This window comes from Mytilus galloprovincialis, chromosome 5 (assembly GCF_965363235.1).
Source record: "Mytilus galloprovincialis chromosome 5, xbMytGall1.hap1.1, whole genome shotgun sequence".
Classification (NCBI taxonomy): Eukaryota; Metazoa; Mollusca; class Bivalvia; order Mytilida; family Mytilidae; genus Mytilus; species Mytilus galloprovincialis.
In genome coordinates, this window is record NC_134842.1 from 4,705,935 (window position 1) to 4,830,167 (window position 124,233).

Consider the following 124,233-nt stretch of genomic DNA (forward strand, 5'->3'; position numbering starts at 1 on the left):
GAGACATGTTTTAATATTTCTACACATGAAAGATTCTGCTCAAAGCAAACGCGTTATTTTGAGCGCACAGATTTGTCTTTTCAAGTACAGACAATGTATTGTAGGAAGTCCGAAGACATTTGTTCCTAAAAAAAAAATAACAGCTTCAAACCATCTCTATCAATTCATCCAAGATTTAAAGGAGATCTACAAGGAGGTTTAGGAAGGTGTGACGATATCAATTTTCTTGTCTGCAAATTAAGATGCTGGGGAAACATCCTACGAGACATACACACTATCTTGAATTTGCTCAATTCCATGGTTGTCAACACATAGCTTTACATAGATTAGTTAGCGTGGCACTTTTCATGAGAAAGCGCAAAATCCATTGGCATTCAATGTTAAACAAGGTGTTTTGATCCAAACTCATGGTACAATTGTAAAGCCAATCCTAAATGAAAAGGAGTAAAAGTAAATTTGGCCAAATAAACGATTGACACACCAATTGCCAATCATTTTCGCAATTTCTCTGGTACCATTTCTTGCATTATCATCGAGTAGCCATCCTATAAATTACAAGAAATACGAAGACATTGACTGAATTGAAGAAGGAAGAGTTTCGATGTCTTTTCTAAGTATACTTGCAGCGGAATGAAATGTCTGTACGTTATTTGTGTTTAATACACTTAACATTGAGATTTTGAGGTCAGTTTTCAATTGACTAGCAGTTGATATGGCATCTCAAATAGTTATTTTGCTACTAAATATTATGTAAGATTTGCCTTGAACTTGTTGAAGTTGTTTGACAACTGAGTTTTTATAGAAATCAATTAGTTTAGACTGTATTTTACAAGTAGCATATTTCAAATAAGAATCAGTAGGAGGAAAATATCTATTTTTATCGAGTAACGGTGTCATGAGGTATGTTTTTTTCCACCATTGAATCGTTGGCGATTACAAAAATAAAATTAGTAAAAGCAGTATCTGTAAAGTCTACAAACTACGTTAGTTTCAAATTCTTTATTAATATGCTTCATCGTTGCAGATAAACTCATAATACATATAGTAAAAAGCTACAAATAGAAAAAATGAAAATCATAAACTCAAATGCCGTAATTTAATAAAAAATTACAAGAAAATAAACAATTGTCAAAATGACACTCATTGACCTCCATACATTTATTTTTTTTAAGTATAAACATTCCTTTGAATAATTATAAGTTCAAAACATAAACAAACACGAACTATATAGCGAAATTAACGTAAAACAACTTTGGCATTAATTGCATTCCATAAAGTGAAAAATTATAAAAATAGAAATACAGGTGAAAAGATGGAACTAACGGCGTTCCATAGATTTTTTACCCGATAGCAACTCTGTACTACTAAAAGTTAATTAGCTTTAATTTAATAAGAAAAATACAATTATAAGAATAATATTTTATCTTTAACGCTAAAATAATTATTTATTCTAAGATAAACGGTGTACATAGTGCAAAACATACAAAATACTGATGTAAACAAACATGACCTGTGTGTACGTTAATCGGCAGTTCAAACAAAGAAAACGTAGATAATTAATTGCTTAAACTTATTTAAAATATGAAATATTTACTTAAAGTTATAAAATAAAATAATATAAAAGTTAACTCACACTGTAGTTTACCAAAGATTGCACGAAAATCGAAAATATCGAAAGCGAAACTTTCTTTACAATGCCATGTGGGAAACTCATTAAAACTGATAAGAAATAACACGTGTTTAACACAGTAAAAGCACGTGCAAAAAAAGCGGGAATTTTGAATTATCAAAAATAAGTATATTAATAAGACTTTCTGGTAACATGACACTCCCCGTCTGATATAACAATATCACCCTAGGTTCTAAACAAAAATACTCAAGACTTCAAGTATGAGCTAACTAACCTCGTATAAAAAATCTCAAAAAGAAAATTTACTAAACTACTTTAATCTAAGGCACATTTTTGTAACTACTATCTAAAATGTTCAAATGATAAAGTCAATGTACATATCAACAGTTCAAATATTGTTCAATATGATCACTCAGACAATAGTTTTACAATCTCTGTTATCGGACGGACATAAATAACTGGTTTTCCTTGTTTAATAACTCTCACTTCTATTTTCCTTACAAAATTGTCATTTTCGCTGTCGAATGTTCTTAATATTGTTCCAATTGGCCATTCGGACCTAACCATGTCTTTTTCTAGCATAAGAATAATGTCGCCCTGTCTCAAATTTGTCACTTCCTTTTTTCACTTTTTTTTCTTTTGTAATGTTTGCAGATATTCCCTACTCCAACGTTTCCAAAATATCTCAGCTAATGTCTGAACATATTTCCATTGTGATTGGTACATACATGTAGTTGATGTAATATTTTCAAAGCTATCTTCCTGATCAGATGTTTTCTGAGTTAGTAATAGAGAAGGTGTCAGAATTGTAGGATTTTCAGAATCAGTGGAGACTGGTACAATCGGTCGGGCGTTCATAATGGCTGTTACCTCTGCCATAAATGTTGTTAAAACTTCGTGAGTCAAATTCTTGTATCTCAAGTCAATAAGCATGTTATTTATAATTTTACGAGCTATTCCAATCATTCGCTCCCATGAGCCACCCATGTGAGAAGAGTGAGGTGTATTAAATTTCCATATTGTTCTATTCTTGTTGAGAAGTGTTTTTACTTCGTCATCTTCAACGTTTAAAGCATCGATTTGCAGGGCGTCGGTACATCCAACGAAGTTCGAACCTCTGTCAGAACGGAATTCTTGCACTTTGCCTGTGCATAGAATCGGCGTAGAGCGTTGATGAAAGTAGAAGAACGCATTTCTTCTATTTCCTCTATGTGGACTGCTCTAGATGTTAAGCATGTAAATAAGACTACCCATCTCTTAGAATTTGCGGCGCCTCCTCTAGTGCGTCTGGTTACTATTGTCCATGGTCCAAATACATCTACACCAACAAAACTGAACGGTGCGCATGGCGACAATCTTACGTCTGGTAAATCGGCCATTTTCTGTTCACTCAACGAACCTCGAAGTCGTCGACATTTTACGCATTTAAAAATTATAGATGAGACCAGTCGTTTGCAGCCTGTAATCCACCACCCAGCAGATCGAATAGTACCTTCAGTAAGATGTCTCCCTTGGTGTTGTACATCGTTATGGTAGTGGCGGACAAGCAAAGTAGCAATATGATGTTTTCCAGAAATAAGGATCGGTGTTTTTTCTTTTGATGTAATTTTTGCATTTCGAAGTCTTCCCCCTACTCTCAAAATTCCATTTTCGTCCAAGACGGGACTCAAAGATAATAAGGAACTGTTGTTAGGCAGAGGCCTTTTATTCCTGAGACACTCGATTTCCCTTCCAAAGTCCTCCTTTTGAACTTCTTTGATGATAAAAATTTCAGCTTTTCGATGAGCTTCAAGCTCGTTTGACTCCAAATTGTCCTTTAATTTGTTGTGTGAGTAACTACTAGCAAGTCGCTGTAAGCGTGAAGTGGTACGAACTAATTTCCACCAATTGGAGAATCGGTTGAATCTTTGTGACCCAAGGGTGTCACATTTTAAGACAGATTTGATTACTTGTATTTCTGTTTTCACTTCTTTGTCAGTGTTAGGATTTATGAGAGGTAACGAAGTAGCTATACTTTGACTAAGCGTGTCAGATTCCTGTAAAAATGCGGGTCCTGTAAGCCAAGAACTAGTGTGTAGCTGATCCGCAAATATAAGTCTTGTTCATATATCGGCCGGATTAAGATCAGTATTTACATACGTCCATTGTTCCGGTTTTGAAGCTTTCCTAATTTTACCAACTCGGTTTGCAACATATAGACTTGAAAACGTCTAACTTGGTTGTTAATGTAACCTAACACTACTTTACTATCTGTATAGTACTTTATCTCAGCCGAGTTCATATCTAGATGTTCATAGATTATTTCTCCTATTTCAACATCCATAACTGCGGCACATAGTTCTAATCGTGGTATTGTATGGCCATGTTTGGGTGCCAATTTGCATTTTCCAAATACGAATCCGGTGTTGATAGAAAACTCTGCGTCAGATGTTCTCAAAAAAGCTACACTTGCTATTGCCTGTTCCGAGGCGTCCGAGAAAATATGTAACTATTTGTCCAAGCTTGAACAGAATGACGATTCTACAAATGTTCTTCGTATTGAAAATTGTTCTATTGGCATTAAAGAGTCTCTCCATTCGATCCATTTTTGCTGAATATCATTAGATAGTGGTAAGTTCCAGTCAGTTGTTTCGGCAATGATGTCTCTCATAAGAATTCTACCTTGTAGAATGACAGGGGAGATAAACCCTAATGGGTCGAACAAGCTATTTATTGATGATAACACACCTCTACGTGTTATAGGTTTTTCTTCATTTGATAACTTGTAAGTAAACGAGTCCTGTTGCAAGTCCCAACTCATTCCAAGACTGTGCTGAATAGGTAGCTCATCTTCGTGTAGATCTGAGGTTTTGAGCTCTTTAGCCAACTCATCTGGAATGAAAGCGTTCATTACTTTTTCACTGTTCGATGCAATTTTATGAAGTTTCAATTTTCCGTTTTCACGTAGAGATTGTTGAGTGCTCTTAAGGACACTGACAGCTTCTTCCTCATTCGTGAAATTAGCGAGTCCGTCATCCACATAATAGTTCCTAATTACGTATTCTTTGACATCGCTCTCTGTTGGTTCTTTTTCAACACACTTCCGTAGACCGTATGTGGCAATTGCTGGAGACGGTGTGTTTCCAAAGACGTGAACACACATTCTGTATTCGATAAGTTGCTCTCCAGGAATGTTGTTCTTGTACCAAAAGAATCGTAAATAGTTACGGTGTGAACTGTTTACCTTGAAACAGTAAAACATTTGCTCTATGTCAGCGATAAAAGCGATTCGTTCTTTTCTGAATCCAAGCAATACTCCAACCAAACTATTTGTAAAAACCGGTCCTGAGAGTAGAACATTATTTAACGATATGCCATCCTGTTTAGCCGAATAATCGAAAACAACTCTTATCTTATCTTTTTTTCTTATGGTGGTACACTCCAAATAAAGGCAGATACCAACATTTCTCGTTTTGTTCTAAAGTTGGAGCTTCTTCGGCATGACCATTACGAAACATGTTGCCCATGAATTCTGTGAAATGCTGACGCTTGCTCGTACTTGTACTTTTCTGAAGGGATTGATCGAACATTCTAGCCCTTCTTAATGCTTGAGATCTGTTGTAAGGTAATCGAGGTCTATTCTTCCGGAACGGTAGAGGAGCACTCCAATTGCCTGTTTCACTTTTGACAAATTCTTTTTCCAGGATGTCTATGAATACATGGTCTTCTTTGGACATGCCAATCTTATTATCATCCTTTGTCCTGTGGAAAATCTTATCTTCCATGGTATCTTGGTGATTGCGTGTGTTGACAGTTTCTTTAATGTAAAAGACGTTTTTACATACTTCAAAGGATGTCGGCCTCCCATTGTTTAAAATGTTTGTTTTACACACGTTTACTTTCGAATTATGTTTGTGCGTTTGGCCTAAGCATACTTCACCGATAATGACCCATCCCAAACTAAGTCGTTGTGCAAATGGCGTGTTTTGAGCTCCTGTTTTTGCTCATAGACGTGGTGTGCATTGGTCAAGTCTCTGCCGATCAATAAGAGAATATGTGCCTCAGGATCTATAGTCGGTAATGTAATACGCTTCAAGTGTTCGTAATATTTTGTGATTTCTGGCACTGGAATTTCTTCTCTTGTTTCTGGAATGTCGTTGCATTCAATTACAGTAGGTAAATCCATTCTTACTCGCCCATCTAAAGGTTCTACTACTAACCCGCAAGCAAGACGGCCTTGTTTCTGGACATTTCCTTTACAAGACGATAAAGTGTAAGGTTGAACAGATGAGTCTATATTCAGTGCATCGAATAGCTCTGTTCGGCCTAGCGTACGATTACTTTGATCGTTCATCAAAGCATTAAGATTTATGTATTTCTCAGGTTTGTCTTTCTTGTAAACTTTGACAAGTACCACCTTAGAACAGGATTTTCCAGAAAATCCTTCTCCGCAAATTGCCGTACACTTCGTTTCTACTGTTTGAGTCAATGGTCCTCCCCGCCATGAGAGAACACGGGTTCTATTTCTCTTGTAATTTTATCATGTCTATCGATATGCATAGCCGTAGAATGACGGTTACTTCTGCAATCTTTGAATGTGACGGACTCCTTGCAGTCTCGAGAGATGTGCGTTGCTGACTCGCAACATTTATAACAGATGTTATTTTCACGGAGAATTTTCTTTCGGTCATTCATACTTTTTTGTCTGAATCCTCTACAGTTGTTCAAAGAGTGTTTTGAAAGGTGAATATGACATTCTGTAAGCTTATCAGTCGGACCAGTAGTTTTAAACTGTTTTTCTTGTGATACATCTGTCTTTCTAGCTGTGACTTTGTTGTTTTATCTATTGTTGTTAGGATTCGATTTTGTTTTTGTGTCTTCTTTAAATGCAAATCCTGGGTCATTGAATTGTTTGCACATTTCTCTGATGAAACTGACGAAAAACGGAAACGGCGGATACCGTACGTTATTGTTTTGGTGGACGTTTCGTCCCCGAGGGTATCACCAGCCCAGTAGTCAGCACTTCGGTGTTGACATGAATATCACTTATATGGTCATTTTTTATAAATTTTCTGTTTACAAAACTTAAAATTTTTCGAAAAACTAAGGATTTTCTTACCCCAGGAGTAGATTACCTTAGCCGTATTTGGCACAACTTTTTGGAATTTTGGGTCCTCAATGCTCTTCAACTTTGAATTTGTTTGGCTTTTTAACTATTTTGATCTGAGCGTCACTGATGAGTCTTATGTAGACGAAACGCGCGTCTGGCGTTTAAAATTATAATCCTGGTACTTTTGATAACTATTTGCTTATATCGCATGGCTCTATCGATCCATTTGTTCTGAATCCCATACGGTAATTTAGTTATCACGGTGTTAACGCCTAGCGGAGTATCAAAGTAAGACAATAACTGTGCGTATCTTTCGTCCTCTTTCAGGGATTCAATTTCTATTAAAATTTCGCTAAGTTCATATAATTTCTTGTGATCTTTGTTGGTAATTATTGGAAATTTGTTCAATTTTGATTTTACATTCGTTTCAACCATTTCTGGTCCGCCATACCTCTCTTCAAGTCTTTCCCATACTCGCTTCAGACATTTTACTGTGTATTTTGCATTGACTATCCTCAGGATTTCTGCATGTTTTGATGATTCTGGCCCAAGCCATTTCATCAATAAATCAAGTTCTTCACGAGCGTTGACGCTTAGTTCTTGAGTTATATAGGGAAACGAAGCTTTCAAACGGGATAAGACTCTGTTTGGTCGTTAAATTTCATAAAACGAGACATCAACAAATCCTTCTTTAATAAGAACTTTGAGAGTTCGTTTGCCGCGGAAACGTTGTTTATTTCATAATTTGTTTGTCTAATATCTTCGGATTTTGGTTCAAACGGTGTGGCGTGAACGTTAAGCTCTTGAGGTTGCATCTGTTGAGGGTTGGTATATTCTGATTTCATTAATTCTCGTTGTTCCTGTAGATACCTTTCGATGTGTTGACGAGGATCAACAACTGACTCCATGGATCTTCCACTAGAACGTGATCCATCCATCTCAATCTCTTCACGGACGGCATTAAATTCAGCCTCAGCAATTGCAACTTCTTTTTCTGATTTTAAAATAATCATTTTTAACTTTGCTTCGACTTTTTTCTTTAATAGTTCTGCTTTTGTTTTAAGTTCTTCATCTTCAAGCTCAAATTGTAATCTTTCAATTTCTGCCTTTGTACTAACAAAGCGTAGATTTGTCTTAGCGGCATTCATTTTCGCTCTTTGTTTAATTAGCATTGAAATTGCGGAGGAGGATCTAGAGGATTTAGATTTTCTACCAGTCGCGACAGATTTGACGGATTGTGACTGATTCAATTTGATGTCGATCTCATTTAACATGGTTTTAGCTTTTGACATGATACTTTTGTAGATTAATTATTTTGTTGCCTCTTCCCGTGCGCTCTTTTCAGTTCTGTATCTGTTCAGAAAGCCGATGAATTTTTCTGAAATGTGTTGATATTTTGACAGTTCCGTTCTAATTCTGTCTGGCAATAGTTTAACATCGGATATTTCTAGTTCTCCTGAGTAGTAACTTTTGTTTAAGATATCTAGGTTTTTCCTATAGTGGATTAGCTCCGCAGTGTATTTTCCAACGTCCACCAGATGTTAACTTTCTCACCCGTTTTGACCTTACGTCTTCTGGTGATTGTGTTTTAACTGAATCATCAATAATGAATAGTAGGTTGCCTTGACCGTCAGCGTTTATTACATTTTCTCCAGTTTCCATAAAAGATTTGCCTTGAACCTTTTCCATTTTACGTATTACTGTTTCTGTGCTCATCCTGTGGTAAAGGATGCAGTCTTTTTACTGTAAAGTCTTCAAACTACGTTAGTTTCAAATTCTTTATTAATATGCTTCATCGTTGCAGATAAACTCATAATACATATAGTAAAAAGCTACAAATAGAAAAAATGAAAATCATAAACTCAAATGCCGTAATTTAATAAAAAATTACAAGAAAATAAACAATTGTCAAAATGACACTCATTGACCTCCATACATTTATTTTTTTTTAAGTATAAAAATTCGTTTGAATAATTATAAGTTCAAAACATAAACAAACATGAACTATATAGCGAAATTAACGAAAAACAACTTTGGCATTAATTGCATTCCATAAAGTGAAAAATTATAAAAATAGAAATACAGATGGAAAGATGGCACTTACGGCGTTCCATAGATTTTTTTACCCGATAGCAACTCTGTACTACTAAAAGTTAATTAGCTTTAATTTGATTAAAAAAATACATTTAAAAGAATAATATTTTATCTTTAACGCTAAAATAATTATTTATTCTAAAATAAACGGTGTACATAGTGCAAAACATACAAAATACTGATGTAAACAAACATGACCTGTGTGTACGTTAATCGACAGTTCAAACAAAGAAAACGTAGATAATTAATTGCTTAAACTTATTTAAAATATGAAATATTTACTTAAAGTTATAAAATAAAATAATATAAAAATTAACTCACACTGTAGTTTACCAAAGATTGCACGAAAATCGAAAATATCGAAAGCGAAACACAATCTTTCTTCACAATGCGATGTGGGAAACTCAATAAAACTGATAAGAAATAACACGTGTTTTACACAGTAAAAGCACGTGCAAAAATGCGGGAATTTTGAATTATCAAAAATAAGTATATTAATAAGACTTTCTGGTAACATGACAGTATCGTAATTTGAGATTTCTGCTTCCACGGGTTTGGAGTTGTTGTTTTTTTTGTTTTTAGCAAATATTTTGTAATGCAACCAGAATGACGGAGTGAAGTTTAAAAGATGGACGATAAACTATTTCAACTTTAACTATATATGCCACGGATAAAACTTCTTAATACGCTCATCTGATTCAAACTTGCGTAATTTTTTATCTTTCTTAAATGTTTTGTTGCAATAAAATATGCAAGCGCTCCAGTTGAACGACTGCATTCTATAGAACGCGTACAAACACCTGAAACTGAGGGACAACAGTCCGATAATTGTATGTCGTGATTAAATATCAGATGAGAAGATTCCTCGCACTAAAAGGGGGAACAATTATGTTTACTTGTGTAACTTTTGTAGCATGATAAACAGCCTGCACGGAGTTCTTCAAATTTACAGCTATCGGCGCATGAAAAACCTTGATCACCTCCTCCAATCTTTTATTCAATGCTGATACAAAAGTCGACTTCCCTATATTGGTAAAATGACTCAAAATTTTAGTCGAGTTTTTTTTTTTTAATAATAAGCCCTGCATAAAATTTAACGACGTTTGTCTTTCCTTTAGATTCAAAGGAGCAAGTTTCAACGGACTTGATATGTCACGGAATATTTACTGAAAATATCAGTTAATTGTTTTGATTTTTACAAGAAGACTTTTCTAAAATAGTATACTTGATGTATTATAACAAAAAAATAGAATATGAACATATACAAACAAAATGTGTGCCATATATAAGTGCACTTCAATTGAAATATATTTGTATATAATAGCGAAAAAGGTAGTAATTTCATATATCAAATTATTGACTAATACACAAAATGTGACGGAAGGCAGATTTAATTAAGTTCCGTGTTGAAATTGAAATTTTTTACTCCATTATTTTCCATTGATTTCTTACGTTTGTTATCATATTTAGGTTCAAAAATTTTTATCAGTTATTAGTTTAATGAAATACTATATTCTTAAAATATTATGGGATAATTGTTGTTACTACTATATATAAAGAAGAAACTAAAGTTTGTATCTGAATTTGCAATTAAAATTACCTAAATTTTAAACAGTCCAAACTTAGCAAAATTTATAGATTAGAAGTAAAAAAAAATATTGAATAGAATATTTTGACATATGAAAATAGCTTCAGAAAAAAACTATTTCAATTAAATGTTAGCAAACATACACAATTTTTCATTTTGAAAAAGGGGGGTTGAAACTCTTCAATATACTACTAGTCATTAAAACGACTTTTTAGAAAAATTTGTGACCATACGAAATTCTGACGACAGAGCAAAAAATAAAGAAGACTTATTTGCCTTTGAGTTAAGACAATTTTTAGCCGTGTGTTATTTGGGGAGATTAAACTCGCGATCTAGACGACTTTGTACACCTCTGTCACCCCACTAACAATGGAAACGTAAACATACGAAAATGGAAATACCGAAAGTAACTCGCATGAGAAGCACTATTATGGGTTTTTTTTGCACGAGACGCTCTTGTGTACCATTACACATATGTAAAAGCTATCATATTAATGCTAAGTTTATTATAAAGTTTAATTAATATTGACCCAAATGGTGTCAGCAGTATCCGTATGGCATGGCTCTTTTAGTAGCTATTTCTCTTACCCTGTAAGATAGAAAATCAGCAATTTTTTTATCCATAAATCAAATTTATAATTTTATCTATATAGGATTAACCTATTTATTGAGCATAATTAAGGAAAGGGGATTTAGTCCGGCGGCTACAAGCATATTTCAGACGAATTGTGCACATCCTGTTACAAGCATAAAATTTGGCATAGACCTTCCTCAACAATTACTCTTTTATTTCAGATAGGGAGGCATTTGAAAAAAATGTCTCACTTCCGGTAAAATCCAAAATGGCGGACGTCATACTTAAATCAGCCCAATATCGAAGGCTAGCGTGTAAAAATGTGTTATTATCATGCTACTATCATAATATTTGGTACAGACCTTTGTTTTTTACTACTTTTGGATAAATTAAATAGATTAGATGTCTTCAGAAACCCCACTTTCGGTTAAAATCCAATATGGCTGACATTGTACTTAACTAAGCTTATTTATTTAGGGAGGGTAACTGAAATGTGTTTTAACGTATTGCTACTATCATTACATTGTGTATGAACCTTTCTTTGGTGTTTCTGATGGATACAATGCATAAGACATATGTCTTAAAAAACCTTTCTTCCGGGTATATCCAAAATGGCGGACAGAGAAATATCAATTTTTTATTCAAATTTTAATTTTTTTCAATATGTAAAGAAAGATTTTATTTTGTGCTGGTCATTAACCTTTTGGCTTAAAGTTATCCTCAAAACCACTTATTCTAGCATGTTGTAAATATTTAGATATAAAGTTGACACTTCCGGTTAAAAATATGACGTAAATTTCAAAGATGAGTCCTCAATCTATTTCTTCGATTTAGAGTTTTGGATAGATTGATTAAAACAAAATAAAATCACTATAGTACTAAAAATAATTTAAAATTATTACTATTTGGCCAAGAATACATGTTTATTCACAGTAACCATGACATGCACACATCGCAGTGCACGGGATACCCGATTTTCCACATTAAAAATGACCGCGGAATCCTTTCTTACATCCACAATGTATAAGCTTTTGACAAAATGATGAGGCCTCAAAAAGAGTTTTTCAAAAGTTATCCTCTTTGTCCCCGCCTGGAGTGGGTAGCATAAGAGCCAATCCCAAGCTCGTCTCCCTAAACACCTGCCTAAGTATATTGCATTATTTACATGCTGGAAAAGACTAGACCAAGTTGAGGGAATAGCCTCGAAAAGCCGTTCCTGTTGCGCAAATAGTTATTTTCTTGCTTCGTTAACCATGTTATACCCATCTGCTAAGTTTGTGCGATCTTACAGTAAAACCCCGGTGATTTAGTCTGATTAATCATCATTCTTTTTGTTAAAGTCACATCTTCAAATGCAATCAATGTCTCCCACATAGTCTTTTCCCCCCTTTCAAGCAAAGAGAGAACCATATCACAACAGGTAAAGACATGGATAACAATAAGTGTTTCAGATCACCCAGATCACTCATTGTCTAGTGCATTTGAAAGGCCATTGATAGATATTAATCCAAAGTCTTTTGCCCTCCCAAACACAACGTCTACCCCTATGTCACGGAATAGCGAAACAGTATTGACAACATCATCATTAACGACTGTTCGAATCATGACTCGTTTAAGTGCGTGTTTCACTGCATCAGACACATGCACCATGATTTTAGTACGTGGTGGATAAGATAGAATATCCTGACCATTTGTTGCTATAACTACCATACGCATCCAAGACTTCATCCACTCGTATTTCAGTTTCAAGGTATTTTATTTAGGTAAGGACATAATACCCAATCAGCATACTCAGTAGGCCACAATTCACAATCGGAGAGCTGATTTCCACCATTTACAAAGACTGTGGTAATGTTTCTCACATCTTAATAAATTCTGCAAAAACACATATTTTCTTGCCTTGTTAACCTAATCTGTTTCTTTTTTTTTTTATCTTCCAACAAAACCACGTATCGTTTTCAATGACATTAAACATCAAATCCATATGGTGATGTTGGCTGGTCAATCATCATTCTAAATGCTATAGTCACATCTTCAAACTCCATTAATGTCACCAACGCAGTTCCTTTTCCAGCGAACGTGTTATCTTTTAATGCCTAGTGCATTTGAAAGGTCATTGATTGATATATATCTTATACTTTTCCCCTTCTAAATGCAAACCAAAGTTTGTCTGCCCTATGTCACGGAATAGCGAAACAGCAATGACATCAGTATCGACTGTTTGAGTCATTACTCAGTTAAGTCTATGTTTCACTGCATCAGGCACATCTATCTTGATTCTAGTGTCAGTCTCTTCGTGTAAACATGGTGCTAAACTTGAAACATCATCAAGTGGTGGATAACACTAAACATCCTGAGCATTTGTTGCTTCAACTACCTTGTACTCAAAATTGTATTGAGCAAGCTCCTGTGAATGAAAACTTAAAAGTTCTTTCTTACTGTCGTCATCTCTCAGAAAACTTTCCCATCTTTGAGGATGTTTTTAATCCTGGGTTCGTCTGTGTATTCCCTTTCCCCTAAATGTTGCCCTTGCTTCTTTTAGCAGCTTTAAAACTACCAGTATTTCGCTATTCCGTAACAAAGGGGCAGACGAACTATTGATTGTATTTGGGGAGGCAAAAATCTTTGGATTAATATCTATCAATGGCCTTTCAAATGCACTAGGCAATGAGTGATCACACACTTTTATTTCTGACCAATACCTTATGAAAGGTTGTGATACTGTTCTCTCTTTGCTTGAAAAGGAAAAAAAAGACTGCGTGGGAGACATTAATGGTATTTGAAGATGTGACTTTAACATAAAGAATGATGATTGATCAGCCTAAATCACCGGGGTTGTACTGTACAAACTTATCAGATCTAACATGATTAACGAACCAAGAAAGTCAATTTTTGCACAAAAGGGAAATCTCATTTTAAGTCAATCTTTTCCCACGACTTGTTCTAGTCTTTTCAAGCATGTAAAACGTGTAATATACTAATGCAGGTGTTTAGTGAGACGAGCTTTGGGTTGACTTTTATGCTACCTAGTCTTGTCACTAATGGATTGCGAAGGCACAAAGAGGGTCCCTTTAAAAAAAAACTCTTTTTGAGACCTCATCATTTTTTCAGAAGCTTGTACATTGTGGATGTAAGAAAGGATGCCGCGGTTATTTTTAATGTGTAAAATCGGGTCTCCCGTGCACTGCCTTGTGTGCATGTGGTGTTGATTGTGATTAAGCATGTATTCTTGGCCAAATAGAAGTAGTTTTAAATATTTTTAGTACTATAGTGATTTTATTTTGTTTAAATCAATCTATCCAAAACTCTACATCGAAGAAATAGATTGAGGACTCATCTTTAAAATTTACGTCATATTTTTACCGGAAGTGTCAACTTTATATCTTAGCATTTACAACATGCTAGAATAAGTGGTTTTGGGGATAACTTAAAGCCAAAAGTTTAATGACCAGCACAAAATAAAATCATTTTCTTTACATTTTGAAGAAAGTTGAAAATTTGAATAAAAAATTGATATTTCTCTGTCCGCCATTTTGGATACTTCCGGAAGTAAGGGTTTTTAAGACATATGTCTTATACATTGTCTTCATCAGAAGCACCAAAGAAAGGTTCATACACAATGTAATTATAGTAGCAATACGTTAAAACACATTTCAATTACCCTCCCTAAAAAATAAGCTTATTTAAGTACAATGTCCGCCATATTGGATTTTAACCGGAAGTGGGGTTTCTGAAGACATCTAATCTATTTAATTTATCCAAAAGTAGTAAAACACAAAGGTCTGTACCAAATATTATGATAGTAGCATATGATAATAGGACATTTTTACACGCTAGCCTTCGATATTGGGCTGATTTAAGTATAACGTCCGCCATTTTGGATTTTACCGGAAGTGAGACATTTTTTTCAAATGCCTCCCTATCTGAAATAAAAGAGTAATAGTTGAGGAAGGTCTATGCCAAATTTCATGCTTGTAACAGGATGTGCACAATTTTTTACAAAGCCGCCGGACTAATTGGAGTTACAAAATGAGAAAGATATTGGTTATCATCTGTAAAATGGTTATTTCATAACGATCAATTAACTCGTGATGGCGTCCGTAAAAGTTACGAAGGGATGATTTCAATTTCACCATTGTAACTTTTGATTTAATAGCTTTCGTGTGAGCAGAAACCCTATATCAAGTAAAACATGATAGGAAATACAAGCCTGGGAATATCGTATCAATTAGGAGGTATATACTCTGTATGCAGGCGCTGATGGAATGCTGCTACATAGAAATGGAAAGTTCACAATTCGGAAGCTAATATCATCTCTTTTGTCGTAATTTTTTTTTTATTTCAACCGACCCTCATTGTCAATTTATAGATGTAAGTCAGAATTAACTGTACCATTTGTATCCTTCATCTCTAGTTTGCTGGGATAGATTCGTTCAACCTTGTCACGAAATTTTGAATAATTTACAAAATACGTCACATATATTTGTCGTTCAATGTACATACAAACAATTTTAAAATTTCACATAGGCAATGTTAGAATATAGGGTTAAGAATTCAAATGTATGTAAGTATAAATTTCAGAAATAGACCGAGATTTAAAATAGTCAAAAAGTAGTATAGTTTTTATAAGAATCCACAAATAGTTAATTCCACTACGCGATTGAATGATTCGTATAAAACTTTCTGACGACAGACACGTGAATCAATGAATGTGTTTGTAGATAGATGTTTTTGTGTTCTGTCAAATTGTTTCTTTTTAAAATTGTTACACGGCGATGACTGCTGTACTCATATTTTGACTATTCTATTTATTGTGTCTGTTTTGTTAACGCATCGTTGTAAAGAAAATATAACAGAATTTGATGAGACTGTTATCAAAGTGAGAGGGTTAGCGGTATTAAACCAGGTTTAATCCACCATTTTCTACATTTGAAAATGCCTGTACAAAGTCAGGAATATGACAGTTCTTGTCCATTCGTTTTTGATGTGTTTTGTTATTTGATTTTGCCATGTGATTATGGACTTTCCAAAATGATTTTCCTCTGAGTTCAGTATTTTTTGTGATTTTACTTTATAGTGAGAGAACATCATCTATATGACTGAAAGTAAAGTAAAGGATATTGCTAACTTCTTATCTTTCATCCTAAAAAGTTCATGTAAGAAGTCAGCCTGATAAAAGTAAAGAAACAAATCGGCAAGAAGAGAAGCACTGTTGGTTCTCATTTGAATTCTGACAGTCTGTTGAAAAAACACGTTCTTCCAACGTAACAAATATGTTGTCAACCAAGAAATCAAGCATCTTAATAATGTCAGTTTCAGAGAATTTTTTGTTCCAATCAGATTGATTCTTTACAAAGTAGTATTTGTCCCTCCCTAACACAAATGACTCTTATATTGGATGTACTCTAAAAGATCTTTGGCTGTTTTTTTGTATCAGCATCTGATTCACGCCACCTCTAGAATAGACAGTTTCACAATAACTTTGAAGCCCTGGCTGCCGTTTCATAAAACGATCGTTAGCGTACGTTTGAACGTTAACCAAACGTAACGCTAATATTCCGTTTCATAAAACAATCGTACTTTGCGATGGTCGTACATTGCGTGTGAATCGTGAACGCTATTTACGTGTGGTTAAACCTGTCGCAATGAGATCGTTAAATAAAAGATGGCCGTCGTCTTGCATATTTTGGGGTACAACCGACGCCGAATTTTTAGACGACAAAGGGTTTTCAGGGAAGGATTGGAATCAGTGTCAACTTAAATAACACATGCATCATATCTCGCTACCGTCTTGGTAGACAGAGCATATTTAAATTTGCAGATACGCTTTTACCACGCCTTGAAACGACGACTTTGGTAAATGTCTCCAACTTTGAACTCCTTTCACACTGACTTTCGAGTAAAATTAAAGATAATTTGCGTGCTATGTACTTACAATTCTAATTATAACAAGTTATTTCAACAGAACAATCAGAAATATCTGGACCAAACCATTTGTTTGTGATATCTATATATATAGACAATAAATTTTATACCAATGTTTACTGTTGACGCTACTAAAAGGTGTCTTCTGTCACGTCCGCGTTTTTAGCAGGGAGTGCTTGTTTGTCCAATTATAATAACTCCGGATGAAATATTATATTTTTCTTTTTTTGATTTCGAGGACATTTGAAACTATCAAAATCTATCAGTAGCTGTTTACTAAAAAAAAAGTAGCACTCTTTCATGAAGATATGGGAAGGGTATATTTATATAAAAAAACACTTTGTTAGATATTTTGATACTGTGCGGGATTCAACATTGGATACCAATTTTCATGCCTTTCGTACAGGCGAACCAATATTTTAAGTCAACAAATTATTTTTTTTCTATAGGCTTTGTATGCAAAAATTGTCAAAACTACGAAATCAATAGATAAAAAATATACATAAAATTGGAACTTGCAATTGAACATTCAACTTTCGGATATGCAACAGCACAGAACTGTCCTAAATCCCATTAAAATTGTTTCAATAGTGATATATAATAGAAAATAGCTTTTGCACATGTTATTATTACTATGAAAATGGTATGATTCGATAGCCGAAAAGGGAACAATTACCGGAAATAAACTAAATACTGGTGCCATAATTAAAAGAAAGCCATTTAGTTTAAACATATCTTTTCTGCAAAAGTAGCAAAACGGATATAGATATGAACAAAGATTTTTTTTTATAAAGACGGTAACTGAATAGGAATACATGTTATACAAAAATCGAAACCTTTTCTCTCGCGATGTTATGTTACTGACTAAAAAAATAATCCGTTTATCAGTAAACTACAGAATTAAAAAAAAATATTAGATGCAAAATATATATATTTTCAAACATTTGAGTCAGACAATTTAAAAAGACATTAAAAAACTTCAGCAAATTTAAACTTTAACCCTAGACTTATCTAAAAAAAAGTCTTTTTAAAAGTAAAAAACGGAAAATGAAAAAAAATATTTTCAAACATTCACTTTGGATACTTTCTTTTGGTCATAAACAACCTTCTGTCCAATTTCATGAAATTATATGAAGGACTGACAAAGTTACTGATCAAGTCTCAAACAAACTTTCACAAAAGAATGTACCTAAATGTTGATCCCGACGCCGACGCCGTACTTTATTATCGGTACGTCCCGCTTTGTTAATAAATTTCACAGGCTCGACAAAAAGGGTGGAAATACAATGTTCATGTAAAATGATAAAACTGATCTGGATTGGAATGAGAGAATTTGAGAATTCATCTTTTTTTTTAAATTGAATGTTTTGAATCTTTGAGTAATTCTGACATAAGATTGTAGAGACTCAAAAATGTATAGTATACATATTTACAAGAGAGTTGTCTCATTGGCACTTATACCACATCTTCGTATATCTATTTTCCTGAAATGTAACTGGTCACCCTCAACAGCCAAGTAAAGCTCAAATGATTCACGCTATTATTCCGACAGATATATTTTATATGATAAAACCATGAATGATAGTTGATTAATATAGGATAAGACCATTGATAGTTGATTATTATATGATAAAACCATTAATGATAGTTGATTATTATATGAGAAAACCATTGATAGTTGATTATTATATGATAAAACCATTAATGATAGTTGATTATTAAATGAGAAAACCATTGATAGTTGATTATTATATGATTAAACCATTAATGATTGTTGATTATTAAATGATAAAACCATTGATAGTTGATTATTATATGATTGAACCATTGATAGTTGATTATTAAATGAGAAAACCATTAATAGTTGATTATTATATGATAAAACCATTAATGATAGTTGATTATTAAATGAGAAAACCATTGATAGTTGATTATTATATGATACAATCATTGATAGTTGATTATTATATGATAAAATCATTGATAGTTGATTATTATATGATAAAAGCATTGATAGTTGATTATTATATGATTAAACCATTGATAGTTGATGATTATATGATAAAACCATTGATAGTTGATTATTATATGATAAAAGCATTGATAGTTGATTATTATATGATAAAACCATTGATAGTTGATTATTATATGATAAAATCATTGATAGTTGATTATTATATGATAAAAGCATTGATAGTTGATTATTATATGATTAAACCATTGATAGTTGATTATTAAATGATAAAAGCATTGATAGTTGATTATTGTATGATAAAACCATTAATATAAAATTGAGAAAGGAAATGGTGAATATGTCAAAGCGACAACCACCCGACCATAGAGCAAACAACAGCCGAAGGCAACCAATGGGTCTTCAATGTAGCGAGAATTCCCGCACCCGTAGGTGTCCTTCAGCTGGCCCCTAAAATATGCATAATAGTACAGTGATAATGGACGTCATACTAAACTCCGAATTATACACAAGAAACTAAAATTTAAAATCATACAAGACTAACAAAGGCCAGAGGCTCCTGACTTGGGACAGGCGCAAAATTGCGGCGGGGTTAAACATGTTTATGAGATCTCAACCCTCCCCCTATACCTCTAGCCAATGTAGAAAAGTAAAACAATAACAATACGCACATTAAAATTCAGTTCAAGAGAAGTCCGAGTCTGATGTCAAAAGATGTAACAAAAGAAAATAAATAAAATGACAATAATACATAAATAACAACAGACTACTAGCAGTTAACTGACATGCCAGCTCCAGACCTCAATTAAACTGATTGAAAGATTATGTCTTCATCATATGAATATCAGGTACAATCCCTCCCGTTAGGGGTTTAGTATCATACTATCATAAAATAGATGAGAAGAACATAACCCGTGTCATGCCAACAACTGTTTTTTTTAGAAATAAATGTGTTTAGTTCCGATGCAAAGACCCTATCAGTGAATCAATGTTAAAGCCAAAATATGCAATCTTTAATGACCTGACAACAGTATCGTAACTATATCCCCTTTTAATAAGTCTATTTAAAGGTTTTGTTAGTTTCTGAGGAGAATACTGACATTTTTGTGCTTTATAAAGAATATTTCCATAAAATTTTGGATGTGAAATACCTGAACGTATAAGATGTCTGCATGTTGAGTTATATTTACGAATTATTTCCTTATACCGGTGATAAAATTTAGTAAATGTTTTGACCAGTTTGTGATATCGAAAACCCTGGTGTAATAATTTTTCAGTAATACATAAATTTCTCTCGCTAAAATCTAATACATTGTTACATACACGAGCGAATCGTACAAGTTGAGATATATAAACACCATAAGATGGTGACAAGGGAACGTCACCATCTAAAAATGGATAATTAACAATAGGAAATGAAAAATCATCTCTTTTATCATAAATTTTTGTATTAAGCTTCCCGTTTATGATATAGATATCAAGATCGAGGAAAGGGCAGTGGTCATTGTTATCATTAGCTTTATTTAAAGTAAGTTCTACAGGATAAATTTCTTTAGTATACATACTGAAGTCGTCATTATTTAGAGCCAATATATCATCCAAATATCTAAAAGTATTGTTAAATTTTTGTATCAAATGTTGTTTTGATGGGTCTTTGCTAATTTTAGTCATAAATTGTAACTCATAACAATACAAAAACAGGTCCGCAATAAGTGGTGCACAGTTAGTCCCCATTGGAATTCCAATAACTTGACGATATACGGAATCTCCAAAGCGAACAAAAATGTTATCAAGTAAAAATTCAAGTGCATAAATAGTATCAAAGCATGTCCAATTGACATAGTTCTTTTGTTTATTGCTACTAAAAAATGATCTAAAAGAGTTTGAACATATGTACTCGCATTCCGACTTTTTAAATGCCCAGTTAATTAGGGATGGGAATTTTTTCTTAATAAGAATATGAGGCAAAGTGGTATATAGGGTAGAAAAATCAAAACTTTGAACAGATTCAAAATCACCAATATATGCATGCAATTTATCAAGTACTTCCAACGAGTTTTTGACACTCCAAAAGTAATTAATTCCACTATTTTCAAAGGCCTTATTTGAACAATTTATTATCAGGTTTTTTATTGTACCAAGTGTACTAGTAAGTAAAACAGACAATTTAGTAGTTGAACAATGGCTGGAAGATGAAATAAATCTATATTTGTAAGGTTTTTTGTGCAGCTTCGGAAGCCAGTACATAGTTGGGACTTTCATTGTGTTTGGTTCTGCTTGTAAAGAAGTAGCTAAAAGTTTATGTTAGTTGATTATTATATGATAAAAGCATTGATAGTCGATGATTATATGATAAAACCATTGATAGTTGATTATTATATGATAAAAGCATTGATAGTTGATTATTATATGATAAAAGCATTGATAGTTGATTATTGTATGATAAAACCATTAATAGTTGATTATTATATGATAAAAGCATTGATAGTCGATGATTATATGATAAAACCATTGATAGTTGATTATTATATGATAAAAGCATTGATAGTCGATTATTATATGATAAAACCGTTGATAGTTGATTATTATATGATAAAAGCATTGATAGTTGATTATTGTATGATAAAACCATTAATAGTTGATTATTATATGATAAAAGCATTGATAGTCGATGATTATATGATAAAACCATTGATAGTTGATTATTATATGATAAAAGCATTGATAGTCGATTATTATATGATAAAAGCATTGATAGTTGATTATTATATGATTTAACCATTGATAGTTGATTATTATATGATTTAACCATTGATAGTCGATTATTATATGATTAAACCATTGATAGTTGATTATTATATGATTAAACCATTGACAGTTGATAATGATATGATAAAACCATTGATAGTTGATTATTGTATGATAAAACCATTGATAGTTGATTATTATATGATTAAACCATTGATAGTCGATTATTATATGATAAAAGCATTGATAGTTGATTATTATATGATTTAACCATTGATAGTTGATTATTATATGATAAAAGCATTGATAGTCGATTATTATATGATAAAACCATTGATAGTCGATTATTATATGATAAAAGCATTGATAGTTGATTATTATATAATAAAACCATTGACAGTTGATTATTATATGATTAAACCATTGATAGCTGATTATTATATGATAAAACCATTGATAGTCGATTATTATATGATCAAACCATTGATAGTTGATTATTATATGATAAAACCATTTACAGTTGATACTTATATGATAAAATCATTGATAGTTGATTATTATATGATTAAACCATTGATAGTCGATTATTATATGATAAAACCATTGATAGCTGATTATTATATGATAAAACCATTGATAGTCGATTATTATATGATAAAACCATTGATAGTTGATTTTATATGATAAAACCATTTACAGTTGATACTTATATGATAAAATCATTGATAGTCGATTATTATATGATAAAAGCATTGATAGTTGATTATTATATGATAAAAGCATTGATAGTTGATTATTATATGATTAAACCATTGATAGTTGATTATTATATGATTAAACCATTGATAGTTGATTATTATATGATTAAACCATTGACAGTTGATAATGATATGATAAAACCATTGATAGTTGATTATTATATGATAAAAGCATTGATAGTTGATTATTATATGATAAAAGCATTAAAAGTCGATTATTATATGATAAAACCATTGATAGTTGATTATTATCTGATTAAACCATTGATAGTTGATTATTATATGATAAAACCGTTGATAGTTGATTATTATATGATAAAAGCATTGATAGTTGATTATTGTATGATAAAACCATTAATAGTTGATTATTATATGATAAAAGCATTGATAGTCGATGATTATATGATAAAATTATTGATAGTTGATTATTATATGATAAAAGCATTGATAGTCGATTATTATATGATAAAAGCATTGATAGTTGATTATTATATGATTTAACCATTGATAGTTGATTATTATATGATTTAACCATTGATAGTCGATTATTATATGATTAAACCATTGATAGTTGATTATTATATGATTAAACCATTGACAGTTGATAATGATATGATAAAACCATTGATAGTTGATTATTGTATGATAAAACCATTGATAGTTGATAATTATATGATTAAACCATTGATAGTCGATTATTATATGATAAAAGCATTGATAGTTGATTATTATATGATTTAACCATTGATAGTTGATTATTATATGATAAAAGCATTGATAGTCGATTATTATATGATAAAACCATTGATAGTCGATTATTATATGATAAAAGCATTGATAGTTGATTATTATATGATTAAACCATTGACAGTTGATTATTATATGATTAAACCATTGAAAGCTGATTATTATATGATAAAACCATTGATAGTCGATTATTATATGATAAAACCATTGATAGTTGATTATTATATGATAAAACCATTTACAGTTGATACTTATATGATAAAATCATTGATAGTTGATTATTATATGATTAAACCATTGATAGTTGATTATTATATGATAAAAGCATTGACAGTTGGTTGTTATATGATAAAAGCATTGATAGTTGATTATTATATGATAAAAACATTGATAGTTGATTATTATATGATAAAAGCATTGATAGTCGATTATTATATGATAAAACCATTGATAGTTGATTATTATATGATAAAAGCATTGATAGTTGATTATTATATGATAAAAGCATTGATAGTTGATTATTATATGATTTAACCATTGATAGTTGATTATTATATGATAAAAGCATTGATAGTCGATTATTATATGATAAAACCATTGATAGTTGATTATTATATGATAAAAGCATTGATAGTTGATTATTATATGATTAAACCATTGATAGTTGATTATTATATGATTAAACCATTGATAGTTGATTATTGTATAAGAAAACCATTTACAGTTGATACTTATATGAAAAAACCATTGATAGTTGATTATTATATGATTAAACCATTGACAGTTGATAATGATATGATAAAACCATTGATAGTTGATTATTGTATGATAAAACCATTGATAGTTGATAATTATATGATTAAACCATTGATAGTCGATTATTATATGATAAAAGCATTGATAGTTGATTATTATATGATTTAACCATTGATAGTTGATTATTATATGATAAAAGCATTGATAGTCGATTATTATATGATACAACCATTGATAGTCGATTATTATATGATAAAAGCATTGATAGTTGATTATTATATGATTAAACCATTGACAGTTGATTATTATATGATTAAACCATTGAAAGCTGATTATTATATGATAAAACCATTGATAGTCGATTATTATATGATAAAACCATTGATAGTTGATTATTATATGATAAAACCATTTACAGTTGATACTTATATGATAAAATCATTGATAGTTGATTATTATATGATTAAACCATTGATAGTTGATTATTATATGATAAAAGCATTGACAGTTGGTTGTTATATGATAAAAGCATTGATAGTTGATTATTATATGATAAAAACATTGATAGTTGATTATTATATGATAAAAGCATTGATAGTCGATTACTATATGATAAAACCATTGATAGTTGATTATTATATGATAAAAGCATTGATAGTTGATTATTATATGATAAAAGCATTGATAGTTGATTATTATATGATTTAACCATTGATAGTTGATTATTATATGATAAAAGCATTGATAGTCGATTATTATATGATAAAACCATTGATAGTTGATTATTATATGATAAAAGCATTGATAGTTGATTATTATATGATTAAACCATTGATAGTTGATTATTATATGATTAAACCATTGATAGTTGATTATTGTATAAGAAAACCATTTACAGTTGATACTTATATGAAAAAACCATTGATAGTTGATTATTATATGATTTAACCATTGATAGTTGATTATTATATGATAAAAGCATTCATAGTCGATTATTATATGATAAAAACATTGATAGTTGATTATTATCTGATAAAAGCATTGATAGTCGATTATTATATGATAAAAGCATTGATAGTCGATTATTATATGATAAAAGCATTGATAGTTGATTATTATATGATTGAACCATTGATAGTTGATTATTGTATGATAAAAGCATTGATAGTCGATTATTATATGATAAAAGCATTAATAGTTGATTATTATATGATAAAACCATTGATAGTTGATTATTATATGATAAAAGCATTGATAGTTGATTATTATATGATAAAACCATTAATAGTTGATTATTATATGATAAAAGCATTGATAGTTGATTATTGTATAAGAAAACCATTTACAGTTGATACTTGTATGAAAAAACCATTGATAGTTGATTATTATATGATTTAACCATTGATAGTTGATTATTAAATGATAAAAGCATTGATAGTCGATGATTATATGAAAAAATCATTGATAGTTGATTATTATATGAAAAAACCATTGATAAGTGATTATTATATGGTAAAACCATTGATAGTTGATTATTATATGATAAAACCATTGATAGTCGATTATTATATGATAAAAGCATTGATAGTTGATTATTATATGATTTAACCATTGATAGTTGATTATTGTATAAGAAAACCATTTACAGTTGATACTTGTATGAAAAAACCATTGATAGTTGATTATTATATGATTTAACCATTGATAGTTGATTATTATATGATTAAACCATTGACAGTTGATAATTATATGATAAAACCATTGATAGTTGATTATTATATGATTTAACCATTGATAGTCGATTATTATATGATAAAACCATTGATAGTTGATTATTGTATGATAAAAACATTGATAGTTGATTATTGTATGATAAAACCATTGATAGTTGATTATTATATGATAAAACCATTGATAGTTGATTATTATATGATAAAACAATTGATAGTTGATTATTGTATGATAAAACCATTGATAGTTGATTATTATATGATAAAAGCATTGATAGTCGATTATTATATGATAAAAGCATTGATAGTTGATTATTATATGATAAAAGCATTGATAGTTGATTATTATATGATAAAAGCATTGATAGTTGATTATTATATGATTAAACCATTGACAGTTGATAATTATATGATAAAACCATTGATAGTTGATTATTATATGATTTAACCATTGATAGTCGATTATTATATGATAAAACCATTGATAGTTGATTATTGTATGATTAAACCATTGATAGCTGATTATTATATGATAAAAGCATTGACAGTCGATTATTATATGATAAAACCATTGATAGTTGATTATTATATGATAAAAGCATTGATAGTTGATTATTATATGATTAAACCATTGATAGTTGATTATTATATGATTAAACCATTGATAGTTGATTATTATATGATAAAAGCATTGACAGTTGGTTGTTATATGATAAAAGCATTGATAGTTGATTATTATATGATAAAAACATTGATAGTTGATTATTATATGATAAAAGCATTGATAGTTGATTATTATATGATAAAAGCATTGATAGTTGATTATTATATGATTAAACCATTGACAGTTGATAATTATATGATAAAACCATTGATAGTTGATTATTATATGATTTAACCATTGATAGTCGATTATTATATGATAAAACCATTGATAGTTGATTATTGTATGATTAAACCATTGATAGCTGATTATTATATGATAAAAGCATTGACAGTCGATTATTATATGATAAAACCATTGATAGTTGATTATTATATGATAAAAGCATTGATAGTTGATTATTATATGATTAAACCATTGATAGTTGATTATTATATGATTAAACCATTGATAGTTGATTATTATATGATAAAAGCATTGACAGTTGGTTGTTATATGATAAAAGCATTGACAGTTGATTATTATATGATAAAAGCATTGATAGTTGATTATTATATGATTAAACCATTGATAGTTGATTATTATATGATTAAACCATTGATAGTTGATTATTATATGATAAAAACATTGATAGTTGATTATTATATGATAAAAGCATTGATAGTTGATTATTATATGATAAAAGCATTGATAGTTGATTATTATATGATAAAACCATTGACAGTTGATTATTATATGATAAAAGCATTGATAGTTGATTATTATATGATTAAACCATTGATAGTTGATTATTATATGATTAAACCATTGATAGTTGATTATTATATGATTAAACCATTGATAGTTGATTATTGTATGATAAAACCATTGATAGTCGATTATTATATGATAAAAGCATTGATAGTTGATTATTATATGATTAAACCATTGACAGTTGATTATTATATGATTAAACCATTGATAGTTGATTATTGTATGATAAAACCATTGATAGTCGATTATTATATGATAAAAGCATTGATAGTCGATTATTATATGATAAAACCATTGATAGTTGATTATTATATGATAAAAGCATTGATAGTTGATTATTATATGATTAAACCATTGATAGTTGATTATTATATGATTAAACCATTGATAGTTGATTATTGTATAAGAAAACCATTTACAGTTGATACTTATATGAAAAAACCATTGATAGTTGATTATTATATGATTTAACCATTGATAGTTGATTATTATATGATAAAAGCATTCATAGTCGATTATTATATGATAAAAACATTGATAGTTGATTATTATATGATAAAAGCATTGATAGTCGATTATTATATGATAAAAGCATTGATAGTTGATTATTATATGATAAAATCATTGATAGTTGATTATTATATGATAAAAGCATTGATAGTCGATTATTATATGATAAAAGCATTGATAGTTGATTATTATATGATTTAACCATTGATAGTTGATTATTGTATAAGAAAACCATTTACAGTTGATACTTGTATGAAAAAACCATTGATAGTTGATTATTATATGATTTAACCATTGATAGTTGATTATTATATGATAAAAGCATTGATAGTTGATGATTATATGATAAAATCATTGATAGTTGATTATTATATGATAAAAGCATTGATAGTTGATTATTATATGATAAAATAATTGATAGTTGATTATTATATGATAAAAGCATTGATAGTCGATTATTATATGATAAAAGCATTGATAGTTGATTATTATATGATAAAAGCATTGACAGTCGATTATTATATGATAAAACCATTGATAGTTGATTATTATATGATAAAAGCATTGATAGTTGATTATTATATGATTAAACCATTGATAGTTGATTATTATATGATTAAACCATTGATAGTTGATTATTATATGATAAAAGCATTGACAGTTGGTTGTTATATGATAAAAGCATTGATAGTTGATTATTATATGATAAAAACATTGATAGTTGATTATTATATGATAAAAGCATTGATAGTCGATTATTATATGATAAAACCATTGATATATGATTATTATATGATAAAAGCATTGATAGTTGATTATTATATGATTAAACCATTGATAGTTGATTATTATATGATTAAACCATTGATAGTTGATTATTGTATAAGAAAACCATTTACAGTTGATACTTATATGAAAAAACCATTGATAGTTGATTATTATATGATTTAACCATTGATAGTTGATTATTATATGATAAAAGCATTCATAGTCGATTATTATATGATAAAAACATTGATAGTTGATTATTATATGATAAAAGCATTGATAGTCGATTATTATATGATAAAAGCATTGATAGTCGATTATTATATGATAAAAGCATTGATAGTTGATTATTATATGATTGAACCATTGATAGTTGATTATTGTATGATAAAAGCATTGATAGTCGATTATTATATGATAAAAGCATTAATAGTTGATTATTATATGATAAAACCATTGATAGTTGATTATTATATGATAAAAGCATTGATAGTCGATTATTATATGATTAAACCGTTGATAGTTGATTATTATATGATAAAATCATTAATAGTTGATTATTATATGATTGAACCATTGATAGTTGATTATTATATGATTGAACCATTGATAGTTGATTATTGAATGATTAAACCATTGATAGTTGATTACTATATGATTAAACCATTGATAGTTGATTATTATATGATTAAACCATTGATAGTTGATTATTGTATAAGAAAACCATTTACAGTTGATACTTATATGAAAAAACCATTGATAGTTGATTATTATATGATTTAACTATTGATAGTTGATTATTATATGATAAAAGCATTGATAGTCGATTATTATATGATAAAAACATTGATAGTTGTTTATTATATGATAAAAGCATTGATAGTCGATTATTATATGATAAAAGCATTGATAGTCGATTATTATATGATAAAAGCATTGATAGTTGATTATTATATGATTGAACCATTGATAGTTGATTATTGTATGATAAAAGCATTGATAGTCGATTATTATATGATAAAAGCATTAATAGTTGATTATTATATGATAAAACCATTGATAGTTGATTATTATATGATAAAAGCATTGATAGTCGATTATTATATGATTAAACCGTTGATAGTTGATTATTATATGATAAAATCATTAATAGTTGATTATTATATGATAAAATCATTGATAGTTGATTATTATATGATTGAACCATTGATAGTTGATTATTGAATGATTAAACCATTGATAGTTTATTATTATATGATTAAACCATTGATAGTTCATTATTGTATGATAAAATCATTGATAGTTCATTATTGTATGATAAAATCATTGATAGTTGATTATTATATGATAAAACCATTGATAGTTGATTATTATATGATAAAAGCATTGATAGTCGATTATTATATGATAAAAGCATTGATAGTTGATTATTATATGATTTAACCATTGATAGTTGATTATTGTATAAGAAAACCATTTACAGTTGATACTTGTATGAAAAAACCATTGATAGTTGATTATTATATGATTTAACCATTGATAGTTGATTATTATATGATAAAAGCATTGATAGTCGATTATTATATGATAAAAACATTGATAGTTGATTATTATATGATAAAAACATTGATAGTTGATTATTATATGATAAAAGCATTGATAGTTGATTATTATATGATAAAACCATTGATAGTTGATTATTATATGATAAAAGCATTGATAGTTGATTATTATATGATTAAACCATTGATTAGTTGATTATTATATGATTAAACCATTGATAGTTGATTATTATATGATTAAACCATTGATAGTTGATTATTATATGATAAAAGCATTGACAGTTGGTTGTTATATGATAAAAGCATTGATAGTTGATTATTATATGATAAAAACATTGATAGTTGATTATTATATGATAAAAGCATTGATAGTCGATTATTATATGATAAAACCATTGATAGTTGATTATTATATGATAAAAGCATTGATAGTTGATTATTATATGATTAAACCATTGATAGTTGATTATTATATGATTAAACCATTGATAGTTGATTATTGTATAAGAAAACCATTTACAGTTGATACTTATATGAAAAAACCATTGATAGTTGATTATTATATGATTTAACCATTGATAGTTGATTATTATATGATAAAAGCATTCATAGTCGATTATTATATGATAAAAACATTGATAGTTGATTATTATATGATAAAAGCATTGATAGTCGATTATTATATGATAAAAGCATTGATAGTCGATTATTATATGATAAAAGCATTGATAGTTGATTATTATATGATTGAACCATTGATAGTTGATTATTGTATGATAAAAGCATTGATAGTCGATTATTATATGATAAAAGCATTAATAGTTGATTATTATATGATAAAACCATTGATAGTTGATTATTATATGATAAAAGCATTGATAGTCGATTATTATATGATTAAACCGTTGATAGTTGATTATTATATGATAAAATCATTAATAGTTGATTATTATATGATAAAATCATTGATAGTTGATTATTATATGATTGAACCATTGATAGTTGATTATTGAATGATTAAACCATTGATAGTTGATTATTATATGATTAAACCATTGATAGTTGATTATTATATGATTAAACCATTGATAGTTGATTATTGTATAAGAAAACCATTTACAGTTGATACTTATATGAAAAAACCATTGATAGTTGATTATTATATGATTTAACTATTGATAGTTGATTATTATATGATAAAAGCATTGATAGTCGATTATTATATGATAAAAACATTGATAATTGATTATTATATGATAAAAGCATTGATAGTCGATTATTATATGATAAAAGCATTGATAGTCGATTATTATATGATAAAAGCATTGATAGTTGATTATTATATGATTGAACCATTGATAGTTGATTATTATATGATAAAAGCATTGATAGTTGATTATTATATGATTAAACCATTGATAGTTGATTATTATATGATTAAACCATTGATAGTTGATTATTGTATAAGAAAACCATTTACAGTTGATACTTATATGAAAAAACCATTGATAGTTGATTATTATATGATTTAACCATTGATAGTTGATTATTATATGATAAAAGCATTCATAGTCGATTATTATATGATAAAAACATTGATAGTTGATTATTATATGATAAAAGCATTGATAGTCGATTATTATATGATAAAACCATTGATAGTTGATTATTATATGATAAAACCATTGATAATGATTATTATATGATTAAACCATTGATAGTGGATTATTATATGATAAAAGCATTGATAGTTGATGATTATATGATAAAATCATTGATAGTTGATTATTATATGATTAAACCATTGATAGTTGATTATTATATGATTAAACCATTGATAGTTGATTATTATATGATTTAACCATTGATAGTTGATTATTATATGATTTAACCATTGATAGTTGATTATTATATGATAAAAGCATTGATAGTTGATTATTATATGATAAAACAATTGATAGTTGATTATTATATGATTAAAGCATTGATAGTCGATTATTATATGATAAAAGCATTGATAGTTGATTATTATATGATAAAAGCATTGATAGTTGATTATTATATGATTAAACCATTGACAGTTGATAATTATATGATAAAACCATTGATAGTTGATTATTATATGATTTAACCATTGATAGTCGATTATTATATGATAAAACCATTGATAGTTGATTATTGTATGATTAAACCATTGATAGCTGATTATTATATGATAAAAGCATTGACAGTCGATTATTATATGATAAAACCATTGATAGTTGATTATTATATGATAAAAGTATTGATAGTTGATTATTATATGATTAAACCATTGATAGTTGATTATTATATGATTAAACCATTGATAGTTGATTATTATATGATAAAAGCATTGACAGTTGGTTGTTATATGATAAAAGCATTGATAGTTGATTATTATATGATAAAAACATTGATAGTTGATTATTATATGATAAAAGCATTGATAGTTGATTATTATATGATTAAACCATTGATAGTTGATTATTATATGATAAAAGCATTGACAGTTGGTTGTTATATGATAAAAGCATTGATAGTTGATTATTATATGATAAAAACATTGATAGTTGATTATTATATGATAAAAGCATTGATAGTTGATTATTATATGATAAAAACATTGATAGTTGATTGTTATATGATAAAAGCATTGATAGTTGATTATTATATGATAAAACCATTGATAGTTGATTATTATATGATAAAAGCATTGATAGTTGATTATTATATGATTAAACCATTGATAGTTGATTATTATATGATTAAACCATTGATAGTTGATTATTGTATAAGAAAACCATTTACAGTTGATACTTATATGAAAAAACCATTGATAGTTGATTATTATATGATTTAACCATTGATAGTTGATTATTATATGATAAAAGCATTCATAGTCGATTATTATATGATAAAAACATTGATAGTTGATTATTATATGATAAAAGCATTGATAGTCGATTATTATATGATAAAAGCATTGATAGTCGATTATTATATGATAAAAGCATGGATAGTTGATTATTATATGATTGAACCATTGATAGTTGATTATTGTACGATAAAAGCATTGATAGTCGATTATTATATGATAAAAGCATTAATAGTTGATTATTATATGATAAAACCATTGATAGTTGATTATTATATGATAAAAGCATTGATAGTCGATTATTATATGATTAAACCGTTGATAGTTGATTATTATATGATAAAATCATTAATACTTGATTATTATATGATAAAATCATTGATAGTTGATTATTATATGATTGAACCATTGATAGTTGATTATTGAATGATTAAACCATTGATAGTTGATTATTATATGATAAAAGCATTGATAGTTGATTATTATATGATTTAACCATTGATAGTTGATTATTATATGATAAAAGCATTGATAGTCGATTATTATATGATAAAAACATTAATAGTTGATTATTATATGATAAAAGCATTGATAGTCGATTATTATATGATTAAACCATTGATAGTTGATTATTATATGATTAAACCATTGATAGTTGATTATTATATGATAAAAGCATTGATAGTTGATTATTATATGATTAAACCATTGATAGTTGATTATTATATGATAAAAGCATTGATAGTCGATTATTATATGATAAAAGCATTGCTAGTTGATTATTATATGATTAAACCATTGATAGTTGATTATTGTATAAGAAAACCATTTACAGTTGATACTTATATGAAAAAAAACATTGACAGTTGATTATTGAATGATTAAACCATTGATAGTCGATTATTAAATGATAAAAGCATTAATAGTCGATTATTGTATGATAAAAACATTGATAGTTGATTATTATATGATAAAAGCATTGATAGTCGATTATTATATGATAAAAACATTGACAGTTGATTTTTGAATGATTAAACCATTGATAGTTGATTATTATATGATAAAATCATTAATAGTTGATTATTATATGATAAAATCATTGATAGTTGATTATTATATGATTCAACCATTGATAGTTGATTATTGAATGATTAAACCATTGATAGTTGATTATTATATGATTGAACCATTGATAGTTGATTATTGAATGATTAAACCATTGATAGTTGATTATTATATGATAAAACCATTGATAGTTGATTATTGTATAAGAAAACCATTTACAGTTGATACTTATATGAAAAAAAACATTGACAGTTGATTATTGAATGATTAAACCATTGATAGTTGATTATTGTATGATAAAACCATTGATAATGATTATTATATGATTAAACCATTGATAGTTGATTATTATATGATAAAATCATTGATAGTCGATTATTATATGATAAAACCATTGATTGTCGATTATTATATGATAAAACCATTGATAGTTGATTATTATATGATTAAACCATTGATAGTTGATTATTGTATAAGAAAACCATTTACAGTTGATACTTATATGAAAAAACCATTGATAGTTGATTATTATATGATTTAACCATTGATAGTTGATTATTATATGATAAAAGCATTGATAGTCGATTATTATATGATAAAAACATTAATAGTTGATTATTATATGATAAAAGCATTGATAGTCGATTATTATATGATTAAACCATTGATAGTTGATTATTATATGATTAAACCATTGATAGTTGATTATTATATGATAAAAGCATTGATAGTTGATTATTATATGATTAAACCATTGATAGTTGATTATTATATGATAAAAGCATTGATAGTCGATTATTATATGATAAAAGCATTGCTAGTTGATTATTATATGATTAAACCATTGATAGTTGATTATTGTATAAGAAAACCATTTACAGTTGATACTTATATGAAAAAAAACATTGACAGTTGATTATTGAATGATTAAACCATTGATAGTCGATTATTATATGATAAAAGCATTGATATTTGATTATTGTATGATTAAACCATTGATAGTTGATTATTATATGATAAAATCATTAATAGTTGATTATTATATGATAAAATCATTGATAGTTGATTATTATATGATTCAACCATTGATAGTTGATTATTGAATGATTAAACCATTGATAGTTGATTATTATATGATTGAACCATTGATAGTTGATTATTGAATGATTAAACCATTGATAGTTGATTATTATATGATAAAACCATTGATAGTTGATTATTGTATAAGAAAACCATTTACAGTTGATACTTATATGAAAAAAAACATTGACAGTTGATTATTGAATGATTAAACCATTGATAGTTGATTATTATATGATAAAAGCATTGATAGTTGATTATTATATGATTTAACCATTGATAGTCGATTATTATATGATAAAATCATTGATAGTTGATTATTATATGATTAAACCATTGATAGTTGATTATTGAATGATTTCATTGATAGTTAATTATTATATGATAAAATCATTAATAGTTGATTATTATATGATAAAATCATTGATAGTTGATTATTATATGATTGAACCATTGATAGTTGATTATTATATGATTAAACCATTGATATTTGATTATTGAATGATTAAACCATTGATAGTTGTTTATTATATGATAAAATCATTGATAGTTCATTATTATATGATAAAATCATTGACAGTTGATTATTATATGATTGAACCATTGATAGTTGATTATTATATGATTAAACCATTGACAGTTGATTATTGAATGATTAAACCATTGATAGTTGATTATTGAATGATTAAACCATTGATAGTTGTTTATTATATGATGAAATCATTGATAGTTCATTATTATATGATAAAATCATTGATAGTTGATTATTATATGATTGAACCATTGATAGTTGATTATTATATGATTAAACCATTGACAATTGATTATTGAATGATAAAATCATTGATAGTTGATTATTATATGATTGAACCATTGATAGTTGATTATTATATGATAAAACCATTGATAGTTGATTACTATATGATAAAACAATTGATAGTCGATTATTATATGATAAAACCATTGATAGTTGATGATTATATGATAAAACCATTGATAGTCGATTATTATATGATTAAACCATTGATAGTTGATTATTATATGATAAAACCATTGATAGTTGATTATTATATGATGAAATCATTGATAGTTGATGATTATATGATAAAACCATTGATAGTTGATTATTATATGATAAAAGCATTAATAGTTGATGATTATATGATAAAACCATTGATAGTTGATTATTATATGATAAAAGCATTGATAGTCGATTATTATATGATTAAACCATTGACAGTTGATTATTATATGATTAAACCATTGATAGTTGATTATTGTATGATAAAACCATTGATAGTCGATTATTATATGATAAAAGCATTGATAGTTGATTATTATATAATAAAAGCATTGATAGTTGATTATTATATGATTAAACCATTGATAGTTGATTATTATATGATTAAACCATTGATAGTTGATTATTATATGATAAAAGCATTGATAGTCGATTATTATATGATAAAAGCATTAATAGTTCATTATTATATGATAAAATCATTGATAGTTGATTATTATATGATTAAACCATTGATAGTTGATTATTGTATAATAAAACCATTTACAGTTGATAATTATATGAAAAAAAACATTGACAGTTGATTATTGAATGATTAAACCATTGATAGTTGATTATTATATGATAAAAGCATTGATAGTCGATTATTATATGATAAAAGCATTGATAGTTGATTATTATATGATTAAACCATTGATAGTTGATTATTGTATGATAAAAACATTGATAGTTGACTATTAAAGGATATAAGCTGCCATTTGATAGTTGAGTATTGTATGATAAAAACATTGATAGTTGACTATTAAAGGATATAAGCTGCCATTTGATAGTTGAGTATTGTATGATAAAAACATTGATAGTTGACTATTAAAGGATATAAGCTGCCATTTGATAGTTGATAATTTTATAATTTAAACTGATTTTTATTTAAATTAAAATTATCTGTTTTAATATATTTTAGAAGATACAAAAGCCCTCATAGAAGCAGATGTAAGGGAGGATACATTTGTTTATACTAAGGCAGTGAAAGATGCCTTATCAATGCTAAAAGAGAATGGAGTATTGGTAATAACAGGACATGCAGGCACTGGAAAAAGTCGGATTGGTCGCCATATCTTACACATGATTTGTACTGATGATACATCTTATAAATATATAAAGCTAAATACCCTTGAAGAATGGGAAGATATGAGCAATAGAGACGAAAATGTTGCTGTGTTAATTGACGACATTTTCGGTGAAACAAACTGTATTTATTACAGAAAAAACGCAATACCAATTCTAGACAAAGTTCATTCCTATGTATGTAAAGGTAACATTAAAGTCATAATAACAATCAGAGATACAGTCAAACGTCAATGTCAAGAAGTTTTTGACAGTCATAGATTATTTCAATTTGACTTTATTGATCTTAGTTCAGACAAGTATGTACTAAGCCAGGAGGAGAAACTTACTATTCTCACAAAGTACATGCAAATAGCTCGCCAATCAGACCTTACTGACAATAAAGAGTTTTTGGATTCTAAGGATGTTACAATTTTAGATACGATAGAAGTTTGGAAAATAATACAAGAGAACCCCGTCAAAGGGTTTCCTCTTGTGGTGTATCAGTTTGTCCATAATGACAAATATTTTAAGCTTGGATGCAAATTTTTTGACAGTCCAACCAAAGCCATGTTAGAAGAAATGAATGAAATAAGAAGTAAAGGTAAGGAACATATGAATTTTATGATACAGTATGCAGTTATGGTCTACACAGCAATAAATGAAAACTATATTGATCCTGATGATGAAAAAAGTGTTACAGAGGTCATAAAGATTATTGAGGCAATCTATGGAAAGGCAATAGAACCGAGAGAATGCGACTTATCAGACGCAGTTAAGTATCTTAGAGGAAGTTATCTAATAAATGTTCCAAACCAATGTTCTTACAAATTTCACCATCCAACACTTCAGGAGACTGTCATCTTGTCGTTTGCTAAGATTAAAGAACAAAACATAGACAAGATAATACATTTGATAAGCTGGTCATTTTTCCTGAAGATGGTTAAACCAAAATTATATCACGAAAAAGAGGGAGAGGTAGTATTAAAAATTCCAACTAACAGTTACAAACGTTTGGCGTATAGATTGGTGGATACCTACAGGGCTAGTTCTAAGAGAAATAGACTATCATTTTCTAATATGAGTGACACTGAAATGTTCCAACAAGATTATTGTTGCCTGCTACATTGGTTATTGGAAGCTTTAGAAAATGAAGATAAAAAAGATGACAAAGATACATATGCTGATAATATGATTCAATCTGGTGAAACAGATTGGTTCTATAAGATTCAGAGTAATTGTGTACCAATTAGACACAAAGCATTTTTCCTTGCTAACTTACTTAATATACTATCAGAATCGGAGAGGCAGTTTGATATATATCACTTTGTATTGGGAAAATTTAACGAGACTTTCAAAACCAGTAACGACTATATGACCATTGGTTACATGGAAGCTGCATTGATCAAATCGTTTTATAAGATCTGTTCCACTAAAGGTATAAGATGTGTTAAAGCCACATTGGACGTAATAGAAGAACACAACATACCTGTTTTACTTGATCAAAGTATCAATATAACCCAAGCAGAGATGCTACTTCTAAGGGATGTAGATCGTAAACCAGCATGTGCTTTTCTTGAATTATCCATATGGAAAGCATATAAAGAATTTAACATTCCTGTGTTGGAGTTCCTACTTTCAAAATACATTGAAAGTCCTTTTGATTTCAATCTATTTATGAAGAAGTTTTATAGGGAGGAATGGATGTTTATGCCATTCTATTCCACAACAAAGTTCGATTGGCATATATCTGAAAAGTCATTTAAATGGATGATAGAAAGATGTCCAGGCCAGAAATTTATTGATACTGATTATTTAATTATACAAAATGCGTGCCGATATCAGATGTTTTATATGGTGGAATATCTTGCACCGAGTTATAAAACTCTTGACGTTTATTCCTGTTTGAAAGCATTTGTAGATGGGTGTAAGTTGAGCTATCCAAATTGTAATTGTCCATGTAAGCAAGAAATATTCAATTTTCTTCTAAATAAAATTGATATATCTTCACAAGAATCTATTCCTTTTCTTAGGTCAGTCATACAGGAACATTATGTTCCTGATTATTTATGTGATGTTTTTCTTCTAGTCTGCTTAAATAATGCAGATATATTAACCTTGGCTTGCAATAACGGACATTTCTATCTTGTAAATCTTATAATTGAAAGCAGCCACATTGAACATTTAGACATTCAGTCAGCCCTAATGGCAGCATGTAAGAAACCTGGGAGAAACATAGATTACCTTGAGAAAGAAGATTTTGATATTGGACAGTTAAAAATCGTAAAATACATTGTTGACAAAAATAGATTAGAACAGTTCGATTTAAAAGCGGCATGTCGACAGGCATGTTCTTCCGGAAGTATCAAAATTATAGAATGGCTTGTTCAGAACATTGATACAACTAGACTGGACGTGTATTGCATTATAAAGTCAGCCTTGGTTTTTAAAAGATTAGATATTTTAGAATATATAATTAGGAATGATGAAAACTGTTTAAAAAGAGGGGAAGTTTTAAATTCTATTTTTGAACACTATACTGCTGAATGTTCAACTGCAATATTGGAATTAGTTAGCTCTATCTGGTGTAGTACAATGAATAAGGAAGTTTTACACATGAATGAAATAGTTAATACAGCATATGATAAAAAATGCTTCGAGTTATTGATGTGGATTCATGATAACTGTCATCCACATGTATCTATTGATTCAAAGAAAGTATTAATGTTAGCGTGTGAAGATAACAGGATTGATGTAGCTAAGTGGGTACTTCAGACTTTTGAACAAACATCATTGAAAATTGATAGAGGTGAACTTTTCATGATAGCATGTACAAAATGTGATTTTCGAACTGATATTATACAGGAACATTGGATAGATATGATAAATTGGATTCTTGCTAGTTTTGAAATAAAAGGTTTGAACATAATATCAGGTGTGTTAAAATTAATACGTACATGTGTTGATATAAACATTGACATATCTTATTTAGTTGTTTCTATACTCAAAAAATACTTGACTTACTTAAACACAAAAGATGTCGAAGAAATGATAGACATAATTCTTGAAAAGAGATGTTATGTGCTGATGAATTGGTTCCTTGAAAATAAAGGCTATTCATATGATTTACAGACAATTCTAAACAAAACATGTCAGGATGCAGAGATTGATACATTAACGGTGCTAAGTAAATATTTCGATGCTTTGGACATGAACCAAGCAATGACCAATGCATGCATTCCAGCGGCTTATAGATATAATCCTGCCACATATGATGATACAGATTATAACGATGATCGAAGAGTTGCTTGTTTGAATATGTTATTAAAAAAAATTGATACAATTAAACAAAACTCCATTGCTATACAAATTGTCAGTAAAATTTGTGAGATGATAATAGTCAGTCACAATGTTATGACATGGATTCTTCTTAATCTTCCTCTCGATCAAATTCTAATGAATAAAGTTTTAATCGCTTGTTGTCAACAAGGTAAAATCCATCATGTGAAGTATATAGTTCATGCAGAACCTTATGAAAAGCTTGGCATAAAAGAAGCATTTGTTGAGGCATGTCGGGCAGCTCCAGTTTTTGTATGTAATCATTATAATTCAGGTGCCTTTGTAGAGAATTACGTTAAAATGAAATATAATGAACCAAACTATCAAATGATTGTAGATTATTTGTTCCAAATGACAAATGATAAAGATTCGTATTTATCCTTAGTTGTGAATGAATTATTAGAAAAGGAAAATTTTGAACTTATACTGTACTTTCTAGAAAAAGGATACTGTAGGGACATTAACATGACGAATCTATTTAAAGATGCATGTTTGTATGGATATGTTAGACTAGTGCAGTGGATTTTAGAAAATGTTGAACATAAAGAACTGGATATCAAATCTGCATTTCATAAGGCTTGTGTTGGTTATAATATTTATGTTGAAAGAAAACTGAATCATGTCAAGTGTTTAGGTTTGATGTGGCACTACATACACGATAGAAACATGTTTGAAATAGATACTGTATTAAATAAAATGGCAGCGCTGCAAACAGAAACGTCTGTTTCAGGTCATGAAAACGTTTCATATTTATGTTCAGATGATGGCCTGACAACCTGGTTACTTACCATTAAGAAAATGAAACAGAAACTATGTCGATCAGACAAAGCAATACTACAAAGTGACGAAATTGGAAATCAGTAAAGTCAACAAGTTAATGATTGGCAATTGAGTTTAGAAAACTTGCGGGACACTAATGACTTCAATTGGATACGTAATAAACATTGTATTGTATATTTCACGTTTAATCTTATATTCGTAATAATCCTTGCACTGTATTAATTATATTTAAACTTTGATCAGTAACAACCATTGTATAGTTAATAGCATCCATTCTCAATTTTATTAATAGCATGTTCAAAACTTGGTCTAGTTATAACCCTTGTATTGTAATAGCATGTTCAAATTTGGATTAGAAATAATCAAGATTTTGTGAAAAGCATGGTTAAACTTGGTCTTGTAATAATTATTGTATTGTACAAAGCATGTTCAAACGTGGATCAGCAATAATCATTATTTTGTGAATAGCATGTTCAAACTTAGATCAGAAATAACCATTGTGTCGTAAATAGCATGTTCAAATTCGGATCATAAATAACCATTGTGTTGTAAACATCACGTTCAAATTTGGATCATAAAGAACCATTGACTTGTAAATAGCATGTTCAAATTTGGATTAGATATAACCATAGTATTGTAAAGAGCGTGTTCAAATGTGGCTAGAAATAAACATTGTATTGTAAAGAGCATGTTGAAACTTAGATCAGAAATAACCATTGTATCATAAATATCATGTTCAAATTAGGATCAGAAATAACCATAGTGCTATAAATATCAAGTTCAAGTTTGGATCAGAAATAACCATTGTATTGATAATATTATATTTAAATTTGGATCTGCAATAACCATTGTATTGTAAATAGCATGTTCAAAGTTGGATCAGTTATAATTAGTGTATTGTAAATATGATTTTCAGACTAAGATCAGAAATGATCATTGTTTTGTAAAAAGCATGTTGAAAATTGGATAAAAAAACTATTTTCCAGTGTATTATTGAGTTTATGTGTTCTTTTGTTAATTGTCAACTGACGTTTTATAATAAATAAACATTATAAAATATGTATGGAAAACGTCAATCAGACAGTAAACAAAACAACAAAAATAGGCAAAAAAGTTCAACATGCAATCGTCCACATACGTCCAATACAATATGTCAAGCTTCAAAATCATTATGGGCCTGTTCCAGACCATATGAGTATTTGGACCATACGCGTATGTTCATGGCCATATAGGTATATACTCATATGGTCCGACCATACGCGTATGGTCGGGGTAATTAACACTCTGTTTCAAGCTACTTTGAATGCTTCTAAACTTTTCATATGGTATGACCGTTCCTTAAAAATACGCTATCATATAGGTTATTTTATTATCATATCATAATAAAGAGATTAACTGAATAAAAATAAGAAGTTTCACATAGTTAGTTTTACTACTTAGTTAAAACTATAATAAAACATTCTAAACTGATGTGCATTACCGATTTCTTATTAAGAGTGAATAGCAATATGTCGACTCGAAAAGATAACTTCCAAAAATTGCTCAATAAACTGTTACACAAGAAGTCTAGTCATATCACGATATTTGAAATCTAGAGCTTCATTAACACCGTAGAGACATCGGAATAACCCAAAACTTCGGCATCACTGCATGCAGCTGCAAAGAAGGCTATCTTTTCACATGCAAACAAAACGTGTAACTGATAAGGATCATGCACAGCCATGATGTTCATTTTCGAAAAAAGTTATGTTACCGCGCGTGTCACGGGAAGTAAATGTCACAATGAGCCTACATGCAAGACTGTAATAGGCGATGAAAATTAACTTTAGCATCAATATTTAATTTTAACGTAGCCTTTGAATTAAGACATTGTCATGTTACCATCATTGATTTTTTAGATAAAGTTTATTGTATTATTGAAACGGTGTAATGCATATTTGAAAAAAATACCTATATGGTCAAAATACTTATATGATCCGGGCCGTTAATAACCATACGAGTATATACTCATATGGTCTGACCATACGCGTATATTTCAAATACTCATATGGTCCGGAACAGGCCTATAAAGTGTTTGTTTCTATTGAGAAATTGTTTTATCTATCATATGTCTGATGTTTTATCATATGGAAAAAAGTAAGCTGGACATCTCATCGTGTTAAATCTTGGATCTGTAAAACCATTTTATCATAGTGTAAATTTTTATTTTTAAACTCGGACTAGTTTACAATCACTTGGATAATAGGAATTCATTACAATGTATATTATAAATACCATGTTAAAACTTGGATTCTTATATGACGTCCTTAAAACGCTTTGTAAACAATTGCGTGTTCTGATTAGCACAAAATATGTTTGACACATGCGCAAAAACTTACTATTTTTGTCGAGCCTGCAACTTTTGTTGCTGAAAGCCCGACATAGGGATAGTGATCCGGCGGCAGCGGCGGCGGCGTTAGCTAACTACTTTAAAGCTTTATATTTTAGAAGGTAGAAGACCCGGATGCTTCATACTTTGTATATAGAGGCCTTATGTTACGAAGTTTCCGTCCGTCACATGTCCAATGTCCTTGACCTCATTTTCATGGTTCAGTGATTGATTGAAAAAAAAGTTAAGATTTTTTGTAATGTTAAATTATATCTTATTATAAGTAATTGGATAACTATATTTGGTATGTGCGTACCTTGCAAGGTCCTCATGCCCGTCAGACAGTTTTCACTTGACCTCGACCTCATTTCATGGATCAGTGAACAAGGTTAAGTTTTGGTGGTCAAGTCCATATCTGAGATACTATAAGCAGTTGGTCAAGTATATTCGGTGTATTGAAGGCCTGTAAGGTGTACATGTCCAACTGGCATGTGTCATCTGACCTTGACCTCATTTTCATGGTTCAGTGGTTATAGTTATATTTGTGTGTTTTGGTCTGTTTTTCTCTTACTTTATGCAATAGGTCTGCTATAATTGTTGTATGGAATGATTAGAAGGTCAGCATGTTTAGCGGGCAGATGTCATCTGACCTTGACCTCATTTTCATGGTTCAGTGGTCAAAGTAAAGCTTTTCAGATTTGGTGTTTTTCTCTTATACTATATGCCATAAATCAACTATATTTGGTGTATGGACATATTTAATGATCTATATGTCAGTAGCGCAGGTTTTATTTGACCATTACCTTGACCTCATTTTCAAAGTTCATTGCTCAGTGTTGACTCTTTGTGTTTTGGTTTGTTTTTCTTAAACTATAAGCAATAGGTCAACTGTATTTGTTGTATGGAAGAATTGTTAGCTGTTCATGTCTGCCTGCCATGGTCCATCTGACCTTGACCTCATTTTCATGCTTCATTGGTATATGTTTAGTTATCTTGGTTCATGTTAAGTTTATGTGACAGTTTTAATAAAGTTTTATATTTAGGACTATCAACATAATATCAATGATTAATAAAGAAGGCGAGACATTTCAGTGTGTTGATCTTGTTTAAAATTCACGTTATTTTCAATATTTTCTAATAAAGTATAATACTAATGGTCAAATAATACTTCAACTGCTTACATGTACATAGAATTGTATTATAAATTGTTATCAAAACTTCAAATACTAAGCCTGTAATTAGTTTCAAAAACTTTTTGAATATGAAAATTTCATGTACATAATTTACGGGGAGGAAGCGGGAATAGCTAAACATTCCTACTGTATTTTCGTACGTTTCGTTCAAATTTCAAAATGCAAAGCCTATTACACTGCAATTTTCGCAATACAAAATAAATATCTGAATGTACAGTTATGCTTATATTGTAAATATTGGATTAGTTATAAACAATAATCTTTTTTTATAATTTTTCAAACTTGTATAATTGCATGTTGTAATAATTACAGCATTGAAAAAACGACGTAGTAGAATATTGGATCAGCTAAAATTAGCTATAGTATTGTGGACATTATTTAACATTATTTTCATACTTGTATAAGTAATATCTATTGTATTATGAATATCATTTTAAAAAATGAATCAGTAAAACTCAACCTTTTGTTCAAACAATCATGGTACTGAGTTTGTTTTTATCTAATTATTGAATAATGTATTTAATTTGTGGGCTATGTGTCAATTGGAAAGTGATCCAACCATGTTTATCTTAAAAAAGTTTATTTTCTGTAATTAATATACATGTTTGATAATAAACTCATCATAGATACCAGGACTAAATTTAGTATATACGCCAGACGTGCGTTTCGTTTGCAAAAGACTCATCAGTGACGCTCGAATCCAAAAAAGTTTAAAATGCCAAATAAGGTCCGAAGTTGAAGAGCATTGAGAACCAAAAAATTTTTTTTTTTGCCAAATACAGCTAAGGTAATCTATGCCTGAGGTAGAAAAGCCTTTCTATTTAAAAATAATCTAAAATTGCAATATCTATCATTTCTATCAAATGGAAAATCTTCTTTTACAGAAAAATTCAAAATATGTAGTACATGGCTATTGAAAAATATAATCCATATTATCCATATTAAGGGTGCTGGCTGGTATAAATCTTTTTTTTTTAAATATAGGATTTCGCTATTTTTTTCTATAAATAAACTTTATCCTATTCTAAATGGAAAAAAGGAAATAAAGAATATAGGGTCATTGTTCATTTAAGCTAACAATCTGACTTCAAAAGAAGCATGATTTTGTGTTAAGGTATTTTTCTGAACTCACTTTTTTTGTTTGATTATAGGTTTATGCTGAATTGAAACATATATTTAGACTTTAAAAAAAAATCTTGCATCTTTAGGGGATATCAATCCTAGAAAGTGGAAGGATATCATGTTTACTGGAAGTGGTGCGACCTAGTAAAAATAGCAAACGGAAAGTAGAAAAAAAATGTTTTGACTTCAGTATTGCGGAACTTTTTATTCTTTGTGGCATGACCCACTTTTTTTCTCTCGATTAAATCACATTAGTACATACATGATATACACATGATTTATTTTCAAAGATCAGCTGTTTTGCATGTAAGACTATGGAGCAGTCAATTACAAAACTGCAACCTTACCAATAACACTCGATTATGAAAGTCCTAGGATAAAATTCCCAGTAGCTTTCTCCATTATTAAAATGGATCAAAGGACAGAGACTTAGAGAACTAGAAAAAACATAGTCTTCTTTTAATAACCACTGAAATAATGTTGATGGTCCCAACTGAGAGCTTTACAACAACTGATCACAACTATCACATAAACTTAACAGGATCCCAGAAAATGAGGTCAAGGTCAGATACACCAAACAAGAAATACATGTACATATGTATTTCCATACACCAAATATAGATGACCTAATGCATATAGTATTAGAAAAAAGACTAAAACTCAAATACATAACATTGACCACTGAATCATGAAATTTAGGTCAAGATCAAATGACATATAAAATTGAGAATGGAAATGGGGAATGTGTCAAAGAGACAACAACCCGACCAAATAAAAAACAACAGCAGAAGGTCACCAACAGGTCTTCAATGTAGCGAGAAATTCCCGCACCCGGAGGCGTCCTTCAGCTGGCCCCCTAAACAAATATATACTAGTCCAGTGATAATGAACGCCATACTAATTTCCAAATTGTACACAAGAAACTAAAATTAAAATAATACATGACTAACAAAGGCCAGAGGCTCCTGACTTAGGACAGGTGCAAAAATGCGGCGGGGTTTAACATTTTTGTGAGATCTCAACCCTCCCCCTATACCTCTAACCAATGTAGAAAAGTAAACGCATAACAATACGCACATTAAAATTCAGTTCAAGAGAAGTCCGAGTCTGATGTCAGAAGATGTAACCAAAGAAAATAAACAAATAGACAATAATACATAAATAACAACAGACTACTAGCAGTTAGCTGACATGCCAGCTCCAGACTTCAATTAAACTGACTAAAAGATTATGAGTTCATCATATGAACATCAGGCACAATCCTTCCCGCTAGGGGTTTAGTATCAAACCATCATAACATATATGAGAAGAACATAACCCGTGGCATGCCAACAACTGTTTTTAGAATAAATGTGTTTAGTTCCGATGCAAAGACCTTATCAGTGACCCAATATTAACGCCAAAATATGCACTCTTTAATGACTTGACAACAGTATCGTAATGATATCCCTTCTTAATATGCTAGTTTTGCATGTATACCGTACAATCATTCTTTAAACCTAATTTAGTAGACCTATCGCATGTGGTATAGGAAAACATACCAAAACACAAAACGTAACTTTAACCACTGAACCATGAAAAAGGGTCAAGGTCAAATGACACTGCCAGTTGAACATGTACACATTACAGTCCTTCCATACACCAAATATACTAGACCTATTGCTTATAGTATCTGAGATAGTTACTTGAACACTAAATCTTAACCTTGTTCAATGATCTATGAAATAAGGTCGAGGTCAAGTGAACAATTTCTGATGGGCATGAGAACCTTGCAAGGTACGCGCATCCCAAATATAGTTATCCTTTTACTCATAATAAGAGAGAAATTAACATCACAAAAAAATCTGAACTTTTTATTCAAGTAGTCACTGAACCATGAAAATGAGGTCTATGACATAGGACGTGAGACAGACGGAAATTCGTAACATAATGCATCTATATACAAAGTATGAAGCATCCGGGTTTTTCACTTTCTAAAATATAAAGCGTTTAAGAAGTTAGTTAACGCCGCTGCCCCTAGATCACTCACTATCCCTATATCGAGCTTTCTGCGACAAAAGTTGTAGGCTCGACAAAAATGAAAGACAAGAATACAAAACTGAATTGAAGCACAACCAGACAATGACAGGACGTATAAGTACCGAGCCACATCAAAATTGGAGTAAAAAATATCGAACTACGAGGATAATTCTTAACTGAAATTGGCAAAATCAAAAGCTGAAACACATCAAACATATGGATAACAACTATCATAATCCTCACTTGGTACGGTCTATTTCCTTATGGATACTATAAAAAATAGACTAAACAGTAACAAAAATATTTACAAAAAAGAATATCATTACACGTTATTATAATTACAAACAATGTCAGTACCTAAAATATATACCTCAAGGAGGACCATCGTGAATTATTTGTGAAGTTGATATGGACCTTTTTAATGTACAGTTGAGCATGGAACTTGTCATTTAAGTGCAATAAGTAATGCTGTCATGTTACATACAACATTTAATCCCAAAATTATACTTAGCAGGTCTGAATGTATTTTTTTCTTTAACAATTATAACCGTGCAATATGATCAATTAGTCGCAATGTATGGTTTTATAACATCGTTAGATATAAAAAGAAAAAACAAAGAACATATGGTATGTTTGCAAATGAGGCAAGTCCTATTAAAGACCAAATCACATATGTGTAGAACCATAGGTTACCGTTTGTCCTTCAACAATGAGCAATACAATACCGTTAAGTCAACAATAACAAGCACTAAATGACAAATGTAAAATCAATTTTAAAAAGAAGATTAAATAACCTCTTGATTTATGAGAAAAAAAATAGTGAACGAAAAAAATGTGATATACAGCTATAAACAACTAGCAATTGATTACATGCTCTTGACTTGAGAACGACTCATACAGAACGTGGCTGGATTAAACATGTTTCACTATAACCGTACGTAGTACGATCAGAAGGTCCACTGTCTGTTCTGCAACAAACCCTTACACCATGCAGAATATACTCCGAGGAAAATACAAAAATGCACGTTCGTTATCAAATGGCAGAATAAAACGCTGAAACACATCAAACGAATGGATAACAACTGTCGTATTGCTATCTTGGTACAGTCATTTTTTATTAAAGAAACGATTGTATATCTAGCTGAAATTATCATTTGTATGACAGTTGAATAAAATTCCATTTTATTGTCAACGATGTGTAAACAAATTAAACAGAAATTACTCCTCATAGTTTACTTAGTAAGTCTAACGATGTACTCCTCCGCAGATATTTTTTTAGTAAGTTTCTCTGTTCGTGTTTTCCACAAATACATTTAAATGACAAATAATATGGTATAAAGACAAAAATAAATATATTACTTTAAAAGGGCAAAAAATTGACCGGAAGGCCCCCTTGTACACAAATATTGAAGTGAAATTTTGAACTTTGAAATCAAAATTCACAAAAATATAAAAAGCCGGTCAAAATCGAGAACATGATTCTTAAAGACAATTCAATAAAAATTAATATGATATAAAGAAAAACATAATTACATTACTATAAACGGTTAAAATGTTGACCGGAAGTCACCCTTGTATTCAAATGATGATGTGAAATGTTCACTTTGATACTAAAATTCACAAAAATATCCAAAGCCCGGTCAAAATTCTGGAAATGATTCTGAAAGACAATTTATTGACAATAAAACGATATAGAAATATACAAATATTTCATCAGTCAGTCCCTATTTCTAGTGTTCAGTCTATTTCATCAGTCCCTATTTCTAGTGTTCAGTCGATTTCATCAGTCCCTATTTCTAGTGTTCAGTCTATTTCATCAGTCGCTATTTCTAGTGTTCATTCTATTCCATCAGTCCCTATTTCTAGTGTTCATTCTATTTCATCAGTCCCTATTTATAGTGTTCAGTCTATTTCATCAATCCCTATTTCTAGTGTTCATTCTATTTCATTAGTCCCTTTTTCTACTCTTCAGTCTATTTCATCAGTCCCTAATAGCTATTTCTAGTGTTCAGTCTATTTCAATTTCCTCTTCACCACAACGTGGGTGCGGTATTTTACCTTATTTGACTGGTGTTAAAGTTGTGTTTGAAAATGCAAAGGTCATAAATATACTTAAAAATCCTATTAAAGAAAAAAAATGGTTGTCTTCCTCCTGTAAAACCTAATGGTGGTGATATATACCTCATTCAGTATAAACATCCCAATGACTGGAAATGCGACCAGTACACATGGATTAATGAAAGTAAATATGTTTTTGAAATTGAAGGTGCAAAATTAAACATGTGTTACTTTAAACTAAGATTGCCTGGTTTTGAAACAAAACTTGGACGAAAGCGACCTCGTCCTACATCAGATTTTAAACGTATAGCTTATTGGTTAGACAGTAATCCAAATTTGGTTCTCATTCACTATATAGGCAACGAAGATTTATATCAACCAATGCCGCATGGAAATAGAACATTTCAATAAACATATATCTCCGGCAATTCAAAACCACTCTGGTAAATGGTTAATTGAAAAATATCCCGGCATGTTTGATCCTTATTCTGGAATAACAAGCGATCTTTCCGAAAGTATGAATGCCGATTTAAAAAGAGAAAATGATTGGAAAGAGCTACCAGTAGATTTGCTGGCTTTGAGTTTTTATTACATACAAAATTTTGAGAATTATGAAATTTTACGTGGACGTTCTGGTTTAGGAATTTATCATTTAAAAAAAGAGTTTATTAGAGCATTTATTTCACCATCAGATGTTATATTTCCAAAAAGAATTGTAAGTCCTGATGAAGTAATTAAATACTTAAAAAACGACAAGCCACTTTTTCAGTCTAATTCTTTCCAATGTGACACTGATCCTTTAGGCTATTTAAATTCACAGGAAATCATATAACAAACAAATTCTGATGAGAACACTAGTACTAATCAGGTCAAATTAGAAAATAATGAGGTAGTAGCTAATCAGCAACCTGTCATAGAATATTAACACAAGATGTTGATAAAAAATTGCGGACTTACAAATTATTTAAAGACAGTTATGGTAGTGAATTATATTTATCTAAAACATTATCTTATAGATAATTGAAACAGGGCGGTATGAAAATAAAAATGTAGACGAAAGAGTGTGTTTTATGTGTAATGATAACATAGAAGACGAAAAACATGTAATACTATCATGTCCTTTATATGCAGATTTGCGCTTTAATTTGTTTATATAGCGAAGCTATGAAATATAATGTAGATTTTAATGATTTGTCTGATGATGATAAATTTGTTTATTTATTTAAAAACATTAATTGTTATGATATGGTTGCCAAAACATGCTTTGATATTTTAAGTAGAAGAAATACCTTTTTATATTCTTAAAATGAAATGATTTTAATAATCGTATGTATTTTAACTAGTTTTATATAGAAATGGTTTTATAGTCTCTCATAATCCTTAATAGAATGGTACTTGTAATTTATATTTGTGTATTGTCTGTTTTATATTGTGTATAATATACTCTGTATGTACTGTATATTTATGTATTGTGAGACTTTAATAAAATATTGAATCTGAATCTGAATCTAGAATACCCGACTGATAGCAGTCAACAAAGTTTGGCACGGTTTATTGTTGACAATAATTTAATTACTTTGGTTCCACAACAAGGTCCGTTTATTGTAAATGGTAGGAAAGGAAAATACTGTGTAGTTCTTTTTCCAAAAGAAACATGTCAATGTGAATCCTCATCTACTTGTTTTCATATTTTTGCTGCAAAAATTAGTATAGGGTTAGAGCCAACACAAACACATAACGTCGTTAGTTTAAGGGCACTTTAAAAAAAAAATAGCAAACAAATATTATAGATGAGAAGAAAAAAATCGACCGACATTAATAAATCACTCCGACCTTGTGAAAAAAAGAAAGATAGACGATATGGTGTCTTCCCGATTGTCCCACTTTTTGAAATTACAGGTAAAAAGGTAATGAAATTTTGTGGGAAAATCGGGAATATGTTTGTGGGACAATTGGGAAGTTTAAATGTGGGACAATTGGGAACTGTTTTTATAATGATTAATTTGTTTTTATAGCGTGTTGCAGTTAACCAAAGGTTACTAATCAATGTAACTTATAAAATATGAACAAAATAAGAACAAATAATAATATTTACATATTTCATTTTGCTCATAGTAGGTACAATTGAAGTATCATATAACATAATATGAAGTCTTTACAAAAACTTTCTAAGATGCATATTTTTTTAAATTATTTTTAATTGGCTTTGAACTAGCAGTCAGTACTGCGAGTACTCTCAGATCTGTACTTAGTGTCTTTGTTGTGGTGATGTCCCAAGCCAGGAGCCTGTAAGTCAGTGATTGTCGTTTGTTGCCGTGTAACGTATTTGTTGTTCGTTCATAATTTTGTACATGAATTATGCCATTAGTTTTCTCAGTTTACATTACTCATTTTGGGGGCTTTTGTAGCTATGTGGTATGGGATTTGCTCATTGTTGAAGGCCGTATGGTGACCTATAGTTGTCAATTTCTGTGTCATTTGGTCTATTTGGGAGAGTTGTCTCATTGACAATCATACCACATCTTCTTATTTCTTATGGAAGTCTGGCTCTTCTTTATAATCGGTGAAGAGCAAATTTAGAGAAAATAGATGGTGGTACAAGAATTGATTTTACCAGAAGCATGTGCATTCTATATAAAAAAAAAGTTCTTTCATTTCTCAAATATGTATTTTTTCAATCAATTATAAGCTTTGGATTTCAAATATTTTGGCCACGAGCATCACTGAAGAGACATGTATTGTCGAAATGCGCATCTGGTGCAAGGAAATCAGTACCGTTAATTTTATATATTATAACAAAGAAGTTGAAATAATAAGATTTGTGTTCTGAAAAAAGAGAAAATTCCAAAATTGACACAATGGTCAATTTGACACAAAAAAGCAATAAAATTTTATAAAACTCTCTTTTACCTTGTAAACATCAAAAGAATGCTGATCCAATTCCATCATCAGGTGGAGTCCTCCTTCCTTGGCTGTTTCGGCGCTATTCCACAACAACCTCCAGAGGTGCGCCGGCTCAGGTGATCAATCTGAACCTGGAACTGGATGGCCTACACGGCTCCGATGTCTCAGCTGATGTCATTGCTGTTCTTCTGTAACTGAATGCTGTTCTGTATATCTATATCTGTCCATTATCTACACAATAAATGTTCATTGTTCTAACACTTTGTACTTTTCCACACTTCGTCTCTTTTCCTCCAAATCCACTGTGATGCCACTTCTGCTTCTCTACACACTTCTGTAATCAGTTTCTTCCTCTCTGCTCCTACCACTCCCAAGGTCCTAAGTGCCCGCCACATTGACTGTCCTGCAAAGCCCCTGCATCCGACTTCTATTGCCAAACACCACGTCCTCCATCCCCGCTGTTTGCAATCCTCTACTAGCTGCTGGTATTTTGCCATCTTTCTTTCATAAGCTTCCTCTATTCTGTCTTCCCATGGGACTGTCAGTTCCAGCAAGACCGCCTGCCTAGTTCCCTGTGACCAAATGACTATATCTGGTCTTAGCGATGTTGCTGCTATTTCTGCTGGGAAACTCATGCGTTGATGTATGTCTGCTGTCATCTGCCAGTCTGATGCTATTCCAAGTATCCCTAAACCTTCTGCCTGGTTGTCTTTCTTTTCTCCAGCCCTCACAAAATTTACAAATATGATGTTCTTCTGCATCTTTCTCTTCTTTCTGGTATCCAACTTTGCTGCTATTGTTTTCAATACACTATCATGCCTCCATGTATATCTTCCATCTTTCAATGCGACTGGACATGCTGAAAACACATGCTGTAGAGATGCTGGTTTGTCTTTGCATAAGGTGCATGTTGGGTCTTCTATCAACCCCCAGGTATAGAGGTTTGTTGGGCTTGGTAAAACATCATACACTGATCTTAGGAGAAAACTCAATCTGTATCCCTCCATACTCCAAATCTCGCTCCAGGTCAAAGCCCTGCTTCTAGCTCCTTGCCAATTTAACCAACTACCCTGCTGTTTCATTCCTACTGCCTTAACATTCCTACTCTCTTCTTCCATCTGTCGTATTTCCTGTTGCACCAGTTCCCTCCGTCCCTTCTCATTTGCTGTATCCCACCTTGGTTTTGTTGTCATACCAAATCCCTGTCTACCAACTGCGGTTACACCAACGATGACACTGTGCTTTAGTCTAGTCTCAGCTTCCTTAACTGCTTCCTCTGCTTTCCATTTCCTTCCCGTCCTGATCTTTACTTTGGCTCCTCTCACTTTAGCATCTTTGCTGTCTCTCAACGTCATAACCTGTCTTGTCTTTGTAACTTTATACTCTTCTGTCAATGCCTTCATTGGTAATTGTAGCTTTGTTCCTGTGCTGTACAATCCAATGCTGCTGAAACTTCTTGGCACACCCAACCATCTTCTTAGGCATGCACTGATCTTTCTCTCTAAGGCCTCCACTTTGGACAATGGGAACTCGTAAACTAGTAATGGCCACAATATCCTTGGTAAGACCCCATGTTGATATATCCAGGCCTTATATCTTCCTGGGAGCCCACTTTTGTCTATCTTCGTCAGCCATTCTACCAATTGCTCTTGAACTTCACCCATGTTTACCATATCTGCTAGTGTTGCATCAAACTTTTTACCTAGGCATTTCACTGGTTTCTCTCCAACTGTTGGTATCTTTTCACCTGCTAACAAAAATGTCTCATCTTGCACTTTGCCTTTCCTCACTATCAAACTTCTAGATTTACTTGGTTTGAACTTCATTCTGGCCCACTTAATCATCCTTTCCAATTCCTCTAAAGTCCATCTTCCCTCTATGACTGTTTTTGCTGTCACTGTCATATCATCCATAAAAGCTCTTACTGGTGGTTGCCTGACCCCTGATGACAATAATGGTCCTCTACTTGGTTTTTCTACTGATTTTACAATTAAGTTCATTGCTGCTGCAAACAGGACTACTGATACTGTACACCCCGTTAGTATTCCAACTTCAAGTCTCTGCCAAGCTGTGGTGAAGTCTCCAGCTGTGAACCTCATTTCAATCTTGTCAAAATACTCTCGCAGCATAGTTCTGATAGTTGATGGAACATGATACCTCTCCAATGTCAGGTCTACTAGTTTGTGAGGTATGGACCCATAAGCATTAGCCAGATCTAGCCAAAACACTGCTAAGTCACTTTTCTTCTCCTTTGCTTCTCTTAAAATCTGTGTAATAACGCTGGTGTGTTCGATGCAACCAGAAACTTCAGGCATGCCTCCTTTCTGGACTGCGATGTCTATATATTCGTTGCCAAGCAGGTACCTCGTCGTTCTCCTTGCTAAAACTGCCAGGAATATCTTCCCCTCAATGTTCAATAGGGAGATGGTTCTAAATGTTCAACTTTCCTGGAGTTCTCTTCTTTTGGTATAAAACATCCTTCTGCCTTGTACCATGACTCTGTCATTTTTCTCCTTCTCCAAATTACTTTTAATAGCTTCCACAACCTTCTGATCAGTCTGGGACAGTTCTTATATACCCTATATGAAATACCATTTGGTCCTGGTGCTGACCCTGCTCTTGCCTTTCTCACTACGTCCTGTACTTCTTGGAACTTGAGGTCTGACTCATCAAACTGTTCTTTTGGCTCCTCTGGTCTTAACAATTTCTCGCATTCTTCCAGGTCTTCTCCTCGTCTCTCATCACTGTGGGTCTTACTGAGATGTTCTTCCACTTCTTCCCTCGAGTTTTCCAGTTTACCAGATCCTCTCGCTCCAAATAATCGCTTCATATACTGAAATGGGTTTGCTGTAAATGTTGTTCTCTCCTTTGCCTTTTTCTTTCTATCTCTTCTATGAGTTTCTGCTCTTGTAAGTGTTTTAAGTTTCTCCCTAGTTTCCTTTCTTAACTGCTGTAATGGTAACCTTTCATTCTCGTTGGCGACTTTGTACCTCTTCTTTAACCTTCTCAAGTCTCCTCTCAATTCCTTGATCTTCTTCTGTCTTCGGTTACTATGGCCTTGTTTTGTTGGTTGTTTCCCCTGTGGTACCACTCCAAATCTGTCCTTTCCTACGCTGTAAATAATGGACGTCATTGCTGTTATCTTTCTGTCTACACTGCCTGCTAATGTTACCTCTAAGATGTTTTCCAAATCTTCATCAAGCGCTTTCCAAGCTGCTTTGTCTGCATTCGTTGGCCATTTGATCTTCTCTTTGCGTGGCTCATTCTCTTCTCTACAGGGTGTTGGTTCTATCCTGTCTTCTCTACGAACTGTTGTTTCTATCCCGTTTTCTCTATGGACTGTTGGTTCTATCCTCTCTACCTCTTCTGCCTCGTCAAGTTGTTTTACCTCTGTAGGCTGTTCCTCGTGCTCATCCTCACCCTGGGTCACAGGGAGGCTATCATCACTGTGGTTTGCTTCCTGGATGGTCTCCTCCTCCTTCTGACCAGATCTCTCTGTGCGTTGATTGCCAGAATGGGGTTGCACACATTTCATTCTACTTTGATGGATCTTCAAACCTCTAGAATTTTTACAGACTTTACCACAAAAACATTTACATCCGTTGTTCTGGTTCGTTGTCCTTGTCGGTTCCATAGTCGTTTCCTGGTCCTGTCCTATGGGCTGTTCATCCTCCCTCGCTCTCGCACAGCCCCGAGGGTGTCTTAGTATATATCGTTCCATAGCGTGTAAAATGGGTTCCCCTTCACAGGAGATGCACTTTGACTTGCCAAGCCTAATGCCCTGGTTACCAGTCTCTCCTGGCTGCCTCCTGTCTCTCCAGGTTGCCACTGTTCTCTTCACAGTCGACAACCAGACTTTCCTGGTGGTCACTGGGTTTCCAGAAGTTGATTACCTTGTAAACATCAAAAGAATGCTGATCCAATTCCATCATCAGGTGGAGTCCTCCTTCCTTGGCTGTTTCGGCGCTATTCCACAACAACCTCCAGAGGTGCGCCGGCTCAGGTGATCAATCTGAACCTGGAACTGGATGGCCTACACGGCTCCGATGTCTCAGCTGATGTCATTGCTGTTCTTCTGTAACTGAATGCTGTTCTGTATATCTATATCTGTCCATTATCTACACAATAAATGTTCATTGTTCTAACACTTTGTACTTTTCCACACTTCGTCTCTTTTCCTCCAAATCCACTGTGATGCCACTTCTGCTTCTCTACACACTTCTGTAATCAGTTTCTTCCTCTCTGCTCCTACCACTCCCAAGGTCCTAAGTGCCCGCCACATTGACTGTCCTGCATAGCCCCTGCATCCGACTTCTATTGCCAAACACCACGTCCTCCATCCCCGCTGTTTGCAATCCTCTACTAGCTGCTGGTATTTTGCCATCTTTCTTTCATAAGCTTCCTCTATTCTGTCTTCCCATGGGACTGTCAGTTCCAGCAAGACCGCCTGCCTAGTTCCCTGTGACCAAATGACTATATCTGGTCTTAGCGATGTTGCTGCTATTTCTGCTGGGAAACTCATGCGTTGATGTATGTCTGCTGTCATCTGCCAGTCTGATGCTGTTCCAAGTATCCCTAAACCTTCTGCCTGGTTGTCTTTCTTTTCTCCAGCCCTCACAAAATTTACAAATATGATGTTCTTCTGCATCTTTCTCTTCTTTCTCCTGGTGGTATCCAACTTTGCTGCTATTGTTTTCAATACACTATCATGCCTCCATGTATATCTTCCATCTTTCAATGCGACTGGACATGCTGACAACACATGCTGTAGAGATGCTGGTTTGTCTTTGCATAAGGTGCATGTTGGGTCTTCTATCAACCCCCAGGTATAGAGGTTTGTTGGGCTTGGTAAAACATCATACACTGATCTTAGGAGAAAACTCAATCTGTATCCCTCCATACTCTTATATTAACACCTACTTCTAGTGTTTTTTTTTTAAGTTAGATCTATTCAGATTGGTCCACTCTATCTTTTTTGAAAGTATGAAAAAAAAGTTTAAATGTGAAACCGTGAATTTTTTCATGATAATAGCCCAAAAATGGATAACATTTGATGAAAACTGAGAAAATCATCAGAATTGGGTACTTTCAAATGGCTGTAGCAAAAATAAGTGCACCACCAAATGATTTTCGTCACCAATTATTTTTCTAGAGTCAAATATAAACCCAAAAATCAGGCTCAGAAAAAAAGTTTAATTGAAGACCTTAAAAGATCTATTTCATAAATCAGAAATATTATATTTTTTTAATCAAAAGTGTTTCAATCTAACGATTTAAAAACAGTTTTTTTTATATTTTTATAAAATTAATATTAAATGTGCAATAATACATTCTTGTTTATTTAGCAAAACAAACAACAGTTACCTTGTTTATCTAAGAACATTTTACTACATACAATAATGTGGGACAATCAGAACTTTTCATGTGGGACAATCAGAACTCTAAAAATTTAAAAAGTGGGACAATCGGGAATAAACCGACGATATCAACTTATATGAAATGGAAACCCCCACTAATAAAACAAAAACTCTATCAAATCTCCCGTCGAAATAAACTTAGCGCCTATTAAGGTAAATGGTAAATGGGTAAGTGAAACAGGTTTTCAATCACAAGAGTCACCAAGTGTACAAATACATCATAATGGTAATGCTCATTGGGTTTTGTCTCTTCAAACTAGAGATGGAAACATTTATCTTCTAGACAGCTTATCATTAAATTCAACAACTTCATTAGAATACCAGTTAACCCAAATCTACAGTAAAGACAAGAAAAAAAATATAATTAGAATACCCGATGTCTAAAAACAACAAAACCGAATAGATTGTGGACTTTTTGCAATTGCGAATGCTCTTTAATTTTGTCAATCTGGGTTTAAAGGAGGTAATCATATCACATACGAGCAAAAATATATAAGAGAACATTTAATCCTTTGTCTTGAAAATGGTAAATTCACACATTTTCCAAAAAATTATTTCGGTAAAGCTAAAAAAATCTGAAAACTAAAATCCACATCATCTCAATAAACCGTGACTGTGGAAAACGGATACAATAGAGGATATGGTAGGTTGTGAAGGAAAAACAGGGCGTAAAATGTACGATGTCTGGACACATCGGTCTTGTGATAAAAAAAAATTGTACATAGATAGTTTAACTGAAATTTTATAGCAATTTACAGGCCCCGATTTACAGTTTTGATAAATTTGAAATAAATTTTTAAAATGTTAACAATAATTATTCTTGAAATAATTTTGAATATTATTTTTCCGACATAAAATAGTTAATAAATAGATAAGTTTATACCACTGAATGAAGTGTATCAATAAAAAATTAAGCCAAATAAGGGGAAAAAAACAAACCAATAACTCTGCCAACGCCGGTCCCAAGGCCGGGTGAAAAAGGAGAATGTAGGACAGAAAGTCACAGACAAAAAGTCACGGACAAAAAGTCACAGGACAAAAAGTCACAATTCATTTTTTATAATTTTTTATTTTAATAAAAAATGCTTATTTTTACAAAAAAACATTTTTATATTTTTCTTGAAGTATTGTAAATTAACCAACTTTGTAAGCAAAATTTATCAAAAAAATATCAAAGATAATCAAATAATTGTTAAGAAAACAAAATGTCAAAGTAGATTGGCACTTAAATGGCTTCATGGTGCCAAGAAATATGTCCTTTGCATGATTAAAATTAAATAAATCTTCATTTTTTAATTAAAATGATAAATGTCATTAACTTTAATATGAATATATGTATTAAAAAGTGAATATTTCAAGATATTTCTCTTACATATTCAAACAATTGTCAAAAAAATATTTGTGACTTTTGTCCTGTGACTTTTTGTCCTATCAAATTTGTGACTTTATGTCCTGTAACTTTTTGTCCTGTGACTTTCTGTCCGTTTACCAAAAAGGAGGAGGGTTGTTAATATCTAGATGTAATACATGAAATATCAGAAATGATAAGTATGTTGATACTATTGAAATTTTAGTTTGATGTATTTTAATTTTTCTTTATATCATATCATTTGTTATTAAATTGTCTTTCGAATCTTGTTCTCGATTATGACCGGTTTCTTTTTATATATTTTTGTGTATTTTAATTTAAAGTTGAAAATTTCACTTCAATATTTGTATACAAGGGAGAGTTCCGGTCAACTTTTTGCCCGTTTATAGTAAAATATTTTTTTTTCTTTATATTATATTATTTGTCATTTAAATGTCTTTAAGAATCAATTGACAGACTTTGACCGGGCTTTTTATATTTTAGTGAATTTTAATTCAAAGTTAAAAATTTCACTTCAATATTTGTGTACAAGGGGGCCTTCCGGTCAACTATTTGCCCTTTTATAGTAATATATTTATTTTTTTCTTTATATCATATTATTTGTCATTTAAATATCTTTAAGAATCAATTTAAAGACTTTAACCGGGTTATATGCTTTTTCGTGAATTTAAGTTTGAAGGTGTAATACCACCAAATCATGGTACGTCACATCCGGTTGCATACGAAAGTAGGTCTAAAAAAATATTCCCTGGAATTTGACCGTTGTAGGTGATTAGTCCTACATTCTATTGCAGTAAAACTATTTCTGTGTCATACACATATGTCTGGGGTATTTCAAAACACCATTATTTTTTATTTGTGATTTCTATAGAAAATTTTGTAATCTTGAGGTTACATGGTGACTAAACCTTGGACACAGATAGAATAAGGGGAGAAATTTGATTGGTTTACTTCCAATGATGGTTATTTTCTTATATGCAATGAAATGTTATGTGAAACTTTTTCTATAGAACTGGAAAGGATAAAACTTTACTCATGCCAAGTATTTCTTTATTTGAAACCAAGATAAATTCTGCACAATTTTTTGAAAAGTGTAAATTTAACAAAGACTAATAGGGGAAAATCAATGGTGGTATTACACCTTGAATGTTCAAAAATGTGTAGCCAGAGTCACACTAAGAAAGTCTTCCGGTCAACTTTTCGATAAAAGAACATATTCAAATATATATTTTTTAAATTTTATCTGATAGACTATTATATACGTTTACAAAATCAGTTTAATTTATTACTTTAGCTTTAGCGGTTCCAAAGATATTAGCTATAATTGAGGGGGATAGGAGGGGTCCTGATCCCGATATCCCGGGCTTAAAAACACGAAATCCCGAGGTCCCGAATTTAAATAAAGTAAATCTGACGTCCCGAAATTCGAAAACAAGAATTCCCGGATCCCGAAAGGGTCAATCCCGAAATCCCGAGCTTAAAAACACCCGATCCCGGAGTCCCGATAAAGGTCCTACCCACCCTCTATAATACACTAATTTTTCACTTCCGCGAATTCCATTTCCGCATTTTAGACCTTCCCGTATTAATACTATATGGAGCTCGATAGATAATACTACTGCGCAGATTATACTCGAGTTATCTCTCTGATTGATCTTCCAAAAATTTAATTTCACTGTATGGTCTTCCAAGTGTTTTTCAACCTACTATTGGCATTTCAATGGGAACCACGTTTGTCCCTCTTCTTGTTGAATTGTTCTTTTATTCTTATGAAGCTGATTTTATACATGAACTTCGTAGGAAGAAAGAAAAGAAGTTATCAATATCCTTTAACTTTACTTTCCGCTATATAGATGATACTCTGTCACTAAATGATTCAAAGTTTAGCGACTATGTTGAAGGCATCTATCCCATCGAACCAAAGATAAGGGATACAACAGATACAGTTAAATCTGCCTCATGTCTTGACTTGCATTTTATCTAACTGTTAACTGTATATTTATTTGTCATGATTTACTCATTTCCGTGGCACATAGTGTAACGGGAATTAATTGTCTTTTCACATAGTAGTTCGAAGGCGTATGATTTTTTTAGGCGGGGAAAATTATTAAAATTATAAATTAGTGTTGAATGATAAGTGTATATATGGTCATTTCTAGCACTGCCTCGCCCCATGCACTTGAGTAGACATCAAATTTTTTGACATGTACGTTAAGAAACGGGTTTTTTTTTTTTTTTAATATTTTGTATGTTCAAATAAGCATTAAAGTTTAAACTTTTTGTTTTATATAGGTGGTATGGCTATACAAACGTAATCGGATTTGGTTATTTCCGACTTATTATGTCTTCAAATTATTTTCTTTTAGCTGCAGTCTTTTTGACTGATAGCAGATTTTTTGCATTTCTTATTTCTTAAATGGTTTTTTAAACATTTTTATATCAAGTGCAGTCCAACACTTAGGATCTCACCTGGCGTTGACTAAAGGACACGAAACAATTATATATAAGTAGAAGATATTAGAAGTCATTATGATTGTCACAATTTTTAATGTGTATTGATGTGACATGTTTGTTTAATAAAATCAGCAGCTCAGAAAATACACATGCAGCAAGCTAGTCGACAAACATACGTTTGTGTTTAAGTTGTCTATTGATAGAAGTGTTGCTATGTTAGGAACATAAGGTATAGAGAAGACCACTACATGTATAATCATAGCTATAGAGGCAATGGAGTAGCTTCTCATGGAATATCAGATAGATAAGTTGCAATTATTATAACAACACTCATGTCTGTTTTTCTTTCAGTATAACCTAGTGAATCTTTTTCTTTTTATTGTGACTTAAATTACACTTATCACCAGATTGGTACTAGCATGAGCAATACTACACTACAAAACCCTTCTAGCTCACCCCAGTTTGTTTGTTTGTACTTCTGAGTCTTGAGATGTATATGTTGTTTTAGTATACTTTGTTGTTTCATCAGGGGTTTTCTATGGCATTGTCAGTTTGTCATCTTCTTATGAGTTTTAACAGGACTATTTTCTACCTCTCTTTTACCCTAAAGCAGCAGCTTGGTTTCTTCTATTTTTATGAAAATAAATTGTGCTCCAAAATCTTTTCATCTCAGTCAAGATATAAAAGCTCTAGTCAGCTGATTATGTGTAGTTTGAAGTTCTTTAAAAAGATCAAAATACCACTGGATGATAAGCAACCAACAATCAATAACCAAAACATATAACAAAGCTCAAGAAAGTTTAGATTTTTAATATCTGACATTTCACTAGGTTGAAACAAAGTGAAACAATAATAAACAACAGAATGTAAACAGAAATTGGTCTATATATAACAACAAATAAATAGTACTGACCCTTGTCAGTACAAAACATTCTCACAAATAATTGCCCCTCGTGTCAACCTATAAAGTGAAAAATACATGTATTGGGAGAGTTATTACAATTTCATCCCTAATTTAAAAGTTTTATTGATTTCATGCTTCAGGCATTCAACTATTTTTTTTCTTAAAAACCCTAGTATTACTTATCAATTAAATTCAATCGTTTATAATTTTTTTAGTTTAAACAAAGTTTTTTTGAACTATATTTTTGTGTAAAAAATGCATAAATGTTAAAATTAAAATATGGTGAAAGTTGGATTTTTAAAAAGTGATGATGTATTATTTTAACCTCTGCCCCTCCTAGTCCTGATGTCTCAATTTTAGGCTCCCACATCATGCACATGCTATATATAATGGTTGACACCTGACCTCATATAAGTAGTGATAAGTAAACAGCACTTCAACATCATTATGAAACCAACACTACAGCACTTTAATGTGATAGGTATTATCACTTTTGAAATAACATTTCAAAATCAGGCCAAAAACAAATATGTTTTTAGAAAACAACACTTATACATAGTGCTTTAAGCATTCATCATAAATGACTAAAATGTGCCTTAGTTGAGGTGAATTTATACTGTTACTATTGAACTTTAATCTTATAATAGAAGATTTAACTTTTTAGAAAAAGAATAAGAAATTAAGTCTTTGAAATTGGATGATAATAACTTCAAAATAAAATTGCTTTAATAAAAATGAACTTATGTTATTGTCAAGGGCAATGCAAAAAAAATGTTATACTACATAGGATACTGTAGCATTCTTATACAGGAAATTAAATAAAGTTATCTCCCTTTGACCAGGTACTCTGTATTGGGTAAAACTTAACACTTGTTGGACACTTCCAAAATATGTGCATAAGAGAATATAGTCTGTTTAACCTATTAAAAGGGAGATAATTGTTGGAACACTGCCTGAGGAGGTATATAAAGAAATATTTCATGGTCCCAGAGTTTGAAGGGGAGTTAACAGAATATTTTGAACAGGAGTATCCTTTTTTGAGGGTATTTAGAGTTTTAGTTTTACAATTATATGAAATTAAGATAACTTGATATGAACAAACACATTTTGAAATGAAATTAATTTGTAAATATATGTAATATTAGCTTGATTTTACCCCCATGTCCAAAAAAATAACTATTACAATTAAGTAAAATGGTTTAAAGAATGTTGACTAATTTTAGGGGCTTATTTATGTATCGTATCATACCTCCACCATTTACTGAGTACCTGACATATGTGACATATACTGGCCACTGATTGTACATAATGCATTGTTATTTTATCACATACATATGGTCAAAAACATACCTTCAATAAATGATCAAACATAAAACAAAGGCAATATAAAATCAATTGAATAATAAAGAAAAATTTAGACTTGGCGGCATGGATTCAAGGCCATTTAATTTTTAGTAAAATGGATGTTATACTTAAAAACAACAAAGCTTTTTGAAAAAAAAAAGAAATTGAATTTTTCCATTGCATTTTTCATTTGAATATATGACACTTGTGTTTCATAAAATCAGGAGATAGAGTATAATTGTCAATGAGACAAGCAACCTTCAGAAACTGAAAGAAAAAGAATATTGACAGTTACCATGATTACCTTACATATATCATGTATATGGTACATGAAATTGCAAAATTTTCAAAGATTTTATTTTTTCTAAATCAAGGTCTGCAAAATGTTCTGTTGTATTTTTAACATTATAGCAAAGATTTAATAAATAATTACCATTGTATTTTCAAGGGGTACAATCAAAATCATGTGATGGATATACACACACCGGAAGTTACAGTCGAACTCGCCGCTTGAAAGGTTAGAAGTTGCATTTTCTTGTTTATATCAATTAAATTTTGATTAATAAGTTGGCACACCTAATGTCGAATTGTATGTAGTTTTAAAATACACAATTGTTTTTGCTAGAAAGCGTGCAGTTATTGCAAACACTTCGACACAGTTCCAAATTTTTGACGGATAACTGTGTCGAGGTGTTAGCATTAACTGCACGCTTTCCAGCAAGGATAATTGTGTATTTCAAAACTAGATAGTATCCGACATTTGGTGCACTTCCTTATTTATTAAATTTTATTGATATAAACAAGTAAATAGGACTACTTACCTTTCAAGCGGTCTGCTCGACTGTTACTTCCGGTGTGTATATATCCATCATGTGATAATGATTGTACTCCTTGATTTTGCTTATTTACATGATTGTAGGTTATAGGAGGTATTTGTATTGACATGTTTGGAAATGTTTATTAGGTACACTATGATTACTTCCATCATGTTCATAATAAATTTTCACAAAAATTTTGGGGTCAGAAAAAAACCCAAAATGAACAAATTGTGACTGAGGTAGTGAGAGTTGAAGTTTTTATTGGATATGGTTATTATAATAAGGTTTGTCCTCTACACATAGGGATAGTGAATTAAATTGAGTTTTTTCAATAAACATTCCAACAAACAGGGAAAAGTATGTGAAAAGAACATAATCAATAATCAGAACTCAGGAGAACCCAGTGCCTTCCAAATTTTTAATGAAAATCAGTATTGAAGACATTGTATTTATCATATCAATTTCTTTATTTCTTTTCTGCTGAAATTGTTATTTAAAGTGTCTAAAGGTTAATCAGGTAATTTCAATCTAATGAAATATCAAAAAAGGGTGCTTTAGTTTTTATATTTATTGGGCCATAAAAAATTGCTGTGACAAACTCCCAAGAAAACATGAGACTAGGAAATGGACATTTATTCCAGTTTCTGTGTTAATAAAATTTAACTGAATATTTGTAATTTTGTATAAACAATGTCAACGACGAAAAAAACAATATTGTCAAATTTTAAGATTTTAAACATTTATAACATGATAAACTGATCTTAAAAAATAACAGACGAATATGACTTCTACGACAAAGACAACAATGAACTGTAGTGAAAGACTCTGGTTCGTCACTTATGTCTTTATACAACATTTCCACTGGACAGGTATAAAGGGTTGTCTTGTCTTCATACGACATTTACACTGGACATGCTGGACAGGTATATAGGGTTGTCTTGTCTTCATACAGCATTTCCATTGGCATGTTTAGTCTGGTCTTTCATGAGTACAGTAACGGATGAACCTAAAAATAAAAAGAAATTTTATGTTTGCATAATGACTCTCTGCATAAACTGTTCAATTTATAAACATGATAAACTTAAAATAGAAAGAAAATGGAAAATAACTTCAATATTTTTTTGGTAGGGTTGTGCCATTTTTGCCTAAAAAACGTACCCATTTTAATATGATATTCACTGAAATTCAATACCTATAGTTATATAAATCAATATACAGTCATGACAGTTATCAAACGTAAATGCATTTTAATATAGGATGTCATTAAAAAGGAGGGTCATTCTTATATAAAATCTTGCAAAATTATGACCCATGTTTTTGGCACATCCCCGTATACCCAATAATAGGAAGTTGACCCCCCGTGGACTACACACCACTTTACAGTTTTCATTTAAATGGGTTATTTCCAATATTCTTATTTGGCTAATTTAATTCCAACATTTAAATACTAAGAATAAGTCACCCTAGCAGGCAATCCTTGTAAACCAAGTTGAATAAAATTGCAGCCTATTCATTTTTTTAAACACGTTGAAGTGTTGTTGTCATTTTTAGGTTTTATTAAAGTGGCATTACTTTATTGACAGCCCTGCATACCAACATGACCAAGGCATGCAAGGTATCCACTTCCATTGACTTCATGAGAGTTAGAGACTTTATCACAAGTCAACACAAAAGAGTGTACTTAATAATTTCCAAACTATATATTAGTCATCCTCGCTTGCAGGTTTAATTATTGGACCCCCAACTGCCTTTATGAATAGTTGATCATTTAATTATAATTAGAACGTTTGTTTTAATATAAATTAACATACCAGGTTAACAATGGTTAATATACAAGTATAGACTCCTACATTGACAAGTCAAATTTAATTTACATGATTTTCTGTCTACAGATGACAACAAGTATTTAAAATCAACTTCAGCTTCCATTTATTCAAAGACAATTAAATTACAGCTCATTTGCATATTAAATATTATAACAATTTGTCATACACATTACAAATAAATTTACAGTGATATAACAATATTGTAGCAATGTAATCATAAATTGTTTGAACCTTAACAGTAAACTTATACTAATGATGTCGATACATCAGTTATAAAAGAAGAAATAAACAGCTGTGCCATGAGAGCATGATACGCCCGACGTCTTGTGTGTAAGTTTTATGCAATAAACATAAACAGTTTCTGAGAAAGTTTTAAGCAATAACCATATAATGTTTTTGAGACACGGTGGGACATGTGAAACCCCCAACCCTGTTTTTTTTTACAAAAAACTAAATATCACTAAAATAAAATTTTGAATCAAAACCAAAAAGTAAACAGATCTTTAGATTAATATAACAAAGAAGTGTGTAAAGTTTTAAGCATTATCATAAATTGTTTTTGAGATACGGCGCGACATGTAAAAAAACCTCCCCTGTTTAACAAAATACTCAATAACTCCGAAATAAAGTTTTGAATGATCACCAAAAAGTATACAGATCTTTAGATTAATATAACAAAGAAGTGTGTAAAGTTTTAAAACCCTCCCCCTTTTTAACAAAATACTCAATAACTCAAAAATAAAATTTTGAATCATTACCAAAAAGTATACAGATATTAAGATTATAAATATAACTAAGAAGTGTTTAAAGTTTTAAGCCATAATCAAGAATCGTTTTTAAGATACAGTGCGACATGTGAAAAAAACACACCCCTGTTTTAGTTACAAAGTGCCGTAACTCAAAAAGTTTAATCTTATTTTCACCAAATTTGGATAAGTCGTTCTCAAGTTACAGTGCGACATGTTTACGCCGGACAGACAGACGGACGGACACTGGACATTTGTATACCATAATTATAATACTTCCTGTCAAAATTTTGACAGACGTATAAAAACAAAAGAAGTAATCCGTGCAATGTTTGACAGTTGCAGTCAACATTTCCAACAAAAGTAAAGCATGTCTTTTTTTTGGTCACTGGGTTACTTCATTCTTGCATTTACTTCCAATATCCTTTTAGATTATTGTTTTATACAAATTTGAACAACACAAAATACTACCCGATAGAAAGTACCCACTAGATTATACACAACAACAGAAAGTCAAGACCCTTTATTTATAACAACAGAGTCCTCTCCTTTGACCAACAGAAAGTGCCCCCTCCCCCACCTGATTTTGACCAACAGAAAGTACCCCTCTCCCCCACCTGATTTTGACCAACAGAAAGTACCCCCTCCCCCACCTGATTTTGACCAACAGAAAGTACCCCCCTCCCCCACCTGATTTTGACCAACAGAAAGTACTCACCTGATTCAGACCATCAAAAAAATGTGTTCTTCAGTGAACATGGTGAAAGGACTTAATATGAGCATGATGAGCTTGCTTCCACAGAAATAAAGGGGTCTGGTATTAAATGCTGTTGCATATTTTCAGATTCTAGACAACCTACATTATTTAGTATTTAAATGTACTGGTCCTAAGTCAGGAGTCTGTAATTTGATGGTTGTCTTTCATATTCATAATAATTGTCTTTTCCCTTTGCATTTTTGTTTGAATTGTTCAACATTTTGTCGCATGGGACCCTTTTAAAGATCTTGTTTAAAGATCTTGTTTATTGTTGAAAGTTGTACATGCAGTGACCTATGGTTGCTTACTTCAACATCTAAATGGTTTTGTAGAAAGTTGCATGTCACATTGGGTTGTTGATTTAGAAGAGTGACGTAATTTTGGAATAATGACAAGGACAAACAATATACACAACAGCCCAGGTAGGTTTGGCTTTTTCCACCGTCCCACGATGGACAGCCTACCTGTGCCCACTCAAGCTATAATCTCTTTTTTTTGTAAAAATATTGATTACAAATGCCTATCTGCTTTTTTCAGTTGATTGTACTTGCAAGTCTTTTGATTAAACAAAAGAAACCAATGGGTGGAAAGAGTGGACAAGCTAGAAATTTTGCCCATCCCACTTCAACTGTGGACTGGAGGACAGAGCAAAATCCACCTGAGCTGTAGTGTATTCCTAAACTACTCATAAATTATCATGATCAACTCAACGAGTGATTTTCTCACCTGAGCAAGTACAGAAATGTACAGCAAAAGTGAGAAAAAAAAATTGAGTTGAGATGACCAATAATAATCTGTTTATTGCTATTTTGCCTATGACAATGTACACATTGCCAACAGCACATGTGCCCTTAGTTTTTAGCGATAATTTTTCATACACTGAGAAGGAAATAATCAGTTAGTAAGATCAAAATCAAATTTGTAAATAGCTGTAATGAGCTGTACAGCTTAACAATCATAAATTGATAAATTTACCTTGAGAGGTAGCTGTTACTATAGAGTCTTTGGGTAGAGGCTTTGGTTGTCTATAAATAACTCTGTCACGATGACGATCTGCATTAATCCTGATTATCGGTAAAATATCACATGACCTACTCAAACGAAAATTGTGCAGTAAGTCTCCATTAGAATTTTTAAAAGCTGATTTTTCTTTGGTCAATGTACTTGCAGCAATGTTGAGTGTATTGCTAGGATAAGATTCTCCCTGAGTATTAAAATGTAATTGTTGTGTTTTCATGTCCTGATTTGTTAATCCATTATTGCATCCTGAAGAGTGGGGTAGATTACAATGTAATTGTTGTGATTCCATGTCCTGATTGGTTAATCCATTATTGCATCCAGAAGAGTGGGGTAGATTTCTACACTTATTTGTGTTAAATCCAATTTTATACATGTTTGGGTCAGTCTTTTGCGGATTAATAAAGGATCCACTTCTACAATCAACACAATTTGTCAGAATTTGTCGTCTATCTTTTGGAAAGGTATTTACAGTGTTATGAACATGGTGAACCATTCTACACTTATCCTTCCTAGGTAGTGTATTACTTTCCATTTGAATATCAGTACACAATTCAGTTTCAGAATTCAGATTACAAGAACAACAAGTTTTATGACTAGACGATGTCTCACTATCCTCGGTGAGACCAGAAATCTCACTCAAATTTAATAAACGATCTACAGACGGACAACTATCCAATTTACCTGACATTGAATCTAAACTATCAACTGTGTCACAACCACTGAGTTCACTGAGGTTTAACGTTGAAGCACTATTTTTAATATCACAGTTTTTACAGCTGCCAATTTCTCCAAAATTATTACAATCTGAATACCTGCGCACATTGTCCAGACATGATGCCTCTGAAATAGATGTTTTCTCTGAACTGAGGTCCGTACACATTTGATCTGGGGCTCCCCCACCCCAGAACACATTAGAATCGTAACTTGTGTTATCACTGCTGTCATTGTTACCACTACTACCATAAGTACTGTGGTTGCTATCAACAACACACTGCTGAACACATTCAGGACATTCTAAACTACTGTTGCTCGGGTTCCTGTCTGAACAACTGTCGCTACTGCAACTTCCGTAATGAGCCTTGATACTTGTGTCTTTTCCAGAATTATATTCTGGTTCACTATCACATGTTTGTCCCGCATTGTTTTTCATTTTATATTGGAATAATCGTGTACTTTGCCCTAGATAATAATGGTGAGTAGAATTATGAATCTGTCTGTGTGTCCCACAATAATTTGTATGATGATGAACAGATGATGAAGTCACATGATGTGAATAAGATATCCCTGAGTTGACGAGTGAAGAATTCCACGGCAGAACACGACCAATTTCTGTAGTTCTATTTTTAGCACAACATGATTGCAATGCCTGATGATAACTGTGATGATAAGGCTCTCGTGAAAAATTTCGATGAGCATTTCTGTGATATTCATGACAATAAGAATTGCACGAGGAAACAGAGGATCCTACTGTTCCCTCGCAGGATGTGCATGCATTGTGAAGTTCTGAACGATAATTTAAATAATGTAAGTATTGAGAATGTGTAATCTGATGATAAATATTGTTTGTTGGAGGAGGTAGTTGATAATATTGTCTTTGGTCTGAACTTCTACTTTCAGTTTGTCGATTACCGGAAGACTGGTGTGATTCAGGTGGTTCTAAAAATAAAACATGTGAAGTTAAGGTCAAATTCAACATGACTACAATAAAACGTATATTCAGATTACAATCAATTGCTCATTCTTTTATGACAGTCTGCAATTGCTTTGAGTACACAACTTTTGTAAAATACTGATACATTGTAGTATGTCAGCTGATAATTGTCCCACATAATGTATGTATGTATGGGTGTAAATGACGTCATTTAAAGCTCAACTAAATCATCTCATACAATAACTTTAATAATTTATACTTTTTCTTTAGTCTTAATTGATAGTGGCCTCATTGGCAATGAGACCACAACTCCTATAATTTTGCTTTAATAATAATGTTTAAGACATAGAAATTAAAATTGAGAATGGAAATGGGGAATATGTCAAAGAAACAACAACCCGACCAAAGAGCAGACAACAGCTGAAGGACACCACTGGGTCTTCAACACAGGGAGAAAATCCCTCACCTGAAAGGTTGGCCTCAGTTGACCCCTAAATAAAATTATGTACTAGTTCAGTGGAAATGGATGTCACACTAAATTCCAAAACATATAAATGAAGTAAAATTAAAAATCATGTATAAGACTAACAAAGACCAGAGGCTCCAGACTTGAAACAGGTGCAAAAATGTGGCGGTGTTAAACATGTTTTGGGAGATATTTCCATCAATTCTTGAGCGTCTTATTCCCCAACAAATATCCCTGACTGTCAATGTTGATTACTTACCTATAATATTGTACATACAAAATGGACATGTTCTATGATTGACCAACCAAGGATCTACGCATATACTGTGGAATTCATGGCAACATGGCAGTACACGTAAAACCTGAAATAATAGATAGACACACATAAACAGTGGAACTCATGGCAACATGGCAATACACGTAAAACCTGAAATAATAGATAGACACATATACAGTGGAACTCATGGCAACATGGCAGTACACGTAACACCTGAAATAATAGATAGACACATATACAGTGGAACTCATGGCAACATGGCAGTACACGTAAAACCTGAAATAATAGATAGACACATATACAGTGGAACTCATGGCAACATGGCAGTACACGTAAAACCTGAAATAATAGATAGACACATAAACAGTGGAACTCATGGCAACATGGCAGTACACGTAAAACCTGAAATAATAGATAGACACATATACTGTGGAATTCATGGCAACATGGCAGTACACGTAAAACCTGAAATAATAGATAGACACATTTACTGTGGAACTCATGACAACATGGCAGTACACGTAAAACCTGAAATAATAGATAGACACATATACTGTGGAATTCATGGCAACATGGCAGTACACGTAAAACCTGAAATAATAGATAGACACATAAACAGTGGAACTCATGACAACATGGCAGTACACGTAAAACCTGAAATAATAGATAGACACATATACTGTGGAATTCATGGCAACATGGCAGTACACGTAAAACCTGAAATAATAGATAGACACATAAACAGTGGAACTCATGACAACATGGCAGTACACGTAAAACCTGAAATAATAGATAGACACATATACTGTGGAATTCATGGCAACATGGCAGTACACGTAAAACCTGAAATAATAGATAGACACATAAACCGTGGAACTCATGGCATCATGGCAGTACAAGTAAAACCTGAAATAATAGATAGACACACATATACTGTGGAACTCATGGCAACATGGCAGTACACGTAAAACCTGAAATAATAGATAGACACATATACTGTGGAACTCATGACAACATGGCAGTACACGTAAAACCTGAAATAATAGATAGACACATAAACCGTGGAACTCATGGCAACATGGCAGTACACGTAAAACCTGAAATAATAGATAGACACATAAACAGTGGAACTCATGACAACATGGCAGTACACGTAAAACCTGAAATAATAGATAGACACATATACTGTGGAATTCATGGCAACATGGCAGTACACGTAAAACCTGAAATAATAGATAGACACATATACTGTGGAATTCATGGCAACATGGCAGTACACGTAAAACCTGAAATAATAGATAGACACATAAACCGTGGAACTCATGGCATCTCACTTTTTTTAATCTTTATAGTAAAAGCAAATTTTGAAATCAAAATGGCAATAATTAAACATGTTCACTATGTAAAATATTCTAAGTCAATGAATCATGACTAATGATGAAGGCTGAATAACCTTTCTGATATTTGAATGTACAACAGATCGTTCCTGGTTTGTCAATGTTGTGCTATATATCTATATATGAGTAATTGAAATGTTACCTGTCCTTCTTTATATTCTTCTAAACATATTGCACAACTATCACCATTAGAGGAAGTTTGACTATAAACATCTGAGGTAGGGGAGGTAAGTCTTGTCAAACTTTTTTCTTTTATACACTGGTACTTTCTGGTTTCTAGTTTAGCTATTGCCTGTTTTGCCAGCTCAGACATGGACAGCTGAAATGAATAAACAAAATCTTTATGGCAACATAATTGTTTGTTTAAATACAGATGTGTATTGCAAGTTCACACCAATAACAAACTGCATTAGGCATAATTATTTGGTGAACAAAGTATACGCTTTGCTCATTAGTGAAGGCTGTATGGTGACCTATTGTTGTTAATTTCTGTGTCATTAGGTCTCTTGTAGAGAGTTGTCTCATTGGAAATCATACCACATCTTCTTTTTTATATTTATACCTCCACTTTCACATTGATTGATGTTTTATAGGTAGAGATATTACAAGCTCTAACCATGATGTATTAGGTGATCTTAGGTATAATAATAACTATCAAACTGTTGATGCCTCAACATATTTATTTAACAGAACATCATGCAAGGTGTCACATGTTGAGCAGGAAATTCTTATTTTGTAATTTGTTTCATTAAATAATTCTTATTTTCTATCTATTCCTACAATTATTTGTATCTAAAGTGTATCTAATGATGCACATTTAACTGTTTAAAGTCTTTGAATGTTAAGTCAGAATTTTATTTTATTTCATTCTTAAAACTGGTACCGATTATAGTCTTAAAACATACCTGCTGCTCTCTGTGTCTGCATTTAAACTGAAACAGAAACAAAGGGACATTACTCATGATACAGGAAAAACAGAATTTTAAAATCAACACATTTTTTTTGCAGGTTAAAATATAATGAATTTGAGAATGGAAATGGGGAATGTGTCAAAGAGACATCAACCCAACCATAGAACAGACGACAGCAGAAGGTCAACAATAGGTCTTCAATGCAGCAAGAAAAGTCTGCATGCTGGCAATTGCTTGATTACACTTATTACTTCCTAAGAGGGCAGAAGACTTTGTGAAAAATTCAATTATAGATATAAACTGTAAAAACATCAGCTACTTCCTTAAGCTTCTATCACAGGAGTTTGTTACTATTTGCCAGTTTCACTATCCACTGGAACCCAGAAAAAGTAACAAACCCCTGTGCTTGTATTCCATATGGTCCTATTGTTAAACTACTAAAAAATAGAGGAATAAAGACGAGAATTAATTATATCAAAACAGGGCCATTTAAAACAAATCTTAATTTTAATAAAATTGCAAGTAAGGGAGCCTCAGATAAGTGCTTTGCAGTGCTAACAACATCATGCCACATCATTGAAGACATTGCACTCAAGTTATAAATGATCAAAGATGGTTCAACTCTCTTTTTTTTTATGGTAGATCTAACCAAATGTGATTGTAAACGTCACAACTAAAATTTTAATGAAAGTAGTCTGGTTCACATTGTCTCTTTGATACAAATGAAACTATTTTGGTTCAGGATGTTTATGCAAAATTTGCAATATCACATATTTTATAAATCTTGCCAACATTATACATGTTATATAGTGCCAAATAACCTTTGATTTAACATGGTTGAAAAATCTTTTTAAAATTTCTTTCAGATCCATTATTATTAAAATTCAATAATTTTTATCAATTTTCCCGACGGCGACTCTAATAGTTAAAGTATCTCTGAGGAAATATTTCATGCCAGTCTTTTGAAAATAAATGAAAATTATAAATAGTTATTGCTTGATTTTTTTCTTGAGGAAAAGCATTGAAAAATTACAACATTGACAAAAATTTTATTCAATGGCTTATACTATAAAGAAATGTTTATTTATTCAAAATGGAATTTTATTTTGAAGGTCATATGACCTTTAAGAAACATAAGTAGATAGCAATCTGAAATTACTGATGTTTTATTCCTTTTGTAACATAACAATGACATAAAGACTTGCCTAACATGCCTTTAATATGTTTTATGCATGATACTTGTCAATGAAACTGTACTTTGATCAAATGCATCACCTAGCAGTTAAATGAATGAGAATTTGTTGTGTAAATCATTTTACATTACATGTGAAGGTATTATACCTAGAGAATACAAAACAGAAATGTGTCGTGCAATGTGGGAGAGTTTTAATATATCTAAAGCATGCAAGAAAGACATCAGACCATCAGTTTTTATCTAATTAATTCAGATATAAATAAAGTGAAGGTTGACAATACTCTCACATAGCAACTCTTGTCAAGAAATCTTCTCTTTTTATCTAATAGACAACTTATACAGGTGGGAGAGGAATATCATTTTATTCAAACAGAAAAATGTAAATAGAAAAAGAAACATTTTTAACTTCTTGGTCAACCATCCAAAATAATCATTTAATGACCTTAAATTAATTAATCTAAACAAAGGGCAATAACTCTTTTAATACTACAATTTATAATTTAGCTTTGAGTTGTCAGTTTATTTTCCACTTCTGAGTGGTTTGTATTTGCAGGTATCTTTAAATTTTGCCACTCTTTTACAGGCTATGATTTTTATTTGTGAAAAAGTTCCCATTCTACATGTTCTAAGTATTCTTAAACAAGAAATATGTCAATGTATGTTGGCATTCCATTTTTTCCGTTTGATTTAAGTAATACTTTTTCTCACATTTGAAAAATTTTCTACATTTGAAAATGCCTGTACCAAGTCAGGAATATGACAGTTCTTGTCCATTCGTTTTTGATGCGTTTTGTTATTTGATTTTGCCATGTGATTATGGACTTTCCGAATTGATTTTCCTCTAAGTTCAGTATTTTTGTGATTTTACTTTTTAGTTAAACAAAGTCTTTTTTGTCCTGTCAAATTATATTTCCATAAACATGATAAATAAGAATATAATTTATCAAACGAATCGAAATTTATAAATCAAAGCATAACAAAATAGCCTTAAAAATAGATGTTAAATAAATGATAATATACAGTCATTTTGTTTGATATCAAATCAGAACACAGCACACTGACTTTTATATAAAATATAATCCCCTCGATTATATGGCAACATATGAACAAATCTATACTCCTGATGCCATTATTTTTAAATTTACTCTATCAAATTTCTCATAAAACGCATAAAAATCCATGAAATGGTTACAAAAATCACCAAGTCTTTATACAGCATTGAAAAAAAGTAATATTTTGTTTAATATTTAGATAATTTTGACAAAAAGCTTGTTAAATGACTTAAGCAATCTGTTTCAATAGAAGTTCTGTGATGCATGATAAACATTACTACTTAACATCACTCCAATGAAATAAATGAGACAACACCTGGATGATCAAAGCCTTTCCATACAGGTAAAAAAACAAGAAATTCCAATCTATAATTCATACTGTATCATTACTAAATACAAACTGACGTTCAACTTATTTTTCTCTAACTTTCTGATCAGGGTTTAAACTAGTTATTTTAGGGGCCCTGTATGGCTTGCTGTTAGGTTTGAGCCAAGGCTCTGTTTTGAAGACTGTCCTTTAACTTATAATGGTTTACTTTTATGGATGCACCATAACATGGATGGAGAGGTGTCTCATTGGCACTCATACCACATCTTCTTATATCGAAATATAAGTCTTGATAAAAACCAATATATTATAACATAATAAAATGTCTTGTTTTCTGGTTTCAATACATACTTAATATTATCATTACATTACTATAGCAATGTTGCACTAAATGAACACTTCAAAAGTAATAAAAGAGGGACAAATGATACCAGAGGAACAGTAAAACTCATAAATCTAAAATAAACTGACAACGCCATGGCTAAAAATGAAAAAGACAAACAGACAAACAAAAACACACATGACACAACATATAAACTAAAGAATAAACAACACGAACCCCACCAAAAACTAGGGGTGATCTCAGGTGCTCCGGAAGGGTAAGATAATAATAAGATATGATTGATTTATGGTGTTTAATGCCACTTTCAGCTCTATATTGGCTATATCCTTGCAGTCATTTTTGATTGGTGGAGGAACCAGTAGTGACCAGAGAGAACCACAGATCAGGAAAACTGGCAATCCTAGCCAATAAAGATTGAAGTCCAATACTCCTGATGGTGCAGGGTTCAAATCTTAAAATCAGTGCTGAATTTGATAAAGAACTGTTCCCGTTTATATTAAAAAAGAAGATGTGGTATGATTGCCAATGAGACAACTGTCCACAAGAGACCAAAATGACACAGACATTAACAACTATAGGTTACCATACGGCCTTCAACAAGGAGCAAAGCCCAAACCACATAGTCAGCTATAAAAGGCCCTGATATGACAATGTAAAAACAATTCAAACGAGAAAACTAACCACCTCATTTATATAAAAAAAATGAACGAAAAACAAATATTATGTTCCCTTGAACTACCAGCCATATTGTTCTTCCAGTGAATTCCAATTTACCTTGAGATTTCAGTGCAAAACCTTTAGGGAGGGATTTGGCTTCATCTCAAAAATGAATAATCCAAATAAAAATCTACTCCATTTTTAAAATCATAAATTATATGAAAAACTTGAAGAAACCTATTGCTTAATGAATGAACATTTAATGATACGTTTCATTCTCAAATGTTCCATTTCATATTTTAAAAGTCTTTTGATATATTAGATAGAATTCAAAGATCTCACTTAATATAATAAATCTCTTTGTAAAATTATATAACACTATAATTAATTACATCTGAGATTTCAAGGGTCTTACTTTTCAAAATCTCCTATTTAATATGACTGCATGGAATGCTTTTAACTAAACTGTACTAAATTACAAGGGTCAAGGTTGTCCATTCTTACTTTTTCTTTACAGATATTTTGATAATCACTGCATCAGTGCAATTGACAGGAATGCAAGACATTTTATTAGAGATATAAATCAGAAAATGTTATCTCAGTAAGATATCTTTGAATCCTGCCTAATATCCTCAATACAATTTTTTTTGTATGGAATGAATTATAAAATATTGAATTCAAAATCAGTTTGAAAAACGTTTTTTTAATGTACAGACATTATCAATTGTTAACTGTAAGATAGGGTACATTTATATGTAGGACATAAATTCTATTGTATATTAATGGATAATTAAAATTACATAATATACTCTCTAGAGAAAAGTACCAGAACATCATCCAAACTTTTAAAAACATAAAGATATAAACATAAAGAATTTTACATTGGATTAATTGAAGTTAACAAATTTCCTTGTAATCAAAAGAACAACAAAAGCTAAGGAAACTGAAATAACTATATTAAGTCATGGATACAACTCTTACTTTTAGAAAACAGTTAAAATTGAGAACCTTTAAAAATAAAACACAATACTTTACCAGAATTTATATCAAAAACTGAGATCAGCAGATTGATTTGTTATACTGTTCGGTGAGAAAAAAACAAATTGGTTGCTATTTGTAATTACAAAAAATTCAACTACTAGACACTTGCAAAATATGATTTTACAGTTCTAGCTATATAGGATGTAAGTAGTCTTTATTTTGGTGCCATGACCAGGTATTGATTATAATAATACTTACCTTTATAAGTATCACAATAACAATTATGCACAAAGCAACAAAAACAGCTACAAAAATTCCCACATCTAAATACTCTTTATCATTTTCCTGAAAGACAATATAAAGTTCCATAAAACCGTATAACATTTGTTATACTGCATTGTATATATGTCAAGTGTATATTGAAAATATTAAGATGAAAATAATGCATCTACATCAGAGACTTAAATTTCTGATCTTTAGTTTTCTATGAATCAATTGTGGACTTATTTGTCTTTCTATTTTTTGCAATAGTGTTGCCAGTTTTTCCTTGGACTTCTGAGTATTGAACCTCCCTTAGGTATCGTTTGCCTCCATTTTTACATCAGTATCCTGGACTAATCATTTTGTATTTGTTTTGATTGACTGAGCAACGACACAAGTTTTCTGAAGATTTTGTTGTTGTGTCTTGCTGTGTTTGAGTCAGACAGGCCTTGCTAACACAGATAAATATTTTTTTAAAGAGAAAAAAATGAATTAAACAAGAATTTGTCCACAGTACATGGATGCCTTACTCACACTACTATTTTCTATGTTTAGTGGACTGTGAAATTTGGGTAACAACTCTAATTTGGCATTAAAATAAGAAAGATTATATCATAGGGAACATGTATACTAAGTTTCAAGTTGCTTTGACTTCAACTTAATCAAAACATACCTTGAACAAAAACTTGAAGCAAGACAGACGGACGGATGAACGAACTGACCAACCCACAGACCAGAAAACATAATGCCCCTCTACTATCGTAGGTTGGGCATAACAAAACTTATTCTGTTCCATACAAATTACATTTGTACTATTGGCCATGTTTTACATTTGTGTTTATACTTACTTTTTTGGCTGGGACATTGGACAGTAAAGATCGTATTCTTGCCCTGACATTTTGTTGTGTCTGTATGATGGTCATTAGACGTATTATACTTACTTTTTTGGCTGGGACATTGGATGGTAAAGATCATATTCTTGCCCTGGCATTTTGCTGTCTATATGATTGTCATTAGACGTATTATACTTACTTTTTTGGCTGGGACATTGGACGGTAAAGATCATATTCTTGCCCTGGCATTTTGTTGTCTATATGACTGTCATTAGACGTATTATACTTACTTTTTTGGCTGAGACATTGGACGGTAAAGATCTTATTCTTGCCCTGGCATTTTGTTGTCTATATGACTGTCATTAGACGTATTATACTTACTTTTTTGGCTGAGACATTGGACGGTAAAGATCTTATTCTTGCCCTGGCATTTTGTTGTGTCTATATGATGGTCATTAGTCGTATTATACTTACTTTTTTGGTTGGGACATTGGACGGTAAAGATCGTATTCTTGCCCTGGCATTTTGTTGTCTATATGATGGTCATTAGTCGTATTATACTTACTTTTTTGGCTGGGACATTGGACGGTAAAGATCGTATTCTTGCCCTGGCATTTTGTTGTCTATATGATGGTCATTAGTCGTATTATACTTACTTTGTTGGCTGAGACATTGGACGGTAAAGATCGTATTCTTGCCCTGGCATTTTGTTGTCTATATGATTGTCATTAGACGTATTATACTTACTTTTTTGGCTGGGACATTGGACGGTAAAGATCATATTCTTGCCCTGGCATTTTGTTGTCTATATGACTGTCATTAGACGTATTATACTTACTTTTTTAGCTGGGACATTGGACAGTAAAGATCGTATTCTTGCCCTGGTATTTTGTTGTGTCTATATGATTGTCATTAGACGTATTATACTTACTTTTTTAGCTGGGACATTGGACAGTAAAGATCGTATTCTTGCCCTGGCATTTTGTTGTGTCTATATGATGGTCATTAGTCGTATTATACTTACTTTTTTGGCTGAGACATTGGACGGTAAAGATCGTATTCTTTCCCTGGCATTTTGTTGTCTATATGATTGTCATTAGACGTATTATACTTACTTTTTTGGCTGGGACATTGAACGGTAAAGATCATATTCTTGCCCTGGCATTTTGTTGTCTATATGACTGTCATTAGACGTATTATACTTACTTTTTTGGCTGGGACATTGGACAGTAAAGATCGTATTATTGCCCTGACATTTTGTTGTGTCTGTATGATTGTCATTAGACGTATTATACTTACTTTTTTGGCTGGGACATTGGATGGTAAAGATCATATTCTTGCCCTGGCATTTTGTTGTCTATATGATTGTCATTAGACGTATTATACTTACTTTTTTAGCTGGGACATTGGACGGTAAAGATCATATTCTTGCCCTGGCATTTTGTTGTCTATATGATTGTCATTAGACGTATTATACTTACTTTTTTAGCTGGGACATTGGACGGTAAAGATCATATTCTTGCCCTGGCATTTTGTTGTGTCTATATGATGGTCATTAGACGTATTATACTTACTTTTTTGGCTGGGACATTGGACGGTAAAGATCGTTTTCTTGCCCTGGCATTTTGTTGTGTCTATATGATGGTCATTAGTCGTATTATACTTACTTTTTTGGCTGGGACATTGGACGTTTAAGATCGTATTCTTGCCCTGGCATTTTGTTGTCTATATGATTGTCATTAGACGTATTATACTTACTTTTTTAGCTGGGACATTGGACGGTAAAGATCTTATTCTTGCCCAGGCATTTTGTTGTGTCTGTGTGATGGTCATTAGCCGTATTATACTTACTTTTTTGGCTGGGACATTGGAAGGTAAAGATCTTATTCTTGCCCAGGCATTTTGTTGTGTCTGTGTGATGGTCATTAGCCGTATTATACTTACTTTTTTGGCTGGGACATTGGACGGTAAAGATCGTATTCTTGCCCTGGCATTTTGTTGTGTCTATATGATGGTCATTAGTTGTATTATACTTACTTTTTTGGCTGGGACATTGGACGGTAAAGATCTTATTCTTGCCCAGGCATTTTGTTGTGTCTATATGATGGTCATTAGTCGTATTATACTTACTTTTTTGGCTGGGACATTGGACGGTAAAGATCTTATTCTTGCCCAGGCATTTTGTTGTGTCTATATGATGGTCATTAGTCGTATTATACTTACTTTTTTGGCTGGGACATTGGACGGTAAAGATCGTATTCTTGCCCTGGCATTTTGTTGTCTATATGACTGTCATTAGACGTATTATACTTACTTTTTTAGCTGGGACATTGGACAGTAAAGATCGTATTCTTGCCCTGGCATTTTGTTGTGTCTATATGATGGTCATTAGTCGTATTATACTTACTTTTTTAGCTGGGACATTGGACGGTAAAGATCTTATTCTTGCCCTGGCATTTTGTTGTGTCTGTATGATTGTCATTAGCCGTATGGCCTCATTACCATGAATAGTTATCACAGGTCTCTCTAACTGCTGCCAGGCATACTTTCTCAACTATAACAAAAAATGATCATTGCATAAAACATTTGTATCTTTAGTGGGACTTCAGTGTGAGTTTCCTTTGGGTTTTTTTTGTGGATATTACTTTGAAATGTAATTTTTGTTTCATTGAATATCCATCAATTATTTGCATGAAATTGAAAAGACAGAAAAACTATATTGTATTTTAAAATAAATTTCAAATTATTCAACAATGAAAACTTAATTGTGATTGATATAAAGCTTTACTAGCAGACTTCAGAACGCTCTATAAGTACTTCCTAAAATTTAGGAGACAAGAATTTCAAGGGATGGAAAGGATGGACCAGTAAATCCTAACTCTTAGAAATAGGGGAATTTTAACAAAACAAATGAATTGCACTAATATTGGGTAATGTTTGGGTCAGATTTTGTCCAGTTTTCAGCCTCAAATGGGAAAGACTTAAATCTTTGCTGAGTATTTTTTCAACATTTTACAAGTTTGTAAAGTTTTCTTTTAAATAGACAGTGCAGTGAAATATATGCATAGCGGAAATTTTGCAATTAGTGAAGATAAGGAACAAGAGCAAATTTCTTATTTCAGAAAAGGTATTCAATATAAAAAAAAAATAAACACAAACATTGAAGACCATAAACAGTGTTTCCAGAATGACTTTTATACGATCTACTTAAGAGACCAGAAATTCAAAAGCCAAAATACTTTGTACTTTAAACCGATAAAACCAATAAGGCCTTTTATAAACAGAACAGACAATATCGACTGAGATTTACTCAGAATTACCAGACAAAGTTAAAAATTTTATTTTAATTAGAGTATTTAAAAACAGTTTTAATGAATGTAAACATAAATCTTATATATAATACCACAATGAGAATGTTGCGATAATTATTCTACATTGAAAAAAAGTCAGACTATAAATTTGTTAAGACCACCCATAGCTGTATTAATTTATGATCTAATCATGTGACGTATAAAATCTGCAGTGTACCTACCAGGTGCACCCTTAATGCACATTTGGTATCTTGCATATATATTGCAGGTAAAAATACACCTCATTATTACATTGAAATAGAATGTGCACTGGACAATTAAAATACAATGCATCTCTGCAGTCTACCTAATTACTGAGGATTTAGCCTATTTTTACAACTATCAACATTGGTTTGGATATCTAAGTGCTAAAGACTCATTAAGGGACTACATCAAAAGTTCAATGTAGGATAAAAAACTTAATTCACATAGTTTTTTCGCTGACCCCCCTACCCCCCTTCTTAACTTAATTTAGTAAAAATTGATTTACCTATATGGATATATGTAAAATTGATTTTAGAGTAACAAAACTTGCAGCAATGTTGACCCCCCACCCCCAAACTATTTGATTTAAGTTTTTTATCCTACATCAATCTTTTGATGTCGTCCCTAAACCAAGTTCTGCATATGTCTGTCCAAAGTCAGGAGCTTGAAATTCAGTGGTTGTCATTTGTTGCTGTGTTACATATTTGGTTTTTGTTTATCATGCTTATTATTTTGTACATAAATATTGCTGTTAAAGGCTGTACCATTACCTATAGTTGTTAATTTCTGTGTCATGTGGTCTCTTGTGGAGAGTTCTCAATGGCAATCATACCACTTTTTTTTAATACTAATACTATCATGACTATGTCTCCATAAGACCATATGAATTCTTGAAGCAAAGTTTTGCATTGAAATCTTGCTTCTTTTAAGATGATTTTTGTTCAAACAAGATTAACTACTGTGGAATCATTATTATTTGTTGGATACCTATCTTCCTGGATTTCGTGGGTACAGGTGAACCACAAAATTAAATGGTCAACAATCAAATTTTCTTTCAGCGTGTATGTCGAAATCTGCAAAGCCACGAAATTATAATCCAGAAACATGTAAGTTTTCTGTAATTCATGAAAATTGGTACCCACTATAATAAATGAATCCACAGACCATTTCAATATCTACATACCCTCTTTGAAGCCTCTGGGACGTCACTAACATCAAACACCACAGCAGTCGCACCTCGTCTTATTGCTACTTTGGCCTGAAAAAAATAGGATATAGAATTGAGAATAAAAATGAAGAATGTGTCAAAGAGACAATAACCCCACCAAAGAACAGAAAACAGCTCAAGGCACTCAATTGGTCTTCATTATATCGCAGTAAGAAAATCTTACATCTAGATAGTGATGTTGAATTTCTGATGATTGATTACCATTGGGGATGACATCCCAAGTTCCAGAAACAAAATCATTCTTTCCTCTGGATCTTGAAACAAATAATCATATGATTGGCTCACTTGAAATAGCCCATTCAATTTATATCATGTATATCTAGTATGCATGCAGTATTCTCTTTTCTATTACACATTGTCATGAATGAAAGACAATGGAAGAACAATCCAACATCTCAAGATAACAAACATATTATGGACGTCAATATAAAAATAATGGCCTCAAATTTTGTCCCAGTCATAACATACAACCATATTAAACATCACATCTTGTTTTGTGTAAAATAAAGAGAAAAACTCTCAATTCATGCAAGAAAGGATATTTATTTATAAATGAAATTTGTAGAATTCTGATGTTTTGACTAAATCATTTATATCATTGTATATATATGTTACAGTAAGTAGGTGAAATTAGGAATTACACATAATTACTGAACTATTCAGTAAATACCTGTAATTACTAACTGTATTTACTGATGGTTTCAGTGATTACTGGTATTTACTGATTTTTGTAGTCATTTTTACACCTATTTACATACTTGATATTTTATATTAAACATGGTTAATTTGAGACATAATTCAAGATACCAAATAAGAAAGTAACGGGGTATTAGGATTGTAGGGATTACTTTGGAGGTAATGAAGTCAAAGATTGTATGTTCTATATTTATGTTTGTGAATTGAAACTGGAAAATGATTGTTTTATAATTTTTGAATCTCGCTAAAGATCATTTGCAATATGCAAGACAATGATACCCAATATGCAATACAATGATACCCAAGGTTTACTTGTAGCACAAAATGGCCTAAAATATCAACTTTATCATAAAATGATCATAAAGGTCACATTATATTTATTTTGTAAATGGGTCTATTTCAAAAGCCTTAAGGTTTAATAGATCAGTTCTTTTATAAAAGTACATAATATTCTTCAAAGTAGTACATGGAAAACTAAGGACTATAAGCAACACGAACCACACCAAAAACTAGGTGTGATCTCAGGTGTTCCAGAAGGGTAAGCAGATCCTGCTCCACTTGTGGCACTTGTCGTGTTACTCATGTTATTACAAGACCGTTAATAGTGCAGGTACATGTATAATAATGATCTTTTCGTGAATTGAACCAGTCAATCAAATGTTTCATCCCTTTTGTTTTACTTTCAACTTTGATACTCTATTCTTTGTAATAGCTGAATACATGTGTTAGTGTAACCCATCTCCAGCTAAACAGTTACATTGAGGTTGAACTAGTCATTTTCAAGTGAATAACTCATCAGCTGGAGCTCATCAGCCAATTGTTTCTTAGCTTATTTTGAAAACAAATGAACTAAATTTATCTGCAAAAAGCGAATTATGATTTGATTCCAGAACAAAAAAATCATATTTAATTTGTTTGTATTATATAGCTATAATGCCTCTTTTATATAGCAAAACGGTATATTTTAGGATGATCACTTTTTGATAATATTAACTGACCTTCTTATCAGATTTACCCCATTTTTTTTATCAGCTGACAACATTGTTTTAACTGTTAGTAAATAGCTGTAAAAATTCAATTAAAAATTAGCAATTACTGGTAAAAACTGGGCAGATTCAGGAATTACTTGTATTTACTAAGTGCATTGGGAAACACATGTGTTTCCTAAATTTTAGTGATTACATGTATTTCCTAATTTCACCTATTTACTGTAACATATATATAGATACACAAAGATATATGTAATTTAGAAAAAACTTTAAAAAAGATGTTTATGACAATGAACTGATTGTCAATTCGTATGTTAAGTGGATAAATATAAAAGCTGATCTGTGTCTTTATGATGATATAATAGGTCCTCTATATCTTTAGTACAAGGTGATTACAAAGTTTCTTAAAAACAAAAACACACACATCAAAGACAAAAACACACACATCAAAGTTAGTATGTCGGGATGCAATGGACTGATTCTCTTTCATGTGTCATGTCACCATGTTGATCTTTAGGTATGATAATTAACTACATTAAGATGTATGACTGGACCGAGGTCATCACGGTCAAGTTATGTACAAAGGAATAAAACTCTATTGATGTGCATAAAGGTTTATACATGTGACTTTTACTACTTCCTGTTCTGGTATCCTCAACACAATACAAAAATGTCAAATATTCATGTTAACATTCTTAAAAACCATAAGTTAATAAGGCAGCCTCAAATATGTTGTTTTGTCTTTTGGCTAAATGAGAAAATCTGTCAAGTCTGTGGTTTATTATGTTTATGTTTAAAATATCCTGCATCATAAAATGTTAGGACCTTCATCAGTCTTGAAAACAAAATCATTATGCACAGAGAAAAATTAAGACAAATCTGAACATTTTAATTTTAGTTTCGAGATCTTTTATATATTTCGGAGTTTAGTATGACATCCATTATCATTGAACTAGTATACATTTTTGTTAAGGGGCCAGCTGAAGCATGCCTTCTTGGTGCTGGAATTTCTTGCTGCATTGAAGACCATAATGGTGGCCTTCAGCTGTTATCTGCTCTTTGGTCAGGTTGTTGTCTCTTTGACACATTACTCCATTTCCATTCTCAATTTTATTCTGTGATCTTGTGCTCATGTGTATCATCTACTCACACTGACTAGCTGATCTTGTGCTCATGTGTATCATCTACTCACGCTGACTCACTGATCTTGTGCTCATGTGTATCATCTACTCACGCTGACTCGCTTAATGATCTTGTGCTCATGTGTATCATCTACTCACGCTGACTCGCTTAATGATCTTGTGCTCATGTGTATCATCTACTCACGCTGACTTGCTGATCTTGTGCTCATGTGTATCATCTACTCACACTGACTCGCTGATCTTGTGCTCATGTGTATCATCTACTCACACTGACTCGCTGATCTTGTGCTCATGTGTATCATCTACTCACACTGACTCGCTGCAGACAAGATTATTTGTCTCATTCATTATTTCGTGGTCATGTTGGTTGAGTTGTGTTGCTGTCTATCATATTTGATTTATCTAAACTGTTTTGAACATGAATCAAATTTAGCCATAATTGATTTCTCGTTTCAATTTATTTCCAAAAAATTGTCATTGGTATATGTGGTATAGGATTTTATCATTGCTGAAGGTTGTACACTGTGACCTATAGTTGTTAACTTCTAAATCATGTGGCCTAGCTGATGGAGAGTTGTCTCATTGGAAATCATACCACATCTTCTTATTTTTACATTGACAAATTATGCCTCCAATTTCTATTTAAAGCCAGTTGGTGTGCTTGCCTATAGACTGCTCTAAAGTTTTATTTCTTTTTTTATATGGCTGCTGGCTCAGGCCCATAGACTTTAGTTTAGGGTTAAATAGGGTTAAATTTCTTCTGTCATAGGGTAGCTGGTCCATAGACTTTATTCATACCTGTAGCCAGGGGGGGTTCTGGGGGTCGTCCGAACCCCCCTTGAAATCAAATAAGCACTGTTAAAGTCAACGTTTTGTTCAAATTGTGACTGTTAAAGTCGAGTTCATGAGTCCAACGAACCCCACCTTAGAAATTCCTGGCTACGGGCCTGTTATTTTAGGGTTATATTTCTTCTGTCATAGGGAAGCTGGCCCATAGACTTTAGTTTAGGGTTATATTTCTTCTGTCATAGGGTAGCTGGCCCATAGACTTTAGTTTAGGGTTATATTTCTTCTGTCATAGGGTAGCTGGTCCATAGACTTTATTTTAGGGTTATATTTCTTCTGTCATAGGGTAGCTGCCCCATAGACTTTATTTTAGGGTTATATTTCTTCTGTCATATGGTAGCTGGTCCATAGACTTTATTCATACCTGTAGCCAGGGGGGGTTCTGGGGGTCGTCCGAACCCCCCTTGAAATCAAATAAGCACGGTTAAAGTCAACGTTTTGTTCAAATTGTGACTGTTAAAGTCGAGTCCAACGAACCCCACCTTAGAAATTCCTGGCTACGGGCCTGTTATTTTAGGGTTATATTTCTTCTGTCATAGGGAAGCTGGCCCATAGACTTTAGTTTAGGGTTATATTTCTTCTGTCATAGGGTAGCTGGCCCATAGACTTTATTTTAGGGTTATATTTCTTCTGTCATAGGGTAGCTGCCCCATAGACTTTATTTTAGGGTTATATTTCTTCTGTCATATGGTAGCTGGCCCATAGACTTTAGTTTAGGGCTATATTTCTTCTGTCATAGGGTAGCTGGCCCATAGACTTTATTTTAGGGTTATATTTCTTCTGTCATAGGGAAGCTGGCCCATAGACTTTATTTTAGGGTTATATTTCTTCTGTCATAGGGTAGCTGGCCCATAGACTTTAGTTTAGGGCTATATTTCTTCTGTCATAGGGTAGCTGGCCCATAGACTTTAGTTTAGGGCTATATTTCTTCTGTCATAGGGTAGCTGGCCCATAGACTTTAGTTTAGGGCTATATTTCTTCTGTCATAGGGTAGCTGGCCCATAGACTTTAGTTTAGGGCTATATTTCTTCTGTCATAGGGTAGCTGGCCCATAGACTTTAGTTTAGGGCTATATTTCTTCTGTCATAGGGTAGCTGGCCCATAGACTTCAGTGTAGGGTTATATTTCTTCTGTCATACGGTAGCTGGCCCATAGATGTCTTTGGAGTTTAAATACTTTTGTCATAAAGGGGTTGTTACAAGTTCTCATTAAATGTAACACATGCCCAACATATTTCATTAAAATAGCATGCGCATAATTATACTAAAAAGAAAACTCTTTTCAACAAAATTTACAAAAAATCATATTTTGTCCTTTCCTCAAATCTCTCTTAGATATATTCTGAAAATCTAAAATAGTTTTCGTACAATGCATGTATTTGTATGTCAACAAATAGCCTTTGTGAACAATGCCAGAATCCCCCTTCACATATACCTCATAACTATATGATAAAAATTTGTCTTGTCACCAGATTAAATATTTAGAAGACAGTTTGAAAATGAATGATATTTTTTACCTAATAATTAAATTATATGATAATTATTGCACTCTCTGTGAAGTGACATCAAAGATTGTGCCTCAGGTAAATTACTACACCTGTGGTTTGTATACCTGTACAGTAAGGTAAATGTGTTATAAAAGAGACAAAGTTTTTAGTATTAAACACTCTTATACATATGGAAGCTTAACAACAGAAAGAAACTTATTCAGAATCAACATTTATAAATATGAAGGCTTAACAAACTAAAGCAGCAATGATATTCTGTATTAACATTGATACGTAGGCTTAACAAACTAAAACAGCAATGATATTCTGTATTAACATTGATACGTAGGCTTAACAAACTAAAACAGCAATGATATTCTGTATTAACATTGATACGTAGGCTTAACAAACTAAAGCAGCAATGATATTCTGTATTAACATTGATACGTAGGCTTAACAAACTAAAACAGCAATGATATTCAGTATTAACAATGATACGTAGGCTTAATACAGTCGCAAACTATAGCCTTTGGCTGTTTTCTGCTCTTCGGTTGGGTTTGTTGTCTCTTTGTCATACTGTTGCTGAATCATGAAAATGAGGTCAAGGACAATGGATATATGACATAAGAAAAGTTTTTAACATAAGGCATCTGCATACAATATGAAACATCCAGTTCTCCTACATTCTTAAATATTAAGCTTTATATAATTAGTTTGAGCCGCCTATGGAAAGTAATTCCAATGTCTCACATCTGTGATGAAAATCTGCAATGAAAGTTGCAAGCAAGACAAAAAATGGTTTGTAAAAGTATACCAAATTGGCTAAACAATAAAACAGCAAAGTTTTGATGGGTTCTACAAAGATGTTTTAAACTTTAATTACAGTTCTAATCATTTCATACCCGCCTTATAATCATGATAATACAAGCACATACAGGGTAAGTTCTAGCATTTATACCTAATTATATAAGCTCATACAATGATTTCTGATAGGTTCTAACATTCATTGTATTTTATACCTAATTATATAAGCTCATACAATGATTTCTGATAGGTTCTAACATTCATACCTGATTATATAAGCTCATACAATGATTTCTGATGGGTTCTAACATTCATACCTGATTATATAAGCACATACAATGATTTCTTATGGGTTCTAACATTTCATACCTGATTATATAATCTCATACAATGATTTCTGATGGGTTCTAACATTCATACCTGATTATATAAGCTCATAAAATAATTTCTGATGGGTTCTAACATTCATACCTGATTATATAATCTCATATAATGATTTCTGATGGGTTCTAACATTCATACTTGATTATATAAGCTCATACAATGATTTCTGGTGGGTTCTTAGATTTCATACTTGATTATATGAGCTCATACAATGATTTCTGATGGGTTCTAACATTCATACCTGATAATATAAGCTCATACAATGATTTCTGATGGGTCTAACATTCATACCTGATTATATGAGCTCATACAATGATTTCTGATGGGTCTAACATTCATTGCTGATGTAATGAGCTCATACAATGATTTCTGATGGGTTCTAACATTCATACCTGATTATATAAGCTCATACAATGATTTCTGGTGGGTTCTTAGATTTCATACCTGATTATATAAGCTCATACAATGATTTCTGATGAGTTCTAACATTCATACCTGATTATATAAGCTCATACAATGATTTCTGATGGGTTCTAGCATTCATACCTGATTATATAAGCTCATACAATGATTTCTGATGGGTTCTAAGATTCATACCTGATTATATAAGCTAATACAATGATTTCTGATGGGTTCTAACATTCATACCTGATTATATAAGCTCATACAATGATTGCTGATGGGTTCTAGCATCCATACCTGATTATATAAGCTCATACAATGATTTCTGATGAGTTCTAACATTCATACCTGATTATATAAGCTCATAAAATGATTTCTGATGGGTTCTAGCATTCATACCTGATTATATAAGCTCATAAAATGATTGCTGATGGGTTCTAGCATTCATACCTGATTATATAAGCTCATACAATGATTTCTGATGAGTTCTAACATTCATACCTGATTATATAAGCTAATACAATTATTTCTGATGGGTTCTAACATTCATACCTGATTATATAAGCTCATACAATGATTTCTGATGGGTTCTATTATTCATACCTGATTATATAAGCTCATACAATGATTTCTGATGGGTTCTAGCTTCATGACTCCAACCCAACCATAAACCATTTTTTCTGACACGTCTCTGCTACAAATACTCATTGGATGGATCTGAAATACAGAGAAAAGTTGTCATTGAACAGTCTTACTTCTATTATAGACAAATAAAAGTCTCCAATGAACAGTCCAACTTCTATAGATAAATACAAGTTTTCAATGAACAGTCTTATTTCTATAGATAAAACAAAGTCTTCAATGAACAGTCTTCTTTCTATAGATAAATAAACAGTCTTCTTTCTATAGATAAATAAAGTTTTCAATGAACAGTCTTATTTCTATAGATAAATAAAAGTCTTCAATGAACAGTCTTATTTCTATAAATAAATAAGTCTTCAATGAACAGTCTTATTTCTATAGATAAATAAAAGTCTTCAATGAACAGTCTTATTTCTATAGATAAATAAAAGTCTTCAATGAACAGTCCAACTTTTATAGATATATGTATATAAAACATATCTAATATTGGCAATTTGTACATGTTCCCTTTGATTTAACTTGTCACCCTATATTTCAACTAATAATGAGAAATAATACTTTAAATTCATATTCTACACAAGTATATCATCTTTTACAAATTTAGATTTTTTTCAAACCGTGCAGCATTTTTCATGTTTATTTTAAGATTTCAACTAAGATAAATCCTGTAGGTTTATTCTAAGACTTTATTCATGGAACTTAAATCCTTTCTGTAGTAAACTAGCTGATCCTACTTAAATCAAGTCATTTCAATTTAGATTTAAAATTGTATGTCTAAAGCTTAACTGAATTTAATCGAAGAAGCTTTCGAAACAAGATTAAATCACTTTAAAAACCATTTGCATATGAAAACTACCCTTCCTCTAAACAATTATATGTTAGCAGGAAACTGAATTCCTCGGATAACTTTTAAGACTGCTACTCAATCAGAAATGCAGTATACACTTTACATAGATATCACATCACAGACTATATGGAAATAAGGACTTAAAACCTGGATTTAATGTCTAATAGATACGCGTACATTAAGTAAAGAGGATGAATTCTAACCCAGCAGGACTGGAGTAAACAAATTAAGGATTACATATAGACATATACATGTGGATCACTATAGTACAAAGAGATTAAAGTTCTATCTATATCTACCAACTCAATTATTTAAAATATTCCTTCAGGTATAGTGTTTGTATCAAGTGCTAATCATATTATAATACAGTTCAGCTCTTGGGCTCCAGCTATTTGGGTCCCTTCTTTCTATATTTCAAATTCCTTACATCCTTTAAAGGTGTTTTACTATTTTGTTTAGTAGTTAGGCCAACTAAAATTAGTTAGTAGATTTTCATCCAAATTTTTGAAAAAAATGGGGCGGGTGGGGGGATTTTATTTTTTAATTTTTATATCTTATGAAACCCTCTTGTGACGTGTTCTTCAAATATGCAAGTGTAATAATAAGCTTATATCATGTTTATACATATGTAAGGAATCGTACACAATATTTCAAATCTTAACATGAAAAAAAACTCTAATTGGTAACCACTGTTCTACATGTAATTGCTGCTTTAGAAATCTAATCAGCAAAAACATAAAAGAAGAATGCTCTCTTCAGTTGGACCACCTTCACCAAATTTAGTGTCTTTTTAAGCGACCATTTTTTTGTCTCCATAAAATGAAACAAATATGCAACTAAAGAATTACGAGTTCAGAGTAAAATGAAACTGTTTTGAAAACAAAAGGGTTGGTGCTTTTATGATTCTTATAGATGCAAATATAATTCATATGTAATACGTAAACTTAACCAAAAAGGAAAAGATGTTTAATGGCTCTATTGAGGGTATTGGGATAGAAGGCGTTTGTGCTGTTTGTCAACAAAAAAAGCCATGGGTAAATCCAAGTGTATGTTTGCCGACTTTTAAAACTCAATTATACTGTCATAAATCTAACAAGTTCGTCCTTGCGTCATTTCATTTAAATACAGTTATGGTTTTGTACGAATGTGTTCCACGATTCCTGCTCTTTGGGTATAATTCACAGTCCAAAATTCCTGCCACAAAGTCATTTTATCAATAAAAAAATGAACGGTTTTCTAAATCACAGAAATTTGTGTCATGCCGCGATTTGCCATCTTGGACACAATTACAATTACCTAATTGTAACCCGATTATTTCATGCCCTTCTTGAAATCAATCTCTATTCTCGGTAAATGATTTTGTCATCATAGAGCTGCAGAATCTTTTTTAATTACTCGAAGTAATATGAAAACCGAAATTTGAAACAGGACGTTTGGAAGGAAACAAAATTTTTGACGGTTACCGGAAACGGAGATGAACAAATCCGGGAATCGTAAATTTTTCAAAATTTTAAAAAATCAGGGCGGGCGGGGATGAAAATCTATCAATTAATTTTAATTGGCCTTATTAAGTTTTGTCTTTGGTTTTATTTGTCTGTAACCTTTGTATTTACAGTTTGTAACTTGGTGGGTTTAAAGTACAGTACTACAGAGAACAATTGAGCCAATTAGAGTGAGTCACTTAACAGCAGATAGCTTGTGCTTGTACAATGACAGCAAATTAAATATATATGACTATAGTTATCCATGCCGTTGATGTGTTTTTAGATTTTGATTTAGACATTTAATAAAGGACTTATGATTTGAATTTTTGTATTGTTTTGGTATTTTGTTTTATATCTTTTTTGTACATTTGTTCTAGCAAACTTGACATTTCATTTGTTCAAAAAAAAAGTCAAACTGTAGCTGTACTTACACTTGTTATTATTTTATATTTCATTATATAATACCAATTTCATCATCTCCAATATTTCATTGATCACCAGAAATTGTCGAGTATAATTGAATTATATTGTAATACAAAATATATTTTTTATTTTATTTGAAAATATTTGAAAAAATATTTTCATAAGATTATACTGTTGAATATGCCCTTATAACTAAAAGATCATCTGAACCCCTACCCCTTTCTCTTTTGTATCATTTGCTTCTACACTCTGTTTATGTCTTTCTTCATTTAATATAATATGTAGTTAACAATCAGGTTCTTCTTATGTTTTATATTTAAAAACTTATTTCAGAATTATCAAACCCCAATCCTAATAAAACATGTAACAGCTTTACAGAAGAAAAGCTCAATTACTCCACTTAAGTTACAATGTCATACACTTCTTGATCAAAGACAGTTTGTTTCACTAAATATCTCATATCGACTAAAAGAACACAATTTACATCTCAAACCAGATTGTTATAAATGTCGACCAAAAATGATCTATCTTTAATAAATATGTTTTCTTCAAAAGTATGAATAAATTATGGGTTTAATAATACATAAATGTATCACAAAATTAAGGCATTAAATCATTGAGAGAATTTAATGAAGGTATTGGAAGAGAACAGCAGCCTGGTATCAAGTTCAAATTACTGTAGTCTATTCATAACCAAGTGTTTCATATAAATATATTGTCTGAATAGGGAATAAGCTAACATGGGTAAATAACTCAACAGTTGTTGTGGAATCTGGGACTGTAATTTGAGTTATCTCCCACTAAACAAGTCAAACAGATTATAAACAGTACAAAGAATTTTATAGTTGAAGGTAATATTGTGAATTCAAAATGACTGTTTGGTTCTCTTTTATTGTGTCTTGGTCAAACAGATGACATCACATTTCCTACTAGAAGTATTTTAACCTACCAAGGATATTTGTTAGACCAAGTTTCTATCTTTCTAAGATATTTGCAATCAATAAAATGTAAAGGTACATTATGGTCTTTCACTATTACACAGCAAATTTTTCAATTTGTAATATTTTCATTTTCAAAACTTGTTAAATTAAACAAGATTGAGTTTAAATATAAACAAAAAAAAAAAACATCTCCTGTCACCTAATTTATCATTCTTTTTCTTAACCTTCAAAAATTATGACTTCAAAAGATTTGACTATATCATATTAACATAATCATGATGAAAAAGTGTTCTTATAGATATAACATTGTATACATCTAACCACATTGTCGGTCAAGTTTAACACCTAACAGTGTACAATTTATAAGATGTTGTTTTTTTACAAAGAACAATTATGATATATTATCATGCATCTAACATGGCTTTTTTTTTTATTGTTTTTTATTTTTTGACAAATCTCTTATGAACCATGTTATGAATCAAATAGTTAACAAATGTTGACAATCTAAAGCTATATATGTTCTTCAAAGTACAACATAGAAGGTTTAAAAGGATATATATCTAATATCCAAAGTCATGAACATTGCAATTTCAAACTGATTTGATGAATGGGCAACTCTTTACCATTTAGTGGCAATTATTACATGCATACTCAGAATGAGAACGCATAAATGTGACAATTTAGAGTAGACAAACATGCTGAGCTTGCAAATTCACAAGGTGACAATTGATAATATGGTCCTTATTTGTAGACATATTATCCTTAATCATAATAATCTGAGAGTCCTCAAATACTGTTCAAATTAAAGAACCTTTGTGAGCACGCTCACATACCCCACGTCTTCATATTGTCACTGGAGAAACAAAATCTCGTGAAATTCTGTTGTGTGGTTTGAAAGGAGTTGGGATGACAAACTGTTGCAGTAGTACATTAAAGTAAATAAGTTCAAAGGGGCGTAACTCCTAGAAAAAAATTGAATCACAATTTCCCATCGATATGCACAACTACATAGTATGTCCTTATTATCTGAAAAGGTTTCGTGAAATTCTGTTGTGTGGTTTGAGAGGAGTTGCGATGACAAACTGTTGCAGTAATACATTAAAGTAAATAACTTCAAAGGGGCGTAACTCCTAGAAAAAAAATTGAATCGCAATTTCCCATCGATTTGCACAACTACATAGTATGTCCTTATTATCTGAAAAGGTTTCGTGAAATTCTATAGTGTGGTTTGAAAGAAGTTGCGATGACAAGAAACAGGACGGACTGACGGACGGACGGACAGACGGACGGGTCAAAAACATTATACCCTTCGCAACCCGTTGCGTGGGGTATAATTAAAGCTACTTTATTTTAAAAATATATAAATTTCAAAACCTTTTGGGATAATTAAGATAAAGCCAATATTGTCACCAAATTTTGGCCAGTGAAAAGTTAAACACAAAAGACACTCAATTTTTTTTTTGGAAAGTTTGTGCTATATATTATATCTGAACCAGTATAGAAATCTATTCTATCCTAGATTAAGAGACCATGCACAGTTGAATTGACAATGGTAATTGGTTCCATAACAAATGTAAACATTGAATATTGGTTTATAATTTCAGCAGTTGTATGTCACTGACCACATCTTAAGACTAACTAATACAAAAACTTTTAAATCGTTAACCTTCATCATTAATTTCATCTGACAATTTAATGGAAGTCATTGACCACAAATATGGTTTAACAATTTATTCTTAATGAAGAATACAAAGACCTGTCTTTCCACTAAGATTTGTGTTCATGACTTCTTCATAATGTCATTACTATGAGTCACAAATACTTCAAAGTTTTTTTTTTAATTTATTTGATTTTAATTTGTTTTTAATATCAACACCTACACCTCTTGTCACACAATGTCCTATAATAGTCACTAACTGAAAAAAAATGACAAAATGTACTGATAATCTCCCATATGAGAGAGAAATCCAAAAATTTACACATAAATAGAAACAAGTTGCTTTCTTTAAAAAAAGAAATGCAATCGTAAACCCAAATGCTTGTTTGGCATTATATATATATTAGATAATTGTTTAATAAAGATGTATTGTTTTATATTACTTTTGTTGTGCATAAGAATTAGAAACTGACATTGCCTGTTTACCTAATGTAATACCGGCTTCACACATCAACGTATAGATCCGACGTACGTTGGCCGTGGTAAAAAAAATCATGCACGCTACCAATACGCTAGTAAATTTGATGCATTCAACCTGTCAATCATATCTGTATCGTGTGCACAACGACCTAAAACGTGTATTGGGTGTGCGTAAAGCGTACCTATGCGTTTCTCCTAGTCTTTCTACATTCCCGACTGCAGGTCTGTCTATATGTGAATGTTTGTCAATAAGTCTGTCACATTCGCCCGTCTGTTTACATGTTTACCAGTCCGTCTATGCCCACTGGTTCGTCTACATGTTCACTAGCTTTGAAATAGCTTTCGGTAAGTGCGATTATTTCAGTGATTTGTGTCTATTGTTTTTATGTAAGTGATTATTGTGCACCTTACCCATATTTTTAGGGACGCGAATTGCAACTGATATTTTACAGTTTTTTTCTTGCGATGTGTTGTCCTTATGGTTTGGTTCATTAGGGAGGGTTGGGTTTATGGCCACCACATTGTTTATGTACCAATGTCCATTCTAAAGCCAGGAACATGTAGTACAGTGGTTGTTGTTCATAATTCATGTCGGTCAAGTTTTTTTCGTAAATTATTTTGTTATCAATAAGGCTATTTAGTTTTGTTTGATTTTTGTTTTTAAATCTTAATGGTCGGGGCATTTAATAGCCGACTAAATAGAGTTTTTTTCATTTTTGGAGGCCGCTCGGTGGCCTTTAAAGACTTACTACCACGTCATTGTAACTCTGGTTGATACTTGTATCATTAGTGCTGGACCATGGTCGATCCTATGCACCTTTGAGGCAGGCGGGATATTTTTGTAGATCTTGTACAGCTCAAACTAAATTGGGAGTAGTTCCTATACTTCTATGTCTTGTCCCATGTTGCATGGTTGGAGAGGGTGTAATATCTTCTGTAGGTTTGATGAAGTTTCGCCCATATCAGACTTCTTCTCCTAAATAAAAGCTTTAAGGCGACGAGTATTTTTGTATGCAATGTGCCCTTCACGTGTCTCAAACTTATCTGTAGCGTTTTCAACGCTCGTGCAGAGTGTATATTATGTACGTGCAGTTTACAGGTATACGCTTGACAAACGCTTGAGCTGAATGAAATTTTTTATGTTCCATTAAAATTTTCCTGAAGGAAAAGCGTTCACTAAGCGTATACCTTTGCTTTTCGACGTACTTCAGACTTATGGAACGCGGGTTTAAATGCTTGCGTAGCGTTCCTCTGGAACTAAGTTACGCATACGATGATACAGACTTTGTTAACTTTCTTTTTTGACTGATTATTTTACATTGTCTTTTCGGGGCCTTTTATAGCCGACTATGCGGTACGTGCTTTGTCAGTTGTTGAAGGCCGTACGGAGACCCATAGTTTGTACTTCTGTGTTATTTTGGTTTCTTGTAGATAGTTGTCTCATTGACACCAAACCATATCTTCTTTTTTATATTCGATATCTTATCGCCGACCTGGTTAAGTCTGCTAAAAATGCATGCATGATTCATTTTTAGGATATCAGTCGTAATGAAAGTGGCACATTTAATTCGTAGTTTCATTGCTTGAAGTATCATTTCTTACATCTGCATGGTCAAATGTGTATTTTTTTAAAACAAATTTTAGATTTAGATTTCAGTCACGGTTATTTCCCCCCTTTTCATATTGAATATCTATACTTATCAGTCGCATTTTAATGACGAAAAGGATTCAGAGGTTATTATGTGACCTCCTTGTTTAAAAAAAAAAGTAAATAATGTTGCAATATTTAAACAAAGAAAATAACTTTAAATTTGCAATATTAATGAAATAGATACGGACATAACTTTCATAATTAATTTTAACGTTATTTTCAATAAACGATTTTTTTTTTTGAAAAATCCTCGTTTTTACACCTATTTGAGGCACGTATTTATGATTCCCATGTCCTTGGTCTATCCTAGACGTAAAATTTCAAAAAGTGCTAATACTTTTTTTAAAGATTTTATTTTTAATTGTTCTCGTTCAAAATATTTTATTTTTTCATTTTTAATATCTATTTAATTTTATTTTTAATAACCATTTTTTTTTATAAAAGTTGCAACATTTAACAAAAAAAAAAAAAAACTGTAATTTAATCATATGCAAGAAAGACTTCCCTTTAATTTCAGTATAAACAACATGTACATCTTCACTTAACGTAAAGAAAATGCTACTAAAACTCTTTCTAAAGATTTTATTTTTAATTATTCTCGTTCAGAATATAAAGCGCATTGTTTACATGAAATCTTATCTCATATCTAGCACAGCTTGTTACATCGTTTGACTAATTAAAATACTATGCATGTAGGTTAATATTAGCAGCTTGTAATCGTGTGCAAGAAAGTATTATATAAATTTCAGATCATACGTAAAATATCTCTATAGCAACTTAAGATGCTAATGCATATTCAACAGATTAGTAAGCTATTGCGCATGCATTTGAAAAGTGGTCATAGCTATTGCGCATGTATTTGAAAGGTGGTCATGGAAAGAACAGAAGTGTTCCGAATAACATCCGGTGTTCCGAAAGACTACATCACTCGTCCAATATATACTGCGTAAACCCTCAGGGGTTTACGCAATAATATATATATACTGTATAATGCCAAACAAATGTGCTTTGTAAAAATGTAAACAAATTATAGAAATTTCCCAAACAAAATAAAATTTATTTTTTCTCTAAAGATGTATGTAACATTAAATATTGCTAACTTATTCCATTGTATTCCTTAAGGGAGTTCGCTTTTCAGTTTCAAAGTAATTAACTTTTCAAAACACTAGTTTATATAGATAGTGGATTAATAAAGGAATCCAAAGAGCAAAAAAAAGTTTTCGAGATATCAGCCATTGAAATTTTGGCGGGAAAATATTCTCTCTCAATGACTTTTCATAGCTTTATCATTGACAAGTTGAAGTTCTCAAGAACTGTTAAAAACTAATTAAAATTTTATAAGAGTTTTACAGATGGCTTATCATTATATATGTAAAAGATTTACAAAAAGAAAAACGGGGGTCACCGGGCAAATTTTTTCAAAGCAGTCAAATTGATAAAACCAGAGGATTCCAAAAATCTGACAAAAAATCTTGAACATGACAAGCCAGCTTCCTTAATTTCAACTGCTGCTGTTGTCAGTGTTCTAGGGTCAGGTTGTTGTCTCTTTGACACATTCCCCATTTCCATTCTCAATTTTATGTAACATTTAAATAACTTCTTGTACTAAGGTATTAACAGTGTGTCTTGTACTAAGGTACTAACAGTGTGTCTTGTACTAAGGTACTAACAGTGTGTCTTGTACTAAGGTACTAACAATGTGTCTTGTACTAAGGTACTAACATAGTCTCGTGATTGAACTTCCCACTATAACAATCTATCAATTAGGTTTTTATTTTACCTGTGCGGTTTTCACTAAGATCAAAGTGGAGTCACACCAGAGACAAAAGGCTTAACTGTGATTTAATAGGTAATAAACTGATCATTAAACATATTAAATGAATATTTCTTCAAACATTAAGGTAAGATATTACCTTCCCTGTAAAGGTATAGCTCGACCTATAATGTGATCAGCATACAAATGTAAACAAACCCAACACTTAATTAGCATACTGCCAAACCTTTGTAAAAGATGATAAAGAAAGAATGTGTTATTTACTAGGTGCATAATTTCAGGCACAATACTTATTTAATAGGGACGGGAAATGACATTTGAACTCTTGGTATAATAAGGAACAAAATGAAAATATTTTATTCTATGCTGTTCTTTTCCTTTTATACAAGAAATCTTTAAAAAGATAGAACTGCCTGAAACAGGCATTTGGGTAATTCAATTCAACTTTATCAACCTACGGAATATTCTTTTCTGTATAACATTTGAACAATGTGTTATGTAAATATATATGCTTTCACTGCTAAAATTTACCAATCATTGCACTTCATATGAAAATATGGGTCAATGAGACGTTAGTTTCCAATAAAGTCTATTAGTTTTAACTCAGCATGCACTATTTTGTTAATGTAAATGAATATGTTTTAAATGAAAAAGTTGTCCAATTGTGCTTCATTTAAAAACAAAGGATTTGGTATGATATGTTGCCAATGTAACAACTTTCCACTAAAGGTGTATTAGCTTTAGTTTAAAACATATAAGCTGAGCATGACTTCTGAGGATTGATCCATATATCTATATTATGCCGGCGTCACACATTGGCATATAGACCGGCGTGCATCAAAACATACAGAGAAAATTGACAAAGTAGGTATACATAAGTTGCACGCCAGTGGAACGCTAAGCAATCGTTAAACGCACTTTGCATAAGTTTGAAGTACGTCAAAATACAAAGGTATATGCTTGGTGAAAATTAAAAATTTCAGATTATGACAAAATTATGGATTATACAGGGAAAACACCATTTTGTGTTTAGACTCTAAACAAAATGATAGAATTGTAAAGTAAATTAGGAAGAGATAGCTTTCAGACAATATATGCTTTGAGAATATCAAAAGAAAAGATAGGGTCAACGTACGTTTTTTCAGGCTAAAATACAAAATAGGAAAATTCCATGTAGATTCCTTCAGAAAATGCACTGATTAAGAGTTACTTCCCCTTAAAATGCCAGTTTTAAAATATATAAAAACAACAAAAAAATTATCTACACTCGTAAATTAATATTTTTTAGTTATATTCTTATGAATTGTTTTTTTTTAAATGAAAATTCACTTTAAATATCTGCATCAACTTTTGCTATCTTGATATAAAATCTGGACCTTAGGTTCTTTGTTTTTTACAATCCAAGACAGCGGAAGACACCCATACCACCTTAAAGCGCTATAGATAAGTTTGAGACACATTTAAGGCATGTTGTAAAGCCTTCAAGATCGTTCAACTTTATCTCCAAGACTGAGCAGGTGTGTTTGTAACAAACAGTTGCACCCCATTATAGAACGTCCAAGATATATAACCGGAACGCGTCTCAAATATGTTCAAGAGGTATTTTTCATACGCAGCATGCATTCCATCTACGTACGACACATGTACCGCAACATATGTTACTTGAACGCCCGATATACTCTAAGGTACTCTTCTCGTATGCCCAATAGAAGCTTAAAGCTTGTTGTGCATACGATACAGATATGATTGACAGGTTGAATGCATCGAAAATTACTATAGCGTATTGGCAGCGTACATGATTTGTTACCATGCCCGTCGTACGTCAAAGCTATACGCTGATGTGTGATGCAGGTATTATGTAGGAATTAGTAAATTATTCCTCAGAAGTTAGTCAAAACTGATACAATTGTACAAATATGGTAAAAACCTAAATGAACAAACAAAAGTATAATGGTTAAAAATATAAGAACTTATTTTTTTTCTATGCTACAAATTGTAGTATCATGCTATGTTCTGTGATAGTATTTACAAGTGTGTAAATTTATACCCATAATTTATTGAAAAAAATATCTTTAAATTTCTTTGACATTTTTTCTTTGTTTATAAGAAGCCAAGAATTTCAGTAGTTTGTCAACATTAATCCTTTATGCTTCATAACAAATAATAGCACTTAAATATTGTCAAATTCCACAACTATTTACTGCCTTGTTCAATTTATTTCTTTCCAAATTTCAGACCATAAAAAGCTATAGAGTTAGTGATAATCCTTTGTATATGAACATGTATAAAGGTGAAAGTTCTCAGTGTTGTGATGAATGTTAAACAACCTATATCTACTACAGGGCAAATAAAGCTAAGTTTGAACATCAAAATTTATGAATTAAGAAAACATAAAAACATTCCAAAACTTCTAATGTCAACAAATAGGTCAACGAATGGAGTGATTTATGTTGTCCTTTAAAACAAATTTTATTAATGAAATAAGTTGGTCATGTTAAAGTCTGACATTGAAATTAGAGAAAATGTCAGGACTAAGACTCAAATCAAACATTTAAATTAAACCTGAAACACAAAAATAATTAAATATCTTCAACTGTAGAACCTAATCATATAAAACAAACCTGAAGAAGTACATACTATATAGGCTATGAATCAGGTCGCAATTGGTAATTAAATAATAAATTAAAGACTTAAACAAATATTTTCGAAAAAAAATAATTTCATAAAATTACAACATATTATTATTATAACATATATAAGTCATAGAGCAAACTAAACAAAAATGTGTTCAAAGTACACGGATGCCCCACTCGCACTATCCTTTTCCATGTTCCATGGACTGTGAAATTCGGTAATAATCTAATTTGGCATTTAAATTAGAAAGATTATACTATAGAGAACATAAGAACTAAGTTTCAAGTTGATTGGACTTCAATTTCATCAAAAACTACCTTGACCAAAAACTTTTACCTGAAACTCCCACTTTCATTTTCTATGTTCAGTGGACCATGAAATTGGGGTCAAAGGTCTAATTTGGCTTTAAAATTAGAAAGATCATATCATAAGCAACAAGTGTACTAAGTTTCAAGTTGGTTGGACTTCAGCTTCATCAAAAACTACCTTGACCAAAAACTTTAACCTGAAACTCCCACTTTCATTTTCTATGTTCAGTGGACCGTGAAATTGGGGTCAAAAGTCTAATTTGGTTTTAAAATTAGAAAGATCTTATCATTAGCAACAAGTGTACCAAGTTTCAAGTTGATTGGACTTCAGCTTCATCAAAAACTACCTTGACCAAAAACTTTAAGCTGAACCGACCCACAGACGTACAAACGAACAGAGCCACAGACCAGAAAACATAATGCCCCTCTACTATCGTAGGTGGGGCATAAAAAGTATCTCCTAATATTTTTTCCACTTGTAAAAACATCACCTTCTTCACAACTTTGGTAAGAGCAAAGCTTAAATTAAGTTTTTATAATAGTATAGGCGTCTTGTGTGAATTCAAGTATACATTACTGACTGACGTTGGTAATAAAAGTTAAACCTAAGACGATATGAAAATATGAATTCAAACAAATTCTTATAAAAAAGGAAAGTGTATTCACCATTTACAGAAATTCCTCAATTAAAATTAAATGACCTGTGAAAATTGGCTTCCCTATGTGATTTGAGTTATCATTTTAGTTATTTTGTGAAAAGATGGAAAAGTCATGCATCAGTTCGTTTGATTTCTAAATATGGACGTCTTCTTTTATGTACAAAACCGACAACAAAACGGGTGAATGATGACAAATATCCCATTCATATTTCTTAAAGAGGTTATCACTACATTCCCATTCACCGAATCACTCGATTCAAATCTGTTCAATATCAAAGTTTTCACACAATGAATAAGGTTACATTTAATTTCCTTTTTTCTCCTATAGACGAGATCTATCTGATACTGCTGTGGATTTCTAACCCCAATAATAAACACAGATCAATTCATAATTCTGGTGTGTTAATAACATTCAGTCTCGGTTGGTGTAGCAAACATTATAGCGGAATCTTAATCAGTTGATAGAACTACGTTGTAATGGAGCCGTCCTGCTTAATTCAAATTCTTTATCACAATTTTATCCTTTCAAATAAGTTTACACTAGGTTTTATATTATCGGTAAATGAATTTGTAGATGCATGTATACGTACACCTTGGAGAAAGTTCAAGTAAAAGTATTTATGAATGAATTTTATCTTTAATTTCCCTTAGGCTGCTTGTGACAATTGGAATGTCATGGTACGCTTACAACAGGCACTAAAAGATTGTCATATTGGTCATGAACATGTGAAAAGCAGTTGGTAACTCAAAAACCAGACATTTGCTACTATTGTTGAAGGCTGTATATATAACTCTTAATCATTTTTTGGTTCATTTGCGTCATTGGGTTTCTGTCTCATCAACAATATAGCCTCACATCTCTTTCTTTCACATAAATAAACAATCATCAACAGAAGATGGATACTGATTAGTTAAAATTGGCAAAAGCTTAAGATTAAAAGTTGAAATGTATTATAAATATCAAAGAACTACAATGGACGTCAACTAAATGTTAAAGCTGGTTGTGAAATGTTAATGATTATTATTTATATTCTTGTAAATGGAATCATAATTACACAATAAATCAATTGTAAATGCGAAAAAAATATGTTAGTTTTGACCAATTTCTATTAATGCATCAAATTGCTTATTTTTTAACTCCTACTGGGCTTCCACTAACACAAATATTTTTACCACTTTATCATATTTGGTCGATGATTAGAGTCAATTCAGAATAAATAAGGTTTATCACTCCCTAAATAACTGTCAATCATACAGTGTTGGGTATGACCTTAAATAACCTACTCAAATTCTCAAACATCCTTTAACAAACACAGTTCTTTTCTGTGTAAATAAACATTTATGTGATAGGGTTATCACTTGAGTTTAGATACAAGTTACCTATCATGTATAAAAGATACATGGCATTCTATTGGTTGTATGGAGTTTCTCAGCAACAAAAGCATCCAATCAAATACACTTATCTATAAATTGTATGGCTGTAGTACTACTCCTACTAATCCTGATGGTAGCTGAATGAAATATAAAATGTTTCATTCATGACTTCATATTAAAAGTTTATTCAACCTACATGACCTATATTCTAACCTTTTTGAGAAAGTGACACACTTCTTCTTGTTAACTTTGACGAAACATCATCAAGTCTTGGATGCTATGATGCTCATATATAAGGAAGTCTTGATGGCAAATTATACCTCTGAGATATATGAGGGAAGTATAGATGGCAAATAAAAAACGATCGCCAATGAGACAACTCTCCACAAAAGACCAAATGACACAGAAGTTTACAGTTAACTGTAGGTCCCCGTACGACCTTAACAACTGTAGGTCCCTGTACGACCTTAACAACAATGACCAAAACCCATACCACATAGTCAGCTATAAAAGGCCCTGAAATGACAATGTTAAACAACTCAAACGAGAAAACATACAGCCTAATTTATGTACACAAATGAACAAAATACAAATATGTAACACATAAAGAAACAACAGCCACTGAATTAAATGCTAATTCTTGAAATGGTGGTTTCAAATGCTCAGAGTATACATCAATTGTTTATCATTTTTATGGTCAAAGCTAAAAAAATACTAACAGCAATTCATGATTGTTAATTTTAAGATGTTTAGGAAAAGTGACTGAACTTTACAAGTAATAAATTGCAAAACATAAAATCTGCAGTAGTGAGCATTACATAACCTCAAAAGTCCTTTAAACAGGTCAAATTAAATAGAAAATTATTTTGCACTTTTTTTTCAAAGGTTTTCCTTATTTTTTAAAATATAATTTCACTAAACAGCTGTCAACTATCCAAAACATGTTTTGTTAGTTTACCTCCCCTTATTAACACAGAAATGTACAGTAATTAGTGTTTCACAGGTGGCCATAAAAGGCAACAATGGATGATTATTTTAATGACGGACATTTCTTACATTCCACGCCACTAATTTGAAGATTTCAACACTTTTTTTACAAATATGAACAAATACTATTCAATCTTCCTTCTCAGTGTTGTTCACCCATTAAATAAATTAGGTTTGTGGAGCCTTGATCTTTACCATTGTAATGTAGGACCCGGTAAACACTTAAAAAAGAAATCGTTCCTGATAACAGATAGTCTACTTCAAGTCGCAGTTATCATAATCAAACAAGGCCGAAACAGATAGGTTAAACCGCAGAAAGTCACACGTACAACATTTAGAACAACTTCGTAAAGAAACAAAATATGAGAATAATTTTAGAGAGACAAATTTGTTGATACTCCTTATATATTATTGTAAATACTAATGGTAAAAAAAGAAAGTGGGTTTGTCAGAAAACAAGGTTAACCAAATTAAAAATTATCATTTTATTCTTAAAATAAAGGATAACTGTCTGAATTTTGAATGACAGTCTAAATACAGAAAGACAGACATATATAACTGTTCACTCTTCCTTAGGCTATTGAGGGCATGGCATAAACAATATAAACTTTTGACACAGAAAAAAGTCTTGCCTGTATGTAATTTCAATTTTAAATGTATTAGCAAATGTTGAAACTGTTGAATGTAATTCAAACTACATGCAAAAGTTCCAGAGTCAATGATTTATAACTAAAGAACTAAATAATCTTCATACAAATAAGATGTGAAAATGTTAATACGTTTTGACCATCACAGTTGACCAATCATAAGTAGTTCACTTTAACCCTCTCAGACCATGATCACAAACTTTAAGGGGGTTCCATTGGGGGTCTCATTGGGGGGGGGGGGGGGGGGGGGGGGGGGGGGGTTCTGATCCTGGATCCTGGTCTGTGCTTTTTGTTTTGACATATTCCTGTATCCAGCTTACACTATGTACCATTTTCTTTTCATTCCAGACTAAGGATTTTCTTACTCCAGACATAGATTACCTTGGCCATATTTGGCACAACTTTTTGGAATTTTGGATCCTCAACATGCTCAATGCTCTTCAACTTTGTAATTGTTTGGCTTTATAAATTTTTCAATTTGAGGGTCACTGATGAGTCTAATGTAGACAAAACACGCATACTAAATTATAATCCTGGTACTTTTGATAACTCTTCAAAAGTAATTATTACCAAAATTTAAGCATATTCTAGATTTCTTTTCCTTCCTTTTGAGGCCCAAATAATACAATTGCAAATATCAAAGGTAAACATCTGAGTCAGCCTTTTCCCGCCATTTTTTAGAAATTAAATATCTCAAAAAAGGAGCTCCATAGATAATCTATGAATAGTTATAGCTTTTATTGTTCCAACTTATGAAATCAATTATAAATTCTTAATTTGTTAGATTTCACCAAAGTACATGAAGACCATAAGTCTCATGTGAGGGCTTCATTGAAGTGGGACATAAAATGTTATTAGACTGCAGTGGTATTACAATTTAAACCAGACTATAGAGGACTGCAGTTTTTAATCAGTGTGATCTATTTTCACAAATAAATGTAAATTATACATAAATATTACAGACAGCCTTCAAAATAATATATTGCATACAAAATGATATATATAATTAATATTCTTATTACCGTGCAGTTGTTCAAAAATTCATAAAGGGTGACTTACAAAAAAGGTATAAACATCAAAAGCCTTTAACATGTTTAAAGAAAACTACAAGTATTAGATGTGAAAATAAATTCACATTATCATGAAAAAATAGCATTAAGTTTACAATGAATATATATGAAAGGTCTGTATACGTGCAAGATAGCGCCAATAATTGAGGGTTTAAAACATTTTCTCTTTCCTAACTATTACTTAACTTCCATTCTTTAAAATCTGTTCATTCATTCATAATAGTCAACATTTCAAACAATTTTTTTATCAGGGTGTAGTTGTCTCCCCTGATGTTTGTCTGGACTATTTATTCTATGTTAATCAAAAGATTCAACATTCAAGTTTAAATATTATTAACATCTTGTTTAAATAAAGTCAAGGGCAAGCAAACAACGTAGTTTATAATAATGCAACTGTTTCACATACTTCTATTACAGACTGTACTTATATCCAAATATGTACTTTGTTATAATTCTCTTCACATCATCAAAAGAGATATTTAAATAACACTGCAGCCTTAAGAATTTCACAAATAGGACCATATACCATTATTAAGTTTTATCCTGCAATCAGCCAACTATGGTACAATTATTTTACACATCTATATAGACAAATATTTTTTTGTGTTTTTCATAAAAAATAAATTTTGATAAATTCTGAAGAAAAATAATCAAATTATCATTGATCATTCGATAATTTGGAACACAATTTAAAATTCCTCAGTATTTAACATGTTTAAATGCTCTAAAAAGACTAAAATTAGAAGGACTTATGCATAGCTAGAACCCAGACATGAATAATTTCAACTTCAATTATTGCCATTGGTATTTAGATCTCTATAATAACATATATTTGAACAAAAGGCCTGGACGGAAGCCAAATATTCAGCGCCCTTACAAGTACCAGACATCACTGGACACAGTACACATAAACTGAATTTGGGTATTGTCCAATACTTTTATTTCTTTTTCTTTCAAAATTAACAAATTTTCAAACAATTCTTCAAGAAGAGATTTAATTCCTCAAAACATGGAAGGCATATGTATTATATACTATGGTCTGGTTTATTTTTTAATGGATGTATTTAAACTGGGTTAACAGGACACAGGTATCTATACTTGGAAGTTATACAGTTTATCAACAGTCAAATACTTTAAATATTGCTATTCTTCATCAAAAAGTTTACTTTAGGGCTATAGCTAGTTATAACTCTAACAGTTCACACAACATGACCCATGTTGGTGGTCTTACATATTTCAAAGTCTATCCAAATTATTTTTGCAAAGAATTTCTCTCAAGCTCAGGGGATCTTAAAACTTGCAGTGACAGGAGTTTTTTGCTCCATGTTGAAGGCCTCATTGTGACTTTGAGATGAAGAACAGCAACATTCTTTTGGTTTAAGTGAGTATTTGGCTGTGCACCTATACTGATTTGGTGTATTTGGCTGTGCACCTATACTGATTTGGTGTCATGGATGGACAACCCACACCACTTTATTTTTTTCTGTTATAAGTTACATTAAACACTTTAATTGTCTGGAAGTATTTTTTTTAAATATCAATTATTAATAACTTTATATTATTTGATATTATTTTGATTTTTATAATTTATGCATTCCACAGCTGACAATTCATAATAAACAGGCTGCTGTTCAGAAAAGAATATAACAGCTTAAACTTACTTAGTTGTATAATATCTAATTATAGATTTTAAAAATGTGATTATGTACTGAAAAACCTACAATGACAAAAAAAAATGTATCCTTAAATAGAACATAAGTGGTGAAATTTGAGTTAAAATTAACAAATTGTTGACAACTTATAATGTTCATCAGAATAATTAAGTTTGAAATATGTTATTCCATGATAAGATTCTTGTAGATAGATTTCACTCCTAAAATATAAAAATATTAGCAATCTGATTAAAGGAAGTCCAAATGCATATGTATGTGGCCTATATACTGTTAATTCAGATATTTTTGTGATGATTTGAATATTGTGAAAAAATGCCACAGGGTTATAATCACAATAATTTAATCTCGAATTTTGAAACTTTTTATATGAATCAAACAAGATTTTCCTCAATATTGCAAAATTTAAAATTGCATTTTAGTCTTAAATGACAATAATTGCACTCAATAGTTTCTCATTTAAAAAGGACCTGTGACCTTTAAAACCCAAGTCAGTTGGTAAACGTATCCCTGTCGAGATTTCTTTAAGATGACCTCAGGTGAGTGAGTAAATTTTAAGACGGACCTTAATTATGATCTAAGAACTACTCTCCTTAGTGGCAGTCCCAATATACATGCTTGGCATATAAGTATTTGTTGCATTTATTTTACTTTATCTTAGTATCTTACCATTGCAATATTTTTAATTTGTAATGGGTTTTTTTTATAGAAATATTTTCCCCTGTTTGACAGAAATATTTCTTTTACTGAAAGGGCAATTATTCCTTTTTGAATTTCTGATAAAATCGTCATTAATTAGCAAGATTGAAGGTTAAAGATGGAACATTTATTCCTTTTCTCATTAGGTATAACCATACAAAAACCTGAGCCCTACACCCATCCAAACCCTCGATCTGTATTGCATTTAAATTGTGCTGACTGGAAGGTTTATTTTACCATCCAAAGTTCAATAACAATATACTGAATACACTCCTATAAAATACTTGGACAATTCTATCAGATCAAAAGCTGAGACATGTACTTGTATAAAACCTATAGCCTTCTCAACACAAAAACAAATTGGATTTCTACTTCTTTGATCTTATTGCTATTTGTTAAGTCTTATTTAATCTTTGTGTACAAAAACATACCAGTTTCTCTTAATACAAATCTCCAAATCAATCGTAGACAAGCTGCCATCTTAATGTTCAATCAGCCCCGCCAACATCAAACGAGTTATAGGCAAATGAGGAGGTGTATTTATTACCATATCAAAGTAAATGAGGTGAAAGTAAAATCTTAACAAATAGCTTACGTCGATTTATAAAATTATAGACTATATATATATATATAAATGGTTGTATGTACTGGGACACAGACTAAATGGTCCAATGTACCAGAACAGAGCTTAAATAAAATCTTAACAAATAGCTTACGTCCGATTAATAAAGTTATAGACTAAATGGTCGTATGTACTAGGGCACACTTATGTCCCTAGTTATATATGTTATAGACTAAATGGTCCAATGTACTGGGGCACAGCTCAATACCTTTAATCTATATATGTTATAGACTAAATGGTACAATGTACTGGGACACACTCACTCTGCTAACGTAAGCTTACATCTCAATCTATATAGTTATAAACTAAATGGTCCAATGTACTCAGGGCACAGCTAAAGAAAAATCTTAGCAAATAACTTATGTCCAACCTATATAGTTGTTAAATGACAGTTGTTAAACCATGGTAAACCTAAATCCAAGATTGGAGCAATTCTATGACCAAGTAAAAATCATGGTGAACTTTTATCCAAGACTGGACCAACTCTATAACAGGTTGTTAAACAATAGTGACCTAAATCCTACACTGGAGCAACACTATGACCAAATAAAAACCATGTTGACCTAAAACCTAGATTGGATATAAACTCTGGTTGTAAAATCGGTGACCTTAATCGTAGACTGAACCAACTTTCCATTTGAATTCTACTTGTTATTCATAAATGCAGTGTATTACACATCAGTAATTCAAATCTGTACCAGAACATTTATCTTTCTTAAACTGAACTTCTTTTAATGGCAGAGAATTTTCAATTTTCGACTTTCACACACTTTGTCCAAGAAAACAGTTAGTTCTCCCGATTCTTTCACCCACAATATATAATGTTATTCTGATTTCTATAAATCTCTTTGTAACTCAAATCAACATTAAAATGATTTATGTCGCCAAATGAAACAAAAATGAAGGATTTGAATAAAATTATCATTTGTGGGAGCCACACAGAAGAATGATATTCGATTCATATTTATATTATATTAGGATTACAATACTGTTCATTCATCAGATCACATCAAACCTGTATACAAAGTTCACTTGTTGTTAGGTACAACCCAAACACGCTTACCATGCTCATTCTTATAAAAATCAGCTTCATATAAATTGGCATTTTTATGCTATGTCTCAATGCAACCAAACATTTCCCATTGATATAAATACAAGCAAGGGAATGTATTGAAATGCCAACATGAACATTTCAGTAAAAGAAAAAAACCAGGTCAGATTATTTGATCAATTGTTGGTGTTTTAACGCCACTTGCAGCACTATATCATCATGATCATGTATAGTGTGGTGGTATCATCATGATCATGTATAGTGTGGTGGTATCATCACGATCATGTATAGTGTGGTGGTATCATCATGATCATGTATAGTGTGGTGGTATCATCATGATCATGTATAGTGTGGTGGTATCATCATGATCATGTATAGTGTGGTGGTATCATCATGATCATGTATAGTGTGGTGGTATCATCACGATCATGTATAGTGTGGTGGTATCATCATGATCATGTATAGTGTGGTGGTATCATCATGATCATGTATAGTGTGGTGGTATCATCATGATCATGTATAGTGTGGTGGTATCATCATGATCATGTATAGTGTGGTGGTCAAGTTTTATTGTTGAAGGAAGATGTGCCTGTAGAGAACTTTAACTTGTAATTCATTTGGCCACCCAGTCCGCTAGAAATACAGGAATGGTTTCATTGGCAACTTGCATCTTCATTTTCAAAATTTTCAAACTTCGATCATTTTTAAATTTCTCATGTTTATATTGATAATTTATTTTTATGATATGATTTTGCACAATCAGGTTTCTTCTTCTAAGTGATGACAATTAAATTTTTTAATTCAAAGAGCTCAAAGGGGCCACCAACTCAAAAGTGGTAATTATGAGTGGCTAAATTGGAGTTAAGGAAATAATGATACTAATAAATGAGGTATTGGCACTTAATTGGTGTTTGTATATCACATTAGCAGGAAAGTAAAGCTATAAGGTATTTTTATTTATTGAGTAATATTTTTATTATATCTATTTTTATTTTAGAAGACAATTGATAATTTTTTAATAAGAACTCTTATAGTGTTTTTCATATAATTAGTACTATCATTTTATATTTTTACAAATATTTTTTTTTGAAAGCGATTTTAAAAAAGTAATTTATTAGATTTTTAACTCTAGAAATATTTTACAAATTTAACATGCAGTTTATTGTAAATATGTACATGTATGCTTTTAAAGTGTCTCATAAGTCAAATGTTTGGCTGGGCATTGATTGAATTTTAAAGATGTTACTTAATTTACTTGTATATATGTACTGTATCAATCGATGTGTGACACTCATATAAAATGTATATTTACTTATTTATTTATTTATTTATTATTATCTATTTATCATTTAATAAAGGTGTTATATTTTGCCTGGTATTTACTGTTGACTTTTCCAAAGATGAGTAATTCTAATGAATTCATTATTCTGTTTTTATTATGTTGTTTAATTGCTGTCCAATCGCTGACATTCCCTACATATGTTTTCTGTTGGAAAACTCCTTCTTACAAACGAATACATTCTTTTCATTTACCATGTTTAAAGCATGTTGAGTTGTAATAAATAATACAAAAAAGTTTTTTTTAAATTTTCTTATTCTATTTTCATAGTCTTGTGATGATTTGTTCAACCTTCCTTTTGGTCATAATCATAATTTTCAATATGTTCTTAAATTAAATATTTTAACATACGAAAAATAACCAACAAATTGAAACAGCGAAAATGAAACAAACAGTACAAATTAATCTGTGCAAAGTAGGGTATGTATGTAAAACATCATGTATCAATGTTAACTTTCAAAATAATATAAAAATGACATATTATGATGCATATTACAAATAGCATAGTAAAATTCTACAACCAGGTCAGTTACAAACTAAATATTTCAATATCTACGTTGTACTTTTATGTTTACAATGATGTAGCATTATTCGTACACCGATTGGTGTAAAATCTATTTGACGAACAAAATATTAGGCCTGAGTATTTCTGAAGTAGTCACTCTACCTCTGTTCATGAGATGCTCTTCTAGTGTTGGGAAATTAACGAACAAAGAAGTTTATCTTTAGAATGTTATCGTGTTTACATAAGAAATCAGGCTAAGATAACCTGGGATGATATATCTCTATTAAATATGATATTTACAGATATGATATAGACATAATAGATATAAAATCTATTTCAAGTAGAGTCATTATATTTTAATACAATCCTCCTTCAAATGATCAAAGCAATCCAAAAGAAGCGGGATATCTTGTAGTATAGCTGTAAAAAGGCTTGGTCGGTGCTGTGTGGCACACAATGTGGTATGGCGGTTAGAATGCTTTCATGACGGTGCTGTGTGGCACACTACATGGAATGGTGGTTTAAAGGCTTAGTCTATGCTATGTGGCACACTAGGTAGTATAGCGGTTATAAGGCTTGGTCTGTGCTGTGTGGCACACTATGTGGTATATTGGTCAAAAGGCTGTGTGGCAGACTACGTGGTAAAGCAGTTAGAAGGCTTGATCGGTGCTGTGTAGCACTCTACCTAGTATAGTAGTTAGGGGGCTAGGTCGGTGCTGTGTGGCACTTCAAGTGGTATAGCAGTTAGACGGCTTGATCAGTGTTGTGTGGCACCTTATGTGATATAGCAGTTAGAAGGCTTGGTTGGTGTTGTGTGGCACACTTTGTGGTATAGTGGTTAGAAGGCTTGGTTGGTGTTGTGTTGCACGCTTTGTGGAATAGTGGTTAGAAGGCTTGGTTGGTGCTGTGTGGCAAATCTTCTCATTGTATCACAAATAAAAACTAATTTTTATGTATCAGAATCGAAGGCAAATGAGACAAATTTAGTAAAAATATTAGTCAACCTGTTGATCATAATAAAGAACACCTTAGTTTTTGAATTTTTTATTAAAGTAAATCTTAACCTTGATAATGACCATTGAATAACTTAACAGGATCCCAAGGTTTAATGAAGTGAATATTGTATGACACCTGGACATATTCATGATATTGTTAAGTTTTACAAAGATTAAAAATATAATGTAAAGCTAGAGAGAAACAGTCTGTATGATGCCAGTATTCCAACTTCTCTAAGCTTTTATCATCTGTATTGAAACAGGTATTTCAAATGCAGAGAATTTATTTTTGTGGACTTCATAGGTTATAAAGAAAAACCATGAATAAGAACTCAATAAAATACATATTGCAAATTAATATACTGATAGGAACATTAAATAGGGAACATACAAAAATGGCATTTCTTTTCACCACCAGAAATTTGAATTCATTGAAGACAATATGTGTTCACATGATGTCAGAACATAAATTTAAATTTATACTATGTACATGATGTATATAAGATATTTGCACTTGTAGTAGTTTTTTTGTAAGTTCCTACATTTGCCAATACTTCTCCTGGTTGTAAAACAATAATTCTTATAATAAATCTTGCCATTGTACTTGAAAACAAATTACAAGGGAATCTATTAAATTAGATTGAGAAGAACATACACTATTATTCTCAATAAAGGCAGGATATATAGGTAATAAAAGAATGGAATCCAGCTGGGGTATAATTAATAAATGTAAGAAAGTTTATCTTTTATTACTGATGTTCTCTTTTCTTGTATCATTCATAAAAGAACAAAATTAAAGGAAATATAGAATAGATCTCGACTTATTATATTACCTTTACAAATAATTAAGAATTAATTTTTAGATTTACATGACTAAACCATAACCAACAAAATAATATATCAACTAAACAAGGGGGATAACTCATGAAAATAACCAATTATTTCAGTTCTGGGATCTTTAGGGGATATACATGAATATACATCTTTTGTAATTTTGTCTTAAACATGCTCAAACTGAAACGAAAAATCATTCAAATTACCAGTAAGTTGAACCAGTTTGACTAAAACTTATTTCAATACTTTTGCGTGACTGTATTTATGCATCCCGTCATACTTTGAACGACAAAATTATTTCATGTCTACCTGTGCGAATTTCAAACGCGCAATGTTCACCAGTACTCAAAACCCTCCTTCCTTGATGGGTGCATTTTACATAGACAAATAAAATCGTATAATATAATCAAAATGAGGATGTTAATTTGATGTATGCCTTTTTATGCTTCTTCGTTACATTTGTTGTTTTTATAGTGATTAAGATGATAACACAATGTTGACTGCTGTACCCCTATTTTTGACATTTTTACCTATTGTGTCTGTTTGTTTTGTTCACGCATCGGTGACAATATAATGGAATTTGATGCGACTGTCATACAAGTGAGAGGTTTAGCTAGCTATAAAACCAGGTTCAATCCACCATTTTCTACATTTGAAAATGCCTGTACCAAGTCAGGAATATGACAGTTCTTGTCCATTCATTTTTGATGCGTTTTGTTATTTGATTTTGCCATGTGATTATGGACTTTCCGAATTGATTTTCCTCTGAGTTCAGTATTTTTGTGATTTTACTTTTTAGTGATAAATACAAAATTGCAAGTCTGTGTTACCATGGTTACCAAATGGTTAGATACTTTTAGTCTCCTTTATTTTTAATATTTCTTTGCTACTTTAAAAGTCAAAACAAGCACGGAAGGTTACCTATATCTGTGTTAACACCTACATGTACTACATATGTCAAAACAAGCACAGAAGGTTACCTAAATATCTGTGTTAACACCTACATGTACTACATATGAGTTCTGACAAATAGTTATCACACCACATCTTCTTATTTAGTATATTGAGTAATTCATTGCCTTATCAAAAGTCGCAACAAGGCATCAGCCCATTTTTTCTTGCCACTTTGAAAATCTACTTTTTGTTCCCAATCTAAAAGCTTGTCAAAGTTTTTATTATCTAAATACAATTTTCTGTAATAAACTTTTTGTTTATTTCAAAACCTTTCAAACACATACATTCATGATATAAAAAAAAATACGACTGCACATCAGTTCCTACGGTGAATGCAGGTGATAAAGTTAGCATTAATTTGGCAAGCGATTTAATACAAAATCGTATCCTTCGCGTTGCTTTATCATTTTCTTTGATAATCTTTTTTTTGTCAGAACTTCAGAAAGACATATCAAAGAATCTCTACTTGCAAACCCATAAATATATTGTTTGCAGCTCAGTAAATCATTATAACATTATACTATAGTATCATTAATTTCATAACAAACTTATCATTCATATTAGAATTTTAAAAGGCAGTAATTTCAATTCAGTCTATCAACATAAAAAATCGTGTATTGGTATTTTCCCGTATTACAAAAAGGTCAAGTAATCTGATCTTCAAAGCTTTTCACTACCTGTATGATAGCTTTAAAAAAAGACTTAAATTAAATTTTTACGACACATGACTTTTACATTTACGGAGGTAAAGAATTTAATATGTATAAAAGTGGTTTAGGAAGACACATGACTTTTACGGAGGTAAAGAATTTAATATGTATAAAAGTGGTTTGGTAAGACATCTGATTCATTAAAAGATTTTGTACAAGCCCGTGGAGATATTATCGTAACTTCAAACGTTTGTATATCTAACACAAGGTGTACAGCGTAGATATGATAAACTACTAAATCTCCACTAAGGTCGTGAACTTTGTATCATAAAACCGTTTATGTCTCTCATTGTGGCCCAGTTTTATATTTGGTCACATTTTCAATGTTTTTAATATTTTATTATTTACAATATAACTGATAATTCCTTAACACTGATTAATTCATAAGCAAAAAAAATCTCAATTAAAATGTGCATCAGTACTGCTTAAAAGGTTGGGCACCTTTTTATTTTCACAAGAATTAATTGTCCACAAGTTTACAATGTAATAATTTCCCAAAAAAGAATAAATTCTTTGTAGCAACTTATTTTTCTTGATTGGACAATTCTTGGTGTTCTTCATACAGTAGGTACATATATCTTGTAAGGACTGATTTAAATATAAGACTAAGAGTGAAGAAAAAATACTTTTTATTATTTCTTCTAGTCAGAATAACATACGCAACACAGCCTCCAGCACATGGTGGCCTTGTGGCAGTCACCGGGTTAAACCAAAGACTTTAATAATGCCATAATTTTAAAATACCTGCTTAGTCTACAGAAGATTTTGATTGATTGATCGTTGGTTGCTTTTTAAAGTACAGTGGCAGAATTTTTAGATTGGGGCTGTATGTTTCATTGAAAAACTTGTTTCAATCTATTAAACGTCTATTGTAATTTGACTATATATTCTCCAAAATTGTATGTTTCCTCCTTTTAATAACAAGAAACTGTATGAAATTGGATTGTGGGAAGCTGTGAGGATTTTCCCTAAACAAAACTTTTTTCAACAAATACATCTTTCATTTGATTTTTTTCTTATACTTTTTTTCATGTACATCATTGTCTTATGCAGGAATGCAATTATGTACTGAGAAACAAACAATCAACTGTTCATTTAGAGATCATTAATATTAACTTAGACATGGATTATTTAATTGACAAGGTAATTAAATTATTACCTTAGGGCATAATAAACATTCATGTGTTTTGTTGTAAACAATAGCACCTGGGATGGATTAATTACTTTCCCAATACACAAATTCTTTCGTATTACATCTGTTTATTTAATTGTTAATCTGCAATTAACAGAGTCGACTTGTTTATAATTAATCATTGATAAACAACGCCACCCGCATTGCAAAATATAATACTACACACAACACACTTGACAGAAATATATACACCAGGTGATTGGGGTACACAGGTAAAAACCTACCTGTAATATGTTGCCCTCTGCGCTGACCGTCGATCCTGCTGCACTAAAATGCCCTACAATCTTTTCTATTTCTGTTTTATACTCTCCATTCTTTGTAATTTTGTGCATCACTATTTCTAATACGGCCTTTTCTTTACAATGAACCAACGACCACAAAACATTCATTATCAATAAACTTCCAAATATCATCGTGAAATCCTTTCCTTCTTTCGCCGAGACATATTTCTGGTGTTAAATCCCAAACACTAAAAAAAATCAAACGTAAAATGTTGGAAATGAAAACTTTTACAACTATCCTACTCCACAACTAAAGGTTATGGCGGCATGCATCAAAGAGTTTCAGTATATACCACGTGACTGACAGTGTTTTCCACGCCTACAAAGTTATTTTTATCACATAGTTTTCCTGGACGGACGTACAAGAAAAAGGCTTTCTTTGACGTCCGCAATAACATTTACAATTTCTGAATTATAGCATTTGTTTTAAACTATTTATAGGTGTTCATTTCCTTGCATTAGAAAAATACAACTGAACAATTATTTTAAGCGAATCGAATAACTGATTGCCGTTTTAAAACAAGGTAAATAAATGATCACATCTATAGAATACATTTCATTATAATGTCTATTGAATATTTTAATTATCATCAAAATACTTTGAATTGCATTTCTAATATATAAGAATGAAAGAACCATTTAAATTTTTACATCCCACCGAAAAATGGCAAGTTTTCCCTTTAGAAATTCAGATGAAGACCCGATTCATACCCGTAGACCAGGGGGGGGGGGGGGGGTCGGGGGGTTACGAACCCTTGAAATCAAATAAGCACTGTTAAAGTCAACGTTTTGTTCAAATTGTGACTGTTAAAGTCGAGTTCATGAGTCCAACGAACCCCCAGCCACCCTTGGAAATTCCTGGCTGATTAATACCAGAGACATATATACACATGTGTATATATATGTCTCTGTCATGTCTGTTAATACGTTAAAATATTTCAGAAAAGATTGATTCATAGATAGATTGGTTGCTGAACGTCCAATGGCAAAATTTCATCCGATAATAGATTGACAATGTATGCAGTAATTAAGTATGTTTTGTGAAGTATGAATTAAGGATTTTTTCGACAGTAAGGGAGCTACCATTTGATTTTTATGGGGGGGGGCTAGGATGAAAAATTTTGTCCTGCCTTTTTTTTTAGTTGTAATCTCTGTCCTGCCTTTTTATTTTTCACTCTAATCAGTACTGCCTTTTTTTTTTTAGTTTATCCTGACTTTTTTTTACCTAAATTGTCGTCCTGACTTTTTTTTTTTGCAAGTGTCACATCCTGCCTTTTTTTTTTACTCAAAACTTCTGTCCTGCCTATTTTTTTCAAATTTCATCCTAGCCCCCCCCCCCCCCCATAAAAATCAAATGGTAGCTCCCTAACTAGACACCGGCTAATGGTATTATAGTAAGGAGTCCGAATTTTTGCAAAAGACCACCAACTAACCATTCATAACGTTTTTCACGTCATATCTAACACACAGGCATGTTGAGAACTGACAAATCCTTAGCAGAAAAATGAAAAACCAAGCAAGGAAAATCAACGGTCAATAAAACACAACATAGAACTGTAATCAAAAATAGTTCATGAATCGTGACAAAATTACAGGTGGTCCATATATACCTAAAACGAAAACACTGAGCAGAACTTTTAAACACGCATATATTTTGAGTTTTTTTACATATTCTTTGAATACGTATTTTGATATCTTAATAGATTTTTCAATGACAGGAGCATTAACTCCATGCTCAGATTAAACTTATATAATATGTATTATCTTACCCATACAGTTCTTTGATCACACATTTGAATTCATTAAAAATGCATTAAGTGGTTTTCAAAAAGGATATTTAACACATAAACGCGTAAAATAAGAGATTAAATTTTCAAATTATCCAGTTGGAGACAAAATACATTTATGCTTAAGATACAGGATCTATATAATGCATATGTATGAAACACATTTACTTTTTAATAGGTGCATTAAAACATAGAGGTTTTTTGGTGTGTTTGTAAAAGACATCCTTAAAGCTACTGCGATCCTTAAAACAATAAATATGAACCAATATAAACTGAATGGGCATTGTCCAAATTCAAACAACACTATGGCAAACATAGACGACACAAAGGCCAATAATGGATAACATGTAATGATCAAATACCGACAACACGGAAAACACAATGACAAAATGCAATTAAACAACGCCATTACCAAGCATGGACACAACCAGGACCAAATACAGACGGCACTATGAACAAATGCAGACAACACCAGGACCAAATGCAGACAACACCATGACAAAATACAGACAACACCATGACAAAATGCAGACAATACCATGACAAAATGCAGACAACACAATGACTAATAACAGACAGCAACATGACTAATAACAGACAGCAGCGTGATATAAAAAAACAGACAACATCTTGACCAAATACAGAAAACACTATGACCAGACACAAATAACACAGTGACCAAAAGCAGACAACACGATGACAAAATACAGACAACACCATGACCAAACACAGACAACACCATGACCAGACACCGACAACACAGTGACCAAAAGCAGACAAAACCATGACCAAATGCAAAAAACATTATGACCAAAAGCAGATCAATACCGTTTATAGCTCGTGTTTATAAAATAAAGTAAACATGTTGGATGTAGACCAATTGAAATTTAAGTGTTGGGGAAAGATGTTTTTGATTAGGAACTGACTTTGTAGAGCCTTCTGTTACTGCGAGTACCCTGACTTATAGCTATCTTGCGCTTTTGCTCTTTTTGTTTTTTGGAGAAAAAAAAAATATGTGCTACTTGTTAATCTGACGAGTCAAGCCTTTTCACCTATTTTAGAGGTCTGGATATGTGATAAATGCTCCGTTATTCTGTAAAACAAGTTACGTCTTCCGATTATGTGACGATTTTGAATATTTACTGACCTCTCACAATACTGCTGATTTTGATAAAGATTTTATGATGAGACTACAAAAAACCTGTACAGAGTGTGATTTCTAAATGTGTTAAACTGGTTTAACTATGTGCTACTTGTTAATCTGACGAGTCAAGCCTTTTCACCTATTTTAGAGGTCTGGATATGTGATAAATGCTCCGTTATTCTGTAAAACAAGTTACGTCTTCCGATTATGTGACGATTTTGAATATTTACTGACCTCTCACAATACTGCTGATTTTAATAAAGATTTTATGATGAGACTACAAAAAACCTGTACAGAGTGTGATTTCTAAATGTGTTAAACTGATTTAACTCCACCACCATGTTGTACCGAATCATAAAAATGAGATTTGAAATGTGGCATGTGTCAAAGAGACAACAAACCGACCAAAGAGCAAAAAACAGCCGAAGGTCACCATTGGGTCTTCAACGATTGGAGAAAATCCCGCACCAAGGGGTGCTCCGAGCTGGGTCCTGAATAAAATTGTGTACGTCCATGGTTACTAGCTCAGTGAAAATGGACAATTTATTTCCAACAGAAAAACAATGTAGACACTAAGTCCAATATTCACTATACTCAATCAACAACAATCGTTTACAAAATATCGAAGATCTTTTCCCTAAAGACTATTTAAATAATAGATGTGCTTTTAAAGCCCGTGAACGTTTAGTATGAAACAAAGATAAATGTGGCATGATTGCCAATGCGATAAATATCCACAAGAGACCTAATGAAGTGGAAGGAAACAGTTAAAGAGCACTGTATGGTATCCAACAACTAGCTTTGTCTCATATTAAATCCATCTAATTGACAATCCAATCTAAAAGGTCGATTTCGCTTGTATATCTATTACTTATGAGTCATATAAAAAAAACATCGATTCGACCATCTTTTCGGTCGCAGAACCAAAATGTTTTAAAAGAGTGTTGTTTTTTAGGCTCAGCATGGGAAAAGAGAGGATTCCAGCTCAAATGCCATTTTCTGAAAAAAAACCAAAAAAAACGAGGAACCCAACGCCCCATAACAGCGCCCCTTTTGAACCCACCAGCGCATAGTGCTAAAACATAAATTTCAAAAAAAATCATAGAAAAAGACTGCCCTAGCCTCTCTGTTTTGAACACATCAGTGCGTAGTTTATATGACTAAACTAAAATTCAAATTGAAACAGTCGGTATTGCTTTGTTTTATAAAAAAATAGCCAACGTAGATACAAGTATCTTGTCATAGGGAGTGATAAATCCTTCTTTGTAAAGAATCACTTTGATTCAAACAAAAAAATCTCTGAAACTGACATAATCAAGATTTTTTTATTGACAATATTTTTGTTACGTTTGGATGACGTGTTTTTTTTAATAAATGATCGGCGTTCATATGGGAACAAATTGTGCCCTCTTCTTGTCGACTTGTTCCTTTATTCTTATAAGTCTGACTTCATACAGGAAAAAAACACAAGAAGTAAGCAACATCATTCAATTTTACTTTCCGCTATAAAGATGATGTTCTCTCACTAAATACTTCAAAATTTGGTGACTCCACAAGTGGCAGATATTGGATATGCTCCTTATAGATATATAATTTATCGCTATTTTGTGCATTTTCCTTTGATCTTTTTTTGTGATAATTTTGATATCATGCGACTCGCTTGAGATGGAAATTATCGCTAGAAACTAAGCATGCATGTGGCGTTGCTAACGAAATTGACATGAAATTGACATCGT

General features: G+C 31.3%; 4 protein-coding genes across 9 annotated transcripts in view; 1 reads left to right on the forward strand and 3 right to left on the reverse strand.

The window, feature by feature from the left end:
- LOC143074995 (uncharacterized) overlaps positions 1-45,343 on the forward strand; it is an 88,788-nt gene extending 43,445 nt beyond the window's left edge. For both annotated transcript variants that reach the window (XM_076250215.1, XM_076250216.1), the window contains one exon: positions 36,892-45,343. In XM_076250215.1, the coding sequence (XP_076106330.1) occupies positions 36,892-41,237 (4,346 nt within the window). In that variant the 3' untranslated portion in view covers positions 41,238-45,343. The remainder of the gene's footprint in view (positions 1-36,891) is intronic.
- A 7,728-nt stretch (positions 45,344-53,071) lies between these two features.
- LOC143076961 (uncharacterized) lies at positions 53,072-54,817 on the reverse strand. The gene has a single exon (XM_076252856.1). The coding sequence runs from the start codon at positions 54,815-54,817 to the stop codon at positions 53,072-53,074; it is 1,746 nt and encodes a 581-aa protein (XP_076108971.1).
- A 2,141-nt stretch (positions 54,818-56,958) lies between these two features.
- Positions 56,959-57,717, reverse strand: LOC143076962 (uncharacterized). Its single transcript, XM_076252858.1, has one exon. It carries the CDS (start codon positions 57,715-57,717, stop codon positions 56,959-56,961), a length of 759 nt encoding a protein of 252 aa, XP_076108973.1.
- Positions 57,718-65,876: 8,159 nt separating this feature from the next.
- Positions 65,877-119,859, reverse strand: LOC143074996 (uncharacterized). Of its 5 annotated transcripts, XM_076250217.1 has the most exons (10): positions 119,510-119,859; positions 91,740-91,853; positions 84,343-84,417; positions 82,232-82,378; positions 78,989-79,075; positions 74,169-74,195; positions 73,406-73,582; positions 71,849-71,951; positions 69,428-71,128; positions 65,877-66,129 (listed from the first exon to the last, which is right to left on the reverse strand). In XM_076250217.1, exons 1-10 carry the CDS (start codon positions 119,696-119,698, stop codon positions 66,068-66,070), a joined length of 2,682 nt encoding a protein of 893 aa, XP_076106332.1. In that variant the 5' UTR covers positions 119,699-119,859; the 3' UTR covers positions 65,877-66,067. The 5 variants fall into 5 exon arrangements, with proteins under 5 accessions (XP_076106332.1, XP_076106334.1, XP_076106333.1 ...); XM_076250219.1 differs by lacking the exons at positions 91,740-91,853; positions 119,510-119,859 and adding an exon at positions 91,230-91,266; XM_076250218.1 differs by lacking the exons at positions 91,740-91,853; positions 119,510-119,859 and adding an exon at positions 90,617-90,651.
- Positions 119,860-124,233: the final 4,374 nt, after the last annotated feature.

Bases quoted from the DNA above. Each gene is read 5' to 3' on its own strand.
- LOC143076961 (XM_076252856.1), bottom strand. From the start codon at position 54,817: ATGAACTTAATTGTAAAATCAGTAGAAAAACCAAGTAGAGGACCATTA.
- LOC143074996 (XM_076250217.1), bottom strand. From the start codon at position 119,698: ATGATATTTGGAAGTTTATTGATAATGAATGTTTTGTGGTCGTTGGTT. The intron at 91,854-119,509 runs GTAGGTTTTTAC...TCTGTATTTCAG, and splicing joins CAGAGGGCAACATATTACAG to ATCCATCCAATGAGTATTTG. The intron at 79,076-82,231 runs GTAAGTATAATA...ATTGTCTTTCAG, and splicing joins CCAATGTCCCAGCTAAAAAA to GAAAATGATAAAGAGTATTT.
- LOC143076962 (XM_076252858.1), bottom strand. From the start codon at position 57,717: ATGGAGGGATACAGATTGAGTTTTCTCCTAAGATCAGTGTATGATGTT.